At 38.3% G+C, this 144179-nt stretch overlaps 1 protein-coding gene across 4 annotated transcripts; it reads right to left on the reverse strand.

The window, feature by feature from the left end:
- Positions 1–11574: 11574 nt before the first annotated feature.
- USP25 (ubiquitin specific peptidase 25) lies at positions 11575–101596 on the reverse strand (the record flags this gene model as incomplete). Of its 4 annotated transcripts, XM_079534654.1 has the most annotated exons (26): positions 11575–11780; positions 12266–12461; positions 13101–13224; positions 17964–18043; positions 19686–19764; positions 20626–20804; positions 24090–24185; positions 26028–26141; positions 29031–29170; positions 29782–29979; positions 31340–31568; positions 35699–35769; positions 36486–36694; positions 38455–38616; positions 39074–39169; positions 39971–40098; positions 43786–43934; positions 45420–45493; positions 46175–46251; positions 46785–46922; positions 51335–51421; positions 67070–67232; positions 72684–72807; positions 81323–81467; positions 82485–82562; positions 101552–101596. In XM_079534654.1, 26 exons carry the CDS (start codon positions 101594–101596, stop codon positions 11608–11610), a joined length of 3354 nt encoding a protein of 1117 aa, XP_079390780.1. In that variant the 3' UTR covers positions 11575–11607. The 4 variants fall into 4 exon arrangements, with proteins under 4 accessions (XP_079390780.1, XP_079390781.1, XP_079390782.1 ...); XM_079534655.1 differs by lacking the exon at positions 26028–26141; XM_079534656.1 differs by lacking the exons at positions 24090–24185; positions 26028–26141.
- Between the last annotated feature and the right edge of the window lie 42583 nt (positions 101597–144179).

Below are 144179 nucleotides of genomic sequence, written 5' to 3' on the forward strand. Positions count from 1 at the left end.
GCATTAAGACTTAAAAGCCCCAGTGCCTTATTTCCTTCTGAAAACAGTAATATTTTCTAGCGTTATTTTCTTAAAATAAATTCTGCCATTACTTACACAATACACCACCTGTATTAGAATACCAGTTAATGAAAAAGCAGCTTCTTCAGAGCTTCTTCTTGCTGTTGTTAGGTTTTTGGTATTCTTTTTATAGCCATATTTTAATCTGTATTTGAATTATTCTGGCCATTTAGACTTATCCTCAAATTGCTGAATGAGACTTCAGAAAACGCTATGGGGGCTGCAGTACGGGTGGGAAAAGAAAGTCATGTTTTAAATGTATACCTCATGTTGCTCTCTGCCTTCCATGATCAATTACAGAGGGTGATAATACTTCCAAATTTGGGATTCCTGAGACACTGCTAATTTTCTCCACTTTAAAATCAAAAAGGGCATTAAATTTTGGATTTAAATATAGAGATGACCGAATTACAATTAGCACTACTATCTAAAGCAAGTTTCTGAGAGAGAGATAATTCAAATGATTATCATTTTTGTTATTACTACTATTATAAGGGCACCAGAAGTACTTAGCACCAGAAATTAGCAACGCTGAGACCACCCACACTCATTGTCATCATGCCAGTACTACAACAGGATTCGCAGCTTAGGGTGCTGTGTTTGCAGCCCCACACTGAAGTTTTTTGCATGGAAGCACCAGATGCATGGAAATAAATCCCTGCAAGCGTTCCCCTCTCCTTCAAGAGGAGAGAAGTACAACTAAATAAGGACTAAAGATCGGATCCCAGAAGCAGTTGTCACTGAACGGTCATCTCAACAAGGCTGTTTTGTGCTGGTATCCAAGTTGCTGCTGTTGTTTATGCAAACAGTGATCTATGGTAGCCATGCAAAAAGCCATGCACAAAATGATTCTGGTCGCTGGAATCCCACAGCACAAAAAAAGGCTCTAATAAAGAAAAAAAAAAGGAGCAAACTAGAAGCTGTAACCAACACTTCAAATCCAACTTTTATCTTTAGTATTTACCTGAAAAAAAAAAAAAAAAGCTTGGCTGAAATTCCATTTAGCGCAGAAATAGCTAATAGCTGAGTAATTGTGGCGTGCACACCATAGGGAAGTATTTTAATCCTGGCATAATAACACTGAATTTTAATTGACTTTGACATTACTGTATGGTAGAGTGAGTGTTATTCTGCTTAAAACTATACTTGAAAAAAACATTTTATTTTATATTACCCAGAAAGCGATAATGTTATCTAAGGGAAGAAAAGAGATTAGATTTGGACTGTGAATACACCAGATACTCAAGGCACTCTGAATGTGATTCTGTCCCACATGGCCCTCCAACATGTACACACTTGTATTTCAGCAATAACTACATAGAGTTCTCACAGTTTCTTCAATAGTTTTTATATGCTTCACTATTTTTGAAACTAAATTTTAAAGATAGTAGTTAATATTAAAAAAAAAAAATCAAAACAAAAATCTTTTAAAGCATTTTAAGGTTGCGTATTTGCAAAGCTCTGAATATCTTCAGACAAAAATGGTGATCATCAACTTTCAAGATGGAATTAATGAATCCTCACAGACAAATCTCCTCCTATGACAACATATGGTCATCCAGAATGCAAGTCTGCAGGCTTCAATCTTTTGCTGAATGTGCAGTATATTTTACTTTCTCCTTTGTGGAGGAAGAATCAGAATACACACACATACATACACATACATTTTGTGCCCAATACCAAACTACGGGCAGCAGCTATTTTGCCTAATCTGTAGGAGGAACAGATGAAGCCTAGCTTGGCAGCACACATCGAAGTCTTGTTTTTAACATCTCTTTTGTTTCCTTCTAACTTTTCTGGAAGCTCGTGGTTTTAGAAGTTAGATTCAATACCCCGATCACAGATGCACTCTTCAAAGTAGGAATGGTGCTGAGCACTGCTTACTTTCAACACACAGAACAGCAGAATCACAGAATCATTAAGGTTGGAAAAGGCCACTAAGGTCATTTAGTCCAACCACCAAACGGTCACACTGTGCCCACTGACTATTTCCCTCAGTGCCACATCCACACAGTTCTTGAACACCTCCAGAGACAGTGATTTCACCAGACTGTGCCACTGCCTCATCACTCTTTCCGAGAAGAAACTTTTTCCTACTGTCCAACCCAAACACATCTCTTAGCAGTCTAGTCATCAGCTTGACATCAGCAAAATCAAAGACTATAGGGACAAAAAAAGGAACAATTAGATCTGTAACAAGGCATGCATATAGCTAGTGATAACTTAAGGGAGGGTAAAACACTGTTTGGAGCTTGTAAGCAATGCTGGATTTATTTCATGTCCCTGAGCAATACAGGTGGCTCCTTTAGGAAAAATCCTGTATCCTGTATCTAATCCAGTATCTCTGTTTAGTATGGTCTAGTATTAGATATGGAGATTGGTGGCCCTGCCTGTGGCAGGGGGACTGGAGCCTGGTAATCCTTGAGGTCCCTTCCAACCCAAGCCATTCTATGATTCTGTTTGACCTTTGGTGGTCACAGGTTGCTCACTCCAGGTTAAACCCAACAAATCTGCACTCAGTCCTTTGGCTCCATTTCACCAAGAAAAATACAAAGAAGCCTGTTTCTCAGTACCCTCTCAATTAGGCCCAAGATGAGAGGTGTTTAAAATAATCTGAGGTTTTACCAAACATTTTTCAGTTTTTACCTTGAGGTGAGAAGCAAGAACAACTCCCCATGCAATCTGTCACCGAGCATTACTACCACAAGCACCACTTCAATTCCTTGCTTTGGCAAGCTTCTCCCTGAGTATTTGGTAATAAGCACAAGATACATCTGAAGAAACCTATTGCTCCCTTTCAGCAGAGCATGTAGAAGTGGAGCTCCGTGCCAGAAGTACAATATATTTCCTCCCGCTCAGCGCCAATTCTTTCACAGCTTACCCTGGCAGCTAGAGGTTGCTGTTGGCCCCCAAGCTTTCCATGTGCAAAGTGACAGGAGTCCATCACCACCAGGCTGACATTGTGCCAGCCACCTGCACTGCAGCACAGCCCCCATGGAGCTCCCTGTGGAGCAGGTGAAGAAATGTCTTCAGCCAGGGAAGCAGGAAAGGAAATAGCATAGAGCAGATGTGGCAGTACTAAAAAGCCCAAGCAATGCTCCTTAGCATGAACAGCTGGAATGGCCTTCATGCTAGCCTCAGTTCTGCAGCCCTTGAAAAGTGCTATGACTTGTAAGCAGGGGAAGAATATTCATTACAGTCAGAACAAAAAATGCAACATGCCAGTCTTAAGAGTTTTGCTGTCCTATTGTGGTGTCTTTTTAATAAACATTTACCTTCTCTTCTGCCCACATGGCTTCATACGCCAGAGAATTAAAGAAAGAAATAACAGTTTGAGAGTCCTAAAGCAAGTATGGCAATGAGAAATGCTCACAGGAAAGTCCTGGTAGACATGGTACAACAGACACACATTCCATCCAACTTCACAGTGTTGATCACGAGTACATCTAAACACTCCAGGTTCTCTCTCATGTTTTTACAGGTGTCTGTATAATGCTATTTCAAGCCTTGCACATGTAGGACTGAGTGACACAGAAGAGCAAACAATTAGCAGGTCTTAAATTCATCAAGAGTAAAAAAGTTGCCAGCAGTCCTGGTCAAAAAATCAGAAAAGACTAATTGTACCTCCTAATAAATGCTGCAAATAAGACGCTGCTTTGTAGCTTTTGTTCCTGCCACAGCTTTGGCCATGTTAGCTTCCTTGTACGTTCAGCTCTTACAGCTTTTCGTAGAAGGAACCTTCAGGCTGTGGGAAGAAGAAACATTACATTATGTGCCAGACAAAAGGTAAACACGATGGCAAGACAGAGTTAAGGGGCAGAAAAACTTCCGGGACAGTTTTCTTTCTCTATTCAGACCTCTAGTAAAACCCTAGCTAGTTTCAGTAGCAGTCAGTGCTAGAACAGGCAAGACATCAGGCTCTTCAGCCACGTACCCATTCCAGTCAGATGTGTTGAGCCTGAACTTGCGCACCAGCACGCACAGCACCACTTTGCTCGTCAGCGGGTCCCACTCGCACTTTATCCCTGCTCCTACCATCCCACCACCAGCAGGTGGCCCTTGCCTGCCATCCATTCATCAGCCCTGCGAGCGGAACCAAAACTGGTGGAAAGTTAGCTCAGTGCTTGCTGACATACCGCCCTGGAGAGCCTATTTAAAAGGTTAATAACTTTTCAAATCCAATTAAAGATTCTAATTAGGTAAAGTAATCTTTGGTCTGCCTGCTTAATGTCAAACTAGGTAAACATAATAAAGATTAACCTCATCCACGTTTCTTCTTAGGCATCACACAGGGTGCTGAAGACTGCTGAGCACCTCTGTTATCAGGTAGGCACTCTGAGGAAGACTTCATCAGAGCAAGTCTAAATAAAGCAGAAGAGCTCAAGCCACAGACCCAGTGTAACAGACAGGATGCTGACACATCAGTCCTGGCAGGCAGGTAGGGGATCCTGCCATGCATACTGGAATAGAGCAGTTGTATTTCTTCAGCCTCTGGAGGTTTTCCCTTCCTTACTTTGACCATGCCAGATCATTTTGTTTTCACTAGTGCTTCTTCATATGTTTATATTTCCAAAAAGGCAATAATCCTGTTAGTTAGTTACTAACACACTAGATAGCTGGCAACTGGCTCTGGGCATCCCCCGAAACCCTGCTCCATCACAGGAGGAACACTGGCTGTTCCTGCTAGAGATCAACTGCCATCATAAATATAAGAAGTTAAGCTCCCCAAAAATATGGCTGCCTGAGTCCATTACTGGTACACAACGCCAAAGCAGAATGATTAAATTTGCACCGTGATGGATTACTTTTAAACACCTCCCAGTACACCATCCCTGGCTCTCTTCTTTACAGGCCTACTAGGTTCTTAGGAATGCTTCCTGGGAGCCCACAGGTCCCGCCAAAGCCATATTTTTGGCACAAAACAAAAAAAAAAATTCAGAGCAAAGTGCCCTGTCACTCAGAACGCTGCACTGTCTGCCGCTGGCCATTTTCAATAGCAGAAAGCTGTGTGAGTTAACAGCAGCACTGCCTACACCAATGAGAACAAACCGCTGCAAGAAGCCGCCCACCATGCCTCGGCCAATCACACAGGCTTTTTATTTTAAAATCGACACCTCCTGTCTAACCCGAACTAGGGATTAGGAAACAGGAGTAAATTGTTGTGGTTCAGAGGAAGACACCAGCAGCAGAATGTGCAGAACTGCTTCCCATGGCTACAGCCAGAAGCAGGAGAGAAATGTCACGAGTGAAACCAATGGCCATAGCATTGCAGTGCGCCTTCTACCCTGCAGGGCCGGCATGGCGTTAACAACGGGAAAAAAAAAAAAAAAAATCAAATTCGTTTAAAAACACTCCCAGCTTGCTAATGACTCGGTCAGCTTTAGCGCTCGGCCAAGAACGGGGCGTCAGAACACCTGCACAGAACGCGCTCAGGCGCCGTGACAGCCTTCCAGGAGCAGTGGCCGAGGCGGCGGGCAGCCAGCAGGGGGCGCCCGCGCCTCACAGTAGCTCGGAAGAGGCGCGGCTCCCGGCGGTCGCGGAAGCGGCTCGAAGCGGCGGTCCCCGTGCGGGGCGGTAGGTTCAGGCTGCCCGCAGCCGCGCAGCTGAGGCAGCAGCAGCCCGGCGTTGTATCCAAGAGCGAGCGGCGTCCCCAGCTCTCGGTATGGGGCTACTCGTCACCCGAAGCCGGACCTGGATACTTTCAGTCGAGGCATTAGCAGGCTGCGTTCCCTGAGAAAATACACCGTCTCTGGAGTTTCCGACACGGGTGCTGATCCATTGGGCCACCTAAAACACAAACAGCATAACCACGGCGGGCATTACAACCAACCATCCCATAGGAAACCCATCGGCGCTGTAAAATTCACAGTACAGAAGCACTGTAATAATACATACATTTCATCCACTTAGAGAAAGCTAACCAAATTAATGCATTCATTTTCAATGACTTGCTATATAGGTCAGCTATTAAAAAACATTACACACAGACCATCACTGAGCACTGTGGTGAAGCCTCCCAGATTTCTACTGTAAGGAAATAGTATAAAAAAAGAGAAACTTTCTGAATACTACAGTACCGTGTAAGGGTTGGGTCAAAACTGAGCAAATAGGGAACTTCAGGTAAGTTGAACTGTACATTATCAGGTTGTTACCACGTAAGGTATCCCCCAAAAAATCAAATGTTTCAGTTTCACAGATCTGTCTTTATCTGCTGTTTGCCTTATGTCATTTAACACAAGTGTTCATCCCCGTCTGGTGTAAGAAACACCTCAATGCTGACATTTTTAACTTGGGGACCTAGCACATAGGAATAGCTTCTTATATGCAACCTGGTAATCTACACAACCCTTCTATCAATGCTGTTGGGCCATTTGCTACTGCTTCTGGAAAATCACAAAGTACTGCAAGGCAGCAGTCTGTGCTGGTGTCAAAGGAAGCCTACTCCAAGCCTAGCTGTCAAAGGCAGTGCAGAGAGCACAGACTACCCAAAGCCTCCCATTACTGCCCCATGGCTCTGCCTGAGAAGGCTTTAAGACTGAAAGCTGATGGTTCATTCCAGAGAAGTTTTTGTGGAATCCTGACACAGTTTTCTTGTGCACAGGAAGCACTCCTAGTGAAGGGAGGAGAAGGAGTCAAGTCACTATGTCACTGAACTGAAATACAAGCAATGGCTGATGGAGTCTGAAAACGCTATGAAATTTGAAAGAAAGGCATACATTGCCATCAATCATTCAGAACTACAGCATAGCTGAGATTACTCAGCTATGAGCGCAGGTTCAACATAGCATCCTCTGCTTCAGGAAGAAAGAACATCATTTATCTGTCAGGACTGTGCCTACTTCTCCATACCACCAGCCCTGGAGTTACCATTCTGCTGGTGATGCAGGAGAAGGGAGGGGACGGATGACATATGTCAGTTACTCCTAAAGAAAAGAGGAGACTCCTCCCAGCTATTGCTATCATTCCCGGCTCCCGAAATGGTGTGCCTGACTCCGTCAGGCTTCCATCCAAAACATGCCCATTTCCTCTCCCTTCTCTATGGAAGGGAGCCCTAGTCCTACTCCCCTTGTGGCAAAACCCAGTTTTGACTACTCTGCTGAGATGGCTTAGTCTTGATCAAGAGGGAATGTAGTAGCCTTTACTCCCTCTCACCCTGCAGAAACCCTGATGGAATACGAACACCTCTCTCTGTTCACACATCTGAGTATTTCTGTAGGTGTTAACACCCCAAATTTCTTTACTGAACTCTGCTGAGATGAAACTCCATAATACTTTCACTCTGGAAAGATGTCTTAAACTACAGCAGTTGGGAGCCTTCAGCATTTACTCAGTCCAGCACTTCCTTTTAGACATTCTTTGTGCAGTACCGTTACACAAGGCTTGTAAACAGTATAACAATTTAACAATTAGCACAGCATTAAACCAATCAGTTCACTCTCAATAGCAGAAATAAAAAAGATTAGCTTAAAACTGGCTATATTACAAGCTTCTTTTAGCTAGAACTTACCATTCTTTGGTTGCTGCCCTGGACAGAACTCTCTTGTGTAACACTCCAGCAAGTTTTCTCCCCCCCAAAAAAGAGAAATAATACTAATAATTCTAATAATAAACATTATAGTCTGCCCACTGCTGTGCTTCAGAAGTATTTTGGTTGGATGAAGAAGTAATTACCCAGCTAGCAGGGTAGAAGGCTAATTAGGAGTTAGAACGGAGCAAACTGGCAGGAGAAATAAATAAATTGATAAAAATGAAGGCTAAACATTTATTTGAATGCTATGCTGACAATAAACAATAAACCTGTCTCATTACAGAATTCCCAGTGAGAGAGAGATTTGAGTTGATCCTAATGACCAGTAAGTAAGTCAAGCTGTACTCTCAAAGTGCTGTCTCAAGAAACTGTTTCTTATCCATTAAACCTTGGATTTGGAAAGATCTTCAGGGACATAATACATAAAGGAAAACTGGGCATAAGTCACATGAAAAACAATTTTGTTTTGTCTGAAGGAATGTGCGTTTTGCTACAAGACCTCTTCAAATAAGAGTTTTTACATATCTATAGTAATCTTCACTCCAGAAGCAGTGCCATGACTTCTCTTGCATCACTCTAGACACAAAGAGAATTGGGGGGGGGGGGGGGGGGGGGGAATACACAATTTGAAAAGTGATGCATACATTAGTTATTATATACTTAGTGTTGGAGTTTTTACCAACATTCCTGACTTGTGATAACACCTCCACAGACACTTGAACTCACTGTATTTTTAGAAGAAACTAAACAAAGAATATGAACCACCACCATCATCCTTCTTCAGAGACTTTGACTTTTGCTGGACACTCTCAGCTTGTTTCCAGTGTGCTACTGTTTATCTCATCTAATTTTCTGGAGCAGAGGTTACTCCAGCTTACTACTAAGAATAATCTATGAGATAGTTAGGTATAATAACAGACATCGTGGTTTCAGTTTTGTTTGGTTTTTAATGCTTGAATGTGAAACACATGCTTTTGACTACGTACATATTCTTCATGCTTTCTAGAGCAAATCTGTTGACTGTATCAGTCATTAACTGCAGTTGAAGTACAGGCTGTCTAGAAAGCCATGATAACTCAGTAATGAATTTTCAATATAGAACCTTGTACGTGGTGCGATTTCAAGATAATCATTTCTAACGACTTCAAATTCATCCACCAATCCTCTTCTCTTGTTCAGACTAATCCTCCTGCTGCTCATGGTCTGCTAGGCTGAGGCTAACACACCTGCAATAAGACCTTTAACTAGAAATTATGGGATTTCTGACAATACCAAAATGTTAGTGAAAGCAAAGCAATATGGTAAGTCATCTAAAACGAAGTCACATGAGAAAAAAGAAAGCACATATCTAAAAGACTGTAGTGCCATGCCTTTGGGGGACTACAATACCTTTGGTGTATGAAGCAAAATATGGAGAAATACCACTGCATTTAATACCTGGTGTAGGTGATTCAGTAAATGAGCTTTGTGTGAATTACCCTACAAACTGAAAACTCAATAAAAACCTGACATTCTCCATTTTGAAAACAAACAAAAAAATCTATATACTTGGGAGTCAAATTAACTGTACACATCAGTCCTCTACAGTTGCTTGTATAGGTTTTGTGCTAGTCACGGTAAATACAGGCTCTATTATTACAGTGAAATAAGTAAGCTTTAAAAGGCAAAACAGTACTGTCATTACTTCACTGATCGTTTAGATTCATACACAATACTCCAAAGAAATTAAAATAGGAAAATACGTGTATATTATACATATTTATTTACTTCTGCTGCTCTACTGGACAGACCTTTTCAGTTCTCCTCAGAATTCAAGTCATACTCTTAGAAACCAAAAAAAACGTAAAATTAACAGAACAGTAAAAATCTTGTCCTTGTTTATGTCCTCGTAACTTAAATATCTTAGCTATTCTTCACAAGTGAAATATTTGCTTCCTGTTTTTACCTTACAAACAGTGTCTTTTCTCCTATTTTTGTCACAGAAGATTACATAGACGCTCTGGTTAACTGTCTCCTTCAGGGTTAGAGAGGAGCTTTCCTTAAAAGCTTTCACAAACATTCAAATTCAAAACCTGTTAGCAATAAAGAAATAAAAGTCCTCCTTCGCTTTTAGTTGCTTTCACCATTATTTAAAAAGGCAAAGGACAAATTTTAAATACTCACTGTGTATACAGAAAATACACAGTGATAAGAAGGCATATTAATCAGATTCAAATGAAAGTGCAACAGATACAAAATGTGAAGTCATTTAAAATGCATCTTCAACATTTTCATAAGATGCATTTATTCTTTCGTTGAAAGGTGAAATTTTACACAAGTAATTACACAAGTAATTTCAAGCCTAAAAAAGGCTTCTGAGTAGTACTGTGATACTAATAGCTCAGTTTAATACAACAAATGGGTAGATTCACCATTATGAAGCACTTTAATACTGAAAAAGGAAGAGGAAAATACTCCTGGGAAAAAACAAACAAACAAACAAACAAAAACTTTGAAGTCAAGCCTGCACTCTATTTACTATATATTACAATCCATTGTTTTCTCAAGGGTGAGTAATTTTCGAGACTGAAGTTAGCCTTTTCTTGAATGTGATTTGCCCACACTTATTCCCATCACACTTCCAGGTAGTCTGAACTAAATCAATCCTTTTCTTTCCGTCTTCCCACTTCCCTCTGTTATTTCGTTAGCAGAAATTAGAATATTCTCCACTAGAAAGCTTGCTTGCAACGTGAAGTTCAGTGCCGCTCCAATAAAGCCAACAAGCAAACATTCACATATTTTACTGTTCTAACATAAAATGTTCTCTAAAACAAGTAAGAATCAAAAGTGTCAGGTAACAAGATTAATTAAGGTCACATTAAATTTCTTTCTCCACAAAATAAAAAGCATTCGTTTAAACTAGACAGTTTCATTTCTACCAAGCAAGCCCTGCAGATCTTTTCTTTCACTTCCAATAGAAACGTGATTAGGACACACTTAAGATTTCTGAGATAGTGTGTTGCATCAATAGCTACACATTTCAAGTAAGGGATTAGTTATGGTTTACCTTCTGGTCGCTTGCATAACTAAAATACCAGTTTAAAAAAACAAACAAACAAACAAAATCTAATTACCCCTGAAGATTCACAAAGTTCACTTTTTCAAAATCTTTATTTTCTCTTCTCGAATCAACTCCTAAAAATTTTGTTCAGAGATTGTAATATATTTCTAATGAAAATAGTTTTACTTTTTTTTTTTCCAAGTCTTTTTCTAAGAATAGAAGCAAAGTACCATTATTGTTTTTCTTCAGAAACCAGTCCTTGTCATCAGAATATATGTGGCATAGCCACACACACACACAAAAAAGTGTTCAGGTGCAGTATCATAAAGATCAAAAAAGTATATACAAAAGAAACCCAACCAACAGTGTATAATACTGCAACAGTTTTTCAGTATATTCACATACAGTAATCTCCAATTACCTTCATCTAACTGTCCATAAATCCTGAAGAATCTTGTCTATAAAATTGAGTTACCCATCAATATACTGTATCTCTCCTAAAAATACCCATATTTTACACTAATATACAAGGTATCTGCTTGCAAACACAGAAGTAGCCATAAATAAAACTTTATTCTTTCATTTCATTTACAAGCTACCAAGTACCATGTATTTACACAGCACTGGACACTTAAATTTAGTTGCAGTCACAAAATGATCCAGACAGCTGTTGATAAAGTAAAGGATCTTAAGATAAAAGCAAAGTAATACTGTAACAGAGAAGTGGCAAAAAAGCAGTTTTGCCATAGTTATCAGACTTGCAAGTTGCATCAATTCTGGTTGAAACAACTGAGCGCCATGCGATTCCCAGCTTTAATTGTTTGCAGTCTGGCTAAAATTTGTACAGTCATTTCTCTTTTGCAGTTATTAAAATAAAAAAAGTTAAAAACTATAGCAGCAACAAGCAAACCCTGTGACAGGAAGGCAAGGTTTAAGAACTAAAAAAGTTTATACAATGTGCTCAGGAAGGTTGCAGAATTTATCTTCCATCAGCTGGAGTTCGACTGAGTGACAACATGATTCGGGCATATCTTTCACACAGTTCATGTGTGGAGTAGGAGGGTAACTTTGGCGGGTCATTGAAACCTTTAATCTCTGTAGAACAATCTAGTAGTTTTGGCAGGAAATCTGTCAGCTTTTCTTGCAAGTTAGCTGCAAGTGAAAGAAAAGAACACAACCATAAGTTTTTACGTCCACAGGTGCAATTTTCCTCTTCCTGTCCTGCCCCAAACTGACTCTTTTACTTTTTTTTTTTTTTTTTTTTTTTTTTTTTTTTTTTTTAAACAGGGATGGGAGCATGAAGAGTTTCACTTGGAATAATGCACTTTCTTCAGTACATACTGAAGAACACACTGGTTCCTAGGAAGATGTTGGCACAGATACCCCTTCAACATTTTTCCTTTTGGAAAAAAAAAAAAAAGTTTCCTTTAAGGGCACTGTTACATATGGAAAATATTGCAGACCTTCATTATTATACATGGAAAAAACTGCTGTTCATTTAGATGTGTACATACTATTCAAAAGCCACGGTAATTCAAAATATGTTACCAAAACACAAAGGATTCAGGCTCCATTCAAGATACAAACCAAGACATTTAAAAAAATACTAAAAATCATATACTCTAATAAATACTTACGTTCCATTTCTTGTCCAAGATAGGAACACCAACGATTTCTCATATCTTCCACAGCAACAATATCTTTCTCTTCCATTTCATCCACCAGTAGTAATGGCAAACACGGGACAATAAGCTCATTCATAATGATCAGGCCATTATTTACTTCCTGATCATCTCCTGATTCAAACAGTGCTGCAGCATGTTCATTTAGTTTCTTCATGTACCACCACAAAAAAGAAATTCTTTAAGTATACAGCATTTCACATTTTACCATTCTGTTTTTGTTTGCCTTATGGCAAATCTGCAATAACAACTGAGCTTTAACATTCACAGCAATGATACATACATTCTATTAAACCATTTGATCTTGTACTATTCCTCAGGCCACTTCAGTTGATACCTGCCAACTCAACATTTGCAGCTGCTCGTTTTCAAGACTGAGGTCCTACCACCTGCTCTTGCCTTTTCTTGCTATTGCTAAGAAACAGGTGACACAATCAAGGAAAAAGCTCACCATCTACTGATGCCTTTTTCTAAATATTTGTGTCCCTGTCCAACTGCAGTAACATTGTGAGCTCACCCACCAATACTGTCCAGTGTTGCTTTTACCTAGCCCAGACACAGTGGCAGTGAGCACACCACTTAAAATGATAAACTGATTACTTAAAACAAACACATTCTTTATTTTTACTACATACACTTCTTCCTCTCACCTTTTTCTTATTGAAATCTTCGTAATTTTTAATGAAAGTTTTTTTGGTTTTTGGTTTCTTGAAAATACAGCAACACTGCCTGATTTGTTAAAGCTAAATGGAAAGTTCAACTTTTGTAGTATATTTCACCCTCCACTTACTAGCAAACATTCTCGTCTGTAGTGAGATATCAGCTCTTCATCGTGCCCTCTGTATGGGCCTTTGGACAAGAGTTCTTTGTTATTCTGGTAAGCATAGATAAGGTAGAGCAAGGCTTCCATATAGCTAAAGCAAAGTAAAGAAACGAAGTTGTTAGATGCAAATCCAGGTAACACCTATTTCAAGTTAACTACTGTGTTATTCATAGGACATGTAATTTCACTTACTTGTTTGACTATAAATCCAACCCTCCCCATCCATCTCTTCATAATATTGCTTTTTCTACCACATAGTTTCTTGTTTTGTATACATTAGAATAATGTATTTTATTATCAGGCTAGATAAACTTGCACATGAAGTGTGATCCAAAGCTCACTGACATAAACCTATATCATTTCATCCACTTCAAAAATAGCTTTGGATTAACCTTGAATATACATGAAAGCTTTTTTTTTTTCCCTCATGCATTCATGTCACATTAGAATTGCCATTACCCTGATAGCATTCTATGCCTGACCAATAAAAATTAACCTAAAAAATAAATTGTGAACTTTCAGCCTCACTAAGTTTTTTTCTGGACTAATGAAATCCAAAGTGATGTATGATGCCACAAGAGCATTTCAAAACCAGAAGTATCTCTCTATTGGCACTTCTGTCTGTAATCTAAATGCAGATAATAAATACATTCCTAACTGGTGAAGGATGAGTAAAAGAAGACCTAAGAACCTAACAGTTAATAATCAAGAGATCTCATCCGCCCTGTTAAATCCCCTCACGCTGCTGCATACCATTTCCAGCTAACACCTTAAATTGTTAATTCTCTGACTTGCAGAAACCCAGTCATGACAGACAGCCAGAAAAGCAGTTCAGGCAACTATGCTATAACCAAGCAGTTAGATGTGTCATTTTTATTCAAACAACTAGAAAAATCTAGGGAGAGAAATTTCCTAATGGAGTATTAGAAGAACAGTATATTATACACTCCTAGTGAGAACAGAAGATCAAGGTTAGGGCATAAACTACCAAAACATCAAACTACTAAAAGTAGCTAAAACTTATGTGTGAGCACACAGAGCACATGATACATGAAAAATACATGTCAGAATTTTCCAAAATAGACAAACTCAAGACTTACAGTAAGGCCTCCCAACAAGACAACATAAAAGGAAGGGAAAAGGTTACTTTAAATAGCAGTGGTTACTTAAAGGTTTACTTTCAAATATCACTATTTTTTCTTGTAATCCCAAATATTTCCTACTTGAGCAATACATGACATATATATAATTGCTACTCTGTCTTTTTGCCCTCAAAATATAAAACTGTGTCCTCTAAAGCAGGAAGTTCTCTTCTCTATGGCCCTCTTCTCAAGTCTCTCTGCTCATAAAATCTCTCCAAGCCACCAACTAATGCAACTGACTTGACAGCAGAAACATTAACGTAGGAAGACAGTGGAAAACATGACTGCAAGAAACTGGGATTGATGGATACAAAGCCAGAGGAGTCAGACCTTCTATTCCTTTCCATTCTTGGTTCAGTTATTTGTGAAACTGCAGGCTGAATTAACAGTGTCAACAACTCAGTTGATCCAAATTAAAAACTTGTACTTGGCAGCTGCCTAATTCCCAGATCCTCTTTTCCTGCTCTGTCTGCAAGTTGTGTAATCCTTACCTGAACCAGCAATAGTGTTACATCACAGGAAGGAAAGCCATTTCACATCACCATTATTCTAAAGCCAGGCTCAAATATCTTATATACCTTGAGAGTCCAAGGAATATTACTTTAGCTTAAATTAAGCAAACAGATGCTAGCTTTTCAAATATGAAGTGCATTTAAGTTCCAGTTTGTTAAGTCTGAACTTAAAATGATACACAGAAATATGGAGCTAACTGGGTCTGGGCTTTGGAAAGCACAGGTATGTATAAACAAAATTTTAACACAGCTTACAAAAAACAAATTGTCAAAGCTGAAAAATCATATTATTTAAAAAAAAAAAAAAAAATTAGAATCCAACTGGTAAGGTCTAGAGTTTGTTTGCCTTTCAGTCACTACCATAAGAACAAGCTACAAGCAAATGCCCTGCCAAGGTTCTTTAGTTGACTACATTCACCTCACTCACAGCAGTTTCCTACTCAATAGTATAATCAGTGAAGGTATGCCTCAAAGACCCTTTATCTGCAGTGAAAAGGCCTTGTCAACAACCATAAAGGATCATGAGTGAACTATGAAGGCAGGCATGACTCTTAAATCATGCCTACTTTCAGCAAAAAACTTCAGCAAAAAACATATTCCGGGTAACTTTCAGAAATACTGAGAAACTGTTGTTTCCTTTGTCTTCAAAGTACAGTCTTCCATGCCCAGCACACCAGTAACAACACCTCTAAAAATAAGCTATTAGCATGGTGGAAGGAAAAAGTAAAAACATTTTTAATGTTTGTGTTTGCTTGGCATAGCACCATTAAGAAAATCAGATTCCCTGAGTAAAGGCTGTTTTTTTGCTCCACCTAGATATTGAGCACTACAAGACATTAATTGACTTTTCAAGTAAGAAAAGTTTGTCAATTTAGGGAGATGGGTTTCTGGGGAAAAAAAAACAAAAACAAAAAACAAAAAAACACACCCTCAAAACAAACCCCTGTTACTGAAGGTCATATCTGAATTATTAAAGTCCATGTTTTCATAACTATTTAAAGCTACAGTTTATGATTTCACAGTTAAGGGAACACTGAAGGAAAATCAAAATAGTTGATCAGTTTAGTCTCATTTTCAGAACATGGACAGTAGCACTGCCCTCTAAAAATATAACAAGTTGTAAACCTCAATAACTACCTCAGGCATTTGGGAACCAGTAGCTGAAACACAGCAGCGTAATTTCAGTAGACGCCTTTAAAGTAAGTCAACGGATATTCGATCCTCAAACATCCCTTAAAGCATGTTTACCTGTTTACCTCTAATCCTAGTGCCTCTGTATTAAATACAACTTGAAGTACTTGCGAAATTGCATTTACTGCCAAAGCAAATGAACACTATACCTCCTGCACATGAGTCTGATAATATCGTATTTTTTTTTTTACATTTCTTGCCAATATCAGAATGCACAACTGGGCATTATAGGCTTGTTTTCTAACTGGGTCACTCTAATTTTTCAAATCAACATAGAAACTAGATAGCAAAAAAAAAAAAATACTGCTCAGCACAAACAGAAACCTGTTTGTGGTTTCTGTTTGTTTACCTCCTGCTGGCCCAAGGAGAATATATTACAGTAAGAAGTAGAACAGTGAAAACACTGCAATTTTGTGGCCAAAGCTGTCATTCCTGGAGTTAAGGAACCAGAACTACTTCATGTTTGGAGCACACATGATGTCCAGGAGAAACAGGATTCCTACATATCACACTGATGTCTTTTTTTTTCCTCTGTAAGGGATCCAGCAATACCAGACTGTTTTGTTGGTGGTTTTTTTTTTTTTTTTTTTTTTTCCAATTAAGTCAGGCAGTCTTCTGACCAACTTTCATATACCAGCTGTTTAATAATAACAAAGTGGGATGTGCCAATTTAGATTATTAGTAAACGTACTAACATTTGCAATGTAGCAAACCAAAATTATGGCTCATTGTGTTAACCACTACACAAACACACAGCTTGCTACAGAAATAAGTATGTTATTATCATTTTGTTTTGTTAGAGCTTTTTTTCTTTGGAAACATACACGACAAGAAAGAGAACTACGAAGCAATTTGCTACACAACATACAAACAAGAAACTAAGTTTGGCATATAGATACCACAGAATGTCTTGGGTTGGAAAGGACCTTAAAGATCATCTAGTTCCAACCCCTACATCATGAGCAGGGCTACCCATGGCCCCATCCAACCTTGCCTTGAGTACCTCCAGCAGTGGGGCATCCACAGCCTCTCCAGGCAGCATGCGCCAGTGCCTCACCAACCTCTTGAGGAAATTCTTTTCCTAACATCTAATCCAAATCTCCCCTCTTCTATGTTAAAACTGTTCCTCCTTTTTCTATCACTATCCTCTCATATAAAAAGTCAGTCTCCCTCTAAGAAGCTGCAAGGAAGTCTCCAGAGCCTTCTGTTCTCCAGGCCAAACAAGCCCAGCTTTCTCAGCCCTTCTACACAAAGGTTCTCCAGCCCTTTTCTCATTTTCATAGTCCTCCTCTGGATCCACTCCAAGAGCTCCGTATCTTTCTCGTGCTGGGGGCCCCTGGCCCAGAGGTAGTACTCCAGATGAGGCCTTGTAAGGGCAGGAATATATGGGGATAGTTACCTCTCCTTCCCTCCTGGCCAGCCCTCCTTTGATGCAGCCCAAGCTACAGATGGCCTTCTGAGCCACGCTACTTGCTCATGTCAAGCTTTTCATCCATCAGAACTCCCCCATGTCTTCTCTGCACAGCTATTTTCCATGTGTTTTATTCTGTACATGTATCTGGAACTGCATCAAGTGAGGTGTGGCACCTTGCACTTGTTGAGCCTCATTAGGCTTGCGTGAGCTCCCTTCTCAAGCTTATTCAGGTCCACATTTATGTGCACATATGGTACAAGAGAAGAAAGATTCTTATGTCTGAGGAATACAGAGACCATTCAGAGTAGGAAAGGAGAAAAAGAAGTGCTTGTGGGGCACTGAGAAGAGTTCGTGGTTTGATAAGAGACAAAGAAATGGAGATTAAAAGTAGGAAGTTGCAGGAAACTGATCTAGATGTGAGACTGAAGAAATTAACGAACTGAATAAATTTTAAACACAATGAAGAACACATTAAACAGTTCTTAATTTTAATAATAACTTTTAACTTTATCAGTGTTACATTTTGCCTTCAAATCACTCTATCACATTTGAGTTCTATACTACCACTTACCTCTTTTTTTGGAAAAACTCCAATCCTACCATGAGAAACATGGTTGTTTCCCTGAAATTTCTATAGTCTTGATGCCATCTCTGCATATAAGAAAGGGTATATAGAATTTCATCCACAAACATGAAATACAAATATTTTACACACTTAGTGCTGAATACCCACAGTAAGTGATAAGGACTCCTATTAAGTTTGTATGATGGAAAAGTCAGTCTGAATCCCCCCTCTCTCAATGAAAATAAGATTCTTAAATTCCTACAATATTTCTAAATGAGTTTCAGGTAGGATTTTTATTAAAAACATAAACAAAACACAGGAATACATTACCACTTGAACTGAAAGGAACACAAAAGTTTTTTTGGAGAACCACAGTCAGAATTATGAGAATCGCTACTTTCCCACCCCCTCAAAAAAGGAAAGGCTAACACTCTGTTTTTCTTCTTTTCATTACGCACAGTTCTTTACTCAAAAAGTGAAAGAAAGCTTATATATAAACTGAATATTAAATTTCATTTAAGGAAGACATAGAAAATGCCTGAACACGCTGAATGCCCTAAATGGCTTGTATAGCTTGTTGAGTACTTGAGACTATGGCAATGCTTATGTTGGTGCAAAACATTTATCTTGCTGCATCACCACTTATACAAAGTGACTACTAATACACTTTACAGGTGACTGCCCCACGACAAAAGAATGTCTCTTTTGCAGTTGGTTAACCAGCTTTTAATCATTCATTAATAGTTAAGTAAGGGACAACATACCGTAATACATAGCCACCTACAGATTCAACACAAAATGCATGAGAAAGGTTCTATGAAATGTCAGTCCCATACTGGATAATCAGTGACACAGTCCTCAGAGTAATCACCAACTATCTGCCTCAGGAAGGTGGCATGTACCTGTAAGGGAAGAAGATTCCTCCCACTCCCTTATTGCCTCAAGAGGGCAAGATTATTCCCATAGTCCTCCTGAACAAGCTGTTTTGGACCTACAAATGTTACAATGAGGTTTAAGTGGTGCATTGGAATCTGCCCAGGATATAAATAAGGCCTTTTCAGAGGCCTTAATGAACAGTATCACACAGAATTGGAACTCATGTAATAATGACACCTACAGACTTAGCTTTAAATATGAGATGAAGTGTTTTGCTAAATATAAGTCAAACTTGTATAATGTCTGCAATTTACTCCATTCTTTTTTCAAAGTTTTTTTTAAGTATCAAATTGAAAATGTATGGTCTTAGCAAATGAAAGAACCTAGAGAAAGATGCTAGTAAGAGAATGGGACTGGCTACAAAAAAAGCTGGACAAAAAACACAAATGTGCCCCTGAACCTTGTGACCCATTTCTCTAAATGTTTAAGGTTGGCCTTAGATCCTTTTCATTCCTTCAACGCACAGCAGTTTCTGACTAGAGAAAGCCAATTGGCTCACATGGTGTTACATTATGAAATACTGTTAGTGACGTCAAAGCATGTTAAGGAGTATGGACAGAATCAACGCTGGCATTTATCTGTGGCTCAAGTCAAATTTGAATTTGAAATTACAGATGAGGAAAAAATGGCTTTAGATCAACTGGTCAGAGCAGCTTTCCTAGAAATAAATAATGTTTCAGGAACTAGTTTCATCTTCTCAGTGTAGGACAAAAAGAAATTTGCTAAGATAAACTCAACTTACTGATAATTATTTGAAGTTACAGTTTAACTTACAGCATAAGAAATACTGACCTCATATTCCTCCATGTTTACTTCATCCGGCTTTATCATTTCAAGCTTAGCTTGAGCAACCTTCATTATGTTACGGCACCTTATAAAAAGCCACAACATATCATGAAAGAGAAATTTTCAAAAATATCATCTATACAAAAACAGCAAACTCAAGCAGTTTAGAGTACAGCCTTATACAAAACAGCATGGAAACATTGTGAAAAATCTGCTTTCTACTATGCACTGCATAATCAGCAGAAGGCATACTTTTCTAGTACATGTGATGCACAGCCATGCCATTTAAGAATTACTTCTTGTTTTACTAACTAAACTGCTGCATTACTCTTTTTTTTCCTGTTTTTTCAAATTTGAAGTTCAGGTGGCTTGAAGCTCCCCAACTCTCACTTTGTGAAAATAATGTTAGAGGATTAGAACCAAAGATTTAACAGCTGTCAATAAGCAGGAGTCAGACTAACACTCTCTACCTGTCATTTTTTTATTTTGTTTTATAAGTACATGAAATTTCAAGTATAGAAGACATCGTCTTGCATTCAAATAAGTTATTCATCTAGTCTGATGTCTCATTTTAAGAGATGTCAGGCTTTGTTTTCCACTGCTGAGCTTCAGGCCACTGAAGAAACAGAGATTTCACAGCCTTAAGTGCTCCAAAACATAGGTACAGAGAACTGAATACAATTAGGAGCAACACTAAGGATTTTTCCTTACTTCCTACCAATAAAAACCCAACTTCTTGTTTATTCTTTTTATAGAGATTTTTATAGAGATTAAAACTTTTATAAAATTATTCTTCTACGCATTTTATACTTTCAAGCTATTAACTAGAAGATAAAGCCAAACGTACAAGCTGTTCTTCTTTTCTCTACATGCATATCTGAATATAAAAGTGTCTTTACACAGAACTCACACAAACACAGGAAGAGAGACATGCTGATCTTATTACCTTTCATCAAAGCTAAGATTGTGATCTCCAAACTGTTCCAGTAACGTTCTCTCAATTATCTTCTTTGGTGCCTGGTTTTGGATGAAGTAAACTATTGCATGACGCAAACGGTAATCACATTCAGGTGGTGGATCTTCCTGGGCTAATTTTAGCAGACGCGTATATTCCAACTTAATTGCCTACATAATTTTAAAAACATACATTATTCTTTCTGGCTTTTAACTCAGCCTTTTCAGATACTAGGAATAATTCATGTCCATGGCCCACTGACTACAAAAGAATTTTAACAATTCCATATCCGACCCTTCTAAACAGTCTGAACTACAGTAAAAAAAAATAAACAAATGGCAAAGCTGCTCCTGCCTCTCCCTAACCAGGGCTACCAAAACCCCAAGTGGACCTGTACTTCAAAAGCAATCCCAGTCCTTCACTATATCACCCTGAGAGAAGGTTTATCTGGTCCCTAAAGAGGGACATTAAGCATGAACTGTCCTAAAGCAGTATAACAGACATTTCATTTTAAGGATTTTTCCAGAAGTACCCCTAATACATAGTTGAAATGCAAATACACAAATAAATTATAGGTAAAGTTTAATGAACGTGTGAGATGTTGAAAACAGTAAGTCAGAATGGAAATCATTGTAAAATAAAAATCGAGTTGCATGGTTTCTACAGAAAATACTTCAATATGGTCAGTGTTAGCCTCCCATAAGGCAAGGACAGACTCCTCACTGAGTATTTTAGGCCAATTTCAGAGCTTATAGGAAGAGATTCCTTTGTCAGCACATTAGATTTTAAGAAATCTCATCTGTTATGTTCATTAGAAATTATCCATTGAAACTACACAACACAACCAAGAGCAACAAGAAAAATAATTAGAAAAATGGTGACAAATCTTAATATACTCCATAATTTCTCTCTCAAAATACGCAGGTGATCAAACTGCTGGCTAACATTACTACCAATTTGAAAGAAATAACCTAACACAGCAGCTTCACACATTAGTAGTTTCAATACCACATACAGACAAAATAAAGCTACAAACCAGGCAGAAAATGCCCTATTCAATATTACAAATCCCTTTATGCCTCTACCTGGCAGTAAAATATTCCTTTACATTTAAATATTGGAAATTTGGGCTACTAAACTTTACCAAGAAATGCTGTGTTTTGAGACTGAACACATGAATAGGATACTATTCATGTGGACTTAAACAGAGAGTGTGTGGAGAACTTCAAAACTTAAAAGAACATTCTGCATTAATATTCATATTTTTACATCCTAATGATATGTATTATTATTAAAAAAGAGATTTGGAGAACCAATGATAATTATCAAAAGTCACACATAAGTATTTCTATTATCTTGCATCATTAGACATTCTACCATTAGAAAACAGACACAGATAACAAAGTTACTAAAGCCGCTTTTCTGAGGTTGGCACAAAACAAAAAGCTATTGCTATTTTGCATTTAATTCTTCAGAGAATTACTCAAACAGGAAAAAGGCAAGAAAATTTAGATTTTCAAATACATACTTAGAAAAAAGTCAAACGTTATGCTACAGATTCATGAATTCTATATACTGAAAAGAAGAAAACTAAACCAGTATTATTCCTTTCAACAAAATACGGGAAAAAGTATTATAAGCTTTAGGATTCTCACTAAGAATTATATATAAAAATCTTAAGGCAAACATACTGCAAGGAACGGTGAATGAAGTTTAGATAAGTATGACTGATCAATAAAGATCTTAGCTGCTTTGCAATAGGTTAAGTCTGAAGTCTGAGAGGTAAAGTAGGAATCAAACTTGGGCAGTAACAATGACCCTCATTAATTGGGTTTTACCTGCATTACACTTCAATAAGGACATCATAGAAATAAACCTCAGTCTTTTGTAAACACTTGTTATAAAAAACAAACACATGAACAAAACCAGAGCATAGCAGTATAAAAATATCACAGAATCTTTCTGATAGCAATTGTAAGAAATAGGAGGGGTTTTCACCTCATACATTTCAAAATATTAAACCTGGTACTAAGTAGAATCACTTCATCTGCGAACATCCAGACTAATGCATTACTAAAAATGTAGCATGCTTCAGCAGTGCTAAGTTGCTTTGAACAGGATTCAGCAGAAAGTGAGTAAGCAGACTTCTACTCTCCAACAACTTAGTTTAGTTTTAAAAACACTTTCTCAAAGACAAATTTTGCCCCTAACCTCCACACTTCCACTGAGGTTTTCATCAGGAAGCTTTCATCATCAAAACACACTTCACATTGAAAATAAGTAAATCAATCAGTGTAATTAACCTTTCCAAAAAATGTCTGGTTTGATAAGAGCAGCATGGGTTTTTTGTTTTGTTTTTCAATTAAAACAGCTTGTCATTAAGTGAGAAATTCAAAAACACAGCACTGAATCCCAAACAAAACCCATTTCATTAAATAAAGGCTATGGCAGTTGTCTCTTCGATGCCTGACGGTGGGCATGTTAAACAGAGACAAATGCAACATGGTCATAACACTTCACAAAATATCCATTAAAAAAAAAATTAAAAACAAACAAACATAAGATTTAAATTTTTCCATTGCAAAGGATTATAGAGGTGGTTTGAGGTTTTTTTTTTTTTCCTTTGGCCTTTTTTGGGAGGGAGTTTCAAATGTTTTCTTTCAGTATAACTGTACCATAAAAATTCAATAGAAAACAGTGTTACTCAAGGACAGGCAAGAAACTTTTTCATCTCCTCCAGCAGATAAAAATAAAGCATCATATTTGAGAGGATTCTACAACATGTCAAAGTAATTCCCTTTTTATACTCTGAAAACTCAAAAAATTAGAAGCTAAATTGTTCAGAAGTTTGTGTATTTAATAAAACTAATGCATCTTTTAATCTATTTAGTGTGTAGACTAACAAACACAATGAGTGTAACATCCAATTCCCAGTAATAAAACTCTGCACAAATAAACTGTATTGACATCAAAACAAAAGAATATGATTTTGATCTACTAAAAAATCTTTTAAGGACAACACAAGAACATTTCTGTTAATATGACTAAACAAAAAACAAGTGACTAAACACTGGTGTGCCTTGGTGAAAACACTGAAGTCCCACACAGTCTTTGTTAACATAACACTTTTTGTTATGAACAGGGGAAAAAAGTAAATATTCTTATTGATTACCCATCCAGGTTTCTTGCTACTTGTGGCTATTATTAAGAAGTAAAATAGAAAAAGATATGTAAGCTTTTGAATTCAAGGCAGCACATTGCTAAATGAAGATGGAAATAGCTAAAGATATTGCTCCCTAGCAGAGATTATAATTTAGTAATATTTAAATGGAAGACTGATGCCATAGAAGAATACTTATATATGCTGGAACAGTCTTAATATGCATTGAAGGGTGGAGGAAAAAGGTATATCTAACAAAAAAAGTCAGAGAAAAAATTGAAAATGTTAGTTGTACCTTAAAGAACCCTGCTTCTGGCCCACACCTGTCATAAACATTCCTGGCTTTACCTATAGCCATGATAATACCTTGCATGTTCGGGGTCAGCATGACCTGCCATAAGGGATTTAAGGTAAAAGTTTGGAATGATTAATATTTTGAGTTTTAAATTCAATATGCTTTTAGTCTCATGCAAGATAAAAAAGCAACTTAATGCATGCATACACTGAAACGGCACGTTTCAATACAAAAACCGTTGTGCGTGTTCTGCAAATCAATCACGGCATGTGTATACACTTCTACTGCAAAACATACGACTTAAAGGAAGCTTAACAAAAACTGAACAAGTGTGTCAAGTACAATTTGAAAAGTACATGGTCAAAACTTCCAAGGAAAGGAGCATGCACTGGTTCAGCATTAGTATCCATCAGGAATTTCGTACTGGCTGAATGCTACCACATGGCCACCAAAGGATAAAATAAACTGCTTCAGATAATCATCCAATCACACTTCATATACACTAGACACAAACAAATGAACTACACTTCGTGTATTGCATACATATTTCAACATCAAAGTAAATGGACTCACTGCTACAATCACAATTGGTTCCAGAAGCATTTCCAGACAAATTTTTTAAATAAAACCAAAACATTTAACAAACACAAAACCAAACATAACACACACATCTCACAGCTACTCACATCAGTTAAGCACAAACAATATGATACCTGCAGGATACTCAGACAGGCCTTTTCTCTTTGATATCTGTGAGCAAGGAAAAACACTCCTTCCTTCCCTGCCCACAATCTAGCTAACACAACTGGCACAGCAACAAAAGCTGGCCTTCAAGACAAGAAGATGAAGAGCCCTAAACTCTCCAGAAGAGTTTCCCCACACATAAGAACAGCATTAAAAAAGCAAATATGCTTACAAAAGAAACAGTAAAATTATGCAGCAAGTTAGCACCCTCTGGAAAAGGAGTGGCATGTGGACAAGAGTGCCTCAAAAATGAAAAAAGGCACATCTTTAAAGGTGACTTTAAAAGAGACTGCACACTTGTGAGAAGACTCAGTGCGATGATGGCATTTAAATCATTTTATCATCCCCCACTCTTAGTTGAATTGCTGATAATTATGGGACAGAACTTCCTGAAATATCCTTTTATGCACCAAAGCAAAAGCTTCTCACAGCCCACCAATAACACATGCCCAGATAGCCAAGAATATGGGCCGCATCAGATCTAACCCCAAACCAAAACAAACACGGAATACGCAGCGTTAAGGCAGAACTGACCCTGGCTGTGCTGCTTTCTGTTGTTAAAGTAGGCCAGAAGAAAGTACTGTTTCCTGCAAGAATGAGATTCTACCATCTGTTCCTCAAATAGTATCAGGGACACTTACCACTCTGGGTCTGAACTGCAAAAAACCCAACAATTTACTTTTTTAAGCTTGGGAAAAAAGTCGCTTCCAGCACTCATATCAATTTCAGATTATTTGTGTGGATAATTAAATCCTCAAAGTCTAAAAAGCTTAACATTGGCAAATAAAAGATTGGACTTGAACATTGCCTTTATTAGACTGACAAGAAAGCACAAACATTAACAACACCACTCTCTATCCTTATAGTCTTAAAATAATGCAGTAGTCCACAGGCTACCACTAGCATTTCAAGGATTATCTGGCCTAGCACAAACATTCAACTTCCACAGCTAAAAAGACAAATATACCTCCAGTGTACACAGCACCATGCAAAGCGTGCCCAATTAGAGTAGCTAGTGCTTTCCTTTCATACTTCATTACAAATTAAGACATCGCTACGGTTACAAATTGTTAAGCATATAGTTATGCACAAATTTGTTAGGTGTCATGATGTGCAAACATGCCAAAAATTCTCATCAGGCAGCACAAGAAAGCACCAAGTAGGAGCGGTGCACACAATTGCAATCAAATGTACCTCATCGTCATAACCCCCCTCCTCTGACTCAATCACAAAAGTCCCTACATCAGGAATCGCCACCTCTACAACTCGCTGGTTAGGAGCTGGTTGAGCTGAGGCATTATGAGAGCTCTGCAGAAGAAAATTATGATCAGTATGTGTGTTGGGAGGGGGAAATCACACAGCAGAGAAAATCACAAGCTAACAGGCTGATCAAATAAAATGAAATGCACTTTAGAAGTACATTTCTGACAAAAATGATGAATATATATTCTCTAGTTACTTACAGTTTACTTTAAGTAGCACATTCTACAATTAAAATAGAATTATTAAAAAAAATCATTTTTTCTTTTATTCACAAATTACATCTTCATAGACTAGTATGCCACTATTGCAGCTCTGCAGCAACAGAGTCAAAGCATTTTTAAAAGGATGAGTCTGTGAACCACCATTTCTTTTCATATTGTCATATCCTCCACCAAAAAGTTACTAAATATAACCAAGGTATCTGAAGAATTCATGCTAAGAAATGGCAAAAAGTCAAAGGCTAACATTTTCTGATGCACTGGAAAAAAAAACACAAAAAGCCTCTAGCAATTAAGGTATTAGAAAGAATATATAAAGGTGGGTTACACTCAAAAGGTCTGTTTTTTAGAGAAATAACTGCACAGAGATACAAAGGAAGATTGTGTTAGTCACTGAAATTCTTATGTTAACACAAGCTTGTAAAGAACGGAGATGATTTCAGCTACTGCAGTCTATCATTTTATGATCGCCAGTTTACAACACTTGCAGCACTTCAACTCTAATCTAAGCAATCACGGAGTGCAGAAAGAATTCTGTGCTGCTGTTCTACAGCAATCATAATGGCTTTATTTTCTAAGAAAAATTCCAGAAACGCACACAGTATCCATTTACACCACCCAGCACTGCAGAAATACAAAGGAAGACTGCAGAGAAACAAATAGAAAGAACAAAGGGCAGAAAATGGACACAAATGATCATGTGGCAAGTAACCAATAATTCTGTTGTATGTTCTGATGCTGTTTTTCCTTTTTCTAAAATGGACAAACAAAAAGTGGAGGAAAGGGATATGTGACTGCACATCAGAATGAAGATGAAAGTAGAACAATTAAAGAGTATGATGATACACTCCAAAGGAAGTACAGTTCTATCTAATCTAAATTCAGGTAAACAGAGGGTAGCTCTTATCCATTAATAGAGGTGCCTCAGATTACCTAGGAAGCAGCTTTATATTTGAAAAGCATAATGGCTCTAAATAAGAGAGTTTGTGGGATTTTGGTTTGTTTTTGTGTTGTTGGGTTTGTTTTGTTGGTTGTTTTATTGTAGGTGTTCTTTTTTTTTCTTTCTTTTTTTTTTTTCTTTTTGCTTTTGAAGAACCATTCCCTTCGTTGCAGAACAAGGCAGTAGAAATCAGAATAACTGGGATAAGTAGGCCTGTATCTGCCTCACTCAGCAGTTTCCCAGCCACTATCTTGCAAAGATCTAAGGTGATGATTGTATACAACACTGAGCCTAAACAGAGAAACTTGATCCATGGAATCAGGTTTCTAAGATTCTTCCAAATCCCACCAGAAGGATACCCAGAGACCCTAGGAAGAGGATAGCATCAGGCAACACATTTTATCCCAACCTGGATACCCGCATGGCTACTCCCTCAGAGATCATCCATACTACCACAGAGCTAAGTATAAGAGGCATTAACATAAGAGGTAACTCATATTAAACAGGCTCCCATTTCACTGGTCTCTGCTCTGAGAACTCAACAAAGCCAAGTATGCAGTAGCTTAAATTATTAGTGGTAGAGTACATCTTAACATATGATTAATTTCCCTGCTGGTTTTGATTTTGATTTAGCAGAGAAAGCATGCTCCTTTGTTCTCCTCACACCACAGGAAAAAGGGATAGAATACATTTCAGGTAGAAAAGTTAACAAGTTGTCACATAATTTTCAACAGCTTTAAAAAATTTTCCTGCTGGCCCCAAAGCTATCTGGGCCCAGACTGCTTTTGTTTAAAGAGAACATGTACCAGAATTTAGGAAACATATTTGAAATTTTGAGCATATCTAAATTGTTTGTATCGCTATGTATCACTATTTGTTACTAGCTGTGTCCAAAGAAGCCATACTATACATTTTGCATGTCTCATTCCATGGTATATGGTTCCAAGTCAGACAAATATATTACTTTAAAAGATACGTTTTTTTTTCTGGCAAATATATTGGCTATTCATATACAGAAGCAAGACACACTTGCTGAAAGAAAGAACTTAAACGTTTCTTTAGCAGCTCATGAAGCAGTTAATTTCCAATTTGCAATCAGTATTTATTCAGACATGAAGTGAAAACAGTATCACCCAACAGTAATTCTTATTAGCATTATAACATATACATCTGCTTAATCACAAAGCAAATCACAAAGTTAATTTTCACAAACTTGTAATTTGCACTAAAACTACAGAATACTGCTGAACTAAGAGTTTTATCATATTACATATTTTTTGACCATTTTTGAACTTTCTTCCATAAACATAATATTCAGAAAAAAACTCTATTTGAAAGCTATTTTAAATTCCATAGCTCTTTCAAGATAACTCACATTCTCAAATTACTCTGGTAAAAATCAATGTTTAAAACAGCATTTCTCAAGTAGTTTATATGGAATGTCAATGTTAACTCCTCAAAATAAATTGAACCATCTAACATTTTGAAAAGTTGTTTGATGGCGGGGCAGAAATATGACTGTCATCTGAGCAATATACAGCACTCTCAGCAAGTACTTCCATCACAGAGAGTACACCTACTTACAGTATTTTACTTCTATGTTCATTGACATAGTATACACTTTCTGGATGGACTTGTAGTGTTCAAGAGGCCCTGAAGAACAAATATATTTTCGCTCATTTTTGTTTTTCCTCCCCTCCCCTTCACCTTTGAGCAGCTATCATCCTTTGCACTTGCAAAATAAAAGAGTTACTTCGAGCTTAAAAATATCCTCACCGTATCCATTATAGCTTCTGGGCTTCTATCTTCTTGTTCAGCTAAAGCTTTATTGATCGCTTGTACAGAATCTTCTTTTAAGTGCTTTGAAAGATCAGTTCTTGATGGCTGTTCTAAATATTCTGGTTCTCCCGCTTGAACTTAGTGACAGAAATAAAATAATTCCATACGTTAACAGAAGCATAAACTCTAAATTCAGCAGCTTTATTTGGATCATCATCTCACAGATAAGGTAACCCACACAGAAGATGCAGGTAGGTCACATCATTCACAGATCCAACATTTCGTCAGTCTGTGCCTTATGACATTTTGAACATTTTCATATAAATTGACTCACAATTTTACATTAGGAACAATGACACCTGCACTGACTAGAGATCATTAAAGCTTGAGTAAGGGATGATCAATCATGTTAGGGACAACTGAGAAAATAAATGAGCATCTATGTAGATTTTAGTAGTACACTAAATGATCTGCAGACAACTGAATTCCAGATATATTTTCACTCTGCAAAATAATCACGAAATAAAAAATAAGCACAAAACTGGGAGAGAAAAGGCGAAGATAAAGAAACAGAAGACAAAAAAAATAAAAATAAAAACTAAAATTCAGTTACCTTGGTCAAGTAAATAATTAAAATTCAAGATTACACAAATTAATACTTCTTCCCTTTTTAAGCAGCTAAACAATTTATATGCAAACCAATGATTTTTCATTCTATTCCTTTTACAAACAAGTAGAAACAGCTAACCTGGAGCAGGTGAGGGTGCTGGAGCTCTGGGAATCTGAGATAGCAATTTTTCCTGCTGTGCTTTCTGAGCAAGTTCTGCATCCCATTCTTCAAGTTCTTTTTCAAAACGTTTATTGTCTTCCTTAACATAATCCCTTAGATCAGAAGGTAGTGTGTCCATTCCTACAAGTACCTGCCCCGTTTCTTTGTTAAATTCCTCTGTAGTAAAATACAAATTATATTTCAGACAAAAAATAGGGAGAAAAAAATAGATGTTAAATTTTCTCAAGGGAATTACTTAAAGCATGTAATACTACATCAAATCTCCCAAACTGTCTTACTTTTAATTTTTCTCAACATTGGGCACTCTTCTACTAATAGAACATATTGCTATTGCTCTTTCAATCTTCAGACAAATTCTCAGGCATCATCAGATCATTACTACTCTGAACAATAAGACTTCTGGACCTCCAGAGGTCCCTTTCAATCCCTATAATTCTGTGATAGTATATCAAGTACTGAAGGATTAATCAGCTTTAACTGTTCCCCCAGGAAACCCACCTCCAAATTACTACAGAGCTCATAAACCTGATAGCTGCAAGTCTACCATTAACCTGGTAGCATAGAATTGTCAAGGTTATTATCAGTTTTCATTTAAAAACTGAACAAATGCACATTCTAGCATTTAACTCCATGAATAAACTGGAACAAAGTTTTCAGTCATCTGTTATTGAGAGTGAGGAAGTACTGTAACAGGCTGCCCAGAGAAATTTTGAATGCACCTGGAGGTGCTTAAGGCCAGGCTGGATGGGTCCCTAGGCAATCTGATCTAGTACCTGATCTAGCGGCTGGCAATTCTGCCTGTGTTAGGGGGGCTGGAACTTGATGATCCTTGAGGTCCCTTCCAACCCAAGCCACTCTATGATTCATTCTACAGTTCTATGAATCTGGCCATTTTCAATCAGACTCCTAACAAATGTTAACAGGGCCTATAAATATCATACTAAGGAACTTTCCACTCCCTCCCAGTATTTTCACAAGAGCCTTATAATCACATATAACTACATAACCTGAAAAAAGAAAAATCAAAATCCATACATTTCTTTAGTTTAACATATGGTTGGTGGTGGGTCTATATAGGGATATATTTCAATACCCTGCAAAGTGTGATGTTTCCACTCTCCAATAAAGTTCATGTGAGTCCCAAAGCTTATGAAGAAAAGAAGATTTTAATGTCAAGGATCACTTTACATTTCCTTATTTCTATTCTACTCTTCAGGAGATAACACCTCCAAAACACTGAGCATATGATGATCCAAAATCTTCAGAAATTAGCAAACTTAGTTAATTTTGCTCTCTTAATAATACAGGAACACTGCAATTATCTCTATTAACCTGAAAATTGAAAATAAATTATTTAATCTGTAGAAGCAATTTCACTGACAACTGTGACTGTAAATTGAATTTTCAATAATTTTTAAAGCTGTTTCGAAGATCTGGAAATCCACCAGGAAAACGCTCTTCTTGTAAATGCATTCAGTAATTCTACATCATGCTGAAAACATAAGCATTACGTTACCTTCTATCAAGTACTGTTCCTTATCATTGATATACATCAAACAGTATGCACTGGCATTCCTGTAACCACCAAAAGAGTCCCGTTCCAACTCTTCCCAAGTTGACTTTGTCACAGAAATGTCATTGTACTTCATCCATCTGTTCTGATGGTGGTCATAAATATATGCCCAGTAATGTCCTGCATTGGCTTGACCTTCATGAACCAACACAGCATGCAATCTATAAGGAACCTAAGAAAACAAACAAAATATCATCAAACTGTCCTTGTCAGCATTTTGTTCTGACTATCCATCAATAATAATTGCCACATTAAAAGTAACAAAAATAAACAGGATCAAAATATGACAGCGAAAAACCAAAAAGCTAAAATCAGCAAACCATTATGCAAAATTACTTTGAATTATTTGAGTTACCATTATGAGCTAAAAGCTTAAGCACATGAGCAAGCCTGCAGAAGAAATGTCTGCTCTGCTATCTTTACTGCAAGACAACCTCTTCTGTTAATTTCTTAAATATTCGTACTGTTCTTGTATCTCTAGAAAGAGACTAAGTATGTCATTCTTGTGCATATACAGTTTGTTCTAGTTCTGACCCAATAACTTTATTCTCAATTTTGTAAGGTATATGTGAATTCAAGGTAATAAACTTCATGCTTTCTATGTGCTATAAAGTGATTTTATTTAAAGGAGTAACTGGGACTTTTAGTACTTCCATTTCCAAAGAGTAAAATTCTTCCAGTGAAAATTACAACTGTTCTTCTCGTATGTCAAATGTATCATTACAGCACTGCAAAGAGAAGGCTGGAGCACATAAATAGATCCTCTCTTTATCCTCCTGCAGAGAAGGAAGATGATTTTTTGGACCAGTGTAAAAAGTATCACAGGTTACACGTGCTCATTGACAAGTAAGAGGAATGAAATACTCAGCTCCTACTTAAGTCATTGGAAATTTGAAGAACAAAGAGTAGAATGAGTGCTTCCTTACTTAGAAGCTTTTTATAAGTATCTTAGTGATTGGCCTGTTTTAACCTCCTGAAACAGTACATGCAACATAATAGAAAAAACGAATCTTCCCTGCTATGCCTGAATGATAGCAGCTTAGCTAGGGTGAAAAACCTGACAACTTTTATTGCAGTAAAAGTCTGTACTGTGGATAAAACAGCTACTTAAAAAGCTGTAGTAAATTTTTTTTTTTAATTTCATTTAAGCACCAAAGTAATCAGTAAACCATAAATACACATCCAACTATAACTTAAACTCCCTGAAGTTATTTTTTACCTCATTATTCTTTCTCAGACTATATGGAAATGCTGAAGATTTTGCAACCGCCTTTGAACTGTAAAGCTGGCTGACTGCACTGCAGCTGAAGTCAAACAGAATGTCATCCCAGAGACCAAACCACACTGTAAATCTCTCAAACCCAAGAAGAAATTCAAGCAAGTCCTTAAATCTGAATGTGCTGGGGGGGGGGGGGGGGGTTAACATCTAATCAAAACCACATGAAAGTTCTCTTAAAGAGATTGACAGTCCGTGCACATGCATATAAATATACGCAGATCTTGATTAAAAATGGTAAACCAAGTCTCCTGAGACTTCAATGATAAAATTTCCTCATTATAAAACAAAACAGTACAATCCCGAGTGAATTTAAATCCTTTTACTTTCCTCCAGTTCTGGAGGGCTGACTGGCAGTCATCCATGCTCAGTTTCCAGGCATATGCTCCCCAAAAGTCTGTGACTGAGGGACAGGCAAGTTTGATACACACAGGCATCTCTTACAGTGTGCCATATACCAATGACAACTAAAGGCCGAGGGCAACAGACGAAATAAACAGTCTGCATTAAGCTTCATAGCTTACACTTACTACTTACGAAACAGAAATGGAACTTCAATACCCTCTTCACACGCAGTTACAGAACAGATATATCAGGGCAACAAAACAAAACAAGAAGAACATACCCCAAACCAAAATAGCAGCCTGATGGAAAAAATTATGAAAACCAGAATGGCATCCTTGCAATGCTAACAATACAACTGACAAGAAGAATACTTCACAGTGTGCATCACTGGCCAGCTTAATATTTTAAGAGTAGGAGGATTAGAAACAATACATTCTTAGACGAACAACATTTTCAAATGGTAATTGTGACATCTTAGATTGTATGACTTTACCTGATCCAGTTGACAGTGACAGTTACATGTCTGAATAGCAAAACCAGCAAAAGGGGATAAAGCTACCAGTCTCAGCATCTTCAGTGAATAGTCACTATAGCAAACCTTTTCACCATCACAAGCCAACTTGGGTGTATTTTTCCCTTTTTGGTTTCTACGTTATCAACTTCAAAAATAGAGGGGAACGTTCGTTCTTTAAGACATGCACAGTACCCTATCATACAGGTTATTGCTAAAGACATCTGTGGTATCACGGCAACAACCACCGATGTCAACTCTGAACTTTAAATACAACAGTATTTTTTTGTTTTGGGAAAACAAGCTATGAAGCTTTCTTTAGTACAAATTGAGACTAGATGTTGCTTCTCCAGCACCAGCTGGCACCTTATTTTCCCCCACAGCACATTCATGGAAGGAAGAAAGCAAAAGGGGAATGAAATAAGCAGTTGATAGAGTCTATCCATTCAGGAGGACGAAGCAAAATAAGGAATTTATGTCACAAAGGGAATACTTAGCTATTGAACCTGTCTGAAATCACACACTGGAAGTGAAAGTTACTCTTCTGCAGCTCAACTTTTTCATTTGTATGGGTACTTTGGCACAACAGCAAAGAAGTGAGTGCATATAGCAGTCTCCTTTCCTTTGACTCACTATATATCTGACCAACAGGACAGCTTAATATTCTTCCATTCCCTTGGAGAAGATTTGCAGTATTGATCTTCTCCTCTAAATAATACAATTACAGGAAGAGCTTTTATTTTTGAGTCAATAAGGTCTGGAAACACAAAACTAGACTCTTTAAGGAAAGTATTTCTATTTGCAGAATACATAATAGAGCATATATGAACTTCTTAAGAAGCTCCTTATTTTCTCCTCATGTTTTCCTTCTATTCTAAGGCAACAACAGATGTCCAGAGACCCTTTTAAAAAAATGTCCCCTAACAATCACTTAGCAACATACATCACTGCTTTCAGGTGTGGCACAGAAACATCCTCTGCAGAACTACATCTTCCTCTATTCCTGGAATTTTCTTTCAAAATAAAATAAAATAAAATCTACAATTATGTACTAGAAAAAAAGTGTTTTACTAAATAATCTAATTTTTCCAGTGTAATGACTGCTGACGTATCCTTGTTATAGGACAAATACATCCAAATGTGTTTCCTCCTATGAAAACATAAGCCAACAAAGGCTATCTAATTGGGCATGAAAACAACAAATTTCTTCATTTTAGTGTTAGATTACATAGACTGTAGCCTTCCCATCACAAGTATTACTAAAAAATAAAAAGCCTGCCTGTAACAAGATTAAAGAAAGCCATCTTACAGAGTCTGCTTGAGAATCTTAGCAGCAGAGTTCAGCTGCCACATACAAGCTGTGTACAAAGTGAAAACACATCTCAAGGAAAAATAAGATGAACAGATCTAACTTGGAAGGACAACAGTTCTTGCTACTAACAGAAAGTAGCAGAGGAAGTAAGCTTTACCCTTAAACACGTTTAAGAGAGTGAACATGAACATGTGAACACAAGAAATACTACAGGAGCCATAGATCCAGAGTAAAGCATTCTAAAATTGCTATTTTCATTACTGAGCAGAAGAATTGCCCTAAAATTCTCCTTAGATTAACAAAACAGACAAAGGAAAAACAAAACACTAAAAAACAAAAGTCATGTTGGCATTAACTTAATTATTATTATAACTACATTATTAACTAAAACCAGGAGCTGTAAATTCCCAAATGTCAGTATAGAAGTTGCAATTTGCAGTGGCAGTAAACATTGAGTATAAAGCAAAAGAAAATAATAGTTTTGTCACCATAAAGAAATGACACTACCTAGCAATCAGGTTGAATTAGGGTGAGAAAATTCTACTGTTGTATAAAAACTAAAGTTCTGCTCTCAAGTCAAAAGACCTGATGGAACCTATTTTGGTTTTTCATCACGAAGTTGCTAAAACTTACATACATCATGTTATATGCACCTCATGTCATATGTAAAATACTGCAATGTTCTCTTTCATCTGACTGTGCATAATCAGGAAGCTTGCAAAACCCACTAGGATTTTCCATGAGATTTCTCAAGCCACTGCATGTAATAGCTGTATACTTGCTCACTTCTCAAGCATCTAAGAATTTTAGTAGAAGTGACAAAAACATCTACTTATCTGATACAGAAAACATACTTACTTGGATCATTGTTTTGTCAAAGTACATCAATTCAATTGTTCGATGTATTCTAGATATACTTTCTTGTAAATCTAAAAAGAAAAATAAGAATACAAATTCTGTTTTATTAGGCTGCATAATGTGTCAGGCTACATCTTTATTTTTTCTCATAAAAGGCTCAAACAAAGCTACATCTCACATTTTCTGCATCTGCTTAACTACCTATTGGCCAAACACCAAATCTCAAATGAAAGCAGACAATGATTTGTGATCCACTACTGCTCATTTCCTAAAACTCAACTAACTCCACCTCCACTGGTAAAATTACTTCATTAGTTTTCCCCATGGCATCAAAACAGACCATAAGGTCTATCCATTCAAAAAAGATTTTGCTCAGAAATGAGCTAAATTCTTCCTTGCTGAAGGGGCTACTCTGCCTTAAACACCTCTGCAGAACATCAAGTTACAACACAGGCCCAGCCCAATATCACTGTGACAGCTAGAACGCATGTGCAGACGGTCCTTCAGTGTAGATTCCACTTTCGTTTTGCTCTCTCCATTACCACGCACACAGAAACCTTTGATAGAACATCAATGCATACTACACTCAATGCCCAGCATCTCCAGTTTACACGCTGCCAGTCTACTGAGATGTGTAACTGACTTCCCTTCCTACGTCCTAGAAGCAATTTGAGACGTATGAAACAAACAACTCATCACACACACAGACATTAACACTAGTTCTCTCCCTTCCAAATTCCATAAATCCTTTCCAACTGCAACAACATTCTCCAGGTTGTGGCAATACCTCTAGTGTCGTTTTCTACTTCCGTCCTCCAGCGATGCAGGCAGCCTTCTAAGACAGAAAGCTCTTCTTCAGTGATGTGTCTTGGTGCTGGATGCATTGGCAGATCAGGAGGAATTCGTGATTGTGTGAATGGTTTATGTATTACAGATCTTTGTACAGGTGATGTGCTTGGAACATCTGAAGAAGAAGGCCCCTGCTGCTCTACTGTGCTGCATTCATTCAGAACATAAAATACCAAAACTAAATCAGCAAGTACACAAACTATATAAATATATAAAAACTATAAAAATAAGATTTTCACTCAAATAGAAACATTTTAAAGGTAATTACCAACAGAGCAATCCAAAAAAGGCACTGAAAATATCAATGCAAAGATTACTTTATAATGGCTGGAAACTTTGTGATGTACACGTTAGCACAATGACGACTGTGGTTGCTATTATCAAAGATAAAGGAATTGGATCAATCAAGCCACAATTTGCTTTACTTGAAATACTATTCAACACTTTCAAATAATGTCACAAAAGTAATCACTGTAGTTTAAAACATTTACTGCTAAACTGCTGACAGAAGAGTTACAGCAACTTGGGTTTTGGCCTATTGACTGTAAAATCCAATAAATTTAGTTCTTTGTTTAACAACTTTTTCATGCCTTATACCTAGCAGGCTTTCTTTTTCTGATCACCTAGCTAGAGCACATGTTAACTGAAGAGCAACAGCAAAAGTACATCTAATATTTAGTATCAAACCATCTGAACTTGTTTCCAGCAAGTCTTGTAACTCAAAGTGGCCAACATAAGAAAACTGTACGAAAGCAGCAGAACTTTAAAAAATTGTTACACATTTTTCTGCTCCCATTAAAAAAGATGGTGTTTATGTAATCCTAGGCAGAACATGAATCTGAAGATCTTCCTAGCAATCCACTATTTATTTATGTTGGGTACTGCATCATGATAAAGCCTGAGGAATCTGGAGTCTTCAGTAGCTGAGAAAGTTGACAGAACATTTAGAGATGTAACCCCATGTAATGTGTTCACATTTCTACAGGCTGGCAAAAAGAAGTCGAAGTATTTGCATTTTTACATAATAAATTTTCTACACAGGAATTAAAAGTATAGTACTCTTGACATGGTATGTCATGCAATCATTAGTATCTCTCAACACTTTTCTAATCAATTGACAGTAGTTATATCAGCATTATATTAGTAAGATTAAAAAAAATTTTTGAAAGCTTTTCAGACTAATTTTCTTCACTTCTCTGAAGTACTAATGTAAACACCTTGACTGAACTAGAACCTAGAACCCTATTTTCAGAATGCAAAATAAAGAGCTCTGTTAGAAATTGTTAGTGTCCACCTATCCTAATTGATACTCTACTTTATTAAGTATTACTAACAGTTTCTAGCTTCAACAATGAGAAGAATAACATTAATGGACATTTATCTCCCTAGTACTATGGCTATTATGAATTTAAAAACTCAATTCAAAATCTCAGTCAGAAATGTATGGAGCCAATGAGAAAAGTTTAAGTCTCAGGCAAAACTAAAAGAAAGTCTACACCAGAAACCTGGAAGCTCTGCAGCACATACATACTGCCCAAATTCAAATTGTTAATACATTCCACCTGGGAAACAGTAACTTCATCAAATATTGTGATTGTTTGGAACTGTAGATGTCCTTTCAGGTAAGCAAAGGACAATGACCTGCTGTTAAAAACTATACAAGTACTGATGTTTAGGTCCATCAAGCACCATAGTTCTTGTGTTTTGTTTAAAAGTGGTAGTTCTCCACTAAAGAAGTACTTATTTATTATCCAGGGCATTAGACAGCCCTGGATTTTTAACATTTGTTTTTTGGTAACCCTCAGGTAGACACCTAGTTGAAACAGATTGCTTCTCCTCTCTCTCAGCTGCAGGGTTTGCACTGAGCACATCGCTTGTATCTCACAGTGGAAGGAGGGTGCCCTTACCTGGGTGAGGTCTGGGCAGGCAGCGTCCCACTGGAGGGGGCACTAGCACCCAGGTCATCCACTGGAGATGTGCACACCGGCTTACTGGAGGCAAACTCCAAGGCGTACTGCAGGACATCTACCAAGGGGAATCGTTTAGGACCAGAACCATAGCTTAAATATCTGTTAACCATAAAATGTATTAATGCCATCACTCACATATACAAAAAAAAAAAAAAAAAAAAAAAAAAAGAAAAAAAAAAAAAAAAGAAAAAAAAGGAAAGAAAGAAAGAAAGAAAAGTACAACCAAAACCGAAACACACACAAACACATACACATACACACACACACACACACACACACACACACACACACACACAAAAGAATAAAAATCAAAGCAAAAGGATTTTGTTTCTGGTTGACTTCAATTAAATAAAGCACACCTTTCCTAGCAAGCGTCATGCATCACAACTACCGTAATTAAATAGTTTTCAAAGGAAACACTAAAAGAAAAGAGATAAAGCAGTGAAATTTAGAGCAAATGACTACAGTCAAAAGTGTAGAGCTGAAAGGAGTTATTCTGTTCTACAGAGCCTGTAACATTATTTACATTTACACTGTGAACAGTTATCTATAGTACCGTTCTAATCTCTGCTGTAAAACCGTGAGATACTCTTTGAGTCTCTTGATTTCATCCCGTTTAATTCTTGTTAATTCTCTGTTTTTGTGCATATATCTGTAAAACATGAAGGTTACAAAGGTGCATCAGCTCATATCATTCCAGCACTGAAACAAAAGTCTGCAGCCAGCGTGGTCACCACTTAGTGCTAAAAAATTACTCTCACTCTCCAGAACTTCTTTTACCTACAACACATTAAACAGTAAAACAGAGCTGAGAAGTAAATAGTAAGCCAATTAAGCCTCCCACCATACCTTTTAGTAGAGACTTTATCCCCAATATCAAAAGCTCTGTTCATGTAATGTATGTGTCTTATACACGTATTACAAACATATCAGAAAAGTTCTAAATTAAGCGCCTTTAGCAGCAGCCATGTATCAATACTCTTGTTTCACTGTTTAGGCTCACAAATAACATTTAGTAGCTAACTGAAAGCCATGATGATAGTTCACCTCTACATACAGACACCATGCACTGATGCTGCAGATCCTTACATTCTGAGTATCTTCATACCATGCAGTCTATCTGGAACACCATGAAATAGCTGACTTCTCACCCTCTTTCCCGATCTGAACAATAAACACTGCAAGACAGTGACATTTTTCAGAGTATTTTGCCCGTATATACAACTATCTAGCAGTAAGTTAAAGACTGAAGCACAAGAAGGTTTTGGCATGATGTAGCATTATGTCTTAAATTGTCATCTAAGTGTATTTTCTGAAACCGTCACTAAAACCTATGAAATTACAACTTTTTCAGCTAGAACAGAAATTCACTAGATACATTAGCAATTTTACCAAATTCCTGAAATTCAATTTATATTCATACTAAGACTTTGTTGGTAACAATATACTGTACCTGTCCAGATACAAAATTGGAGGAAATTCTAATTTGTTGTGTATCTTCTCTGGTCTCCCCAAAGCCTGATTAAACTCAAATCTTGACAGCTCAAAAGTTAAGACAGGAGGAAGCTCAGTGAACCAGTGCTGAACAAAACAAAAAGACAAAAACCCACTGTGAATGCTTTCAGTAACAGAACTTCAGTAATAATGGTACAGTACTTGCATACTGACACAACTATGGAAGAAATCACTTTTAGAGAGTCCATCAGCATAAGTTTTCCAAAGTTCCCATATTTTCAGCTTCACTGAAAATAGAGACAACATTACCTATGCACATCAGAGCATTTCAACTCATCTACTATTTACTGCATTAAATAGAGCAGACTGGAGGGCTTCTTATTTTTTCACATTAATCTCTCTTGTACTAAAAGCAATCTGCACTTGAATGCCCCTACCTTTCCAAGTGTCCTATTTTCCTTCAACTCTCAAAGGCCATTGAAAGACTTTTTCATATTGTATGAAGTGTTCTTCCAACAAGTTCTTTCAGATTTGAGTTTCTGACCCTTTCATTCAACTGATAACACTCAAAGTTTCTAATGACCTCCTTCCTCATAAGCAAAATCAGTAAGTAAGTGCTCTGTGCCAAATTAGTTAAGTGCTATTACTGTTGTAAAACTGGTACTTTTTCTTGAAATCTCATTTGTACAAATAACATCTTTTAAAGTTTCTTTTCATTTCCCTAATCACTGCTAACCTGTCCATTAACCAACCCATATTATCATCATCTCATCCCAACTTCCTCTAGGTATTCAACACAGGTCTATCCTTACCCTCCTTTTATATTTCGTTTAGTAAACAAAAATACAAGACAAACTAGACAAACTCAGCTCCATTAGAGTTCTTTTTTTCCCCCCTTCCATTCTCCAAAATAAAAAGCTCGGTCTATCCATTTATGGATGTGCAATATGTTTTGTATGCAAGCTTTTGATTGCTGCGGGCATGACTGTCACACAATTTTGATGTAAGCACCAATGTATTTGACTTGGGGCTCATGGCAAGCTTTCTGTCTAGTGAAATGTCTCAAATATTCTTTCCACATAACACCTCCATAACAGGCTTTTCTTTCTTTGCTCATGGTTAAAATTCTAGTCTAGGTTCTCACCATTCCACATCTCTGAGCAGTGTTTCCTCTTTGTCCAGCCTTAGCAGTCACACAAACAGCTCTCAAGCAGATTGCTGAATTTTCCTAGTTCATTACCATCACCATCACTCTCTTCCTGCATGCAAAAGGAACTGCCTTGCCTTTTCTTGCCTATGTTAGCCTTCACTAACTATTCCTTAGTTTTAAAGGAGACAATTTCTAACTTAAGTCTTCCAACTCCTTCACACAGCAGTATATTTCAATGCTAAAATTAGCAAAACCAAAACACAATCCTTCCCTAAATCCCTTCTATTGCAAGGACCCCAAACCATTTAATGACTAAACTGCTAATCTGCTGAACTCATCAACATCAACAATGCTGTTGATAAATTTGATCTAGTTTTCTCCATACTTCGAACCCCATGCACACACCCTGACCTCCATCTTCTCCTGAATTTGGATTTAATTCCTTGAGACAGGCAATGCTGTCTTTTCCATGTTTGAATATTAATTCACATGTGGATACCCTCTACTGCATGGCTGATCTTTCTACACACTACTTTTATAAAAATAGTGAACTAGCTAAATATTCCATTAAAAGCAGTAGTGGGAAAAAGGATGAATGAATCTTAACACACTACAACCACATCAACATCATTACCGTTAAGTTTGGTATCTACCAACTCTTAGCAATGCCACTTGAAGTCTTCTTCAACAGAGATTAACTTTGATAAAACTACAATTAATTCAGCTTCCTTCAGAAATTCCAAATTTCTACTTTTGAGGCATTAATGTTTAAGCAAACTAACAGCTGCAGCCAGTACAAATATGTTATTTAATTCCAGGGAAAGATAACCTGCTTAGGAGACTCTATAGTAATAACAATGTTTTCTAGATTAGGACTTCACGTTACCTTCCTCATTGTGCCACTGTTGTCAATACAATTATTTCACTTCATTTTCACATGCTAACCTAAACTAATTAAAACAGCTTCACAGAGCTCAAAGATCAACACTCTAGAACAGTATGTGATTATCCTTCCATCCCCTGTAGAAACATTTTTTAACCATTAAAGGCTGAAAAAAAAACAACCCAAAATAAACAAAGTCTGACATTTCTAGTCAAGCATTAACAACTGAACTGACATTTTATGCATGAATGCACACAGACTTTAAGTTCAAGCCTACAGTCCATAAGATGGACGATACTGTTCTCACTGTACCTACATACAAGATTTTATCTTGCTTAAAGAAATCAAACTTTGAACTGTGCCAATATATTTAGTTTTTTTTTTTTTCTTTTTGTTATATTTCCAAAAACCTACTCATTTTTAGAAGTAATTTATATAAAGTGCTGGAATTAAAAAAGAAAAAAGAATTTGAAGCATCCTGGCAGAGAAGAATAAAGTAAGATGCAACAATACATTTGACAATGTGGTAATTGAAAATATACACATTTGCTAACATCTAATTTGGTTGATCAGTATTTGATAAGCATTAACTGACCAGAAAAACTGACTGCAAAAGAGGTGCTACAAAACTTCTGTTGTTAACACAAATTTTAAGTGACACTTCGAATTGGAGTATGATATCAAGGTGTATCATCAGGGTGGGTAATTAAATCCTGCGTACTGAGATTACTAAAGGCTGCAATATTTCATTATTGCAAAAGACTAGAAGAAACCGTATCTGATTTTTTTATTTAAGCAGAAGAAACCTCTGAAGATTTTACGTCTTTAAAGTAATTGTGATGAAACATGAGAGACTGTGAAGGACAAGTAGTTCAGCCTTTGCAGGAAATAGGAATTACTTTATTTCCACATCAATAACCGATACGTTATTGAAAGGAGTCCTGTCAGAGAAAAATGCTGGACATACACAAGCATGACCAAGAAATGGACAAATCAGAATACACCTCTTTGTCTTACAACTACCATCAATCCAACTTCCTCTTTTCCCTAACTTGTTACTTTTGCTCAAGAAATTTCATTCACCACCTTGACTCAACATCACAAACTGCCTATCCCACTTCCTAGAGGGGTGCCATCTTATTCCCTCCACCCATGCTTACAGCATGCTCTGGTATTTGGGAGGAACAGCACTGAAACATTTGGAAGTTCATACCAGAAGGAACAGCAGCTCTTAAGAGCAAGTACTGTCTGTCCACTGCAATTAACAAAAGAGAGGAGAATTGTGCATTGCAATAGGCAGAGAAAGATGCTGGAAAAAACAGTAAAATGGGAGAGGGGAAAAAGTATAGCGTGCTGAGAAATTACAAGAAAGAGTACAGAGGAATAATAACCACTCTTTGAAGCAATGGTCAAACAGGCAGCATGCACATGTTGCTTATAGCATGGCATAGGACAGCAAGTCAGTAAAAGCAGTGATTAACTACCACAGAACGTTATAAACATGACATCTTTGGAGATCAAATATCAGCAACAGGTGGGAACCAGTCTGTGTCAATCACTTTATGCAGTGCTAGCGTACCAAAAAATAATATTCTTGATACTCAAAAGGTAGTACAAGCCCCAAAATTAACAATCCAATTATGCCAAACATCAGAATGTGAAGCAAAATTAATAGTGGTCACACAACAAAGATGAGCAACAACAACAAAAGAATCCAAGTGAAATACGTAGGGCACTACAACAACATTCTGAAAGATGTGCTCAGGGGCATTCAACTGACCTCCTGACCAGACTTTGCAGAGTTTTCTGAATGGAGAGATTCAATTTCTCCTTCAATCATTGCAGCTTCTAGGCACTCATGCAGATCTTTAAAGCCATTAACCTGTAGTGGATATTGGCCAAACATTTCCGTGTTTTCAAATTTTTTACCTTCATAGAAGAAATTAAACAGATAAGGTGTTAAGAATTAACATTTACTTTTAAAGTAATAACAACGACCAACAAAAATACACACGAAAAGATCTAAGAAAACTAACACAAGGCAAAACAAAAACAGTAACACCAAACAACTATAGATCACCTGGCCTAGTTTACTGAACAATATTCTTATTTTCTCACTGAGCAATTGACTTATATCTATGAAAAGAAGGTAATACATTTCACCTTAGATAATTTATTTTATTTCTATATGTAATCACAATAAGCATAACTCAAAATGTTTTAAGTGTGTAAAATTGTAGTGCCAAGTCAAAGTCCTCTTGCAAATAGCAGCTGAATAATAGAACCCTCTACAGCATCAGCAAAGAAAGTAGAATTGCTGGTAAGATGCAGCTCTTTGGACAAGTATTTTTTGCAAAAACAAACCACAAGAAAAGAACATTCATTATTTCCATCCTGAAGAGAAGATCATAACTTGGCTACATTGTGCAAGCTCAAACATGTTGAGAAATATAACTGGCAGGTGATTTCAATTTATAATTTTTATTTATTTCATCCTGAAGTCAGTAACAAGTCTTGCATCAGCCAGTTGGTGTTGTCTCTTTTTTGTTGTTTCTGTTTTGTTTGTTAATATCTGCTCAATAGAGATGTGATTGTGAAGGACAAAAGAATCTAAAAGAAAGGAATGAGAATGCTAGCTAGTAGCAAGGAATTCAGACAACAGTTTTTGAGTCTGACAACAAAGCACTGAAGTGTTCCAGGCCAAGGGACAATATAAAAGACACTTCAAAGATTATATGTTCTTCATTCAAATGCATCTCAACAATTATTTGCTCTCTGGACAGAGACAGAATCAGCAACATTAAAAATGCTTTCACAGTTTCCGTCCACTGGAAAATATAAAAGGCTGCATTTCCACAAATTGTAAGCCAGTTAGATAAAGGAAAGCTTGTTGTACAGTTCTCTGACTGCTCAGCACACTCTCTGACACTGCCCTTGAGCAAGTTTCCAACGGTTCCTTGAACAATACTTTAAAGAAGATGAGTTATCCACACCAGAAATTGCGCAGACAAATAGAACTGAAAATTTAAATTCCGTTAAATGAAGAAGATTGAGAGAGACTAGCTAAATAAAATGTAGTCACTTGTCTTCTGTATACCATTAGCAAATGACAAAAATGCTCTGATTATCAGTTCTAGCAATCATTTTTGGTCTGCAACTCAACTTCTACTACACTTCAGGACACACTCAGCTTTATAAGATAATGAAACAGTCATTCATGATGGCTGAAGTTCACCACATTCACTGTTAGTCTCGTCTTCTCAGGACAAACCTTTTAACACATTCTGCAGGTGTATTCTCCAAGCTTATTTTTGCAGACAGCTAAAAATGTTACAACTGCATCATTCATCTGTGCATTTAGACTACCACTGAAAACACACCTGCACAAAAGTCCAAGTAAATTCAGGCACATACCTTCAAGTACACCAACTGCTAGAAATCGTCCATAAAATAACTCCACCATTGGGTTCTTTGGTTTCTCTCCATCCCTGAAAACAGAAAGCATATTAGTACAAGATCACAGAAAGCCATAAATTCTTACAAAAATGTGTAAGATATTTTAAATTTATTATAGAAATGCTGACTATTTTACTTAGTTACAGTTCACTGTTTTGTACTTTCCTCTAATGACAACAAACATTCACATATTTGCAATGGTGAGTATAGTCTGAAAATTAAGTTTCAGAAGCACTTAATTCCAGCAAAACTTATGTAAATCAAATTCAAATACAAAATAAATTTGTAAAGAACTACTTTTTCAGACACTATAGAAACAAGTATATGTTCAAAAAGTAGTTTACAAGTAGATGTTCACTTACACAAACTACCAGCATTCATCTTCTGAGAACAAAAACAGGAGCAAGGTTTTGAAGAATTTAAACTATGGTATTGAAAATTAAACTGCATTCAAATGAAAAAAAAAAAGCTTAACATTACTGACAACACTTATGTCTACTATTTATATATTCTGGATATTTAACATGGAAGAAGAAGGTGAAAAAGAAAATTCAGAAAATTGAAGCTATCAGCATACAAGGAAAATTACATTTTAACGAGTACAGCTACAAGCTCGGATCTTTTTCAGCCATACAATTAAAAGCAGATTTCTGTTTGGTTTGTCTTTTCCTCAACTAAACGTTCAATACACAGGGTTAGAAAAAAAATCTTACCTCTCTTCTTCAGCTTTGATTTGGAAGGCATCTTCCAACCAATCTAGTAATTTGTGTGTAAATTCACTAACATCTTGCTGTTGGAAAATATTAAATGATCAGTAAACATTCACATACATTACAGAATACAGTGGTATGTCACTCTGCAATATCAAGATAGCAGTATTCCTTCCCCTACAAGAATTCCCAAGTCACACAGTGCCTAAGACTATGCCATGGTTTGTTTTTGTGTTTGCTTTTTTTTGTTTGTTTTTTTTTTTGTTTGTTTGTTTTTTTTTACATGCACCTCTTACAGCACATTAATATTCTAGTGTTCCTCAGCCTCTATGTAGTCTTGTGATCCTTATTACTTGGACTCAGCTTTCACACCACTGCAGTTCAAAGGCATCTTATGAATCCTATTGTTCAAACCCTCTGGTATCCAACAGTGACTAATATTACTTTCACCAGGCACTAACTTCAGCATGTTGTTGCAATTAAATACCCTAACCATATAACCTCAAGCAGGACGTTTCTGTAGAAATAAAGTGTTTCTGGAAAGAGCAAAATCCTACTGTTATATGACTATATGAGAGCATATATAATTTTGAATTAAAAAAACATAAATTACCTGTTGAGAATCATTTGATTTAAAAGCATCTTTAAGAATTTCAACCGCCCTAGATGGGTCGACATATTTTCTTTTTGAACCAACCAGAAGTGCAAACAGGTACCTCAATTCACGCATGAAAGGCAAATTCCTATGTTCCTGTATTTGAAGAATTAAAAATATTTAATAAAGCAGTAACAAAGATACAGTTGACAAAAGTGCTGGTGAATGAACTAAGCATATATATTGCCAATTGTCAAACTAATATTTAAGTTTACTTCCATTGCAATCGAGGTTGTGTTGCCTTTTACTTGTCAGATTTATCACAGAACAACAGCATACTTGAGGTTGGTAGGGATCTCTGTGTCCATCTGCTCCAACCCCTGACTCAAGCAGGGTCAGCCAGAGCATGGTGCCCAGGTAGCTTTTGAAAATTAGCAAGGAGAAAACGTCAAAACTCCTTGGGAAACCTGTGCCAGAGCTCTGACACCTTCACAATAAAGACATGCTTCCTGATGTTGCAGGAACATCCTGTCCCAGTTTGTGCACAAGACCTCTTGGTATTACAAAATAATGTCCTATTTACAAAATAATGTAATTATCTGGAAAGAAAATTACACTTCAAAAACTGACAGCTTTTTGAAATCACATCGAGATGTGACTGTTTAGCTTAAAATAAGGCCGAATGAACAAGTGGACAGATCTGTTAATCCCAAAACCTACTTACCACTAAATCTTATACACTCTGGGCAACAAGCCCAAATTCCCTATGCTTATTTCTATCAGGCCCTTATAATGAAGAATAAGTAAACTGAAACACAATCAATCACAACACAGATTAATCCACTGGTTTAATGTGGAGATTAACTATCACTCTTAGTCCTTAGTGGGTAGCAGACACACTTGTGAAACTAAAACCCATGTAATATCCACTTGTACTTAGAACGAAGTATCATTCAAAGAGCACAGCTGTCAGATGCCCATCAAACTGGAATTACTTGATGACAAACACGCTAATCAAAGACCAGACTTGTTTAGTCATTCCCATGTCAATTCAGTATGTATAAGGCTCTAGTACATAAAGGCTTTATTTCAGTTTCAAATATCATGGCAGTGAGGAATTAAAACGTGTTCTTCATAATACCTAGAAACTACTTCTAGTCATGTAAATTCTCAACAAATTTTCTTTGCTCTTTTAGTTCCCTCTGCAAAACATCAATTATAACCAATGTTCACAGGAAAGATCAAAGGCTTCACCAAATGCCATCCTAATTCTACAATGAATTTTCATAATTTGAGAATATAATTTAGTCTTCCATTTACATTTTTAAAACAATGTACAATTATAAAACAGGGAAACTAACTGTGATTCATTCTTACAATTTTAATAGAGTGATCTACTAAAGATGAACAGAATTACAATTTATCAAGAATTTTCTGTAGTATCAATTATCTATTCATATGCATAACATAGACAGTTGACCACAATGCTCTAGATATCACCTCTGTACTATTAAATTGCAAGTACACTGACAAGGAACACAACTACATCAACCAAATTTACAGTAATGATTTGGCTGACTGTCAGGCATGTAGTTTTCAGTTAAAGAAAAGGATAGTGATTTCAGAAAGAGTACATGGGATAATCTGTAAAGTCTAAAAAGGTTTTCTAAAACTAGTAATTTTTTTTCTTTGAAAGTGCTCTTTTAATGCATTTGTCATGATCCTCAACCAGAATATGCAGGTACTAGCACAACAAACAGTGATTTTCACTAAACAAAGGCTAAAATCTTCAAATGGATTTAGCTGGGTCACAAGGGGTTGTGTATTAGAACAAAAGAACTGATGAAGTAAACACAGCACAGCATAAGGTCTCCATTTTGAAGCATACTCTATGTGCAAAAATAAAAAAGTTGAATTCAACTTTAAAATAGAAGTTATATGGAAAATTCTTATCTAAGATGTTCTCTAATTTATCACATATCTTGCCTGCATAAGCACCTTCTTAATGCAGTGATGTTGGGACAATTTGTGATTAAGGAATACTTCTAAAACAATCTACGTATTTGATACGTAGCAAGCATTCATTATTGTCAAGCACTATGCCAGCACACTGGCATGCCAATAATGCTGAAACAGCGAACAATGTCCTAACCTGTAGCACATTAACTCTTTTCCTGTAATAACTGAACATTTCTTGAAGATCTACTCTACATCAAATATGTTTGTGGCCTCCCTGATTACAGCAAAAAATACCTTATGCTTTCGTATGAACAGATAACTGGGAAAGCATGTAGGATGCAGTAAGTACAGAAAATCATATTTTGTTCCATGGGAAGCTGACTGATCCACTAATGAAGAAGAAGGAATTTCAGAAAGGAAGAAAAGTTGATTTGAGATTTTAAGTGTATATTGAAGTTTAAAAGTCAAGAAAAGCAAAGTTCAGTCAGCTGAAATAAGTGCGTGTGGGTTTTGTTGTTTTTGTGCTGGTGGTAGAAGTTTTATTTGTTATGCCACAATTTTTCCCAATGATTTCCAGATAGAAAATTTTGCATTTGAATTTGAATTCAATATATTGGTAATAGATGACAGAAACACTTCACTGTGCACTGAAGAGCAACGATATGCTTTAATTCTATACCATGACACTTTTACGATCCTGGCATTAAACTCTACTTTCCATCAACAAGAACCAAAGCTGAGCTTATTAAAACTTGTTCTATGAGCAAGGAATATCAGTCACATCCAGGATTTAATACTAGATAGGGAGGAAGGGGGAAATAAGCAACACACCACACATACACACACAAAGTAAGAAGAAACCACCACCACCTACAAAACAAACAAACAAACACACACCACCACAGTAGGTAAAAATATTTGTTAAAACAAGTAAGCAGACATAAGTAAATCCAAGGGCTTTTTTATTCTTGTTCTTTCTCCTCTCAAAATATTTTTATGTTAATACAATCCTTTTTCAGCTTCAGGTATGAGATACAATTATATGGATTAATTACAATTCCACTCTGGAATCTAAGTTAAGTTTAAACATACGAGAGGATAGGAACTACTGCCAGAGATTCTTACTAGTAGGCTTGCAAGCAAGCAAGGTTCCTACCTGAATCCTACAGTTTGCTGTCTCATCATCTCATATGATCATTACATGTTTGTAATGATAAGAATTTCTAAGAAATAGCACTTTAAATTGCTAAATGAATATGGCTGCTAGTGGCAATGCTTGAGTAAGATATTTCTCAAAGACAAGAGCTTGCAATTATTATCTCTTTACCTGTGAATTGCCTTGCTGGAGCAAAGCATGATTTTATCCTGTCCTTCTTATTAGAATATACCAATCTGTCATCCTTTTGTGATATGCTCCTAACTCTATCGATGCTGTATTTTCACAAAATCTCATGATATAATGCAAACACTTTTTCTTAAAGAAAACAAGTGACAACTTGCTCTTTAAGCAGAGGGGGAAGGGGTGGAAGGGAGGATTAATACAGTTCTGACTGAACATGCAGCTTCCCTTTTATGGTGCATACCTAAAGGTTTAGAAAATGGACACCATCTCTATTTGTTTTCTTTTGCTTTTCAAATTGCAGCTTTTTTTTCCTAGTGAACATTCCAGTCAATCCTCCAATGCCAAACAACTTTAAGCCAGGCTGTCAACACACTCTCTTTATAAAATCTTAAGGAAATGGGCAAAAGACAATAGTCTTATTTCAGGATATGCAAAAAATCCACTGCTCTGCATTGCTGAAAATTAGGATTCTAGATGCTTTTACATAACATACAGCAACTTCCTCCTTCTATTTCTTCCTTATAAAAGAATGTGTAACAGAAAATTCATTTGTGTTCCCATACATCTTTCCTCAGAGGATATCCTCTAAAGGAAAATAACTTGATCTATTTTGTCCCTCAGTTCATGACCACTCCTCCACGTTAGTCTGAGATTACGAGAAATCTGAGCCAACTTCTCTACTCCTCAGTTCTATATGAATACCACAATGACCACAATGAACACCGGAGAATTTATGTTTACTATCACCTTGCTAAAAGGCTAGAAGAGACCAACTAATAATCAAAGGCTTATTCTCAGATCTTGAATTGCAAATAATTAACACACACTCCTTGTCAACAGTAATGTTACAGGTAAAACTACACTGATCAAAACTATGCAGAGCAACCCAAAAGTATGCCCATACCTACAGTGCGACAGGAGCAGAATAAAACATGTTTGTTCATACAAACTACTTCCACATTAAAACCGCACACTCACTAGCATCAGTGCTACCACTATCAGAGAAGCCCATTCAACAAACCAAGTCTAAACAGCATACTATACTTAGCATAGTATGCTAAGCAAATTCTATAGGCCAGGATGTTAAGAAAGTACTACTCTATGGCGTAGCCAACATGTTTTAGGTAAGATCCGTAATAGAAAGCTCAGAGCAGTGTTAATTGGCTTCTATAAAATGTGCTAATTTGAGGTACAGAGCAGTACAAAATTCAATTACAAGAGAGAAATGTCCTCATTAACCACTAGGGGAAGTCAGCTCCTAATTTACCTTTTGGTTTCGGGGCAAGTCTTGAGCATTCGCAGGAGGATTGAAATTCAAAACTAGCCTTCGAAACTCCAGTAGGTTAAATAATGACTGAAAAGGAAAAGAAAAAAAGTGTTAAAGCACTTCTGAAAACTCTAAAAAATTCTTCAAAAGTGACAAAAAATAAATACTAAACATACGCAACTCTAAAGTTTCATTTCAGAAGCTGCATTATTTCACTTAACTTGGTGAAACATATTTTCAACATTATACAATTATTTTTACAAAAAAAAAAAAACCAACTCTACAGTATAATTTAAAAACTTATTAACAACCATGTGAATGGAACAAGAACGATGTATGATAGGTAGAAGAAATTACTTTTCTACAACAAGTATTTTTTAATCGCATAGCCATTAATTTTCAAATTAAAGTGAACGCTTGTTTGGCCATAGGAAATTTGTTTTGTAGTCCTCTATAATTTACCTCCTCAATGGAGAGTGGCTATATCTTTGTACACATAATGTAAACCCACTTGCAATTATTTATAATATTTGCATTCTATCAATTCTTCCCATTACTGAAGGATATGAATAATGCACGTTAGAGTGGGAAACTGGGCTATGCAACTTCGCAAAAACTGTTGCTATTTTATGAACAATAGGACATGAGAACAGGTTTCTATGGGCACACCTACAAAGAACATAATACTGCAATACAGAGCCTGGAACAAAGAGAGTCTAAGAACAAGACTTTTGATCGCAAGAATAAAAGTTCAAAGCAGTGGCTGAGAATTAACATCCTCAACACTTATGTAACTGCATCCTTGCTTTTCAGTACAAGAAGGAACTTTTTCAGTTAAAGCTGAAGTTTTAGAGTTTCTTAAAAGTAATTTAGGCTTAATAATATCACTTCATTACAATAGATGAGCATTTTGATGAAGAAAGGGTTACAAAAGGGATCTAATTTATCTATGTATGCTCAGAGAAATGCAGAAAGACTCTCTTATTGATCCAACTTTATTCATTACTTTTGTCTGTACAATCTATAACATTGTTGTTTTTTTTTTCCCCCTGTTCATATGTTAGCTACTTATTTTGGAAAGGCAGAGCTTGCCTACACCGACAGTTGACTTTGATCATGCAACTTGTCCTACAGGTAAAAACATATGTCACAGAATCACAGAATCACAGAATTGTAGGGGTTGGAAGGGACCTCCAGAGATCATTGAGTCCAACCCCCCTGCCAAAGCAGGTTCCCTACAGCAGGTCGCACAGGTAGGCATCCAGGCAGGTCTTGAACATCTCCAGAGAAGGAGACTCCACCACCTCCCTGGGCAGCCTGTTCCAGTGCTCCGTCACCTCACTGTAAAGAAAGACCACAGTGGATTTCACAGGATTTCAAACCATAATGGAAAGAAAGTAAAACACATACTATGAAGATCCACTGGATCTATTCTAAGAATTTAAAACCTTTCGGAACAAGGAAAAGATGAATTCATGAGAAGTTGCAGCACTCCCAACATTCCTCATAAAATAGCCTTTTCTGAATTTGATATTTCCTATACACCAGACTACAGAGCATCTCCAAAGTCAGAAGTCTACAGATGCTGTCCTTCCCAATGTTTTTAGAGTTAAAAACAACAACAAAAAAACAATCCTGCTAAGCCACCAAAAAAATACTTTTCTGATCTTGCTAAACCAATACAATCAAATAAGCAAGCTTTTCCTTTTTTTCTTTTCTGTTTTGACATTCAGAATACAGGTTCCCATTTCATCCTTCCTCATAGAGAGGGAAGATTAAAACAGAGTTCTTTATTTACTTACTCAAAGCACAGAAAATGTTAATATTTAGTTTAAGTGATATTCTAGAGGTTCATACTAATTGAAGTTATGTCTTATGATGTAACAGCATTCCACTGATAGGCTCTTCATCAACTAAAACATAGCAATGTCTTACATACAAAACAAAACAGCTGTTGAAATATAATGACCAAAGATTGACCTCTCTCCATGACTAATCCAAGTGCTATCAAAGTGCCAAGCACAGAAAGTCGTACCAAAGTTTATCATTTTTGCCTGGCATTTGATCCACATTTCTTTCATACGCATATCTTTAACCCAGAATTTTCAACTGTGAACATACAGCTCTAGTAAGCTGAACTAATCTTTTTCTGAAAATGGTTGAAGATAATTAAGGACATTCTTTTCTTTAGCTTCATTCCATTCAAAGTTATTTTGGGGATTTCTTAAATGTATTGAGTTACTAAACGCCTCTTAAGAAACAGAAGCTAGTTTTACGTGATACACTGTGCACGTCTGTTCCAAGATGCAGCAGAATGCTCATAGAGTAATTCACTGCCCATAGTGATAATGCTAACAGGACAGTCTCATGTCATAGCTCTTTCATGCCAAGCTATATCAACTTCAGGAAATTTCTCTGTATTTATAATAAATCTTACACTCAATTACATTAACTGAACATAAATTCCTGGTTGTATTTAAATATCCTTAATTGTACAGTAAAACTACAGAGATACTAGGATTGAAAGGCACCCATGGAAGTCACGGTGTACAACCTCTTACTCTACGCAGCATGTCAGTTTCATCCAGAACAGTTTCAATCATACACCATTTGTTTGTTGCTGAGTGATACATGCATGCCTGGGGCTGGACCAGGACACTTGTTGGGGCAAGGCCACCACCATAATGGCACAGACAAGAAGGTGGGACCAAAATGAAGACAGGAATCACTCCATACCACGTGGCACCACACTGAAGGCCATAACGCTGGCTGGGAGCAGCATTGCTTGGGGGTTGAGAGCATTGGTTGGCAGGGTGAGACCCTGTGGTGCTTCCAGGCATCATGCTAGCAATGGGTGTCAGACAGCAGGTGGTAATAATTGCAGTGAGCCATATATACTGCTATCACTGCTTTTTTGTTTCCACTTTCCTCATCTGTCTGAGCTAATATTTTTTCTCACATGAGTTCTGCTTTGTTTCCCATTCTCTCTGCTGTCGCACCATGGGGAAGGAAATGGTCATGTGGCCATGCTGAGCTGCAGTCTTTGAAGTGCAATAGAGCCCACAGTTTCTCTGGGCAGCCTCCTCCACTGTCTGTCTCTCCTCACAGAGAAAAGTGGTCCTTACATCCACAATGAATCTCTTGCCCCAGATGAAAAATTTTGATTCACATCCTCCCAACACGCACTGCTGTGAAAAGCCTTGTTCCAGCTGGGCAATGGCCTTCCCATAGGTACAAGGTCCTCCCACAAGTTCTCCCTTCCTCACAGGAGCGCTCCAGTCCCTAACCAGTTCACCAAGTTCACCTCATCATGTCAGTGACCTTCTTGTACTGTGGGTCCAAATCAGAGCACTATGAATATCGAGGCACAATTGTTCCTCTAGCTCTACCACCTGTGCTTTTGCTCCTATGAACCAGGATGCTGCTGGCCTTCCTTGCTGCCAGGGCAGGCTCCCACTCAGCTTGCTGACAGCCTGGAACCACAAGGGCTTTCCAGCTAGTACAGGCACAGAGACTTCCTCTTTCTTGGGAACATGTATTTGCATTTGTCCTTGATAATTCATAACGTTCCTTTCAGATCATTCCCTCAGACTGCAGAGGTCTCTCTGAACAGCAACTCTGCCCTCAAGAATATAAACTGGGCCTCCCAGCTCATCTTCTTCTGGTAACTTCACCAAGCTAAAGCTGACCATCCCACTGACTTGCATGGGCCAAGTTACCTCTAGCTCAGTCCTCATCCACTGTTGAAAAGTTGTTCTCCCACAGCTAGGCACACAGATATGAGAGACAGTAGTACGTTAAAATTACTACAAAAAAATCAAGATTTTTAGACTACTGTCTCTTACTTTGTCTGTTCTGGGACAGAACAAAAGAATAACAGAAAGTCCAAATGAACAAGGAAAAAAAAAATCTGTGTTAATTCAGGGACTTCAAACTAACAGTACTAACAGAATGGCAACAGAATGTCTGTGGCTGTCTTGGTGTAGGTAGTGATGTTGACATACAGGGGCTGCTCCAAAAGTAACATTTCTTGTTTTATTACGTTGGTCCATGATGTCTGAGGCAGATGTTGGTGGTATGGCAGGAGAGGCTGAACCTTCCCGCTATTATTCCATTACCTTTTGTTGTATGCAACACATGGCAGCACAGGGGCAGTCTGACAGAATGGCATGTGACACAGAAACATGTATGAAGCAAAGGTGTGTCAGTGAATTCCTCCATGCAGAAAAAATTGCTCCTGCTGACAGTCATCAACACTTGCTGAATTTTTGTGGAAACCAAAAAGCAGATGAGCACAATGAGGCAGTGGTTGGTGAGTTTCAGCACAGGCAACAGCGACATGGAAGACAAGCCACGTTCCAGACAGCCATGTACAGCTGCCACACCACAAAATGAAGAGCAACTTGATCAGCTCATCCACACAAATCACCTAATGATGGTGACTATGTTGAACAACAGTGTTTTGTAGCAGAGTATTTGCTCTATCAAATAGTGTTATTGTGTTCTTCGTATCCCATGTTGTAGTTCCCATGAAAATAAATAGAAGGCATTGTTTTCAGGGCAACCTACATATTTTCTGTCATGTCAATGTGAATTTGGTAGTTGCAGCTTCAAGAATATAAGATATTAGAAACATTCACTTTACTGAGTAACGTGTAACCTAGTTACACGGAGTCTAACGGTTTCAGAACATAAGCAGCCTTGGTTTCACTTAAAACATCCTGCCTATCCCCCTTTTTCCCTCTTAATATCTAGGATTATCAAAATAAGGACCTTGGAAGAATTTAGCTTGGCAGAATAATGGATTAGTTCTTAACATTCAAGTACTGTGATGTTATATTAATACTGCAAGAATATAAATTAGCATATTAAATCCATAAAAGCTTAGTATGCATCAGAGACCATTAACAGCTGCCAACGGAGTCCCAAAATAGTAAAGGTATTGACATCAAACATACTTGTAGAATAGGAAAACAGTAACACTCCATCTAGATAAAAGAAAACTTACCACGTTGTTACATGTATCTTAGGACAGGCACTCTCTAACAGATTCTTGTAATATCTGTAAACCCAGGGTACTAAAACCAGCCATTTCTTGGACATGTACACATTGTTTTCCTTGATTAGAAATTTTGTATTTGTTTCCATCACAGAGGACAAAGGAGCTAAAATTTCTGAGCAAAAGCTGATGATTTATTAATACTGAGTACCTTTCTTAAGTTTACATGAAAACATACAACTTTCTAATACAAAGCACACAGCCATCTTTTTATTCATTACAAAGATTAGTGTCAGAAGGAAGAACCTTCAAATTATTCTGTAAAGCTCATGTTGAAGAGACTCAGACTACTAATTCTAAACCAATCTGCAGGATGCCAAAAACACCTTCATTTCACAGAATATCACTGATTATCTTTTAGTAGAATGAACACACTTGACCAATGCGATAATAGCTGCAGAAAACCGAAAGGGGGTAAGGTGATTCTTAAGGTGATAAGCAAGAAAAAGAAAATATCTTGGTTACTAAGAAAGCTTAGCCAACAAAATGGGACATATGCAGAGGCAGAAAGATGGGACAGCACTGACTTTTGTAAAATGCGGTCATCATTGAGGTTTCTCTTCCAACAGCCTCAAGAAGAGCTGTGCAATTTCCATTCTTATAGCATGCTATTTTATAGGCTCCCTTTTACCAAAGAAAAATGGATTTAAAATGGACAAGAATATCATCACTAATGTGTGAGTAGCAATACCGACGTGTCTGCAGCAAATACTAGCAAGGAATTTGTCCAAAGTAGTGTTAAGGCTTAAGACTTAAGAGAGAAAACCATAAACTTGAATTCTGGCAAAGAAAATTAAGAACTTATTTAGCTATAAGCCAAAAATCAAAAGATGTTAGATATTAGTACCGCTTAAAAAGCAAGTCTTAGGCAGAGGGAAAGAAGCATGCATTCATACAGCAATTTTATAATGAATTTCTTCAGGTACTGGCATTTAGCTAAAATATGATTTATGTAAGACAAAAGATTACATACACATTAACACTCTAAAATACTCATTCATTAAGATAACATTTAGTCATCTTGGGCCTTTTTGTGCATTTCTGATCTTATGTTTATTCAGATTTTAAAGCCACAAAGAAGATATCATATATACCTTCATTCTGTATAGCAAGAACAGAGAATGAGTACAAGAATGAGTACAGTATTACTGTTCTAAAAGCAAAGAGCAGAAAGAGTTCTGTCTACATCACTAAGTACATCAAGAATATCTAAGAATATCATTCTTAATAGTTTGCCTTGGCCACCATGACAAATTCGACTTCCATTCTTGCTTCACTTTATAAACAATTTTTGGTGTTTTACTGTACACAGAGCTAGTATTAGTGGTCAACTGGACATTATTAGGATTAATTTCCTCATTCATGCTGATAACCTAAGTTAAAGAAAATGCAGAACAATATGGAGTATATGCTAACAACTGCACATATTAGCATATGCTTAAAATTAGTAGTTACTGATATTTGAAGTGTTAAGGGTTCAGAAATAAAATGCTATTACACTTATGCTTATTAGTGATTTAGCACTCCTACAGACTGAAGAGTGCATGTTAGTACCATACTGCAAAAACACAAGCAACTTCACTGGCTATAAATTCACTTATTTCCAAGCCTCAAGTCTTTCTGACTCTACGCCACTAATTCAGCAGCACCGTTTCTCTCTTACCTTTAAGGCCTTCCTCACCTTTTCCATTCAATGATATACTTTACTTTTTAGTTCATATTCTTAAATCTATTCTTTTGACAACAGAATTCCATGAACAGGATTGTTCGTTGCCACTGAACCGTTCTGTTTATGCACTGCGCTCCTACCCACCCAGCACATCCCTTTAACTTACACTGGAGCAGCTTGTTACTCCATTTGTTCATGTCTTATTCACGGTGATAAATCCTGTTTATTGGAATAGTGACTAATGACAGGTCATCTGTCCTGTATTTATGCTGATACACACATCACATACCAGTAAAACATTTAGCAAACACAATACAACATGAATCAGAATATGTATGGAGAATAATGCTTACACAAAAATGAAATTGACTACTATATTAATTTGGATATGAAATTATATCTATTTTACTTATGATGTAGAAAATAACGTTAAAAATGAAAGAGAATTTTAAGTATATTTTCCTCCTAGGCACTTAGTAGCTCTGTGTACTGTCTTCTACCTTTTAAAGAAAAAGACCTTCCAAAATGAGGAAATCACCCTGAGCATAATCTCCATGTTGCTTTTTTTTTTTTTCCCTGTGCATTGATAATTTGCACAATCAAAAGCTTTCCTGGAAATCCACACATTCTTTATAAATTGCATGTAAGGAAGAAGAAGGAAATCTTGCAGTTGAATTTGTGCAGAACAACTCCACTTGCACAGTGGAGTCAGGAGAAAACTCAGAATTTTCAAGTCACAGAGATACTCAATCATAGATCTTAAAAGCTTTGGAAAGTACCACAAAAAACATATTTATTCATAAATGTTCAGCATTCCAAACTGCTGAAAACCAGCTTTAAACTGTCATGTTTTGTTTTCTAAAAGGCTTTGCTGTAACATGGAAGAAGAGGGAAAACAGTTTTTGTACATTTTGATCTAGAAAGTCAGACTAACCTAAGAACTTTTGCACACTTGGGTTAAATCAACATTTTAAATCAACAGCTCACCATAGTATTACTGGCCTGCAATTAGAGAATGAGTTTAAATTAGCTTACTCATTTAAAGCAACAAATTCAGAACACAACTGTAATTCAAAAGACAGATAAGCATGATCTGAGATGCTTCCAGAATAACTCATCTTATACTTGTGTCTTGGCACATAATAAAAAATGCCATTCAACCACTCCTCTGTTACATGTTCAAAGCAAGAAAAAATACTCTGTTAGGACATAAAGTAACAGCCAACTTTTCCTAATACGGTTACAGTTTTGAAGTTCTTACTTAAAGTAAACAATACACCTAAGCAATTTCAAGCCTTTATATCCTACTGAACCTAGAAATCGCACAAAGGCTCACAGCACTTCTATTCCATATGCCTCATTTTCATTAATCCTGTTATTAATCAAAGTTAAAGCCATCATCCAGTAAGGCTTTCCAATACTTCACAAAACAGATTTCACATTATATACTAAATATAAAGGAAGTCTGAAAAATCGCAGCACTAACAAGAGAAAACTGGGGCCACACATAAAAACAAAAAGAAAAGGAACATCCCATATGAAAGGGACACGGGATATCTGAACTTGAAAGAAACAGGTAGATTTTACTCAGCAGTGTAACAGCAGCAGTAGTGGAAGGAAAGAGAGAACCTAGACTCCCAAATCCTTATTCCTCTGTCTGTAAAACTACAGAACAGTTTAAACCACATTCTCCACCCACTTTCACCTCAGCTGTTTCACAGACAAAACAGAGGAAAGAAAATGTTATGTCAATGACAACTGCAACTCAGAGATTGCAGACTGAAAGCTCTTCAGGACTCAAGTCTTCCATTACACGCCCAGGGAACCAAGAGCTTTCTACAATGAGTATATAAGCAATTCTTTTACATAATAATATGCTTTTTGGTATCATCCTCCATCAGAAGAGGGGTGGCCAGCAGGGACAGGGAGGTGATTGTCCCTCTCTACTCTGCTCTTGTGAGGCTCCATCTGGAGTATTGTATCCAGGTCTGGAGCCCCCAGTACAAGAAGCCCAGGGAGCTGTTGGAGAGGGTCCAGGGGAGAGCCACAAAGATGATCAGGGGACTGGAGCACGTCCCCTACGAAGACAGGCTGAGGGAGCTGGGCTTGTTCAGCCTGGAGAAAAGAAGGCTGCAGGGTAACCTCATTGCAGCCTTTCAGTATCTAAAGGGAGCCTACAAACAGGAAGGGAACCAACTCTATGGAATGGTAGATAACTGCAGGTCAAGAGGAAATGGTTTTAAGTTGAGGGAGGGAAGATTTAGGTTGGATGTTGGAGGAAGTTCTTTACAGAGAGAATGGTGAGGTGCTGGAACAGGCTGCCCAGAGAGGCTGTGGATGCCCCATCCATGGAAGTGTTCAAGGCCAGACTGGATGGGGCCTTGGGCAGCCTGGTCTAGTATTAAATGTGGAGGTTGGTGACCCTGCCTGTGGCAGGGGGTTGGAGATTCATGATCCTTGAGTCCTTTCCAACCCTGGCCATTCTGTGATCCATCACAATCTCCTTAATTCAATGTGACCAATAGGAAAAACAAAACAATTCAAAAATTAGATTCACATAGGAAATTGCTTCAAACATAGTAAGAATGGTAGCTGAGCCACCAACCACAAAGAAAACATTTACTTGATTCACAGTGAAGAATGAGAAGACTTTTTTCTTCCCAGAACTAAGTTCTTAGGATGCAAGAGAGCCGAGCTCCAAATACACTGACATTAGGAAAGAAGAAAGGTTTCTCCTAAACAGAAAACAAGAGTGGAACACCTGAAGTACTGTTAAGAAGTCTGAAAATAATAGTTAAAGGGCAGCCAGGGAGAACTATGCTTTTAAAGACTGTAGCTTAATACTTGCTATGCAGTTTAAGGGAGGAAAAAATATCTTAGCTTTTTTTTTTTTTAAAGACTAACTAGACTCTGAAAGGCTCCCATAGAAAAGGGCATGCAGACACCAAATCCCACTTGTCGTGTTGAGATAACTCATTTGCTAACGTGGGAAACTACGATCCAAATAAGCAATCAGGAAGTTGGAAGTCCCAAATAAACACTGCACTTACTACTTTAAATATGGGACAAGGGGTGGCAGAAATAGAACAGCATTTACAGTACAATTTTCATGTGATTCCATACACACCCTTTCTTCCTTCCATCAGAACTTCGTATTGGGGCATGACTGCATGGCATTCACTCAACAGTCAGCCACTTGATATGTCTCCTGTGACACCTTTTTCAAGGGGTAAACACATCTAGCACATGACAGAAATCCTGCTTCAAACTCAGAAATATTAAGTTACTCTTATTCAGTGTCTTAAAACACACAATCTTGGCAACAATGTGCACAAGAAGCAAGCCTGCAGACAACAATCTCAGCAGAGCATGCGTCCTATGAGTTCTACTACTTCTACATCTTAAGTCCCGCAAGCAATTAATTCATGCTTAGCATGACAATTAAAAAAAAAAAAACAAACAACAACAACAACAACAACAACAAAAAAACAACAGACAATACAGACAATTGGACAGGCTCAATAAACATTAATCTACCCAAACTGTATCAAGCATGTACAAGTTAATTCTTCAAAAATTTATGTTCATTGTAAGCCAAAAGGACAGAGGAAATTGTTTAGGGACTTGATTAGTTTACTGGCAGAAAAGAAAGAATTGAACATGCTTTAATACAGTTTTGCTTTGATATATTTTCCTGAACACAATTCTCCAAATTCAAGTTATTATTAAGTTTTCAACAGCAGAACAGACACTCAAGAAAAATATTAGCATTGATTCTAGTGATACTGAAAGTAGCTGTTGAAAATAAAGTTTTGTTTTTGGAGAGACTTCCCTCTTCCTTAAGAAAGAAAATGACTTCCATGTACACGTATTTCTTTAACACATAAATAAAAGTCAGTATTTCTAGAAATGTTTAAAACTTGTTAGTGTTGGCTGTCACTCACTGCAAATGTATTTTAAGGTATTTCATGCTATTAACGCAAATACAACAAGCCACTGATAACTGCATTTGACTAAATTATCTAATTGGTGGCTGTAAAAACAATATACATTGCATAAGGAAACTGTCAACATGTCAAAAGCATATTCCTTTTTAAACAAGCAGGTCTGAAATAGAAGGATCCTTTTTCTTCGCAATTTAGTTTTAGATTGTATTACACAATATGTCATTGTGATTGACAGTAGTTAACCTTTAGATATTGTTGACCTTTGTGATGTGTCAAGTTTCAAAAGACTCCTAAAGAAAGCTTGAAAATACTTCTACACAGTCAATGCAACCTAAGGAGTCAATTTGTCCCTGTGGATAAATAAATATGGTATTAGCTAATGCTCTAAATTAACATGCATTAAATTTCCTGGGGTGGCTGTTTGAAACACAAGTCCTTCTTGCTGACAGACAATATTAATAATCTAAATTTTCAACCAATTGAAGTTATAAATCTTTTAATGGTTTACTTGAATTACATTTTATGGACCTAATTAGGGCCAAACCAGTATAATTCCCAATTCATATAATGTGGATGATGACCACAGGAACTAGCTAGTCTCTTTATAATCAATTTTCAAAGTTCCATGTCAGGTATAAATAACATGAGATCATAGGTATAGAGCTTTTATTTTCCCTATCTCCTTGTCCTTATCTCAGTGGTTGATTAATTAAAATTCAAATTTCCTTTAAAATATTTCTTTAAAAATCTGAGTCTCCTATTAAGAAAAAAAACATTTTATGAAAATAGAAATTCACAAAAAAAACAGTAGTCTTGAGATTCTGAAGTGTTATGGAATGTAAAATCTGATTACACAACAGAGAAGGTAAAATGCCAAATCGTATTAGTTCTGCAAAGACCTTTACTGAAATAAAATGCTCCTCTAGTAGCACCAAGACATTTCTGCTACTGAAAAAAAGACCTATGAATGAGAGGGAATAGGGAAAGGAACTGGGACGAGTAAAGTTTCAAAAGATCCCAGAAAAACAGAAAATTCAAACATGATAATTTATTAGACACTTGGAGGTCTAAGAACAGCAAAAAATTCCCTTAGGTGGTAAGGGAGATGGAAGGGAGAACAAATACAGAAATAGCATCAGCACAACTGGGGAAGGGACAGTCTCCCTATACTTGAGAGGCTACCTCTCAAATCTCTTCAGTTTTGGGACCCTCACTGTAAGAGAAACACTGAGGTGCTGGAGTATGTCCAAAGAAAGGCAATGAAGTTGGTAAATAGTCTAGAGAAAAAGTCTGATGAGGAGCAGGTGAGAGATCTAGGGTTGTTTAGCCTCGAGAAAGAGAGGCTGAGGGGAGATGTTACTGCTCTCTGTAACTATCTCAAAAGAGGCTGCAACAAGGCGGGGGCTAGTCTCTTCGCAAATGCACCAAGCAATGGGATAAAATGAAATTAGCTCAAGTTGCACCAGGAGAGGTTAGACTCGATATTAGGGAAAAAAGTCTTCAGTGGAAGGATTGTGAAGCATTGGAATAGGCTGCTGAAACAAAGGTGGATTCCTCCACGCAGAAAGAATCACAGCAATTGACATTCATCAACGCTTGCCAAACGTTTATGAAGTGGATGTGAGCACAGGCAGCGGGTGACGCATTTCAGCAGAGCAACAATGACTTGAAAGAAAAGCCACATTACATACAGCCATGCAGATTTTTATGAGTATAGCATGCCAGCTCCTGCTCATCACTGACAAAAATGCACAGCTAGTAATGGTGACCATTTTAAAAAAATAAAATAAAATAGTGTTTTTTAGCTGAGAATTTCTTCTGTCAAATAGCGTTTTTGCTCTCTGCTGTAGTTCCCATGGAAATAAGAGGCACTGCTTTCAGAGCAACCTACATAGTTGAGTCACCATCTTTGGAAGTATGTATAAATGTGGCACTTAGAGACAAGGTTTAGATGAAGCACAAGGTTAACAGCTGGACTTGATCTTAAGTCTTTTCAAACATAAGTGATTCTATGAACTGACAGAAGGATCGTATGGGACTGAGTAACTAGACAATAAGATATCAAAATTCAACACGTAAATGTACAGTGAGGTACATGGTGGAAAACAATTCTGAAAGTTATAGAAAATTACAGGCTCCAAGCTAACTGTTATTCAATTATCCATTTCAGTGTCTCACCACTCTCACAATAAAGAGTTTCTATAATCTAAATCTACTCACTTTAAGTTTAAAATCACTACTCCTTGTCCTATAACTACACATCCTGGTAAAGAGTCCTTCCTCACCTCTCTCATTTTTCACCCTTTTACACACTGGAAGGTCACTACAAGGTCTCCCTGGAGCCTCTTCCTCTTTACGATAAAGAACTCCAACACTGGCAGCCTATCTCAAAAGAAGGGGAGAATCACCTCCTTTGACCTGCTGCCCACGATTTCTTTGATGCAATCCAGGATGCAATTGGCTTTCTGGCTGCAGGCTTATGTCAAATATTTCGTTCACCAGTAACCCCAACTTCTTCTCTAGAGGACCATTCTCAATCCAGTCATCACTGAAACTGTTAATGTTAGGGATTGCCTCCACTCAAGCACAGAAATTTGCACTCGGCCTTCTTGAACTTCATGAGGTCCTCCCAACATGCACTGCTGTGAAAAGCCTAACTCCAATTTTTCACTGGTCAGCAAAGGCCAACCATGCCAACACTCCAAGGTTGAGAATTTTGCCTTTCTCCAGTTACTGGAAAATTCTCATACTCTCAATGACAGCAGCCTTCCTAAGACTTTGCACTCTTCTCTTAGCTCCACTGGGCAGAGCTCAGTGGGTCCAATGGACTTACATGGGCCCAGCTAGCTTCATGTAACCTCTGACTCAGTTCTCATCCACTGTTCCATCAGCCACAGCTAGACACAGGGAGCTGAGAGACCTTGTTGGTGAAGAGAAGCAGAGCAGACACAGAATATCTCAACCTTATACGTGCCTGCTATCTCTAAGTCAACTTACATATTGAGGAATAGACCAAAGTTCTCCTGGGTCAGCTTTTTATTACTAGTACAAGAAAAAAGAAAAAGCTCTTTTTATCACAGATATCCTTTGACAGCATTAATTCTGAGTTTTCACTTTCCCCAAAACACCTTCTCATGCTTGGGCAATGTTTCCAAACTCTTCAGTAGCCCATCTTTATTTCCAGATCTTCACTGCCTGTAAGTAAGGCTTTGTCCATATTCTCAATCAGATCAGGTTCTCTGTGAAGATGGCATCCTCTTTAGTTTGTTATGATCCTCTCCTTGACCAACAAACTCATCTTAACAAGTTTATCTTGTCCAATATAAACACATTTGAACTGCTTTTTCCCAAGGAAGGCAACACCATGCCCTGTCATCCCTGCTTGCCCATCCTGAAGAGCCTGCATCCATTGCGCTATTCAATAAAATCATATCCCCCACAGAGCTGCTGGAAAACTTTTCTGGACCCTCAGCAAAACAGCTACTAGAGCTAGAGAACACCTGGAGAAGGACAAGAAGGCTGATAGAGCTTACAACAGGTTTTATATAGACAATTACTCAATAGTTGTCTTTTTTTCCAAGGTGACTTGTTCAAAGAGAAACAAGACAGAAGTCTTCAGAAATGTAACAGCAGTCAACTTTTGTCTTTTCTACCGGCCAACATGAAGGTCTCCAGAAAAAGCTAGAGAGAGCCAGGTCTGTAAACAAAAGAGGCAGTTCTTCAGGTAGTACAAAGCACAACTACACAATTCCTGCAGAAAGGACACTGACTGAAAAAAGACTGCAATGCTGAAAGGAGACAAGTGCACAAAAGAGAAATCCAGGGGTATTATCAACTAAAACTGCAAAGGATCAAGAAACAATCTCCCAAGATTAAAGTAGCTGAAGGTTCTGATTTGATTTTTGAACAGAATAATAAATTATTCTCTTTGTATTTCTCCGTGAGCATGCATTTGTGTCAGGCAGAACACTGATGTAAACAGGTTTGGCCAGAAGTGCAACACCTATTGTTACAGAAACAATCCAGTCACTGGATGCCCTTCATCAGGTTAGTAATCTGTTAAAAAATGGGTATTACGCATTTCATTTGATTCCTCTGACAAATCACAGCAAGAAAAATATATGCTGAATTTGCTTCTTGTAAATAAATAAAAAAATAATTAATAAATAAAAAAATAAATAAAAAACATATTGAATTCCAGATTCAGCCACAGATATTTGTGGTTTTGGATGATTTGGAAAGTATCTACAAAAACATATATGGATTTTAAAAAAGAATCACACGATACTAGAACATTATACTCCACAAGACAAGTTGCAGTGTCTATACTCACCTATTCTATCTTTTTAAAAAATGAAGTTTTTTCTACTTAACCGATAACAAGGTAGGTGATAGCTACATAGGTAGATGAGCTAAACAATTATTCCAAGTCAGCAACCAGCTATACATACACAAAGAAACAGACTAAAGAGCACATGTACTGACTATTAAGCAATAAATCTCAAAACAGATGCAGAGGCATCCATATCACACCTTTCCCTTTCCCATTTCTCAAGTTCCATTCTCTACCAGTTATTTCTTCTGCCCTACTCTGCTATACCTCCACATAGCTATGCTAGTAAGCACTCCATGACTGAGCGCACTTCATTTCCCTGTCCTACTCAGCCACCACCTTCCCATCCCTTGCATATGTTGCTTTTAATATAAAAAGTCTGTTCCTCATCCCTAATCCAATTTGCATGCTTTTTGGCATTCACAGTTGTCACTGATGTCAGCATGAGCTGCAGGCACTCAACATCTTCAAAGACTCAACTCCTTGTCTTCAACAACTTTTTAATAAAAAAAATCATTAAAATCTCACAATTTGAAGCTTTCCTTGGTTACGCTGTAGTACCTTATAAACTTCAGCATGTTAAGATGCGCAGTAAATACAGTAGTACTCAAGAATCTCTCATACAATGCCCTAAACTTCCTAGGAAAACAGATATCTTTAGTTATTCCCTTAAGATAACTCACATCATGTTAAATGCAATGAGGAGCTGATCAAAGATGGTGCTTACCTGAATGACAGCACTAAACCAGCACGTATTTCCCACATTCTTCAATCCCACCGGACAGTTGTCTTGTCGCTTCCGATCATAAGGGTTTGGAGAGTCACTCCATACTTCTGGATGCGTCCTCTTTAAACTTGCTTTATTTTCTGCAATACTGGCTTCTAAAACTCTTTGGGAACAGAAGGAAGGAAAAAAAAAAAAAAAAAAGTGAGCCAAAGCAAAAAAAGATGTAGTAAAACACTTTCATTTACTAACACAGCCATCTTAATTGTATCATTTGATAACTGATTGTACTGAACTTGGTTTCAAAGTGGATTTACACACAATCTTATGACTTCAAAAACAACAGTATTTTACAGTTAGATATATTACAGTAATTCTGTTACGTTCTGGAAAAGTAATTGCAGTGAGTGAGTGAGCCTACTACAAGAACTATCAATACAATAAGCCATATTTGTAAGTCATTAATTATTTAAGAATCTGATTCAATATGATGGTCAAGAAAAACTTCCAGGCAGTACTATTACTGTTGCACTTTCAACTATAAATGCTTTCACTGGTACGTAGAGCACAAAGTCATCAATATTTATTTTACTGACAGGAAACAAAAACTACCTACATAAATTTCAAAAATGGACAACCTATTTCCAGTTTTATGCCATAGCATTAATTGCTTTCCATAGTAAATAATTACTTTATAAGCCACATTAACATTAAGAATGCCCTTATTTCACACGACAAGATCTGATATGGTCCCAAACTCAGGCTTTGCTTAATAAAGCATTTTCATATCAGCACATATCCTTAGACAGGTACCTTACAGGTAATTTGTAGTAACTACGCATTCTAAATTGAAAGACAGAAATAGACACACTCAGTTCTTAAAACAGTGTCTCAAAATCTTAAGCAAAGTTCCCTGTCAGGAGACATTGACACTGCTACCACCCCTAACCATCAAGTCCAACTATTACACAAAAGACTGAGCTGCCAAGGAACTACTAAGTCTGGCAAGCACAGCATTACAGGAGCTGTATGACAAACACGTACATAGTCTGTGCAGCCTGAAGGGTTGCCCTCTTTGGTTCTGAGCTCACTAAATCTCAAAGAAAGGACAGGTTTAGACTAGGTTCTGAATGAAGTTCCCAAAGGACAACAACTTGAACATCTTATTAAAAAACAGATATTAAATAATAATATTCAATAATAGAAAACACAAAAAAGCAGGAAAAAGCTCACACTACACAGCCATCAGTTTCGTAACTGTAACATTTTTTTGTTGTTGTTTAAAGCAACGTTCTTGTGAAATCAGCAAAAGATATCTTGCAAGATACACTAGAATAATGAAGCATGGACAAAACTTGACAAAACGTGGCAAAAAAAAGTCCTTCATTCAAAAAGTGCCAGACAGCCAGCATCTCTCTGATTTGAGAGTAAAAGTTGTTCAATGAGGATATTAAAATCAAATCAAAAGACTAATGTATTTAAAATAATTTCTCTTTCAGTAAGAATATCCAAATTCTTCAGTTTAAACTAAACTGAAGGGATCTTAAAAACTGCCTACATGACAGACAGACTGAAATTCAGAATAATTTTTCAATAGGATCAAAATACTTTCCATACCACCTGCATGCAGAGTCATCTTTTCCCTCTAACTTCAATAATATTTCTAGATTAAAGTTCTGAATGTAAATACATATTTTCAAACTGCTTACAGAGCACAAAGACTAGGCAATTCAACTGATAAATGATCCTAGCAGTAACTTCTTGTACATTTTAATATTTTTTATTATTATAGCAATTGAGGGATTTCCTCAGTTCTAGATCCCCCTCAAATCTGATTTCACATTTTAATAACATAGTTGATTCTCAGAATTTCCCATTTTTCCTCATGTTTACCTAAAACATTATTTGTCTTCAACAAAAAACGCAATTGCTGTACATTCTATAATGTCAAATTTTTGGGGGGTCACAATGATAACTATGATAAAACTGAAATAAAAATGAGCATATTCAAATGGAATCAGGTGACCAGCTCAAAAGCTACATAAATAAATGCACTTCCCAGTATAGCAAATATGTCTCTTCTGTTTTACAATAACATTCACTAAAACCGAAACAATGAAGTCCTGATTTGAGATTCTACCTTGACAAAACACCTTATTCATGCTTTGCTCTTCAACAAGATGAGTAACTTTACAGAAAGCCAGCACGAGGATTTAGCAATTCATCAAACAGCTGAAATACCCTCTCTACGACCATAAAAGACCACAGCAGCTGTCACCAGCAGCAAAGCCATCAACTATGTGCAACAAATGGTATGTCTCTAACTTCATGGGGCCAAGTTTTGGAATCACGTTCAGACGGTAACTTTCAGATGGGGGTTAGTTAATGCCAGGCTTTGCATGAGACTTGAAAGCAGTGTTTTATTTCTCTCAGTAACAAGCTAGGTATAGCTAAGCTGCTTTCCAGAGTCATTTGCATGGGGCTAACTAGATAACGCAGAAAACCAAGGCCAAAATATGTCCAGAGGATAAAAGTTCAGGCCGAACTACATTGAGGAAACTCACTAAGCATGCTGAACAGAAGTTCACTAGCAGGCTACTCAGCAAAAACATTGTAACTCTCTTATAAACTTAACCTCTAACCTACATTCCTCACCAGTTCTACCTTCTATCCATACAGACAACGCACAGTGCAGAGTCCCTATCAGTTTTCATGACCATGTTAAAAAATAACAATAATAAAACGCTCAGGGATGCATGCACCATCATGCCCTCATAGGCTTTCATTTTTACAAGGCTGCTACTCTAAGCACAATGCACATGTCAGCTAATTTCTCCTTTCAATCACCTGACTGACTTCCCCAGTTAAAGCCCCATCTGGCCAGCCTCAAACTCCTTCAATCCATGAAAAATTATACAAATGGGAAATATTTTTTCATATGTGTAAATACACTGAAAATTCAAAGTTCCCTTGGAGATCGAAAGGAGAACAGTGAATAGGCCTAAACACATCATGTACAAGATGTTCAGCTTTTGAACGCTCGGACATTTCAGCTGCACTCCTCTTAACACCTACATAGTAATCAGATCTGTCTTCATTAAGCAACACAAGGCAATTACATAGAGGAATTACAACATTAATTACACAATTCAAGAAATTCCATTAGGGCTCCCTCAGAAACTTTAACAAAATCAGCATAAGTCAGATTCCCAAACCAGAGTGAATACCTTTGAAAGAAATTCTTCCACAACTAAATTATTTATATATGCACACATCCTACATTATTAAAAGTATTACTGAGATCCTATTTGATTTCTGTTTCTATTTAACTAAATGGAAAAAAACAACAACAACAACAAATGGCTGCAGTTTGACTTGTTTACAATCATGCTGTTCTACTTTTTGTTTTTAAAAGTCCTGCACAGACATTGTTCTTTCTATTCCAATGCCAACATTCTTCTGTGGGGTGTTAACTAGGAAATCTTTTTATTATTATTATTATTTTTAAACAGTCTAAACTTCTACCCTTAATGAAACTGACTGAATGGTTCAGAGCAAAAATTTGTTTCTTGTTTTTGTATAATTTTGAAATAATTTGCCTTCAACACAGGGTGTACCCTGACACGTAACTGAATTGATCTAGTACCTTAATGTTGCCAAAATCCCACATTCTCACTCCTCTATGTCTCCATTCAGAAACCAAGCCTCATCCCTTTTCTCAAGACATGACATGCTTTGAATCTGTTCCTGAATATTCTTGTATGGCTTTGGAGCTGGATTGGTACAACAAATGCTCCAAAGAATACTACAGCAAGAATAGAAGATGTGTTACAAGTGGTATTCCATAACCCCCCTTGGTAGAAACAAGCTCTTAAACTGGCCCACACTGCTATTTGCAATTTTGCCACTAAATACACCTTTCTAACAGTTTCGTCAAAATAAAAGACCAACATTTTTCTCTATATATAACTGAAAAGTGTCTACATGTTTTGTACATTATGCGTGGAAAAAAAAGTCATGCTACTTCACAATCTTCTACAACCACAAAAAGCACGCTAAAATTTAAGTTGAATAATTAGTTCTGGGGTAAGCAGGTAAGACTATAAAGGAATTTTTAGTCCGAGAAATGAATAACAGTGGCTACAGGAAAAAAAAAAAAGAAACTAGATCTTCTAGGCACACAAGAAGCAAACACAGCAGAAGCAGAGCAGAGGTTTAAAAAAAAAAAAAAAAAAAAAAAAAAAAAGGAGAAAGATTTCCATATTTCCATATTTCTTCCAAATAGATCCATATTTCTGAGCGTCTGGCTAAATCATAACTCTTTAATTATGACAATTCTGTCCTTCAAAAAGGAACATATAAGAGCTGCACTTCTGGCTCAAAACTGGAAAGAACGTTTTCCATTATCTTGAGCACATGTATATCTTGAGGTCTTAGAAAAAAACTACTCTTTAAAACTTATTCCAATTATTAATGAGAACATAAATCTCTCTCATCTCACTTTTCAAAAATATCTGACACTACATTCAAATAACTATATGCTTTTTGTCACAAATATCAGGGCACACTTTGTTGGAATGCTTATTCTCAAAATTAGCGCATTATTTTTTCAAAAAGGAAAATGAAAATGACTCTGAATAACTCTATCCATTTAAGTCCAATCTGAGAATATGGGTAACCATTTTGTCTGCCTAATACAGTCTACTGAGGAAAAGAATTACTGTGGTAAATTTGTAATTTTTTTTTTTTTGCCCCATGTAATTTATTTTTTTTTTTTTTAAACAAGCAAGCAGTACTTAATCTTCCAACCCCAAGATCAAATCATTGCCATTTTTCCAGAGAACAAGGCCATGAAAAAAAAAAAAAAATCCTTTCACACACAACCTTACACTCGGGTCTTAGTCCAAGTATCAAATATTTCATAATTATATCTCTATTTATATATAAATACACACTATACAAAGACATTGCAAAATTTACTCAAGGTTAACTTGCGGACTCTCATCGTTCCAAAGCTGCAAAAGTTAAGTTCATAAAACTTTAAAACAAGACATTAACTTCACGTAAATCTAATAAATCCCACTTGTTAAAGAAGTTAGTATCATACTACATTGGCTAAAAATATAGCAGCTGTTCTTAGTGTACTCAAGCCATAGCATTACAACCCCCACTCCCAAAACCACAGCCATACCAGACGTAAGAAAATGTTACTATAAAATGAGCAGTGTAACAAACAGGGTAGAGTATTTATTAGCTTTTTAGAAATGTTTTTATTTTGTCTGTTTTTCATTGCTTGTTACCTGATACAAAAGAGAAACTTTTTAAGTCCTACTTAAATATGACCACATACCCTCAATCTCCATTCACTTCCTCAAAATTTAAACAAATACATCAACATGATAAACATACTATTAACTCCTAGCCCACACATAATAGACTATTTTCCAGTTTAGAACATAAAATATATTAAAGCAACATCCTGAAGCCAGGCATATAAGTAGCACAAGTGAAAACAAACAAGTTATTCTTTGTTAAATTAAAAAGAAATAAAAAAGCAACACAGGCCAATCTCCAACTCTTTAATTTAATTTCTGCTTTACATAAGTTGTTTGTTTACCTGCTAATGGCTTGTTCCTCATCTGTTATTCCAGTCTCCCTGAATGCCCTGTTTGATTCCTCCAAACTCAAGGCAATTGCCCTCTGAAGATCATCTTTATCATCTCCAGTGAGATCAATCACATCTGAAAAGCAAAACTATCTTTCTCAAAATTAAACGTGAAACAGAATGAAAGGCAAGTCTTACTGTAGAGGAGACAGAACCCCCAAGGACTGCTGAGCTATATTTGAGTCCACCCCTCCTGTGGTCTGCTCTCTTCCAACAACTAACCATGCCAATCACCTCAAAACCAAAGAAAACCTCAGGAGTTTGCTCTTAGGAGGACATGACAGTCAACAGTCATTCTTCCTCCTAATGACTTTAAATTTATGTCACTGTTTTGTGAAACTTAAATACCTGTTGTTTCTGAAAGCCCTTTCAAAGAAATGCACTTAAGTGTACTACTTCAGCTACTATGATCAGTTTCTTCCAGGTCACATATGGTAAAAACCACCTTCTCTTTAAAAACGATACCTGAGCTGCTTCCTTCTCAAAAAGGAATGTGTGTCTAGCTTCCCCAAAACACAGGAAGAAGCCCAAATTCTACAAGTGTTTCCATACATGGGGACTTCTACACAGTTTCACTGCATGTGGGAGAGTTCCTTTCTTAACAAAACTCCTGTCCATTCTGCCCATGTATTCATTTTCTAAATTTATTTAAATCTAATTTCTTTCTGTCAGAAGTATCCTTCTCAGCAGAGAAAAATAAGAGAGTAAACAGAGAAATCAAAGAAAGGATCTATACTTGAACAAGTGCAGAATGCCCAATGGGTTACTAACCAGGGAATAAACTGAAAACAACCCTATTCTTACCTCCTCTCCAGTTCAGATTAACTAAAGAATCAGATCCTTACTCCTTCTGCATATTTCCTGGATGTGGTAAAAGCTTGTTTTCCCCTCTGGAATAAAAACGAGCGTTACTGCCCAGATTACAGCTCTAAACCAGGCACTCCCCAACTGGGCATTTCTCAGCACAGTCAGGGCCAAGAGGATTGCCTGTCAGCTGTAGGAGGCCTTCAGAAAAAAAAGCAAGGTCATTAGTTACCCTAATTTCAAGGGCCAAAAACTGCTTTTTGCAAGTCAACCAGACAGAAAGAGGGGAAAATGAAAGTGACTTTCAGGTGCGGTGGCAGACAGAGAGGTACACAGGGAGTTGACACCCTACTGTTTTCCTTCCCTACTCAAAGGCCAAAGTTTATCTAAATAGCCACAAAAGAGATTGCTCTCTAGCCTTGGGTTTCTGTGTTAAAAGTCGAAAGACTACACGAGGAAGAGAAACCTATTCAAAGTTGATGGCTAGTCATGAAGAGATCAATCAATTCCCAAAGATTATTTTTTTTCCTGGATGGATCAGCCTGCTGAATAGACAGCTTGTACTGTTTCCCCAGGCTTAATTTTCTCTGACGTTTCTCACACTGAACTCGTGACACAAAAACTGTAATTATGCGTTAACAGAAAAACAGGATGGCTTGTCCTCACTGAAAGCTGAAACTGAAGAGAAGTTGGAAAATCAACTTTTCTGTTAACAGCAGCATCTTTAAAACTAGTTTCAACTTAGGCCTTTCTTCCCCCAAACAATGATGACTGAATATCAGTTTCATTTAGGGAGCGTTCAGAGGAAGCCCTCTTACCTGCAAATTAAACCATGAACCTGTCATAATCTGAAAGTATGAAAAAACACTAAGACCACGGTTTATAATTTCATTCTTATGCTTAAACAGTCAGCTCAAACATTCTGGCATGTTAAAAGGATACTGTAACTCAGATGTCTGAACTTCTCCTTCTTAAACACTACAGGAATCATCAAGAGAAGTCAGACCCACAGGAGTTTTGATATGTGAGCTGTCATGGTGAGAACAAAGCAATCCAGACTAAAATAGTACCTCAACCTGGGTCATATACAAGCATTGTTACGTTCTACAACCTATGAGCAGAAGCAAGTATAGAAAGGACAAGAGCAATGATAGTGTCTTGTGATTACACATGCTACCTATTATGCTCTAAAATGCATTGCTTACATTCTACACATTCACAGGCAGTTCTACATGAACTGGAGAATTCCACTGGAGAATACCTGTTTTTCTAAGAGTTACAATAGTGGTCACAACTGAACATGAAATAAGCCACACATGCTGTGTGGTGAAGCAGGGCTTATGAAGAAGAATCCATTAGCTAATCTTTTCTAAAGTAAGAGTGATGAAACTTTTATACAACAATAAAGAAGATGGACAGTATTTTCCATAACACATAACACTCATAACACAGCTGAATATTTTGCAAAAGCTCCCACTGTTATAAAGATCAACACAGGAAAACCTAGCAAGGTCAAAATCAACTCCGGCTTCCATTACTTCTCCAATTTCTTTGCAACCTCTCCAGTTCCTCACTCTTCTTTAACTTATACCACAATCTTATATGTTAAAGACATTTTTGCATTCATATTAAAGTGATTATATCTTTTAAATATTAAGGCCCCAAATCCCTGACTTTCACTTTCTTTCAGAAAGTTAATCAACAGAACAGTTTTCTTTGGCATGCAGGGATTGGAGGAGGATTCCCTCCAGAAATGTTAGTCTTGTGTACAAAGTGTTCATGATCTGCATTTTAAAAAAAGACAATATGGCAAAGATCTGCTGCCAGATACTACTGTGATCAGTGCAATTGTTGCATGTCATACAGAATTTCCCTACTGCTAAGACACAAAAATAAGCTCAGTGTCAGATGATCCTTGGTAGCCTACTGCATGTAAGCTCTTAGCTTGTAGCAAATGTAAAATAAATGGATATTTAGGCTAACATATTTCAACTTGTGTGCTGTTCTTGGAGCACATTCAAGATCTTTTTCAACATCTCAGCTGACACAGTAACTCATTAAGCCACAACAGCTCAGGTATGACTTGAATCTTAAACTGTAAATAAGAGATCTCAACAGAAGCCATAATAGAAGGGGAACAATCTGAAACTAAACTCCTCTTTAAAAAAAATTATTAACTTTTAAAAAAATCAGTTTACATAATAGCATGGTTTGCATCCTTATCAGCAAGTTATAGACTATATGCATGTACTTGTAATACTTGAAATTCACACAGGCTTGTTGTTGCTGTTGATTTGTTTTAGCAACTTTATGTTTTGGGAACTCTTACAGAGAGATTTTATTTAGTGAAAACGTGTCCAGTTTTCAGCAGTTAAACCTGTATAATCATTTTGTCTGAAGGACAGATTTTGTGAAGGTATAAAGAAAAAGAACAAGAAAGCCAAATTCAGTCACTGAGCTTTCAAACTTGATTTTGTTTACCCCTCTCATTAGGCCAAAGAACACCTCAGTTCTCAGCATCTTACACTCATAAAGGTACTTCTTACTGTAAATCACCACCTTTGAAAATGCAAACATGTTCTTAATTAAGCCATGCCTACAAAGCAAACAAAGAAAGTTTGCTTCTCAAAAAAAAAAGGACCTGTATGAAAGGAAAAACTGCACATCAAAACACTTTAGCTTAGCATATTTATGGTGTTTATTCAAACCAAATTAGCATGTAGAATTAATAAGCTGTTCTATTAAGTGAGGTATTTTTGTTCCACAAAAGTGTTACATAGTGATGTATACTTCTGGTCCATAAAGCCAGCTTGTAATTATATAAAGCAATGCTGAGTTGAACGTTGAGATTTGTGACAAAAATACATATATAGTAAATGCACAGATACACATACACATATATCAATCTTTTTGATAAAACCCTGTCATTCTGCTTACTTGGGAAGTTTTTCCATAATTTAAATAAATGCTTCTTACTTGGTAATTGCCTAGGTCATTAAAATAATTACTGTCTTATCGGCTTATTACTTGCACCAGGAGGAGGCTGAGAATAAAAACTTTGAATTTAAGTAGGCTGGGAAACTCAGTATGAGGGACAGGTTTGGAGTAGTAATTAAACACGAGGACAAGCAATAGACAACGACAGTGATGCAACTGCAAGCACAGGGAGAGGAAAATGAAAGGGTAGGCCTGATGGGTTCAAGAGGCAGGTGCCAAGTAAAAAATCCTGCAAGACTGCAATTTGAACTCACTGATGTTATAAGAAGAAAAAGAAAGAAAGAGAGATTACTTACACTTCCAGAGCTAAGCAAGATACATTCTACAGTCTATTACACAACATTGGGCATCATGATAGACATGGGTTCCTAAGAGAAGACTAAAGAAATTTAATTGTTTGTACAGGCCAATTTCTGTTAAAACTGGATGGGGCAAGAACACACAGCACCCTGGCACACGCTTAGCCAACCCAAACAGCTCTGACAGAAACTGTCTATCTACGAAATAACTAGCAAACATGAACCACTGCTGTCTCACAGCAATTTCTTCATCTCAGATGCTCCTTCCATCCTTACTGTCAGGATGATAGCACAGTGAACTGATGATTCTCACACCAGCAGAAATGGGAAGGAGAGATACAGCCACAGCGCAAAGGAACGAGTGAATCAGTAAAATGAAAAGAGAGCCTGAAAAGGCTCCTGACATTTTGAAGCAGGGTATCCTGCCACACCATGCTGGAGACATTACCAGGAACCTGAATAGGACATGACAAAAATAATCCCTGAAATAGATGGAAGTGTCATGAAGACACAGTGATATCCAAGTTGGCTATGGTGACAGAATAAAATAGTGTAAAATTCTGCTCACAGAAACAGTAAAACACATAGCTACAGAATGGGGATTGACTAGGACTCACGTCAAGAAGAACTTAAGAGCTACAGCTGATTCACTTTCACCTTGCAATTCACATCATCACAGTATTGAAAATACAAAGTGTTGCACTGAGATATAACAGAATACTTATATAGACATTTAGATAAATTATTCCATTTTTTATAAGAACTCAGCTACAATCTTGGTTTTTGTTCTGAGCACAGCATTTTAAGAACAATTAGAGAGGATCTATAAGAGAAGCAAAAAAAAAATGGCACTAGGTAAAGAACGTGGGCAATGGTTTGGAAAACTTGGGCTCTTCATCTTAATATAAGGAAAATCAGGACACCGAGATTTATCATCTTGAGCCATGAAACATTTAAGCTAAGACAAAAGTGATGAACTGTACTCTGATCTCCACAGGAGATACCACAACAAGCAAAAGTGCTAAATTTGAAGAAAAAAAGAGGAATTCAGGTAAGATATTAGAAGTCAAAAAGGTCTGTGAAACACCAGAACGTGCTGCTCTGAACTTTTCAGAGTCTCTACAACACAAGAGCTATTAAGAAACAGGTTATATAAACATCAGCTGAGTGAATGATTTTCTGAAACCACCACAAGGAACGTGAAGATAAAAAAAACAGGTCCCCAGAATCAACGAATTCTACAATTCTCTAGAATTGGTGTGTGGCATTTCACAATTGTACAATGTCCTTATAAAAAGGCTTCAAGTTTTTTGCCTTCGCTATAGAGCGTGTAATTCATTTTTTTCAACAAAGAATTCCTAAATTTTTGAAAGAAGAGTGGAAGAGAATTTGTCCTGACCTTGCTTTATGCAAAGACAATACTTACGCCTTCTTTTTATCCTGCTGCTTCCTTTAACCCTAGGTTCTGCAAGTTTCTCAAACAATGAGAAGGAAAATTGATATATGCTTGGCAATGCAATAGTTCTGATGTGCAGCCACAGATGAAATTTCTCTGAATTAATGCAAATAATTTCTAGAGATATCAATGAGGAGAAAATATTGGAAAGTACTACTTTACTACTTCTTTTGTTTTAAGTAGGGTGCCTAGGCTGTACACAATAAAGGAGAACATTAAAGTGATCGTAGATTAAAAGTTCTTCCCATGTATGTTGCAATTTAAGCACTTTCTGCTCTCTAACAGATTGCCGAGTAATACCACCTCTGCAAGGGGATCAGATGAAGCACGCATCACTTGACATGAAAAAGCTGCACTTGCAGGTGCTTGCACATACTGTTTTGAACAGGCAAAAAGGCAAGTATCCTGAATAACAATGACTGTGCAAGTCACTCTTGGATTTCAAAGAGACTAAATACTTATGCAAACTGTTTTCTGCACGTTTCATAACTGCTGAAATGCTACATAAGCTAATAACAGTTTTCTTTATACCTCCTACCATATTGAATGCAACCTAAGTGCTCAGCTGAGCGACCACCATCAGTTTTTGAAAGAGCCAATGCAGCACAATCCAGGCTGATTGTTAAAATATGATTTCCTGTTATATACAGTTTTAACTAAGTAACCATTACAAAGAAACATCAGTCAAGCCCACTGAATATTTCAGATGTGCTTTTTATGCAATGCATATGTTCAGAAATTTCCATTAGTGGCTGGAGGGTTTTTTTGTGGTTTAAAAAAAAAAAGAAAAAAAAAAAAGAGCTCTGATATTTATCTGTTACTGCCTCAGTTTGAATGATCTAACTTGGTGGGACTGCAAACCTAGGTGACTCATAACTTCCTAAGTGCCAAATACATACACGCAGTTAAGCAGTAAGGAATGATAAGAGTGAGTTATAATTATCCTCATGCAATTATATGAGATAGTAAAAGGGAGTCAAATTTAAAAGGCAAGATACTGTCAGCAAGTCCACATAGTTTCTGAGATGTGGTAATAACATTCTTTTTAGAGGGGAGTGTCGATGGCTGAAGCCATCATTACTGAATATTTTCCCATTCACATCCAGCCTTCTGCTCTCGTCTCTATCCACAGTCTTTCACCATACTCCCTAACTTGGCACTACCAACCAATGCAGTGCCCTAAAACTTGTCCATCTTAAACGTGCTACATTTTTGAAATTCATAATCAAAATAACTGCAGGCAAGTAAAACATAAGGAGAAAAATGCAAGTTTCTACAAGAAGCTTTCACTAGAACTGTTTTACAGATGGAGAGGAGCTATATAATCAGATTGGTTTAGACTTTGGCTCTGTTCTAGATGATCAGTTCTTGCTTCCAGGCCCCCCCAAAGTGAAGAAGAATTGGCCAAGATGCCTTGACTACTGGTCTGCAGTAATATTTAATAGTAGAGAATTCAGGTCTGCTTTCAGCCCTCTAGAAAACAGAATATCCTGAAATCCAGTTTGGAATCTGCAACTAAAGGCTAATTCTTATCAATTTGACCATCAATCATGGTTAATGTTGACTCTGCAAGACCAACTTTTCCTTGTCTTATATACCCTACCACTTCATACCTTTAATAAGATTGAATAACACATCAAGTGATGCCAAAGCTAAACATTTTGATTAGCGGGATTAACATTAAATCTAATCAAATGCACACTGCAAGAGATTCCAGTTTACTATTGCACTGCCACAGTACATCTTCATTACTGGAGACCACGTCAACAGTGCTAAGTCCATAGAAAACAGTCTCTGCTTACTCAACTGGTTTTCAGACATAACAAATTAACCAGATATGGGATTTAATGTGTGTTTTCTTTTTAAAAGTGAGGGGATTTTATACAGAGATGCTAGTAATAGCAACAATTGAAACAGTTTTCACAACTGAGATATTGAGAATAAACTCAACTCCAGTTTGCAAGAATAACATCTTAAAAAAGGAGTTTCTTCCAAGGTGTCAAGGACTGTAAGACAATTGTACCATGAGCAATGAGTTCCAAATAAACTTTAAAAAAAAAACAACACTACAACCAGAGCCAACCCATTAATAGTGAAATAAAGGAAGAAAGTCCTGCTGTGCCTGAAGCTAAATATTCTGCTAATTTCATAAAAGCTACATAGATGTACTACCCACATAATCAAAGGATTAATACATATTTTAACTAAAAATATTGTATGGCAAGGTTTAGAATTTTGGGAAGGAAATACAGCATCAATAAACTTGGCTTTTACAATCCTTCTGCAAAAGTTCAAGTTTGCTTTTGTTATTTCCTATGCCTAGTTGCAGAACAAACTTAATATGCAGGACCACAACAACATAAAGCTTCTCCTATCAGTAGTTTTCTCATCACCATTGTATAAAATGTACAGTTACTTTAAAATCCTTAGTTTTTCTCCAAGAAATTAACTATGTACCTACGTAAGCAAAGACACTGAGTCTACAAAACTCAGAACAACAGTTCTGCGGACCTTACATATCAATGATGTTAAACTGCTTAGAAAGAAACATTTTTAATATTAATTACACATACTGAATACGTAGTCTTTCACTGCAAAATGCAAATCTAAACTTAAAATCTAAACTTATACTGGTCTCTTTAGCAAAGTCACCCCTGCTAGGGCAAAGCTACTCAAGCATATTAGGAAACACATCACAGACTATTCTAAACAATTTTTTTCTTTTAACTGTCTGACTACTTGCTTTTTGACTTTAATTATGTACTACATATCCCACAAATAAACCCTATAATAAGGGGAAGAAAAAAAAAAAAAAAAAAAAAGATTGAAAACCCAGGTATCCACCCTCTGACTAACTTATCAGCTAAAAAAAAAAAAAAAAAAAAAAAAAAAAAGGTAACCAAGATATTGAAATAAGGAATGAAAATATACGTAACAGTCTCAGAGTTGTTAAGTAAGGCTTATCAGTCATCTCACAGGCAAGTTTTTAGCTTCCTTGCCTTTATACTAAACTTATGAAAAGAAAAAATACTTACTTGTATCTGCCTGGCTGCCCACACTGATATATCTGTCATTTCCAGGAAGTGCTGTCTGATAGTAGCTTGCCTCCTCTTGCTGGGGTACCTTGGCATTCTTTGCAGTGAGGAAAGCCACAGCCAACTCCAAATTACCATTGCTATCCTTTAACCACATATATTAAAAAAAAAAAAAAAAAAGTGAGAATTTCTCCACTTTTTTTTTTTATTGTTTCAGATCAATGAAATACCACATTTTTAGGTGAAATATTTGTTAAAAAGCAAATTTTCCATGCTTGCATGTTTTACATATTTCACTTTTTCTAACCAAAATAAATATAAAGCATTGTATGAAAACAAGAATATTGTAGCATAGGTCAACCCACCAACTTGCACAATGACCACATTCAGACTTGGACAGCAGTTAACCATACACTTCCAAAAATATACTATTTCATTTTTAAGTCCAGAAATACTAGATTCTGAAAGGCAGTTGTGTACATTATTTAAGCTGAATCAGAAGCAACAACTATACCCATATTTTAAATAAACTAAATGTAATTAACCATTTATAAATGGCTAAAAAGCTCTGCTTAGAAGAGGCAGTGGAAGTTTCTTTGTATCTACTTGGGGAAAGAGAACACGGAAATCTGCCATTCTTGCAACATCTTATTATGTGAAGGAATGTGTGATGATTGCGAAAGCACGGAAACAATGCCAAATTAGCAAAAGGTGACAAGTTCAGGAAGAGTTCTTTGTTCTGCACACTAAGCAGGATCTGTCCGTGCTAGAAAAAATTATCTACACCTTGATAAGAAAACAAGATTTTAACTCATCAGGTGTCAAGCAGCTGTACTAGCATCAAAGTACTCAAAACACCTGAGCCAAAGGTTACCTTCTGGGCAAGTTATATCATTCCTGTCTTTTCATGTTTGATCAGCAGATTAATTTTTTTTTTTTTTTTTTTTAATCTCAGTACCAAAACAGATCAGGCCTGCTTCTGAAGTGAATTAGCCATCACTTTTTTTACCCCCCTAAAATACATCTAAAAATAATTCAAATGGGATGAAAGAAAGGAAGGAAAGATAGAAGAAAGCATGCCATTTTCTGGCTTTCACCATCAGCTAATGGTAAGTTTTAAGCATTTAGATACATGTAGGGAACTTCCCTATAACTATCTTACCTTCAGTGCCTGTTGTAGTACCTGGATGTCATTGATACCAGTGATCTCCCTCAGCTGATTCAAAAATGTCTGCTGATGCTAAAAACAAACAGATAAAAGAATTAGGTAACAGTCAAATAACAACAGAACCACCGTTACTGATGGGCATGATTCCTACAAACATCAGAAACATCTCTGTATAAGCGGGAGAGCCTTCACTTTAAGTTTGTACGCCTTGGGCAATTGATTCTCATATTAAACGGTCTTTTTTGTTTTTTACAAAAAAAAAAAAAAAAAAAAAAAAAAAAAAAGATAATTGAGCTTACACATGAGTAAAAGGAGTCCACACAAAACCCCAGTCAGCTCTCCTAAACAAATTCAAGTTTACTTTGGTCTTCAAGGGCAGTAGGGAAAATAGTTTATTTTACTCCCATCAAAACTTCAACTCCTAATTACTCTCAACTCTGAGTTCCTTAACATTTGCAATTTCCAGCCATTCACACAAGACTCAAGACTCGGAAAGTCTCTTTCCTGAACATATAAATGTTTTAGAAGAAATCTTATGAAAAGTATTTACTTTTTAGAGAAAGGCTAAAGCAAAACACTGGGAATCAGTCTTCACCACCTTCCCAGACTAGCTGAATCCAGCTCTCACAAACTGAAAATCAGTCAGCATCCATGGTAGAACTTCAAATAATTCTTGTAGTTAGAACAGAGGGAAAAGAGGTTGCAACTTAGATGTTCACGTCAAATGAGTTTTGATATAAATATAAATAAAAATTTGTTCCCAGCCCTGTTTACAGCCAACAGCTGACACTCTCTGCTCATGTTCAGATATCACATCACGGAAGCAAAAATAGGCACTTGGCTGGGATAGTCCTTGCACTTCTCTTAAATATTAAAACCATCTTAGCCATTAAAACCATGAAAAACAGAAGATTGACCACTATTCTAAACTATATGATTCCATTCTTCTTTTGGAAGATGAGAAAAAGAGAAGAGCTTGGTGGTACATGCAAGTCATTTTTCTTTTTTGTTGTTTGCCCACCACACACTGAATTCAAAACAATAATTTCATCTATAAAGAAGATTTTGTAAAATATGGGTTTGCTCGACAAAAGGCATATTTCCTATTAGTGACAAATAAATGGTCTCAAGTTGCTCTCCAAACTATTTTAAAAAAAAATAACTATAATCGTCTTGCAACCACTTCTAAGACACTTTTCTTTACTCTGAGTTCTTTGGAATCAAATATTCAAATAGCCTTATTCTCTCCTTATCACAGCTTTGTATAGAGGAGGAAATTAAGTACTGCATGAATGCTGAACTCCCCAGTGTGAAATTAACCTGGCAGGCACCACTTCATGCCCTAATAAGTTGAAATAGAAGGCGTATAGTTCAGGATGTTTATGAATTACATACACAATCCTCCCTTCAATTATGATCCTAAGGGACGCTGCTAACAATCCAATTTGCTTTTCTTCTTTTCTTTTTAAAAGCCCTGCTATTGGCACAAGGGAAGCCAAGCAATGAGGCAAACAAACTCCCACTCTCTCCCCGTCCCCCGCCTCCTCATTTGTTTACTCCATGCATTTCACAGCACTGTACAAAGGCAAGACTTGTTTCCCTTATAAAGTCTGGTAAAAAGCAAAGAGGAAAAAAAAAAAACAAAAAAAACAGAAAAAAAATTAAAAAGAGTATTTGGGAAAAGTATTACAACTGACAGGAGCAATTCAAGGGCAGCAAACAGCAGAAGATTGCTTTCGTAGTAGTTACCAACAAGGTGGTTAATAGTTGTAATATAAAATACAACAGAAAGTTACAATAAATTCCTGTCTTCCACAATACATACAACACCTGAAAAAGCTGAGAAAGAAGACTGAAGGACAATTCAGTCGTTCACAGAGAGTGGGAAAAGGCACAAGAGACAGTTTACTAACAAACAATCTCTTAGCAGCTCAAAATATTGGCTGTTAATTTATGAGCACAGCTGTGCCATTTAAACCTAGACATCTGCAGTTTATATCCAGATTCCAGGACTCTGGTGCAAAGCTGCGTTTCGAGACCCCGTGCCCAAGGACATCGGCCATTCAGAAATCAGAACCAGGCCCAGAGATGCTCTTTCATCATCAAGATATTACTTAAATATCTAAATATATACCGATATATATAAGACCAAAAGATTAGGCACTCCTGTCCAGAATTTCTGGCTGGTAGTTAAGTGAACTCTAAATGATGGAAATTAAGAGGAAAATTAACAGTTATCCTGGATGCCTTACAGGGAGCTAAACAGCACTCATATACGTCATTCTGCTCTTTTTCATTACAAACGACAGTGCAGACAATCAATATCTAGGAATAACAATCACACCCTTTCCTCATGCATCAGAGGACAAGTTTGCATTTTCTTTTTGCTTCTCCATTCACAAAAGTTTAAGAAATGTAATCATATCTGTATTCAAAGATTCAATATTACATCTAATTAGTGCATCTCTAGTAGAATCTGCACCAAAGTCAACAGAGCCAGACACAGCTACTGGGGCTGAGATCCACGTCAAGCCTTTCAGCTCCTAGTTGCCTATGTCCGCTCCTGTTTGCCATTGTTGCCCTTGGAGTTCCACAGGTTCCACAGTTGATCTATAGCTCAAATCCTGCAGTTTAGTTAATAAGAACCCTACATATGCCCACAGCATACATGTGCCACTGCACGTATTACATTGTACATACATAAATATACAATACATACACGCACACACACACACCAATAGCATTTGACTAAGTTCTAAGAAGGCTCCAGGACTTGCTCTATGCCACCAGATTCCACTGGCATTAGGCGCTGCAGAGTAACCCAAATCCTGGGTGGTGTGAAGGAGATGATGGCCAACAAAGGCCCACTGATGCCCCAATCCCCAGCTGCTCAGAGTCCTGCAGCCCTCTCCTCCATCACGTCATGCAGCAGCCAGCTCCCCAGGGTTTTCATGCATGAGCTTTTCCCAGCCTTCCCCCTTCCTCTGCATTTCTGAGATACGTGCTATGTATCTCAGGGCTCTCAGCTCTTAGATTTAAACTAACAGGAAATTCTTCCATTTTCCTGGAGAAATGCCAAATTTGTACATTAGGAATGCATGCCCTTATTTCCAGTTCTTTCCTTTTTCAGCCATCCCTCTCTTCTTGTCAGGAAACACCCAATTAAGATTATCTGGTTTATAACCCCACACAATAGCACATTCAGTAGCTGTGCCAGTGCTAGTGAAGCAGAAAAGGATGTGCACTATTATCTGCTTAGGAAGATACTATGCTGAAATTAGTTCCACAACAGTACTGTAAACTCTGACAATTTCTCAATGCTTATTTGGATAAGGTAAATCTCAAAAACCAACTAATTCTGAATTACACTGCAAACGAATCTGCAAATGAATTTTAAAAATAGCCAATTTTTGAGCTGTTTATTTTCTCATCTCTGCAACTTCTAAAGAAGTACATACAGGCTTTGGCTTTATTCATGGCAACACTGAAATATTCATATTTGCAACACAAGCACTTTAAAACTTGAGACAATAAAGCATGCCATGCCAGTTTCCAACAGAAAGTGAAATGTTTTGTAATAAATGAGATGGTTCAACCATTACTAGCAGAAAATGGGGCCTACTGCCTCACTGCACAGGTCATTTGAAAAACAGAACACAATGAAAATGAACTACCTGCACCCTTTTCTTCCCAAGGGATGTACACTTATACTAGGGACAGACACATAAAAAAATAAAATGAAATAAAATTCTCAGACAAATGCTGAGAACTGCATCTTGACTCATTTCCTCCACACAAATCCTACTCACTTTTCTTTCTGAAGTAACGCTGATCTGAAAAAGCTATTTGAAGGAAGAAAGCCTGCAAGACGCTGTACATTAACCATCCTCCAAATAAGCTATTGGCCAAGTTCTACACAGGCTAATAAAAACTAGTAGGCATTGACCTGTTCATTCTTACAGCACCTTCCTAAAGCACAGAGTAATTAGGTTCGCCTGCCTGCTATCTACTAAATGGATTTCCTTCTTTTCAGTCATGAAAAGAGAAATCTCTGACATCGCATCCATCAAGAAAATGGGTAAAAATATCATTTTATTTTTATACACACACAAAATGCACCCCAGCTTTGGGCTTGGCAGAAAAAAAATCACTTGCAGAGAGAAAAGTGTGCACAGAGGCTGGAAGTTGTCAGCCTGTGACTGCTCTGCCAAGGCTGCCAATTACAGCAGCAGTTGCTGCAAAGCAGGCAGTGAGCTGCCTGAGCCTGGGCTGAAAGCAAACGTACTTCAAGGAAGCAGAAGGACACAACAGCAACTTTCAACCAACTGCAGCCTGGATCAAACAGAAGTTTAACAGGGGAAAATGCCTGAGTGCATTACTTCTGTACATTCAGTCCCCCATGAAGAGCTCAAGGCAGGATCCCTTTTATCACAGTGTTATATACCTATATTCATCATAAGACTGCACTCAAGAATACTCACTGCATTTCCATAATTTCCACGAACTATCACAAAACTGCACTACTTCAATTGAAAATGTGGAGTGACTTGGCAATGAATTTCAGGATTTGACTTGAAGGACTCTACACAACAGGGAGCACGCACCCACATAAATATTCACTATTCTGAGCCTCAGTGTCCCTGCTTACTGCAGAGGAGGTTGGACGAGATGGCCTCCAGACATCCCTTACAACTCAGATTCTACCATGATTCTACCATTCCATTTACTCTCTTCTAAATACAACATTCACATTCATTTCTTTGTTTAAACCTTTTAAATAAGATTTTAAAGGGACACTTGAGAGGTTTGGTTTGCACATTTTTACTGACATTAAATGTAAAGCAAACTCAGCCCAGATAGTTATACACATTTACAAAATAGCAAAGTTAAACGTGAGTCAAATTATCACCTAGATGGCAACCATCCTTGCAACAAGCAGAAAACCCTGTCAGCTCACAGCTGGTGACTTCTCAGGCTATTCCGTCTCTAAGCAGGCCAAGTGGTTTTCACATCCTCACATTCAAATGGACAGAACAGGAAAGGAAGGAGCCCCCAAAATTTGGTTTCTCGTACAGCAACTGAGAGAGAAAAGAAGGAGGAAGTATCTCCTTTTTATATGGTCTTTTCAGGAAAATGGTTAGGTGGCTAAGAATTGGAGTAATAATGGCGAAGAACTACTAAGTATATACATACTGTAACACAGCACACAGAAAGCAACACATTGCTTTAAACATGGTCAGAAGATTTTCTATCATTTCCTATCACACAACAGAAGCACTGAAACTCAGCTGTATATTCCAGCTCCACTGCCCTACAGTTCTACTACTTGGATTCTTTCCAACCCAACCCATTCTGTGATTCTATGATCATAATTTTGGCTCAGCACAACAGAATTTCCCAGCAAAACAGCGTCAAGCTAGTGTTTTACTGCTTGTCCTTCTGCTGTTATCATACTAATATCAACTCTAACAGTCTCTCTATTCCCCTCCAAATCTGTTGGGTTACTAGAGCTATTGGTGGCGGGTCTTTCAAAGCACAAACACATATTATCAGCAAACTATGTAAAATTTGAAGGGAACCCAACTGCTGTGCAAATGCCCATCCTGATAGAATGCTCAAGTTTCAGTTCATGCCTTCATCACACATCCATATGCTTGGACCCAGCATCAAGTACATACTGCCAACAGTATATGCAAGTTGCAGCAAATTAAAACCAATGGGCTCAATTACCAGTGACATTATACACATGGAAAGAAAAAAAAAAGCTAGAAGATGACAGGTATACAGCTAGCTCTTCAGGTATATATCACTATAAATTTCAATTATTATTATTACAATGACTCCTGGTCATTTTCTGTAGTAAAAGTGTTTTTTCTATTCTTTTTTCCACTTCCATTCATACATATATATATATATATATATATATATACACACACACATATATACACACACACACACCATCATGGCTAAATGTTAACTTTCATAGTATACAGCCCATGCAACATCACTGAGATACAGACTCTCTCCTCACAGGAAAAACTACAGTCTAGAATATCATAATTTCACTGCATCAGTTATCACAGACGTCCTTTTGAATGTCTAAAAAAAAATAAAATAAAATAAAATAAAATAAAATAAAATAAAATAAAAAAAAATCATGAAATTTGTCATTCTGAGATCTAAGACAACGCTGCACATTTTTAGTTTCCTGTTCCGAGATGTTTTTCTTTGCATCCCAACCACAGTTTAACATCTCATGCGAAACACTGGTTATTTTAGTTCATGTTTGAAAGACTTTACAGCCCTATCATCACCCATTTATTATCCACCTGTCACCAAAAGGCAAAGACCTACCTTTCAAATCACAGCAGCAGGTCAGGGTTTTATTTAAATGATTTTTTTCCCCAGACAACCATCACAATTTCACACCCTGCTCTGCACAGTACAAAAGAGATCCCACTTAAAGAACACCAGATGAGTCCTTTGTTCTTACTCTGCCATTACAGTAGTAACAACATCAACTGCTCTAGCAAAAACCAGACTAAGTATGGAAGCCTCAAGCCAGCAAGATCCCAGTCTGCAATACCTGCAAATAATAATGTCTAGAGGTACTGTCAGACCGCAAGCTGTTTCTGAAGTGGCAGATGCGCTTTCCAGGCTGTGGCCCCTGCTAGCACCAGTCCATGCATGTGTGGCCAGGTACCATCCTCTCCTCCCTGTCAGCCAGAGTTGCCCATTGTCTGAACCTCCAGTGAGGCTCTTGCCTCACTAGCAGAAAATTCTTCTTTTTTTAAATTCATTTCCTGCTGACTTTGTGAGAGCCAGAGCTGGTGCAAGGGAGAGGACAAGACCAAGGCTGCAACTACTTAGGCTGGATCAAACTGCTGTTGAACAGCAGTCTTGTAAAACTGAATTGTTTCTCCGCCTTCTTTTTAATCCCATTTCTAACTGAGAGAAACTGATGGGAAAAAAATCTCTCGTAATCTTCGCCCTACTTCAGCACTACTGCAGGAACCTTACTCCAACAGAAGATGAATGTAAAATTAATACAGCAGCACAGCACTTGCAGTGATCTAATGCTCCTGATATAGCCATACAGTGCGCTACACACCAGGCAAATACTAAGCCCATTCCAGGACATACTGCAGCTGCATGCTGTCCAGTATTCCAGACCAGAATGCTCACTCTGACGGCAGCTGTTAATGACCAACATCAAAGAGTACACTGCACATAAGCTCCACGAGATCAGAAAGGATTTCACAGACTCAGCTGTCTTTCTAAATAGAACAGCATGAGAATCCTAAATAAAAGTTAAATTGCACTTCCTAAGACCAGTCTTTATAACAAACAGTCCATGGTACCCAATAGCAGGGAGACATTTAGGGAAAGCAATTTCACCTGACAACCTGATTTGAGAAGGAAGAAGAAGAAAAAAAAAAAAAAAAAAAAATAGACAAAGCCTTTCATTAATGGATTTTCTATTCAGTATGATTTAAAAAAATAAAAAAGTTGCTAACCTGATTGCCTAAAGAAGAGGGCCCTGCATCCTCAGCACTCCTGCCCTCCTGGAGCCCAGGCAGAAGGGCAGCAGCTGGCCCTGCCGCACTGGCAGCACACAGAGGAGGCTGAGTGCAGACTCAAGATGCTCCCGGAACATGGATGCCCAGGCTGTGGCCTTGGCTGGCCTCTTCCCACATTCATGACTTCTCACCTGGGCTGCTATCAGAGTCCATCAGAAAGGAGAGTTGCCATAACTCACAGCAATCAGTAAATGATTTAATAGATTATCCTGTCCCTACAAAGCATTTTCAAAGATACCCTGAAAAAAAAATGTACCTTGTTAGCTTGAGGGGAGGATGAGGAAATTCTGCAGTAGAGCAATACTCCCAATAGCATCAAGTCACCCACAACCTGTGCCAGCACCTAAGCTGCCACTGCAACAAGCTGCCCAGAGAAGCAGTGGTGCCCCATCCTTGGAGGCGCTCAAGGCCAGGTTGGATGGGACCCTGGGCAGCTGAGCTGGTGGGGGCAGCCCTGCCCATGGCGGGCGTTGGGGCTGGGTGGGCTTTAAGGTCCCTTCCAACCCAAATAATTCAATGGTTCTTTGCAATGAAAACTGCAGTGCCTACCAACAACACGATGTCAACACGCTCCCCATCAAACAACAGAAATACTGAACTCCAACAGCAAAATTTTCAATCATTTTCCACTCAGAAAAAAAAGAGCCTTCAGCATGTTTGCTGGAAGTAGCAGGCGGCTGCAAAATCCGTCCCTGGTCTACAAGTAACACAGAAGTGCTTGTACAGTGCACACACACTCTCAGCCAGCATTAGAAAGTAGGTGGCACAGTTAACAACCTTCTTCTTTACAACACCTCTAGAAAAAGCTCCAAGGCAACATGCCGAGGCAACAGGATATGGAACCAGTGACAAACAGGGACCTCTGTCCATCTTTAATATCATGAAGCTAGAGGTTATCCAGCAGGCCAACAGACAGGTACCTAATGCAGCAGCCCAGCCAGCTTCAGGTAAGGGGTGATTATGGCTCACCCAGGGCTGTCACAAGACATGTTCTGTGCCTTTCAATATGACTCCTGTAAGACACATGTAAGACTAGAGTGAACTTTTAAAGCCTCTCACTACAATGAGAGATATTTTTCAATTTCCAAACAAATAAAGGAACACTGTGGTAAAGAAAAGGCTTAATTCCAGTATCCCACATAAAATAAAAAAGAAACACCTGTAACCTTAGGTGCCTGAATCAAACAAGCTTGCAGATGACCACCATCAAATAATTAGAAGACCCTCAAGTAAGAAGAGAAAACACTGGTGGCAAAGACTTTAAATGGAAAAAAGCACACCCCTCTAATAAATCACAAATCATGTAAGAGACAAAAGCAGAATTTGAAGAAAAGAAGCTGAAAAATATGAAAGCATCTGTCCAAGTGAGAAAGCATACCAGGAGGGGAAATGCCACTCTGCAAGCACTCCAAAAGCAATCAGCATTATCATATTTGGTTTCTCAGTCATAACATGAGATTTCTAGAACACAGGGAAACACACAGTATTCAGTTGTCTAGCCAGGCTGTTTGCTCCTATGCACTTTGGAAAGTGTTTATTTAGGAAAAAAAAAAAAAAAAAAATCATTGCCAGAAGCTGCATTCCCAAAAGACATTTATTTTGAAGCCACTTTTACATGAATAAAACGAAATTGAACACAAAAGAAAAAAGGAGTTCTGTTCTCACCATCTCCTCCTCTTCTGCAAAGAATGACAAATGCCACATACCCAACCTATGCCTGCTGTTCGCTTTAAAGCACATGGACAGCACACACCTGAATGTATGTGAATACCATGTTCAGCTTCCATGCAACACTTTGATCACAGTTAAATACAACTTTTCAAAATGAACTCTTAAAAGCCGTTTCACTGAAACTCAAAGTTTTAGAATTGAACAGGTACCTCACTTCTCTTGAGGTCGTACAGCTGTGAGAAGAACATCTATCACAGAAACCACGTGCAAACCTCAAGCCTAGCACTCACTATTCATCAGAAGCAATAAATGGCATTAAGCATAGCTACACAATTCACTGTTCAAAACTTTCAGGCTTCAGACCCTAATGATGAGTAAACATCCTGTTTAAATCAAAAGGAACCATGTGGATTATGGGGTACAACATAAGCAAAATTATGACAACTTAATTGGTAGGAAGGAGCCACAGAGACATATAATGCTACTATACAGCATGCATTAATTTCCATAAATTCTGCCTAGACTGAGTCAAGAGATATAGGACAACTGAACAACGATGTAACAAGCCTTTAAAACACCACTGCTCTCTGAGAATTTTCTAATAAATACACCAAATATATTTTTCTGTCTACATGAGCTTATATGCACATGTTTTTGCTACATGACTAAGAAGGTTTCAGTCAAAGATGTCATAAGTACCATCTACATTTAAACATTGTCATAAATACAATCTACACTGAAAACTGAGCAAGATAAAACTGATTTTTTTTATTAAGAAACAGTTTAAAATGTTGTGCAGTGTACACTTTTTTCAGCAAGAATCTACCAATTAAAATTATTCAGAACTCTACAATAAACAAAAGCATCAAGTTAAAGCTGCAAACTTCAGTATTTAAAAGATTGCATATGGATGTTTCTGCTACATTAAGAAAAAAATATTACACAACAATATATATTATAATAACATATAATTATATTATCCAATATAATATTATACTATAAAATAATATTATATGATTATAATAATAATACACAAATTGATGTCAGGTGTTGTTTCCAGTGTTAACCTACTTGCACCTCAGCCTTCAAATTATTCCATACCACATATTCATCTTTACTTATGAGAGCTCTGTTACAACTGTAAAAATTCAGTGTTGTAATCTCTCACAACGGTCCCAGCATAAGACAACACCTGGTTTCAAGAAAACATTTGTGCTGATGGCTTTCAGCTGGCTCTTGAATTTCAGCGAGTCACATATATTGCTCTGAAAGTACTGCTTCCTATTTATTTTCATGGGAACTACAATATGAGGTACAAAGAGCATAGCAACACTATTTGACAGAACAAGATCTCAGCCACATAAAAACATTTTTCAACTACCAGTAGCCAATTTGTGCAGATGAGCTGACTTGAGATGCTCATCATTTTGTGGTGTGTGACCACTGTGTGTGGCTGTCCAGAACATGGCTTGACTTTCACGTTCCTGCTGCTACTGCTGAAACACACCATCAACCACCTCACTGTGCTCACATCCACTGGTTGGCTTCCATCGACATTCATCAAGTGTTGATGAATGTCAGTGGGTGCCATTTTTTTCTGCATGGACGAATTTGATGACGCACCTTTATTTCATACATACTTCCATATCAGACACCATTTCTGCCAGGCTGCTCCTCTGCTGCCATCTGTCACACAGCAACAAAATATTGGTGAGAAGGTTCATCCTCTACTGTCATACCACCAAAATCTGCTTCTGACACCGTGGGCCAACATAATAAAATAGGAGGCATTACTTTCAGAGCAGCACCTATTCTTTTGACAGTCTCAAAAGAGTAACAGCTATGAAAACTAATTGGAAAAAACAAACAAACAAACAAGCAAGCAAGCAAAAAAAGAACAGCTTCTTAAACTCCAAGATTCCAAGCCTACACTGATTAAAATGTTACAATGCTTGATCCACCGTTGCACAGACAGGAACTCACTAGGATTGCTAAACAACTGAAATTACTGCAACGACATTTTGTGCCAATCTGTCTTTACACTACCTTAGGATCAAATTCTACCTCCGTAGCACTGCATAGAAATTTTACTATTGACTTAAAATGTGCTGAACTCTGAAGTCTAAAACCACAGGAATCACCACATTCACCAAGACAATAACCACATTGTCACTTATGAGAAGATACAGCCCCACAGCTCACACCAGAAGGCAGTGTGAGCACCTCAGTCACTCCCGATGCACACAGAGATATATTCCCCTTATTCATTTCTAAAAATTGGGATACCAAGAACAGAAAGGCAGGACAGACAGGGTTATTCTTAAAAAGCTGCATAAAACTTGTCTGTTGATGCCCAGTAGAGACCTTTGTCCATCTACTGCAAGTTTTGATGTCCTAAAGGAACTAAAGCCCACAGTACCATGAGAACATGGAAATCTTAGTGCTGTTAAACTGCAACATTTTAGGCAGTGGATGCACTCAACTATGATCCAAACAAAGGCTGCTTTCTACAATCCTAACTTAACCTTAAGTTACATTAGCAGAATGCAACTTTTGACAACATTTGTTACATTTGAAGGTATTAAAAAACTGATAGCATAGAATCACCAAGGTTAGAAAAGACCTTTAAGATCATCCAGTCCAAACATCTGCCTACCACCCCCACTTCCTCACTAAACCATGTCCCTCAGCACATCCAAATGTTCCTTGAACACATTCAGGGTCAATGACTCCACCCCTCCCTGGGCAGCCCATCCCAGCACATAACCACTCTTTTAGAGAATAAATGTTTCCTAACATCTAACCTGAAGCTCCCTGGCACAACTTGAGGCCATCCCCGCTCATCTCATCACTAGTTAAGTGAGAAAAAAGGCCAACTTCCACTTCACCACGGCCTCCCTTCAGGCAGCTGTAAAGAGCAATAAGGTCTCTCCTGAGCCTCCTCTTCTTCAGACTGAACAATCCCAGTTCCCTCAGCCACTCTCCTGGTAAGATTCATACTGTTCAGAAAACTGCGTTGCCAAGTTAAGAGTTTCAAGTGTTCACACACACACACACAAAAAAAAAAAAAAAAAAAAAAATTTAAGAAATGCCATTTGTCAGGTTGTCACTAGTAAAAATATTTCCTTTTGCTTGACACAAAGCCTGAGATAGCTGCATTTTTGCAAGGCATTTTGCAAGGCATGCAATAAGCTGTCGTACTTCAGTCTCAGTTTCAAGTTGGTTTGTCACTGTATCTTCCTGTATTTTTAAATAATCCCCTTTTTTTGTTTTTATAATAAAAAAGATAGAGTATATCAGACAAGTTCCAACTTCACTCTTTGTTTACATACAGTTAAGTACTGTGATTCAAGTTACCAGCTTTCACTATCAATTACCCTTGCTTTATCAACCAGAAGTTTGTGAGTGTCACAAGGACAGCCTCAGCTAGCACCCTACCTACATACTGTGCCCATACTTCTCAGGCAGAAATTGTGAGCAAGTTGCATTAATTTAATCATGCTCAGTGAAATTAATGTGCACTCCAATCAAATAGTTTCCACTCCTGGGTGGGGAGCTGACAAAGTGCAGTCACCGCCTAATGGAAGAAGCCTTTATTTCCTAGCAGGAATTAAACTGAAGTCTATCCCAAATTCATAAAGCCATCTGTTGTCACAGCAGCCTCTCGTGGTGCTCCGTGGACTGCTTTGCTCACCCAGGGACAGAGAGCAGCCCCCCGAGGGAGATGCTGAATGCCCACAAACTGTGAGTGTCTGACTGCTGACTCCATAATATTACAACGGCAGTTCAGACAGGGAAGTTTAGCAAGTCCACTAAAAAAAAAAAAATAATAAGAATAAAACAAAAAAAAAAAAAAAAAACAAAAAAAAAAAAAAAACCACAAAAAAAAAACAACCTGAAAAGAAAGGAATGAAAAAACACAGACTTCATTCTGACTTGATGCAACCTTTGCCATACTGCACAAGTGCACTGAGCAGGAGAAGAAGAAAGTGAAAGCATTCGAGACACTTTCATTTCCAGAAAAGCAAAGCTGTTCTCACAAAGGTCTTTCCAACTCAGTATGAGAGAAGGACAGACTTCTCTGTTTCAGCCCACATGCCAGCAGGACAGACAAGACACACTGTCCCACCACTCTGAATTTTGAGATCTGAGCCATAGTAAGTGAACCACAAGATGTCAACAAGAAAAACTGTATTTCAAAAAAAGTTACCTTTAAAAGGAGTATCTTCCTATGTGAAAACATGCAAGGGAAGACATTGCCCTTAAGGTTCTGGTTTATTTTTTTCTGCAAAGGAACACCAGGAATGTCACGTGCAGTTCTTGGCTGTTGCCAGGCTCTGGGAGCTGCAGATCAGTTCCTCACCACAGAAAGCAAAGAACAGCAAAACAGAGGAACCCACAAGCACCCAGCAGGCACCTGGAAAATCCCATCACTGACATCACTGCGCTGACCTTCAGAGCTCCACCATGAGACATGTTCATCCCGAGCACCCCTGTAAGCTCAACCAAGATTCGGATCTGTCCTCCGAGGGCAGCCCTGAGCCAGGTCAGGGTGTCAGGGAGGTTCCACACTTGCACCATACCCCAGGACCATGAGACTGAACTAGTCCCAACCCAGTGGGAGCATCTAAACAGGAGGGGGAACGACTGCTTACATGGGTTACATCACTATCATGATAATGATAGGACAAGAGGGAATGGTTTTAAACTGAGACGGGGAGGTTTAGGTTAGATATTAGGAGGAAGTTTTTCACACAGAAGGTGGTGACGCACTGGAACAGGTTGCCCAAGGAGGCTGTGGATGACCCACCCCTGGAGGCATTGAAGGCCAGGCTGGATGTGGTTCTGGGCAGCCTGGTCTAGTGGCTGGTGACTCTGCACATAGCAGGGGGTTGAAACTAGATGGTCCTTGAGGTCCTTTTCAACCCAGGCCATTCTGCGATCCTCTAAATAAGTGAAGTTATGGGGTGAGATTCCCATGGATTAACCAAATAGAAGGACTAGCAAAGCTTAGGTACAATCTTCAGACAGAAATAAAAGAAGACTTAGACAAGAACTGAAGTTCTAAAAAAATGATATTCCCTTCCCTGCTTGTGATCAGAACTCAAGTCTGACCTGCTCATTACATTACATCCTCAGTTAGAGAGGCCCACAGACACTGACGATTTCACAGGATTAGAGAGATTGTACTTCCTCCCTTCTCAAACCTTTTCAAGATGTAAGAGAACAAAAAAAGCAACAGTTCTATTATCCTCCCACTTACCTCTACAAAGCACTTTTAGAAATGTGAAATATTTTGCTATTTTAAGATATGAGTAATTTGCTTTTTGACCTTTTCATAGAAGCTGATGGGTTGTGTCATCTTTTGTAGCTACCGTTCCTAATGGCTGAGGATATGGACTTATCCTGAAGATTATTTGGGAAGTCGTAAAGACATTTTAAACTACTGCAAAGGGTTAACAGAATTTAAAAAAAAAAAAAAAAAAAAAAAGGATAAATCTTAACTTTTAATATTCTGAAGTAGTATTTTCTTCACAAAGTAGGGACCTACCCTTCTTAAAGATGCTGTTTCAGCCAGATGATAATGACAGTATTATAGGTGTAAACTCCTGCTACCACCACCAAAATTATTATTGAATATTTGTGAAAGATTTTCTAGAACACAGTAGGTTTTAAGCTACCACTGAAGTTTTCAAAAAGGTGCAGATTCATAGCATATTACGCTACTACAATAGCAACGACAATGAATAAAACAGGAGTCAAAAAACTACATAGCTACAAACTCAGTGATAATTCTAATAGGTCACAAAATGCCAGCAAAACCCACCAGAACATTCATAATAAGGGAAGCATTCAACATGCCAACCTGAGGAGACTTTCAAAAACTACTCTGGGTCATCACTGGTCTTTGTGCCTAGCTCTAGTATTCAGAAACAGAAACCTGAGTCTGGACAGAATGTATATCCGCATATGGTATGTAGGCTTTTAATGAACATCTTTTAAATTACGTAACAAGACGTGTATATCTAAATTGGTGACTCAACTGCACACTACAAATAATTACCGCAAACTAATGAGTAGCTGGTGACAACACAGGTAGTACACCAGTCTGGTTATTCTCCTTTCTCTGGCCAAAAGAGGTCATAAAACCTTCCATGTCAGCCAAAGAGGTCTAACTCCCCCACATCCAAACCCATCATGATTAGCTGGCCTGCCATACAGCCCACACACAGGCATCCTGCACATGGGGCAATATGTGATAAGGCCCCATTACATGGCACAGGGAACTCTTCTCAGATGAAGGAGAACACTTGGAAGAGAGCCTCTGGTCACATGAGGAGATGTAGGTCTATTGGGCAAATGGCAGGTCAGTCAGCCCTGAGCTCAGCTGATGATAACACTGAGATTATTAAGGCTGTAGGGCTGCTGGGAAGGTCACCATCTATCAAGGTGAAAAACAGCACAACTCTCAAATACTTTCTGCATGTACCAAATGCCGAGGGGATATTCTCTGAGATCACCTCCCACCATTCAGAACTGAATAAACATCACTGTCTCTGTTGCTGGAGACACACAACTGCACCATCTTCTGTATTACAACTGCACGGTATTAAGAAGTTAGCAGCTATTGCTTTCAGCAAAGAAAAGCTGTCACTGCCATAGGACTACACTCTTCCAATAAGGACATCAAATACATAGGTCAAGCAGAGCAGAAATACATACACTAGTTTTCTCAATACCCTGGAAAGGAGCAAAAGAGAAGTGAACAGTATTAGATCTTGCTTAATGCCATCCATTGTTTCTAGTGCTAAATATCCTCAGATATGCACTTCTCTAAAATAATAAATAAATAAATAATAAAAAATTGAAAACTGACACCTCTAACTTTATTTCACTACTCTGTGATTAGACTACCAATATAGTGCTGAATCACAGGTCTGAAATAGCAGAGGAGTAGAAACAAACATACTCTTTACTCTTTCAATCCATGCGCACACCAACACTCAGCCCTTCTCCAAAAGCAGTAGAACTTGACACACATAGCTCAGACGCCAGCTATCACCCTCTGAAACCCAGTTTCTCCAATCTGTTGTCACAAGATGACCGTCACAGTAATTATGGTTAGGCTGACACACTGCTGAAGCATGTCTGACTTCTCCACATCCTTTTTTTCCCCCAGTCACTAGAAAACTACCTTTCACCACCCCCTGCTCTTGTACCCACTGCTCTAGGAACACACCAGAGAAGGGCACAGCACAAGAGACACTCTGCAGCCACGTTCAAATTCTCTGGGCTTCATGTGGTGAGAACAGACAGCCCACAAACACCCCACCACACCGCAGGATCACAGAGGAGCTGAGAGTGACAAGAGTCAAAAGACCGATTATTTGCTCCAGAAGATATACTGCTACTTTCAATGAGGAATCAAGATGATCACTCAACATGAAAGAATTTCCTTTGAACTGATCCAAATTCTTCGACTGTACAATAAACTAAAGACAGCTTGAGTGGGAAGTGGGCTGTTTGTACTTGGGGTATTTATTAATAAAAATGTGCATCTCCCAGTTCTGCTAAAGCTTAACACGTACTTCCTGTATGACAGTAAGAAAACATCTGATGAACAATGTTGGGAACCAGAGTTGTGAATAAGGTATGCTGGTGACTCAGACATCTCTTGGAAATGCAATATAATTCTGTTTAGATGTGGTCTCCTCACACTAACAGAAAACAATCACGACAAACTTTGAGGTCTGTAGAACAAACTCTCTTTATTTATGGAGCATGGGATTTTCTTCTCAGGGAAGATGATGAGCTAGTGGTAATCCCTCCAACCATGCCTCAGGCCACTGTACTTCCATAAATTTTCTTTTTAAATGAGAATAAACTGTACAATGTTAAAGCTTGTCACTCAGTTAGCTATTTGTTTGCCTCACTAAATAACAATACGAGTCAAACACGATTTTTTGCAGACTATTCTCAAGTTTGTTTCCCCCTCCCCCAGAATGCAACTGAGGATAAAGTAGGTAATAAGGAATCTCAGCACAATAATCAGATGGTTCAACAGAAATAAAAAATACAAACCTTTACTATGAAAAAAGTTTGAAATTTTACACAGCTTCTGCAGATACTGTAGTAATTTGCATTCATAGAGAAATGCCAGCTTTAAAATTCTTGCTGACATTAATTCTCTGCTCCAGCATACGGCCCCCAATAACATATATGATTCAATCTCCAGTCGCTTTTAAAGCTTATTACACACAACCATAAAGGTGGGTTGGAAGGCACCTCTGGAGACCACCTTTGTCTAAGCCACTACTAAAGCAGTTCCCTGCAGCAGGTTGCACAGGGAAGCATCCAGGCGGGTTCTGAATATCTCCAGAGAGGGAAACTCCCACCCCTCTGGGCAGCCTGTTCCAGTGCTTCGTCACCCTCACAGTAAAGAAATTCTTGAAACTGTAATCCTCCTGAACTCCTGACCTAGAAGCAGTAGTTTATCCATAACATTTTCTGTGTAGCACTGCTGATAGATCATCAAGCCCTAGAAAGGCTCAGCAAGGATTACATAACAGAACGTCCAATACAGTAATTAAGGGATATTTAAGTAAAGCATCAACAGTGCATTTTGCAGAAGAACACCTTCTCAGGAAAACTGCCAGATAAATAGCAGCAATGAAGAAGCGTTTAAACACAGAAAGCACAGCACAAGCCCAACCAGCAGAAGCCCAGCACACAGTCTGCTAGCTCTCCTCAACTGAAAACCATATCAACAAAAGAAGGAAGGGACAAAAATGTCCATTCAGCCCTCTCCTTCCTGTAGAGGCTGCCAAAATATACGCTCCTAGCTGACAGCAGCCCAGAGATACCTGCATCACCCTCCAGGAGAGCTTCATGAATGTAAGTTGCACCACCTGGACCAATTACACCTTCATCACTGCTTATGAAGTGTGACCACTACCATTAAACTTCCATCCTGACTACACCAACACAAACCTACCTCCATGATCCCACAAAGGCATCACATGCAACAGGAAAAAAAAAATACAGCATGGGAGAGGAGGCAGGTCTGTCCTGTAAGCAGGGCAGGCACATGAGTAAGCAACAGTTACCTTCAGGGGGGAATAGAGAGCCCCGCGGTTAGATTCCAGGATCGTCTTCCCCTCGCCAGTCCCATCTGCCACAAGCAAAGAGCTGCAGAGGGTGTCCATTTCTAAAGAGATTTATCAGCAACTCCCGGTCCACACTAAAAGATGTGTAACTGCCATTCGCTCTGCCCCCTTTCATAACGTGCATTAACGCAGCCCCTAAATACACCACCACTTTTCTACTTCAGCAAGAGAGCGTCACAGCCATGTATGTGTCACAGCCCCAAAATAGCTGTCACCTTTCGCACACACTGCTCGGCCTCGGCATGCCGCGCACACGAGCATCCTCCACCCTGACGGAGCAGCGGGCAGGCCCTCCCGCAACCTCGGCACCGCACCTTTCCCCCTCCGCCCGCAACCACAAGCGCAACAGGGCCGCACACCCAGCCCGGGGCAGCGGCCGGCCGGCTGAGGGCTCTCCCCGGAGCCGGCGCTACGGCCAGACCCCGCGGCGCGTGGGGGCGTACCTCGGGGCGACGGCGGGCAGGACGCAGGCCCGGCTGCCAGCGGGACCGCGCTTCCCCGAGAGGCGAAGGCGGCGGCGCGGCCGGCCGTGGCCCCGCAGGGAGTGGAGCGGCCCCGCTTAGGCCCGGGCTCGGCCGGGGGCAGGGGATCGCGGCGCGCTCCGGGCCGGGCCCGGCGCTGCGGGGCCGGACAACGCTCTCACCTTGGCGGCGCCGCCGGGCTGCAGCACGTTCTGCTCCACCGTCATGGCCCCGCGCGGCTCCCGGCTGCGCCCCGGGCTCGGCGGGCGGGCGACGGTGGCGGCTGGGCCGGGCCCGGGCTGGGCGAGCGGAGCGGCAGGGAGGAGGAGGCGGCGGCGGACGAGAAGGAGGAGGAGGGGCGGGAGGGGGAGCCCGAGTCACCGCCAGGCGGGCGGGCCGCCGAGGCGGGCGGCCGCCATGGGGCAGCGCCGATCCGCTCAGGCCCCGCCGTCACTCCCAGCGCGGCCGCCGCCGCCCAGCGTGCTCGGAGCGCGGCCCCGCCTTCAGCTCTTCCGCCGCGGCTCCCGGCGGCAGCGCCGCCCCGCGCACCTGCCTCGCCGGAGCCCCGCTGCCCCTGCGCGGGCCGGCCGCCTCACGGCTACCTAGCGGGCGGCACCGCTGGCAGCGCTTGCCTCCATCTTGGCGGCGGAGTCAGCGCACGGCCCCGCGGGACGGCCCGGCCCGGTCCGGTCCGGCCCGAGAAGGGGAGAGGCCCCGTTGCCCGGCTGGGCTCGGCGGTGTCTCCGCGCGGGGGTTGCGCTTTCCCCGGTTCGGCGCTGAGGGAGATGGGAGCTGCCGCAGCCCGGCGAATGCCCGCGGGAGAACGGGCTCCGTGCGGGGCCTGGCGGCAGCGACACCCACCTGCTCCCGGCGGCTGTCCGGCCAGCGGCTTCTGGGCGGGAGGTGTCCCGACACGGGGCCTGAGGATGCACTTCGCTTCGCTCATAACGTTTGACCAGCGGGGCTGTGAGGTGGCCGTAGTCAGCACGAGGGGTAAATGGGAACAAATGGGAGATGCTTACGACGATGTGTGTGTATGCATTCAGATCTGCAAATTATGGCACCTCAGATAAACAGTACTATGAAAAAAAGAAAGAAAAAAAAAAAAAGAAAACAAAAAAATTTTTATTTATATAAGACCAGTCTGTGGAGTCAAGAAAATTACAAGAATCATAGAATCACTCAGGTTGGAAAAGACCTTAAAGATCATCAAGTCCAACCACGACCTAACCGTACCACCATAACTCCAAGAGCCCTACACTAAATCATGTCCCTGAGCACCACATCCAAACACCGATTCTGTGGTTTTTAAACACAGAATCACAGAATGGCCAGGGTTGGAAGGCACCTCAAGGATCACGAATCTCCAACCCCTCTGCCACGTGCAGGGCCACCAACCTCCCCATTTAATATTATACCAGGTTGCCCAGGTCCTCATCCAATCTGGCCTCGAACACCTCTAGGGATGGGGTATCCACAGCCTCTCTGGGCAGCCTGTTCCAGCACCTCATCACTCTCATAACACACCCAGGGATGGTGACAACCACCTCTCTGGGGGGGGGGGGGGGGGGCTGTCCAGGTGCCTAAAAACCCTTTGTGTAAAGAAGTGAGCATCCTTGCAGCCAGTCATAGGAACTGCAGGGGGTATGTGTACCTACTGCCCTCCTCACTCTGCAGGCTGCAGGCCCAGCTGGCCACAGACACAGCTGCTTCCCCCTGCCAGCCCCTGGTGCTGCAGGGACAAGCCTGTGGGCAGTCTGGGGGATGGTGGATGTGTCCCAGTTGAGTTCCCCACGCTGGTGAAGTCTGATCTGTAAGAAAAGCTTGGGAGAGCGGCTCACCTGTGTTCCAAAAGCTCTGCAGCTGCGAGCCCAATGCATTGAAATGAGTTGTGTGCTGCTTGTCGGCCACACAGAGCATTTACGACCCAGCAATTCAATTTCTTCCCCCACATAAGATGAGGTTATCAGGCAATGACATCTCTGCAAGCTCTTGGTCCTTAAGAAAAGCGCCAGTTTTTGCACAGCTCATGACAACCTCTAAATATTGCCTTAATTCACTGCAGTTTCTGAGCATGAGGTGTTGCAATTTGATCAATAGTTCCTTTTCTAAGGCTTGGTGCTCATAGATTGTATCAGTTTTAATGCTTCTGCTTTTTACTGCAAAATGCAAAGCAATTTTTAAAATTAATGCTCCCTAAGAGTTTATTGCGCAAAAGGCGAGAAACAATGAAGATGATATTCTGAGATCAAAAACGGCTTACAAATTACTTTTTTGGGAATAAGCAGAAATTATCTCTTCTTATACCAGTGTCGTTGTGTAAGATTGCTAACAGCAGGACTTTAGTTTGTTTTAAGAAAAGTTTCCTGTTGCACTGTTGGGCCAAAGTACTGTGCCAGTTCCTGTCCCCTTCTAAAATATAGATTTTCTTGTATTATTTTACAGATTCTCCTATGCTGCTTGTTTGTTGTTTCTGTTGTTGTTTGTTTTTATATATGCTGCACTATTCATAATCAAATAACTTCCATTAAAGATATTGTTTATACTTTTTGAAAGTATTTGCTTCAGTGGAGCACTAAAAACAATAATAGAATTTGTTTTGCAATAATTTGTTAAAGTCTGTTTCCTTGGTAGACACAGGATCCAAAAAGGTGTTGAAAAGAATTTTTATTTTTTACTCAATTTACCTCTAATCAGGATAGGATGACAAAGTATCATCTTCCATTAAATTCCTTCCCTTTTCTCCCCTCTTCCCCTCACCTCTCTTCCACCCTCCCAAAAAGAAAAAACAAAATGAAAAAAAAAAAACAACACAATAAAACAAAACAAAAAATTATCACTTTTGAGTGATCATTTAAGCAAAGAAGAAAAGAAAAAAAAAAAAAAAGAAGTCTGATGAATGTGTGTTCATCTGTGTACGTGCGTATGTGTGTAGGTCCCTGAGCAGGGATCTACAACTGAAACACAAGTGGGCCATAGCCCAGGAGTTCTGGTGGAATGGAATTTGTGCTCACATTTCTATGTGGGTACATATAGCATTAGAATTAGTATTTTGTCAGAAAACTGATAATTTTGTCAGGGCTGCATTTAGAAAGAGCTCTTGACTCCAAGATAGCATTCCTTAGTATATGTAAGGAACTGTTTCAGAAGAAACTGAACAAGGAGGCTGCTTGATTTCTAGGGATCCTTCATTCCTTTTCTGCTTCCAGATCCCATTGACTGATACTGAGATTCATCTTGTGTGTGCAACAGAGAATTCAGCACAGTAACTCTAGGTCCACAAGCTGTCACTCCTGCAGGTAGTGCATGAAAACAACCATACAGGTGGTTGCTTTTTTAAATTATGTATTTTCATCTATCCTCCCGCACAACAGTACCCAAGAGGTACTGTTTCTGAGACATGCCTCCTTCACAAGGAACCCACAGCCTTAACTTTCCACTCTCCTCCTGCTAGTCTGTAGCAATCATTTAGCTGTCACATAACCAGAGCTGGAAGTGTTTTGCTGCTAGTCGTGTTGATGACAGTGCATAGAAAAGGGAGCTTTTGGTCCGCAGCAAAATGAAGGCTGTGTGATTATGTTTGCTTATGAGTCTCAAGAGCTGAAATTTATTTCCTTTCTTTATATCCCTTCCTCGTTCCTTATAGAGTTGGCTACAAGTTGGGCAATGTACCTTACTGTACCTTTAATATCTTAAATAGCACAGCCTGTAGCTAAATATTACTGTCCTATCTCCACTTAGTTTCTCCTCACCTTTTAATGGTGACACAGGGTAGGCTTGCATTTGGCAACTGTGTTACACAGCGTCTGGGTGCAGCCCTCACTTACAGCTGCTTGGTGCCTTCAGGAAGGTTGTCCTCTTTGCTCACCCTGGCCACTAACTCCCTAGAGAGCAGATCCACCTGAAGGACAGCTGCAGCTTCACCTCCTCACACCGGTTGTTTTTCTGCTAGATCACTTCCCCAAAATGGTTCACTGGCTGGCAGCTGAACAGCTGTGCCAGCCCGAAAGAGAGGGTGACACAGACTTAGCGATAGCACATGTTGAACTTTGCTTCACACGCTTCTTAAACCAGGCAGTGACTGTGCCTGCCTACGGACTGCCCACTGCCCACACACAGCGTGCTCCTGCTCATGATTCTCGTGGTCTTCCCATTTTTATGAAAAGAGAGGAAGACCCCAGCCAACCGCAAACGCTTTTGCACATTTTGTTGTATAAAAAGATCATGTACAACAAGAAATAGCTCATTATTTCCCCTGTTGGTTTTTTTTTTTCTTTGTTTGTTTTCAATCTGTTTGTTTTTGTCTTTAAGCACATCATTTATTTAGGACTTCAATTATACTGTAGCTACACTAGTTACTTCCTCAGGAAGTACAAGTCTGAACTTCTTGGTTTTCTTTTCCCAAATGTGTGACCTGTAATATCAGCCATGAGAAAGCACTGCTATGAAACATTAAATGCTATGAACACACAGCATTAACCCTAGAGAAAAGTTTCTATAGATCTGCATTTATGAAGCCTATTTTGGAACACTTTCACTTAGATCTTTTGTCTTTGCAGTAAATAGTTCTGACACATGAAACAAAAGCAACTCCGCTCCAGAAGCTTTTTAAACACAACACCTTTTAAACCAAAATGTTAACAATCACTCAATCACTGGTGAGAGTTCAAATGTTGCTTCTGTGCCTGCAAAATCTCCTGTTGGTTACTCTTTGTGGGAATCAAACCAAAAGATAACTGAAGCTGTAACTCAGGGAAGAGGGCAATCACCACACAAAAGCCCTTTGAAAACAAAAAGTGAAACTAAAATAATACGAATGTAAGCTTTGTTACTGTACAAGATAGAGCCTCATATTCCATGATGAATGTATTTTAAAAGTGAATGTCCATCACCTTCCAGTTGCTTCTAGACAGCAGCTGTCCATTCATATACCTCCTAAAAGTCAAATACTATATTCAAAATAAGCAAACAACAACAACAACAAAAAACAATAAAACAGCTGCAGCTGAATTGCACAGAATACACCTCTGGATTCTCAGAGAGCCTGAAAACCTAAATGTAAGGCTTTGAGTGCCTTACATTTAATCTTAGCCATCTTCACACTTTATTTACTTTCTTGACCACTCCTGTGCATTGATCATATATTTCACACAGCCTCCCTTAGAAGCAATAAGATTTTTTCCAATGTGACTAAAGGTAATTTAGAGCTCAACAATGAAAACCAGTCTTTCCAGTAGGCACTACTCATTATTTATCAAGCAGTAGAAAGTTTCAGAACCTCTCCTTAAAAGGCTTCTTTCATTGAAAAGGTAACTTATTTAATGGAAAACATTTCACAGCAGATTATTATCCCAATTGAATTCTAAATTCAATGACAATAAATAATGAATAAATAATATAAATAGTACTAAGCCAAAAACAAGATAATTAAAAAAAAAAAAACTTTCTGAAACTTCAGCTAATGATTCTTTCCAGTGCTTAGTTTGAAAGCATATCTGCTCAAACATCGATAATTTTTATCATCATGAGAGTGTAACATTCAAATATTCAACATCTAAATAAATTATATTGGATTATAAAATAATTAAACCAGTTATGCAGAAAGTTATGCAGAAATAATAATTATTTATTATTATTTATTTGTACTTTGGAGATTTTTTTTTAGGGTTTTGGGGGATTTTTTTTTTTTTTTTTAAATATCAGAACTTTTAACCAAATAAAATGTCACATTCTTACCTTCTCACTTATTGCCTTGCTTTCTATTCAAGCAAATACTCATTGAACATAATGATATACTCTTGTACCTCCTGGACAAGTTTCCCATGCACACAGTCATTTACATACACTGTTCCTTATTAAATAATGAAAGATAATTGCTTCATTAGCCAATGACCTTATGTTTGATGGACTATGTGGACAAACAAGGTTGCTCTCCATCAGGATCCTTTAACTGACAGCTAAAACCAGAAGGCAAGGCTGGTGAGACCAGTACAAAATTCACATTTTTTGCTACTGTCATTTTTTTGATGCCAGTTTGTCTTGTCACCCATAAACTACTACTAGGTAAAGAGATGAAAGAATCCAGAGCATGGAAGTGCAGTATTTTATTGACATGCTCTAGATGAAAACCTATCTTTAAGTATTCTGTTCTTAGAGTAACCAAAACTCTTCAGGTAGTTGCCTAAGCTCCCTGCCCTAGATATTGAAGAAATTTAGAGACTTCAAGTTGGGATCTACAGCCTAGCACAAACGCTGACTTGCTGAAATGCTGAAAGAGGCACAAGCCTAATACCCTACCCTAAGACAGACTGAATCTACTTTTGGACAAGTGGGAAGCTGTTCTGTGTCCAAATTCATGTTTCACAACTCATACTTAATGATTCATAACCACCTCCAATCACACCACTTCCTTATTGCAGCATAGTCTACAGCCCCTGTATCTGGCCACTCTTCTGCAAGCAGGGCTCCAAACCATTGGTGATGTAGGAGGACACAACACCGACATCTTTCCACCTCTTCAGAGAAGACATGTAACACTATGAAATTAAAAAACAAAAAAAAAAACCAAAAAAAAACAAAAACAAAAAAAAAACCAAATATCACTACCAGTTCCTTTGCAGTCTGTATCTTTCAAATAAGCACCCAAGGCTGCTGTGTGTTCATGTTGATTCATTCCTGCCAGCGTGCCTAAAGTACACCTATCAGCATCCTCAGGAAAGGTGAACTGGGGAATGTCTTCCCATTTAGGAAAGCTGCATTCTTCCCTAACCAGGTTGGAAGCACAACATGTCAGAAACTGTCCTTCACCAGCACTTAGGAGGCCTTAAAATTTAGGGGGGATGCTTGAATATTTTGCTTTTTTTTTTTTTTTCCCTCTCCATATTTTCAGTCAATCTAACTGTCAACAGGTATCTTCATAGAGAATATGGTGATGGAGCAAAAGGTTTGTTGTGGTAGAGCAAAATGTTCAGCCACCAGAAACACTGACAACAATTGGGACAGTTCTCATAAATGACCTCAATTATTTTTCTATGGTATTTAAAAAACAGAGATAAAATAGGACTTTACAATGTACAACATTCTAGGATCTTATAGGATTCTTGTAGCGTAAGATTCCCACACCCTCAGCTTAAAAGCTTTTTTAAAATTAATGGTTCTCATTCTGCATCACACAGAACTTCTCAGAACTACTCACCATTCAGTCTAGATGCAGTCATCACATTTTTTCAAGTTGTTTTTGTTTTGTTTTTGTTTTGGCAGGAAATACTATATTCTTTATGTTATTTCAATGGCACATGGTATCTAAATGCTTTTACTGACTGCCCCAGCAGCAGCTTTGCAAGGCAGTGGTCATCTGAGGAAATGACAAAATATCTGTTTCCTTTTCTTCTCGTGGTTTTAACCAACACGCTTGGTTCAATTAACTTTTACAGAGCAGTGCTGACAGTTACAGATCATTTTCACATCTCTGTTGTATTTGTGTCTTATCAACATTTATAAATATCCAAAGTGCAGCTGGGTGTGTGTGGATTTGGGCCAGGCTCTGTCAATGGTGGTGCCCAGTGACAGAACAAGGGACAATGAGCACAAACTGGAATACTGAAAGTTCCATCTGAACATAAGGAAAAACTTCATTACTGTGAAGGTGACAGAGCACTGGAACAACCTGTTGCAGAGTCTCCTTTTCTGGAGATGTTTAAAACCTTCCTGGACACTTTCCTGTGCAACATACTGTAGGGAGCTGCTTTAGCAGTGGGTTGGGCAAAGATGATCTCCAGAGGTCCCTTCCAACACCTACAATTCTGTGATTCTGTGATATGACTTGTTTTATCTGGGTATATTTTGTCCATTTTGCTGATTAAATAGTGAAGATTTTAATAATCTGTATTAAGAGAGTTACCCACCAAGAAGAAAGAGAAATATAGTTTTTAGTCAATATAAAACTGCCCTTTGAAAACCTCTTCAGAGGCAGAACTGCTGCTGATGCCATCAGGCACTCCAGACATAGCTGTATGACAGATGACAGCCTTTAAACAAATATTCAATTATTTTCTCTTTGCATTCACATGAAGGACAATATTGGTCACTAAGAGTAAGCTGGCTCCATAAAATCTGTCACTTTATATCGTAGAATCATAGAATGGCCTGGGTTGAAAAAGACCATAATCATCATCTAGTCTCAACCCCCTGCTATGTGCAGGGTCACCAACCACCAGACCAGGCTGCCCAGAGAATATTATGTATTCTAATGAGATTTCTAGTCTCACTTGAAGTGAACAGACCAACTAAAAGCAATCACTTAATACATTAAACACTTTAAGCTTATTTTGTGAACAGTGGACTACGACTCTTCCTCATCATGTCTGGTAACAGAAATGAAACTCTACTACTGCATCAGACAGCAGAGGCTTTAAATGTTAAAACATGAGCAGCTGGGGTGAAACATAACACTGAAAGGGTGACACATTTGAAAAACTGGAGCCTGATGAGATGAGATGGGGTCATAAATTGTGTTAGTCATACTGCATGACACATGATCTCCAGTGGCACTTGCTTCTCAGTGGGGGCTTTCATTGGCAATCCTTTGCACAGCATTTGGAAGAATATTTAATACAAAAAACTGCTAAAAAATTATTCAATTTACTGTACTATTACACATTTGTTACATGTTTCCAAGGAAAACCATTCTGGGGGCTAGCCTTGGTGGCATGAATCTCAAAGTTGGAAGAGAAAAGGGTGGGTATTACAGCACCCAGGACACTGTAGCACTGCTCAAGCATGCTATACATGTGTATGCTCAATATTATATTGTAGAGAATCAACAAAGAAAAAAAAAAAAAAAAAAAAAAAAACCAAACCAACCAACCAAACAAACAAACAAAAACCAGGCAAATAAACCTATGTATCTAATGTAAGAATAGACAAAACGAAGACAATGAAGTCATCCATCACATGAATATGATATGGGTTAATTACCTAAGCATGAAGGCAGGGAAAAATACAAAATCTTTCTAAATGTAGCAGGTCAGCATTACAGGTAGGTGAAGTCTCATACATTTATCTTAGCACTGCATCTAGAAAACAGAGGTAGAGCAATCAGTTCTGAGGGTTCTGTTTATTTTTATTAGCCAAGGCTGCAAGATGGCACGGCTAAATAGTACAAAGGGGTGGCAGTATGTAAACTGTAGGAGGACTCCCACAGTGTCAAGGAGGGACTGTGGGAAAAATCCCTGCAGTAGAGGACAATGGGCAGGCACTCTGTGTGCCCCAGACTGGGTGGCCTTAACTGTGACATCACAGCTCTTTCCCTGCTCTATGAGCCTTCCCAAGCAGACACTTTCATGTGGTGCTGGAGAAGTTGTGATGCTGACTAAGAACATGAATTCCATGCATGCAATGAAAGAGCAAGACAAAGAGGACAAGAGACACAAAATTCCCATTCCCACCAAATCTACATATGCAATAAGGTGACGAGTTCAGGTAAACATATCTTACATGGTAAGGGGATTTGTTGTTGTTATTTTGCTTGTTTTACGTGGCAAAACAGAATGTAAGCCTTTTTTTCTATTCTAGGATATTCAGGCCTCCACAGAAAAGATACATGAATTGCTGTAATATACAACTGAAATGTCTCAGCATAAACTTCTAAGATTCAAATGATGTACCTATTGATTCAAGTAATAACAAATGGCTGGGTCTTCATTAGGGGAATATGGTGGGAAAGAAAACTTTGAATATTTGAAAACCAGATTGTATGGACTGTAAAGTCAATTTTAGTGTAAGCAGTCATGGATTTGAGGATTCATCTGGAAAGGTGATGGATGAAGGCATCTGTTTTATCAGAATCAGTGCTATTTTTTTTCATCCATTTGAACTTTTTCCTTAAAGCCATTCTTTCTGGGGAGATCTACACCTAAATTAATGGATAATATGGCTCTACTGATAGGCACATCCCTAAGACTTTCACAGGTAACCAGGAGAATTACTAGGAACCAACTGAGAATCTCGCCTTTCCAAATCACCACTCTCTTGCTCTCTAGTGAAGCCTGAACCCATCTTGTCATTGAGCCTGCTTCATTGCACAACACAGACTGCAGGGTAATAATCTGACCCTGAAGAAAATTAGCACTCCAGCTGCTTACAATTGCAAATCTTTCAGTGTCTTCCCTTTTCTAGCCCTGCCAGACAGACATCCTTATGACAAAGCAGGAAAAGACAAACTAAGGAAGTAGATTTTATCAACTCATCTATTATTACTTCTTAGGAAGTTGCAACACCTTCTGGTTCTGACACACAGCTATTACTGCAGCAGCCTCATCACAACAGATACTACTCTCATGCGCTTTCTGGAACTTCAAAAATGCGGGCAGTTAGAATTGGGCTCATCACACCAATAGCTGAGGGAGCTTTGTGTTTGCAACCTATAGAGCTGTAAACTCCCCTAAACTCTTCTAAAAAGGCAATTGCATTCTCAACCACAGTGCCGTAATTTCAGCCCAGTTCCCCAGAGAGTCTGTGTGAAGAAGACGTCGTGGCAGACAAGCATACAGCAGATACTTGCTGCCATGGCTGGAGCAGCCTTGTTCCCACTTTGTCTGCAGCAAATTGTTGCTGCCCAGTGCCACCGGACCAATTCTATTCATCAGGAAACAGAAATGAGGTGAACTGGCAGCGAGCCATAAATACCGGAACTATTGCTAGTACAAAACTTACTTGCCTGGGTCTAAGTTTAAAGTGAGAAATTAACAAACTCCAGCTATAAACCAGCTTAGGTAACATCTGAGCCACCTCACTTCAGATCTCTTTTCTTTTCGGAGGAAAGTTGTAGCAGAACTGCTGTCATGCATATGCATACATGCTGCCATGTCAATGCATACAGCATTCATACAGGCAGAAATTCTACTTTTTCCTGTAATTCCACTTGACTGTTTCAACAAATAACAAGAATAGGTTACTACAGAAAAATGGCTCACTCCCAACATTAAAGACTTAAAGTGGGATATATTAGCTTGTAATTGAAGACAACTTCCCAGCTACTCCTGGATGGTGGCAATAGCCTGTTTGAAAAAATGGTATTTTCTGAATGTGTGCATATGTTATGTTGCCATTTAAGTGGTGCCACTCCTTGCATAAAACTCACTTTGCATAATTACAGGCAGTTTTGCAAAATATTTATTTGCATTCTTTGGTGCCTACATACCACATAGTTTTTCATTTGAGAATGTTTGTAACAGCCTTCTGTTACAGCTATTTAAGTAGAGCTAAGTAACAATTTCTGCAACACTGTGAGGAGAAAGGAAAAAAAAAAATATGTATAAAGATCTTTAGAGATTGAAGCTACAAAAATATACCCATGGCAGAAATGAGTGACGATTTAAGGCACTATTCCTTTCTTAAACTTGTAAGCCCTCCATAATTTGCTACCACTTGTTTGCCAGGGAAAAGCATCCCCACAGAAAAGCGGCAGGCTGGAGATGTGTGCACACCTCAGATGCAAAGTCCATCAGTTTTCTTTAAAGTGCTGATGAAAGACTGTTTGTGCAAAGACAGCAGACTTTGTGCTGATACATGTGCAGGTGTTCCATCCTGCCAAGCCAGCTGCGGGAGGGGAAGCTGATAAAAAAGGGACAGAACAGACAGCTGGAGGGGCTGTGCCTCAAACTATTTCAGCTCACTTTGCCAGACTGTCTCCATCCATGTCCCTGGATGGAAAGAGTGGGTAAGCAGCTTTGGTCAAGGAATAAACAGCAGCATTATGTATAAGAGCGTACTTGCGCTATAGATGAAGTAAACCTGTGACAGCTCTACATCCAAGCAAAAGAATTTAGGATAATTCTGATTCATTGAATTCAGCATGCCAAATTTGCAGCATCTCAGGTTTGGTGGACTTCTGCTGAAGCCTTTCCACAGCTACTGCAGACAGCTGAGCAAAAGACCTTTGAGTTTTGTGGTGGTGCATCAGAGCCACCAGCTGAGATGATTAAAGACAGTGTACGTGTTTACACAGAGCAGAGAGGCGCTGGAACTGCAGGCAGCACCGTGGCCTCAGCGCAGCACGGTGCCAATAAGCACGCTAGCTAGTGTGCACACTTCTAGAGAGCCACATCAGTGCAGCCGGACTGATGGCAACGCTGTGTGAAGATGAAGCATAGATACAGCAGCCTGGTGGGAAGCACGATAAGTTTGTTCATTGAGATAAGACATTCATTATGAAGGAAGAAAAGCATAAAGAGCACAAATCATAGGTGATATACACGCAGGAGATTAATAGTGCGAGAGAGATAACAAACAAAATTATAATGTAATATAGTGTACATCATTTTCAGGATTCACCAATACTTTTATGTCCAGATTTGTATTTTGTTGGTTTATTTCTCCCTTCCTTTAAATATTTTGTCCCTGTCTTATCTTCCGTTTTCTTTTGCCCTTTGCATCATTTCTTCCCATTTTCAGAGTATTTTTAAAACTCAGTTTCACCAAAGCTTGGGTTTTTTTGCATATACCAACTTGCAAAATGCAGGATGCAGCTGTTACTCATTTTCACAGATGTAAACATAAATCTGAAATTAAAGTAGAAGACACTGACTGGCTGAGTTTTTTTCATGCATAGACAAATCTTCTCATAAAGCTTCAAAAAAGAATTGTCTTGCTGTCCTTCTTAGATACATATTTTAATAAATATTGGATATATTTAGTTTTCAGTGTACCGCTCCTATGCGCAAAAGCCCATAGGTAGAATAGGAATATTCAGTTGCTGTGTAATGGGAGGATAATTATTAAAAAAAAAAAACAAAGCAACATTCATCAAAGTATTGTTCATTTAGGTAGTAGAGCTGAGAGATGTAATTAAGGATAACTTGAATGCGAACTTGAATGTGTCCATGATTAAATATCCATACAGACAGATTAGATTTTTAACTTGACTATGCAGACTTCACAACCAGGTTGTTTTGGTAGACCTCACAGACCTGGTTCTACCTGTCTGTTAGTTGCACAGCTCCAGTGCTCACAGTAGGTTTACACAGTATAGAAGGGAGGCGATATCTGCATTCTTTCATATGACTAAGTTGCTCTGTCATGAACCTAGTATATACAAATGAAGATGTAGGACAAGATTCTTCATTACACCCACGAGAAGGAGTAACTCATTTGAACAGAAAAATATTTCAGACATAGCTCGAAGGGGATTCTGAACTAGCACAGACACGTTCATTTGGTGACAAACAGTCCTCTAAGGTCTACACACTCCTACAAAGTCGCCTACGTAGGAGAATTCTAGCTAATTAATTTGGCAGACTGGATTTCTTCTTCAGCCTACAAAGTGATGGGAAACGCATGAATGTGGCACAAGGAATCTGCTTCTACAGGAAACAGATCAAAAACCCTGGAGAAAAAAAAAAGAAAGCCAGCCACCAGATAGTTGTTACATTCAAAGAACAGTGCAGTTAATGCTCATTACATAGCAACTACTTGCAGTGCATAACTAGTCTTCTTTATTTTATGTGGTAGTTTCCCACACAGAAGAAAGAGCTAATGAATGGGCTCGGCTTCCTTCAAATTAATGACATCTGCATCCACCAACATTTCTTCCACTAACATAGGTGTTCTTCCTAATAAAAAAATTTCCCAGCTTTCTATCACTGTCCAGCTTCCGGTGAAACCCATGGCATAACATGTTGTGGTGATGTATGGAGATGCATCCAGACATCCTAACAGCTTGTCTGACATGATTTCTTTGTTCCAAAGGCAATACCACATTTAAAACATACAGAGATCAACTGGAACTAAAAAGTTCTCAGACATCAGCAAAAGAAGAGCAATCTATACTTCAGGTAATGGAGAATTCTGTGCTTTGCTAAAGAATAATTAGTCTAAGATTTTTAATACAACACTTGCACTTGTGAGTTGACTTTTCTCTCTCTCTTTAAAATAATCAAAATTATTTGGTCATAGGAAATCATAATTAAACAGACCTGTCCTGGAATTGGATTCTCTATTTCAAATTACATTTCAAGTTGTCAGTTTTTTCCAATTTCAACTTAAATTCTATTTTGCTGCAATTGCAACAGAGTTTCATTCAGAGTTCAATTTTCTTTCGATTAGGTACAGCAATTCACATTTTATTAATTTTTAAGTGTTCCAAACATTCCTTCCTGGATGCGTGAAATAAAATTTGTTGTGCAGTGGTTGATGTTTTTTGTATGTATGTTGGTTTTTTTAATGCTTTATTAGCTTTTCTTCACACAGATCAACTCTGCATATTTTTTTTAAGCATTTCAATTTGGAAACAATGATGCTTTAATAAAGAGAGTATTTAAACAAGTTATACTAAAGATCTACTGCATTTGGCATGCACCTTTCTGTGTTTAGAGTTCCTAATCAGTCTCACGTGTACTCAGAATTGAAGAATAAAAATGCTGGCTTTCTTGAAGACTTTAGTTCAAGACTATATTTCTTCAAAAATATACTTGTTAATATTCTCCTGGTACCTGTTTATATCTGAATGAAAGATGCCAGGAAGAGAAAGATGCCAGGAAAAAAATTGCATCCCAGCTGTGCTTGTGTAAATGTTAATATCCATGGCATTTTAGAAGGCCTCTGTAGAGGGCTAAACCACTGAGTAAAGAAGCCTCACTCCCTCTCTTGAAGTCTTTTCTGTATGAGAGAGGTTTTATAAAGCTCTTGCTATAAATCATTATGCTGCATTATCATAAGAGGTACAACCCAGAGGTACCGTAAGAGCAGTTGTTGGTTGCAGACATACCTCTGATTAGCACTTTAAATTGAGCTTCAAACTCTTTCGATATCAGCCTTCACTTTAGCACATTAGATGCCATCTCTTTGAGGGAGGATCATTGTGAAAATCCTGATGCAGCAAATTTTGCAGCTGATAAATTTAATTCATAAGATGAATCAAAGCAAGGAGCTTTAACATGATCACCCATTTATATGTAACTAATATTTTTTAAAAGGACTAGAGACTTGTATTTTACCTTGAGGTGATCATTTTCTGCCTTGGTCCAAGGAGCAAAATTTCAGATCACATTGGAAATCTCTCTACTTACCAGGCAAAAGTATTTATATGCTATATACTACACATCATTTATATACTATTTTGACAGGCTTAATTTTCTGCTTATGTAATTCCATTTTCCTTGGATACATATGGCCATCTCTTTGTTATGTAGAACTGTAATTGCACAGAAGGAGGATGAGATCATCAGTTAAGTTGTGATACATCCCTTTAAACAAGTCATCTAGAATGGCCTCAAATAAATAAAATGCATTCTACGTAAAATCAGATTCTCTTCTACCTAAATGTTAGGCTGCCACGTTAACTGAGAAATAACATAAACATTAATAAAAAGGAAACACTGATAACAGAAAACAAAATAGCACAGCTGTTACCTTCAGAAGTAGCCTTCAGATTTTTGTAGAAACTGAAATTTCAGATGCAAGGAAAAATACAAGGAAATTTTTACGTCTTACTCACTTGAGGAGAGTGGATAGTTTCACTGGGTGAGAAGGATGAACGCTACAGAATTTGGCAACAAATTTCAAGATCCAGATATCTGTAGCAGTTTTTGAGTATAAGTACATTATTAAATAAATGATACAGCAGTACAGTGCAATAAAGGACAGCAAGTTACAGGACTCCTTAACAGACACTCTCCAGCACAAAGATGCAGGTCAGTGGCCCACCTGAAGGATTACCTAAAGTAAATCACAGTCAATACTCATATTACCTTTGAAGGTTATTGGTTACTTCTCCAAACTTCAGTTTTGGGTAGACCTAAAACTGTAAACTCAGAAAAAACACTCCCAGGTATGAGTGAAGGTGAACCCACAACTTCAAATACCAAAGCACCACCAGTGTCACAAAAACATCACACATGACCGAACGAGCTCCACGTGGTCAGTCTGTGAGACAGCAGTGGGGACATCAGAGGTCCTGGGGTACCTGGGCCTGCTCCCGAGACAGTTATTCAAGCATAAAGGCACAGTCAGTGCTTTCTGAATATAAATGTTATCATCCACAGCTGAAACTACAAACAGAACAAAGAATTAATCAGAACTTAGCATCATACAATTTGCCTGGCGTGAGCATGAGCAGGAAAACCTTACGCACACATATCAGAAAAATCACGTACAATATACTTGTGTATGGGTACTATTGAATCACAGCCTGAACCCTCTGATTGATCACCTGAGGCAAGCACCGATTCAGCCACAGGAGCACAGGTGAAGGCAATTCAGCTGTGGAACTGGGAAGGGGAGGAGCCTGGTTCCACATCTGCTAGACTCCATTTAAGAGCTGACTGCCACTCAGGGAAGATCTCTTCTTGTAGACAGCTCCTTTTGGAGTTTTCCTGTGAGCCCAGCCCCAGTACTTTCAATTAGTTTTGATTACCCCTTTCCACTGCGATAACCTTTCTAGCTATACCGTCAGCTTAACCACTCTGTATATTTGTTGATTATACAACTTGAAAAACAAAAGATAGGCATGACAGAGTACCTGCAAAGTAAAAGACAAACCAATACCCCTAAAAAGAAGTGGTCTGCAAGTCAGGTATATGGTGTAGGAGGTGATTCTAGCTCACTATCTGTTTTGAAGCAGTGCTAAAGGAGACAAAGTAAAGACATGTTGGCTAGAAACTGATATCTCACCCTGTGATCATGTCCTCCTCACCCTGTAAGGAGATCCCCAGACCTGACAGCCAGCCTCTAGCACAGGAACACTGAGACCACCAATGCAAATCCCTCCTATATCACCAAGGATGTCTAAGGTGGTTTTCTTCTCTCTCCCACAAACCTCCTCAGAAGGGTGAAAGAAAACTAGATTCCTGATCAAAAGTCTAACTGTAGTCAAGAATCCCCTAGGAGATCCTCTTTCTCTTAACTACAAAGGGATTACTCAGAACTTAAAATCACAATGTTGTTGACCAAAATTAGCTTCCTATAACTGAGGATTGTAAAGTTCTTATCCTAATGCCTTAAGGCATTTCCCTTGGACAAGATGAACAATTTTTTTTTTTCATGTTTTAAAAGGTGTTTTTGATGAATCAGTGTTTGAGATTTAGCCAAACATCCTTATGTAATTTCCAAGAAGGATCGATGACAAAAACTTCTGTTAATAGGAATGAAAGATATAAGCAACCCATAATCCACAGTAAACTCTCTAGTCACTTCCAAAATCTCTATGACCCCATATCTCTTGCAGTGAACGCTTTTCTCTGACACTGTTATTATGGAATTGCTGAAGCTTTGTTCTCTTTGGAAACAAGAACACGTATCATCTCCATTTAGAAGATTTTGCAAGTCATACAAATAATAGCCAGCCAGTTATGTTATGATCACTGTACTATGCTACGCAGAGGCTATGATAAAACAGTTGTTGAAAACAGCTTTGGTTTACTGTTAACCGATGAACTTAGAAGAGTAAAGGATTCTTGTCACAAGGCAGGACATAAGGAAGAAGAAAATAACAGTGTACTTCTGTTGCTGATTTTATTCTGTAATATTTTGTATAGTCCAAGTAGCTGATGATGCTATTTTCTTGGCAACAGAAAAAGCAACTATTGTAACCAGAAGAAGCTACACAGATTTCATACAAAACATGCAGTATATGTTAGGGCTTTCTGAAATATTACTGCGAATTTCAAGGTTATAAAAGAATACTGTGGAGAGAGCATATGTAAGTGAAACAGGGAAGAATGGGGCTGGATAGGCAAATTATTTCTTCAGCTTTCTCATGGACAAAGTCAGCCAATGACACTCAGTAGTCTCATCATACTCTGAAGCTGGTGATGATGCTATGTTATTGCAGGACAACATTTGAGATCAGCTTCCTTTCTTCCGGGCTGAACAAACCAGGAGCATCAGCTGCTCCTTATTTGTCTTGCCCTCTAGATCTTTCACTGCTTTTGTTGCCCTTTTTGGGATGTTCACTAGTAGTTTTAAATCTTACATTGTAGCACCCAGAACTGCACACAGTTCAGGTTTTGATGAATCAGTATGTCTGCGGATGCTGTTAAAGTACTGCAGATAAGATGTAAACACTTGAAGCATCTAACAGGTCTCATACGCTCCCCGAAATAAAACCCGCCTGGCTCTACAGCTCTTCCACAAACTAAGCTTCCAATACAAGGTGCTTGCTGTCGAATTAGTTGCCTCTTGAGAAATCAAATTAGATACCTCAAAATCTATATTTAAACCCTTGCTGCTACATAATCAGGCTATTAACACCATACACTCATGCATTCTTGGAGATCTGGAACAATTCCACAATTACTATACTCAGACTGGTGTTAAATTTTGGAGTCATTTACTGTGTATTAATTACATCATGTGAGAGCATGACATGACTAACCTCTTACTAAAGTTACCTGTGGTACATAACACGTAGGACCTAAGTGCAGAGGACCTAAGTGACAGATTACTTTTTTTATGCCCTGCTCTGGATCACAACTTACCTCTAATGATTTTATAGTACCACCATTCATTGATTTCCAATCCAGTGAAGGAAACAACGGCTAGTACATAGTTATTAGTAATTTCAGTTTATGACATACTCACATTAGAAAAAATCATATAAAATCTCACTATTACTGTTCTTTCCTGTACATTTGAGCATTTTCCATTTATTTCTTCTGCTCTGCCTGTGCTGTACCTTTCTCATTCTAATTTTTCAGGTGATAAGAACACATACTATACAGGATATAAATATAAAAAGGGGAGCTTGAATGTAGCATGATCAGAAACTTCACTAGTGTCTCAGACATCTCTAAGCAGCAAATGCATGTCCATTGTCATATTTCTCAACTCACTACCACCGCATTTACTTAGAATGTTGGAAGTCACAAATTTTGATTTGCTGAGAAGATATAAAATAGAAACACTAAAAAGGAAAACAGAAATGATTTTATTCTGTATTTTTTCATATCAGCATGTCTTTACCTGGAAAAGGTTTCAATATTCATGCCATATTTTAATAATCAAAGAAGCTCTTTACACTATCTATGATTTCTTATTAAGATGCAAATCAAGAATAATCTCTGATTTTTCTAGCAGAGCCTGAAAGCACTTTATTAATTAGTCAGGCTCTATCTAACTTCTGACAAGACTTCTCTCCTCATAGGAAAACTGACTTTAAAATTATCTTCTAAGTTCACATCTATGGTCAGCAATAAGGGGCCTGAATTGTATGTAAGCCATCAAAATTGTATGGTGATTTTTAATTGTCACTAAAAATCAGTGTGCATCTTCTTTAATGATAGAAGATGTGAATGCTTTGGTTTAGTTGTTTAATTCATATTTTGAAAATCTATTCTGATGTCTGCGTTCCATTAGACACAAAAATGAAACATCCCATGCTAGACAAGCAGAATGGTAGGTACTTCACTGACTCAGGACTTACTTCTAACTTCTTTCATTTGTCTTTATGCTTTCTCCATTCCAAGTTCTGTAGCACCTCCCTTTATCTTTTAAACATACACCTTAAAAAGCATTAATCAATGAAGCATTCACAGTGATTATATGATTACCACAGCTTACCTGTTCTTGTTATGTGGTCCATAAATTATCTTCAGTTTGTTTTGATGCTGTCTCTGTTTGAGAAATGAAATCCTTGAGATGAGCACCACGGTTTATTTTCATCTATAGATCACCTGCCTTCCTAACAATCAATAACAGATTAATGATAAATTAATAATATTTCCATTCCTCAAATTATACTGAGCAGAACTCAGCTAAAGCCAACAGGTGCCAAAGCTTCAGCTGGAGGAGACCTGCCTGTCCTGGTGGACATTTTTGGATTTTCTTCATAAATTTTAGCAGGCTGACCAACCATGCTATTTAGTTGTAGCCAGAATGAAAATCTGAACAAGATCAAATAAGTACAGATATTTTCCACCCACATTCAAAAGAGCAAATGATCCAAAAAGGCCGGATCAGGCTGCCCCTGATTCAATAACGAGTTCGTTTCCATGATAAATTTTCAGTTTCCCAAATTTCACTAGTACTGCTCAGTAACTTAATTAGAAATTAAAACCAGAGGAGATTTGTTTAAAGGACATAATCTAGCTAAATAAACCACAGCATAGAACTTACATAGTCTAGCTCTCTAAATTTACCTCTCACAGGGTATTCTAATAGCATTACAACGCAAGTCCACATGGCATTAGCATTGCCTCATGTAATGCAGTCTTCTGACTTTCTTTAAAACAGGTGGTTAATTGCAGGTTAAATACCATCTGAGTGGAGCTTAACTTGAAACAACAGTCTCCACCTAAATTTCACTCATTTTCGTTTCTAAAAATTAGATAGCTGAAAGATAACAGATTACAACCTGGCCAGAAGAGACTTCGTTATGAACTCTGACAATACAGATGCCAGAAAACCTCACTTCTCTTTGTTATTTCTTAGGGTCAGATTCTCACTCCAGTTTTTTTCCTGGCAGGTCAAAAGGATTTCTTTCCACAGTGAATGAAAGTACTCCTAACCTCAACCTTTCTGCTGTGAAGGGGGTGAGCTAAATCTGGCAACTTTACCTCTTTCGGGCAGATGTGTAGTTCTGCCTGGCCTGATGAATCTCTTACTACCAGCTGTGTTTATCTGACTAGAGGCAAATCACTGAGGAGACATCACCGCTTCTCCTGAAAAGGAAGCAAACAGCTGCGCCTCGCGTAATCTGTTCTTGGATCCGCAGGCCTCCCCTTCATTCCTCTCTACGTCCCATCGCACTTGCTGAACTTTTACTCTGCTTCCTTGTAACATTAGAAACTCCGTGACTCACACTGACTTCTGCCCACAATCGGTTCCCACCCAGCGGCCCCCGGCAGCGCCACCGCCCCAGAGGCAGCCATACGCCGGCGGCGGCCGCGGCCCGGCGTCGCCACCTGCTGGGCGCCGTTCTTCTCAACTCTTACCCGTAGAAAGCCCGCGACCTTTTCCTCTCGGGGACTTGCTCGTACTGCCCTACCTGAGCTCAGATTCCTGTCCCTAACTTACCGTATTATGGAGAGCTTGCTGGTGTGCCTGCCCTTCAATAAGCTGCTTAACCCTCTTCTGCTCTGAGATGGCTGCAAATACCAGAGGCTGTGCTCATTCTGACACTGGTCTTCTTGAGGAAGTTAAACCTTAAGCAAGCCTGAGGTGAACATCCTGCAGAAGACCATTTTATGAACACTTGCTTTTTGCAGCCAAGCTGGTGATCTCCTCAAAAAGCTACATGGTGTTTTGCTGACCAGATTAGATTTTTGTTTTATTTTTTATCTTTGCAACCATTATTTTTCCTTAGATTCCTTGTTCCACTCTAGACATTCCATGATTCTGACCAGGAGTTATGGTTATTATTATTTTGTTACTGAGATTAGGCTCTTTGTTCTCTTTAGCTATTATGGAATTGGCTTCTCTCCTTTCCCATTATTACGTATTAATCTAAGTGAAGATTGATATTGCTGCGCAAACATCGCACCTTTCTTTATACACTGCTGTCAGGGAGACCTCATTGTGGTCTTTAGTACTTGATGGGAGCTTATAAACAGAAGTGGGCATGGCTGTTTATGAGGGTGGATGGTGATAGGACAAGAGAAAATGGTCTTAAACTGGGACAGGGGAGGTTTAGGTTAGATATCAGGAGGAAGTTTTTCACGCGGAGGGTGGTGAAGCACTGGAACAGGTTGCCCAAGGAGACTGTGGATGCCTCTCCCTGGAGGCATTCAAGGCCAGGCTGGATGTGGCTCTGGGTTTAGTGGTTGGTGATCTTGCGCATAGCAGGGGGGTTGAAACTTGAGGATTATTGTGGTCCTATTCAACCCAAGCCATTCTGTGATTGTTGTAATAGTCTGTTTTCTAAGGCCAAGCTAGAAATGTAAATACATTGCTCTGAAATACAAACAAACTACACAATCCAATCAGAAAAAAAAACAAAAACAAACAAACAAACAAAAAAAAACAGCAACAGCAAATTACTCTGGGAAAAAAAAAAACATACTGCTTTATTGTGAGGTCTTATTGTATTAAAGAGATATCATCAACAGATTCAATTATTTATGAATGCTGAATAACAGATCAAATAAAGCATGCAATGCAGGGAAGCTCTCTAATTGACAGAGATGGGTTAGTTCTTCAAGCTCTTTTTTAAAAATGAGAGTTTTCTTGACAAGTATGAAAGCATACCACTACACAGCAGACAGGCTATATTAGAATCTTTTAATAACAAACATTAATTTAAGCAATATAAAGAAAAGTTGGAGAAAAATGTATGTGAAAATAGATCTCACTTTTTTTTTTCTGATGTCCTAAAACTGATTTAACCAGTTCTAATCATTCCAGAATGAGAGACCAAATAAAGGTGCACTAAATGTGATTTCCTTCACATGTCTGTGTTTTAGCTAGTGTTTTCTAGCATTCAAAATCATGACATGAGTTATGCTGCTTGCAGCAGATCTATGGCAACATGTCATAGAATCATACAATCATGGAATCATAAAATCATAGAACTAATTGGGTTAGAAGGGACCTTGAAAGTCATTGAGTCCCAACCCCTGCTGTGGACAGGACTGCCCCTCACCAGCTCAGGCTGCCCAGGGCCCCATCCAACCTGGCCTTGAGCAGCTCCAGGGATGGGGCACCACAGCTCTGGGTGCAAGCTTGTCCTCTTCTTCCACCCCCATCACAAGTCCGGTAGATATTTCTTCCCTTGGTAATATTCTTTTTTTTTGTTTTGTTTTTCCTCATTAATCTCTAACCCACAGACCAAGTTAGCTTGAAACAATCTTTTTTCTTACAAATATTTTTTTCAGATGTGTCATTGCTCAGAACTGATTTAGAGCCTACATAGTTAAGCCAATTCAAAATGAAAACAACAACCCAAGCAATGACAGGAATCTCTGTTAGAGGCAGTAGATAAAGGTGAGAACAAACAGCCGTGTGTGTGTTGCAGATAAGTGTCAATAAAATGTCAGTTTAACTTGGCTATAACCAGTACAGATCCTCTGACCATCCCCATAGTCCTTGTCTCCTACTCCATCACATTGCCTGTACATGACTTCTTTAATTGAAATGTGATATTTTTGGGGTAACTTTCCATGTGGCAACATATGATGAAAAACTAGCAATCAAGTGAGGAAAGAAAAAGAAAGATTAAGCTGTTACACTTTGCATTCAGCTTCCTAGTACTTGACTGGAAATAGAGATACATCTCAGGCAAATATCAAAACAGCTATTACACAGATACGCTAGAACATCGAAGCAAAAGCTCTGTGTGTACCTTAGTTGATTTCCATTCCGAATACAAAGCTACCTCATTTATTTTCCAGTTTGTGCTCATGATTATTTTTATTTGTTGTGTTTGTCCGGAGGCAGCCGTCATGTTGATGCCATGGTGCAGTGTCACACAAGCTGTGGCCTGAGACACCCCAGCTGGGCATCTCAGTATCAGGAGAATTTATTCATGCCTCCTTCAAAATGAATTGTTCAGGAAAACTTGCAGTGGTATTTAAGAAAATAGCAAAATCTGTTACTCTGGAATGGTACAGATATTTTAAGAATCCCATATGGGCATATCTCATCTACCGTTTCTGAAGACAGTCAGAATATACCTTAGTGGCAGATAGAAAAATCTTAAGAAGTGCTTAAGAGAAAAGGTAGATTGTCTGTAGGTCCAGTTGTCCGTCCACATGAGAAAAGCTGAATGGAAGCTGCTGGTTTAGAAGACAGGTGCCAAAATTGACCCCTAACTGCAATTTTATTAGAGAATCACATTACAGGCCTGTCACAGAGCAGCAGTTTACCAGTTTTTGAAGAGGAAGCATCAGCTGCAATTGTGAAGGACCATGCAGACACACCCTCAAGACACAGAGGATTGTAGCTTTAACATCCTTGAATTTAACTTGACCTATTTTCTTTTGCAGGCATCTTCCAGGTACATGGAAACTAAGGGTAGAAGGGACTTTAAGAACAGGTTGCACTTGGGAAGCTTTCCTAATGGCTTACTGAAATTTATCTTATTGCAATTTCCATGAACTTGCTGTGTTTGTCAGGGAATAGCGATAACGGGGCTTTTCTCCAAGGGAGGATGAGCCAAGAGTGACTGCAGCATAGATGATGCCTCCGCCAGCCGGGGCACGGCCTCACAGCACATAAGCAGGGCAAGGGGGTGGCAACAGGGCCCGCGAACAAGGGGATCAACCAGAGATAGGTTCCTCCAGAGGCAGCAGGAGATGGAACAGGAGAAGGGCTGGAAATGAGAACACAACAGACTTGAGGCCCATCTGGGAAGCCCCGCAAGAGAACCAGGGGTCCCAGGGCAGGATTTAGGCTGAGGCTTGTAACCCAGGGCAGGGAGGGGCTGTTGGTGCTGGCAGGGGCCTGACAGCATTCACAGTGGACATGGTGATCAGTTGTGTTCTTTTCTGTGGGAGATGCATTTGTTGTCTTTCATTTGAAGTTGTACTCATACTTTCCTGGGAAGGATAAAGAGAATTGTAAAAATTGTGTATATATAAAGATCACCCAATCTGGTGTTATTTTATCTCTATAGAAGCTGTGGAAGGATCTTGTTTGTGGTTGTTGCTTGTTGGTTTTGTTTTGTTTTCTGTTTTTCCTTATCTCTTGGCAAGGGTGAGAAATAATTTTTTTTTCTTCAGTCAATTTACTCTCAATTCAGATGTATGAGCACATCCAAAAAGCAGTCCATGAGAACTGCACACACACTCAGACCTTGCAGTGCTACATTTTTTTAATCAAAACAATTGTGTTGCGATTACTTTTTTTTTTTTTTCCCAGAGGTCATTATCAAACAATTTGAGCCTACAGTATGGGAAAATCAAGTAATGAGCAAGAACATGCTCTACAATTGGCTGCAGTTCCCATTATGATAGTTGAAAACTCAAATTTCTTCTCATCTTCTTCAGCCCATGCATCCAGCTATTGTAACATAAGAATTGCCAGTATTGCCTCTGAGCAGTATGTCGTCCTCCATGGTTTTCATGTATGCTGGAGCCAACTGCTTTTTATTTGTTATGAGCACTACTGAATGCTCATACAAAAGAAGTAGGCTGAAATCTGATAACTGTCTCCCATCATTTTCCCAAACTATCATTTGTTCAGATCTTTTCCCAAACTTTATCTGTGAAAAACTTAAGAGCGGATAGGTCAGACCTTCAGGAAAGAAATATTTTAATTAGTGGAAGACCTCAGAATTTCTAGTTTGCAACAGGTTTTATTGAAATTTCTGTTCCTGCTTCAAAGAGTACGCAGTTCTATACCTAGGGCAGGGTAAGGTATTTCACACACGTTATGTGAACAGACCAAACACTGAGTTATTTAAGAAAAATGTATTTTTATGGAGAATAGCTGTTTACAGAGAAAATGCATATATTTCAGGAATAGATCCATTCACATTGTGAAAGCTTCACATCCTCAACTATTTCCCACATTTTCTGCCATGTTTTATTAAACTAGGAACTTTTGAACCTTTGTCTCCGTAGGGAATTTAATCAAGTCTGTTTCCCAGGAGCAACAGATACTATATCTTGTCTCAAAGTACAGTCTAATTCTGCCTTGATGTTACTGCATAATGTATGCATACTTTACACTTACATTCCAGAGTCTTCAAGTACTGGAGAAAAATCATCTAAAAATTGAAATGTGTGCCAGTCAAATGATGGAGATTAATAAAGATGGTTACCTGCATGAAAAAACTAAACTAAGTTTCTAGCAAGAAGATGTTACATTAGTAAAAGGGAGTTATTTTCTGAATTCATTTTCATATGATAAATTAACTTCTCTTATAGTATGGACATTAATTCATTTGCAGTTACCTTATCACAGTTCTCAAAATTGGTGCCTTTTCTGAAATTCCTCCAGTGTCCAGCATCAGGAACACTTAGCTAGCTGGAGAAGAACATGAATTGTTTGTATGAAAATAACGAGCCATCTTTGAATTGAGAAAAAGTGTCCCTGTACAGTGCCTACTTAAGGGATCATCTGAGATTATTTGCTTTGTAGACCCCTCACTCCTGTAGTTTCTAACTTTAAGACCAATGACATTTTGCAGCAATGCTTTACAAGCCTAGAATCCTTACCTCTACTATATTTTCTTGTTGCTGTTTGTTTGTTTGTTTTAGGTAAAGCATTTGTATTTTTCCCAGATTGTGCATACCATGAAAGCTTTCCATGTCACTGTGGTTAAATAAGACTATCTAGATGGGGAGGAGGATGACTAGATTAACCTCACCTACTACAGAATTTTGACTTTCATCAACTGAAGTCACTGGGAGGAGAACAGGTGGACAGATAGGACAGGACACTTTTCATTACTTGTTGACAGGCACTGAACCTTGGGTTTTCTTCATCTGTTTGCAAATCATCCTTGAACAATCTGATTATGCTTTCTTTACAAAATAATCAAATCAAACTATTGATGATGCATTTGCAGAGCCCCATTCACAACTCTTGTATTTTGTTTAACTATTGCAAATGGCTGGTATATGTTAGGATCTGATAGTGTCTCAGATTCATCTGATGCATGTTTTTTTCTTATTTTATGCACTTTGTCTATGCGCTTTCTACGAATCGTACTGCTGTGTGAGGTTGCAAATCAAGAGCATAAGACCCATCATACAAGGATCTCCCATATTTCTTCCAGCTCTACCTATTTTCATTTGGAATAATCCAGCTCTGCTGTAGAGAGTGCATAGATTACTGGATGGGGATACCCAGTCCTCCCAGCACAAAGTGTGAAAACATGTATTCAACCTTTCAATTTAATTGCACTTACTCTGAGCAATTGAACTACAGCTGCCTTGTGAGGAAACATTTAAAAATAAAGCAGCAACAGCATAAAACCAAAACAAAACAACACTTCAACACATCACATATGACTGACAAAAAACAACTTACATATAGACATAATTATAGACTGCAAGTATCAAGGAAAGGCAGTGTTTAGCATGGTCAAAGGGATATCTGAAAAAAAAGAGGTGATTCTTGTTACTTTGGAGTTCTGTATTACTAATAAACTAATCTTTAACACGACCTAATTTTTGCAGATGTTGTGATATAGAACACTACATAGTCTTCATAATTGAATTAATATGTGTGATGTTTTATGTTCTTCATGTATTTTTTGTTAGTTTATGTATCTGTTAGGGTAAATCATGTTTTATTAAATCTTGGATACTAGATCAAATACTTAAAGGATCTGCAAAAGAAAAGAGGCTAGAGAAAAAAAAGTCCATGTTCTGTTCTGAACAGGTTAACTTCATGCAGATTATTTCTCTCTTAGAAACGTACTACAGTGATATCTTAAAGACTGAGTACTTGCACCAATTCCAAGAACCTCTTCAGGCTTTCTGGTATTTTTAGAACTAATAAGCTGAGGTCCTAACATTTAGAGAAAAATATAATTGGATGAAATGTTTGCAACTATCATACAAATGCTGAAAGTAATGCCTCCTATTTTATTATGCCAGCTTGGAATGTCTCAGACAGATGTTGGTGGCATGGCAGTAGATGCCGAACCTTCCTGATACTATTCCATTACATTCTGTTGCTGTGTGACAGATGGCAGCACAGGGCAGTCTGACAAAATGGTGACTGACATGGAAGTGTGTATGAAGAAAAGGCGTGTCACTGATTTCCTCTATGCAGATAAAAAATAGCACCTACTGATATTCATCAATGCGTGCTGAATGTTTATGGAGACCAAACAGGTGCTGATTTTCAGGAGTGCAGCATGTAGACTCTTGTTCATCACTGGTAAAAACGTATAGTTATTGATAGTAATTATGCTGAAAAGTAGTGCTTTGTGATTGAGCATTTACTCTATCAGTTTTTTGTAACTAATGAAGCTCCAATGAAAACAAGACAATCCATTCTTTCTCAGCCCTAGTCACAAGACTTTTCACTACTTTTACTGCACTGAGAATTTCACTTGAATTTGGCTGATGTTCTGTATTTTTCATAGAACGGTTATAAAAACATACTTGTACGCAAGTGTTGTCTTTGCAAGACAATGCAATCAAATAGGAGTAGAAATGTTTTAATAGATCAATGCATTCAGTACATTTAGAGCCTTTAGTTTCATCATACCATTTGTTGGTGTTTTGTGTTAAGGTACACTGGGTACAACTAGCTTAAGCTGATTCCTTACTCCTTGAGGCAAAGCCATTATGGAAACATCTTAAATATATATCTGCATCAAAGTGTTGCTGTGATTTAACAAAATCAATTTCTAAGCTGGTTTTTTTTTGTTTTTGTTTTTGTTTTTTCTTTTTTCTCATGCATTCAAAATCCAAGCTTGGAAATAGTTCAATTTTCCAACTGAACTATCAATTGGTATGTTAAAATTATTCAGCACCACCATAAAGACCTTGATCTGTGGGAGAAGAAAACTAACATTTGCATAACAGACAAAGCTATGCCCAGCAGAAAAGCCAGGATTCATTGCGTGTGAACTGAGAGGACTTTCTGGGACCTGATTACAAGCTGAAGGGTGTTCCAGTCCTACATACCACCTGGCTGACTTATAACACATAGCTACAGTTTTGAAAGACTTGATCCAAATTCCTCTGAAATTCAGACTGCATGGTGTGACATCTCTACCATGGGCCGCTCTTCCCTGAGTTCAGTGGTTGCTCATTTCTACAGTAATACCAGGACTCCTGCAACAAGGTAATGGCAACATAGGCCTGTCTGTTTCTGAGGAGGAATTGGGCTGCAACAGCAGTGCTAAGGAGACAAATACGCAAGTGTCCCAGGGGGGTCTGTTCTAGAACCAGTTCTACATGGTACTGAAAATTGGTTTTCCCTCCCAGGGCTTCTTGGAGTCTTGGAGTGTATGTAGAAAAAACTGTCATTCTAGAGGATGAATGGTGAGGATGCAGAGAAATGGTTTCTGAACTCATTGTTTCTGTGCTTCTAAGCCATCAGCAGTCAAAGCTAGGATATGGGTCATCCTTCCATCTGGGGATAACCTACCTAAAGAACTGAAAAAGAGACCCAGAATCAGCTTTGCTGTCTCTGGATAATGCTGTTGTCTGTTTCAAATGCTCTCTCTCACAATGCAGGCTAGAGTCACGGCTGGCTCCTTCTTGTCTAGACCTCTGGCATAATATAATAATCTGTACCAAAGCACCACACGCAGACTTCACTTTAGGCTCTAATCTAATTTAGGATCTTTTTAGTGGTTAGATCTTCAGAGAATCTGCTTTAAAAGCTTAAAGTCTCTCAGAAAACTTGCACATTTTTTCTTCACTAGGCTTCAAATAATTCAACATGCATTTTCTGTAGTTTATGTAAAGATTCTCAGCTGTCTTTTTTTTTTTTTTTCCTTCTCTGCCTCCCTGAGTTAGATACTCCTTCCATTCGTAATGAAGCATTAAGATGGGCATAAGCTTAGCATATCAAAAAAATGACAGGCCAAAGAAGAATTCTTGTTATTTGTATTTTGAAAGAGGAGATGAGGCCTGCTAGAGTAAAGATAGTATTTTTAGAAATGACTGAATGGCAGAAAACTCACGAGTTGAAAACCCAGTGAGAACTCGTGGAGATAGTACTGTGTTTAGTTGCCAACTACAATTAATTTGAGAATACTCATGTAATTTAAGGTAGACTCCTGTTTTCTCGTGGGATGAATTTAATCCTAATGAGAATTTTCATGACAACAAATGAGGTTAAACACGCGTTACCTCATTACTGCCTGAGTCCTATGTCTCAGCACGTCCATTCAGAGATGCCATCTGCTAGAATATGCGAAAAAATGAATGCAAACTATTAGCAATATAGCTAAAAGAAAATCATGTGAAGACTGTATTTGTAACTCATTGGATTTATCTTAGAAATTATTTAATCATTGTAATTTTCGGTAGAAAAGATATGTGTTGCTTTTATTTTCTTTCTTTATTTTCTGGTTTTCAGGTGTTTCATCCCAGATGAGAAATTACAAGTAGCTAGCTTGGAAGGAAATGAAAAGAAGATAACACAGGCGTAATACTAGAAAGCAAACACTTACAAATGCTGTTGAAGATTACATACTTCAGCATTTGAGAAGAAAAAGAGAGAATAGTGAAGATTACATCTTCCAATTCCATTTTTCTACACGAAGTGCACCCTCCAGCCACTAAAACATCCTCCACACTGCAGTTCAGTCTTAGTCTACTCACAGAGCATTTGAATGTAATGAATAAGGAGAGACATTTTAGTAAGCGTGATTGACGCACACAGACAGATCTTGCTGTCTGCCAAACTCATTTGGTGTCCTGTAACTCAGAAGTGGCCAGAGCTGTGTGATGGAGAATAAACTCTCCACATGAGAAATTTTAAATGGCAAACAATTGCCAGCTCCAGACATTTGGAAATCACAGCTCACACCTCAGAAGATTGCCACTGGGCTTTAAAAATATGACACATATCTGGACTAATATATTCTTGTGGTTTTGCATTTACACTTCAGATTTGGAGACTTTGTGTTGTTCAAGCTTTCTTCTGTATTTATTTTTTTTAAATGAGAGCTGATATTCTTTTGAAATCTTATGCTCTAGCAGCTGTTCTCCGTGAATACTAGTAGAAACTGCAAGGTTTGGCACAGGGTTTCAAGAGTTAGCCATAAGTCTGGCACAATAAAGGCAGCATGTGGTACAGGAAAACCCCTATCAGGTGTAAGATGGAAAACTGGTAGCAGGAATGTCAGACTGCGATGAAATATGCTGGAGAAAAATGAGGAGGAGGATGAAACTGTACTAGTTTCACTCTTCTTACTGACAAGACCATGGGTTCTGCCTTCCGAACCCTATAACTCACAGGAGGTTCATAGAGCGAGATCATTCCTCCACCAGATCAGGGTTTTGCTATCTATCTTGATCTCTCATCCCCATGCAATCCAAACAGGAAGGGAGAATGTAAAAGGCACTTACATGTTATTAAATGAAAAATGTTCAGAAGAGGTCAGGAACAAAGTCTCAGGGCTGTTTAAAGTTGCTTGATTGCCATCTGCGTAGCAAATAAGGCAACCATACAAAGGTCACTATGTCTCATCCTATTACATCAGTGCCCTTTGAAAGTACATTGTGTCCCTTCAAGTTGTGTCACATCAAGAGCTGGTTGAGTGCTTCATTGTGACGGATATTCATTGCTAATTTAACTTTCTGTTCCTGGTACATTATTTGTGAAATTATTCTCGTTCTGGGAAGCACATTTCTTATTTGCAGGAGTGTATGAACGCCTTGCAGACACTCCCTTTGACTGTTCCTGTTGTGAGGGCAGTCAAAACACGTGTCACCTCTTTTTCTGATCAGATGACCACAGTAAAAGAATAAAGAGAAGAATAGGATTACTAAAGTATTTCTACATTTTAAAAAGGTATGGGTTAAAAGAGTGAAAAAAATGTCAAACAAGCCTGTGTATTGCAGCTGAAAATGAGCATGAATTTGGAGGATTTTCAGTGCTGACTGTACTTTCTATACATGGTTCTGAGCTGGTTTTTGGTTTTGTTTGTTTTGGGTTGGCTTGGGTGCTTCTGGCGTTACAAAAACCAGTACATCCCTTAAAATGTTGTATTAGGAGTAAGTCTCAGAATTCTCCGCTAGAGGGCACTCTCTTCTTTTAAATAACGTGATTAGTACTCGGCTCAGTGAGCTATGAGTTCTCAGCTGCGAGACCTACCTCCTTTGGTCCTACCTCCGTGAGTTTATAAAAACCTACGAATGAGGTCAGTGCTGAGGGACTTGTGTGAAGTCTCAAACGTTCAATCTCTAGCTTGGAATGGAAAAAAGATTTTTAAAGCAGCATCCAGTTCAATTAGCTAAGCTGCAAGATTGAACCAAAGCGTGTGGAAATTCTCACTCTGCTTTGACACATAATATTTTATACATATCAAAGTATCAAAAATATCTTTGCATCGTTTTGTCATTTACAGTAAAATTTTTATCAAACATGATTCTCACTCACGGTGGAAAGTTTTATTTTTACTTAGCTGAATGTGAGAATGTTAGTGCTGAATATGAGCTATTGAAGCATCAGGGAATTAATGTGTTACTTTTTCTTAGGGTCTGTTTTCATGTCAGATCTGCCCCAGTTTAATGGGGAAATGCTAATGAAAGGGCTAATTCCACTGATTTATCTGCTTGTACCTGGCTTTGTGCTTCCTTTGCCTTTTCTCTTTCAGACCTAACGATTGTGCAGTTGCAAGGCGAGCTGGATTATTTAGGTGGCTCAACAGAGAACAAAACCACCACAACAGTCAGATGGGCTATTCTGAGTCAAAGCACTAGGTAGGTCTGCACGAGAGCTTAAGGCACACAGCTAGGAGAGAAAGGCAGGAGCAGGACTTTCCTGCAGCAGCACTTTGCCTTTGCACCAGGCTGGCTGCAACATGATATCACACATTTTCAGGCCACTAAAAATGTCATGCAAACACCACTTTGGGTTTTATTTGTTTTGTTTCTGAAACTGAAGTTAGGTCACATCCTGGCTGCTGATCTGTAATGTTAGAATCATGTAATCTCCTGGAGTTCACTGGGTTCACAGCTGCTACAAAACAGGTGGCCTGAGAGAATTAGACCAATAAAAGAAATGTAAGTAAACTTGGGTTTATTTATTTTTTATTTTATTGTTATTCCCTCCTCCCAACATTATATTCACGTGGCTGTTCTCTATAACACTATAAGCTGTACTACTTAAGAGAAGCAGTCATTGAAAATAATGAAGACAATACATTGTGAATCCACGAGTTTATAAAAACTGGCCTCTACAGATCTGTAGTGCCTATTGAATAGACTCACTTGGACAACAGCTACCGTATGTATTCAAGTTGTAACAGATTCTTAAGTATGTGATACACGTACAAGCCAGATCTTCTCTCCCTAAGAATATGTGTTAAAAGCACAAATTCCTGTGTCTGCTGATTTGGTGCTTTTCTTGGTCTAACAGTCTTGGTATAAAGAAATGAATAAGAGAGGAATTATAGTTATTAAAATGCAACTAAAAAAAAGCCACCAACCAAACACATTGATGGTTTAGCATTATGTGTATCTTGTTATTATTTTCTGTCTTTTGAGTGTGATATGTTTCGTTAGTTTACTTTAAAGGCGTTTATGCCTTTGATAGCATAATAATAAAGTATGTATTGCTAAATGTGATTTTCTCACTTTATTTTACTTGCTTTCGAAACTTACAAATAAAAAGCAAACACACTGGTGGTAGTCAGAACTACACCCAGACAGAGCAAACTGTCACCTAGACCGTACTATGCTAGCTGAACATCTTGCTTTTCTTCTTGATGGACTTAGGAACAGGAACATCTTCCACTGTAGACATCTAGACGGTTTATCTCAGTGTTAGCTGCTCAATACTGGATGACACATATGGATTGAATATGCAACAGCCCACATCTTAGAAAGGGATGCCTGCATAGATATGAAATCATGGGATAAAAGAACGCATACTTTCACAGAAAAGCGCAGTCCAATAGCAAGATTATGACTCTAAAAGCCGAGAATGACGGATGAGAAAACATGGCTCTTTTATCTACATATTTTCATGTGAATAGTTAGTTGTGCTACCTAACTTTAAAAATCACAGTCTAATTTCAAGACAGACATCAAAGATGTAAACTATGATGTGGTCTTTGTTCCTATGCAAGGTAGTTGTACTCAGGATAGCTCTCGTGATCTTTGAGCCACACTGTTTGCTTGTTTGTCTTATGCATAAGGAAGAAAAGAAGAGCGGAAAATCTGGGCTGTAAAATTCCATTCGTTGGTGAGCACAGCTAGTTCAAGGGGAGAAGGAATCATGGTGTACTGCTAATCCAGGCCCACAGCAGAGTATGTCTGAATCAATTCTTCCCTTGTGATTCCAGGCAAACTGTAATTAATATTTCTTCATTTGGTGTCCTTCATTTAGTTTTGAAGCTTCATACCTAGCCATGGAAACCATGGGTAATGTCTGCTTGATTCATGCTGAAAAATCATGGAAAACAAAAAGGTGGTTATTTTAGCTGGGATGATGGTAGAAATATCCAAAGTTCTCAAGTGTTAGATTATGGTAACAAGAGCCAGAATGAATTAATATGAAGCAGATTATCGTGACATAACAAGCCATTCAGTATTGTCAAAATACTCTTTAAAACTAGCTTGATAGCATACAGTGTGTATACAGCAGTGCTGAAGTTTCTAAGGAGATGCTTGCCAGGTTTTCATGATAGTTTTATTACAGAATAAAAGCCAGTATTTCAGATAGTATAAAGGAATGAGGAAAGTCACAGAAGCAGGAAGAAGCACCAGTTATTTAACAGGATTCTCAAAAACTACGCACAAGCACAAATAATGTAAGTTGCTCTGAAAAGATGGGAGTATTTTGAAAAATGCATCTTTTGTTACAGAACCAATACTGCTTTTATAAAATCTATTTCTTTTGTTCCTGTTATTTTCTGTGGTAAAGAAATCTTTGTTTCTATGGGGCAAATGTACAGGTGGCAAAAGAAGTTATTTCCTGATTATGGTAAGTGGAAAGATCCTGGTTTTCAAGTCTTCAGTTCACGCTGGGAGCAAAAATCAGCATCTATATTCTTAAGGTCAAGAAATGTTAAAGCAGGAACAACAAAAAGATCAACTATGTCACCCACCATTAGTTATCTACAGACAGTCAGCATGGTGCTGTCAGTGCCAACCCCTTGGAATTTTGTAGTCAAATTCAGAATCTGTCTTTCTCACTGATAGCCATCCCAAGCCTCAGCTCATGATTGTAATAATCCAATTTACCAGGACTGAGGTTGGCAGCTTCCAGTCTCTGGCACCATGGTGAGCAGAGCAGAGCAGAGCTGTCCTGAAAGGCACACAAGCACCATGGATGACATTCCCCAGAGTTTGTGAACCACCATACCTCTTCATCTCCTTCTGCTCCAAGTGTATTCTTTTGACCTTTTCCCACCCTGTTATAGATTACAAAAACACGTACGCTAATAAACTCTTAAAAAGCAATCTTCATTCCCTATCTTTTTCTCATAAAATAGCCCACTACCAAAGGTTTCTCTCTACGCAGGCTCTTCTCCCTGGGGACAGGATGAAAGGAGAAACAAGTGACAGATGTTGGCTGTTTTGGTTAATGCACTATTAGAAAGCACTCAGACACTTCGGTGATGAGGGCATTATAAAAGTCCGTGTGGGAGAGAACAGAACGAGCACAAGGCTTGTAACATCAGAGGCACGATTGCGTACAGCTTGCTTTCCGCACCTTGCTAAGGAGCCCTGTCTGCTGGCCAAGCCACTCCATTTCATCTGCCCTGCTGTTGACAATAGGACAGAGAAACATACAGGGTGAGCGCTCTTTCGGAGAATGTGTACTCTGTCTTCCATTTCCTAAAGCACTCAAGGGATTAAACAATAAGAATCACAACCAGCATTAGCATTTTAATGGGGAACAACGAGTGTGAAAATTCTTATAATTTGGCCTTTGAGCACCATCTGAAAAAAAAAAAAACTGCAGGCAAAGAGGCACAGAGACAGAGAATGTACTCTGACCAGACTTATGAGAAATTCAGCATGTGTTTTAATGAGGAATGGGTTAAAGTAAGTCAGTGCAGTTGACCTTGTTGGAGACACATTTTCCTCATGCAAAATCCTGACATTTCAGACCTGCTTTCACACATTCCATGAATAGATGTTATTACTCATTATCACATTTATCATTACAAGTATAAAACAATGAGGTGTCAACGAGGGGAAGGATTAAAATAGGCTTTACTATTTTTTTTTCTCGACAGAAAGTACCTGGCAAAGGTAATTATATGGCAACTTCTTCTAAGAGAGGGAAAAGAAGCCAAGTTTCTGACATCCAAAAGTGTTCCTCTGAGGTGTTGTTCAACCCAGACCAAAACTTTCCATTATCCTGATCCTTTCCAGACCAGTGTAAGACATTGAACTGAGCTTGGAGAGGTAATAGCCAATTGTTCCCTTTGTTGCTCAACTTCATTGCAGGTAACATCAAGTGCAGTGTAGCTCTTTGCTCCTATTTTGGAGGAAAGTCCATGCAGCTTTCATGTATGGCAATAAACTACGTTATAAAGAACAACTTGACAGTCAATTTCTGAATCTATTTATGGCAAACTGTCATGAGATGTGTAGGGCGGATGGGAAGCAACACAGTTACTGAGGTGTGGAGAAGGGTGAATACCTGGCACACAAAACTGGAGAGGCACAGATTATCTTCTTACTATCACTCACTAAGCCTACAGTGAGCCTGGCTCTGTCCACAGTGATGCTCAGGATGGTTTGCAGGCTTCCTCATTTGCTCTGTTGTGCCATGATGACTCTGTTCTCTTTTTCTTTTTATCTTTTTTTTTTCAGCAGGTAGGATTTGTTGGGTTTTTTTTTTTCAAACCTGACCTGTTTGCTGGGCTGCTTCACAATGCGGCCAGCACACAGGAAGAAGACAGAAGATGGTGGCATGAGACAAAAATGGGCAGGAGCCCTGTGAGGAGAAGGTGGTTACAAAAGGTGTGTGAGGTATTGCCATTCACAGTGCTGCTCATGCAGCAAAGCGAGCTCCTAAGACCATCCTACCATCCTAAATGTGGTGATACATGCTGTGTGCTGGGAATGGGAATCATGCAGTTAGAAGTGCCCTCACATATTTTTTTTTAATAGAAAGAAAACTGGCTTTTCACTGATAGTAGACCCTGCTATTTGCAAATGAACTTTTTTTTTTAATGCATCAGTTAATAGAAGTCTCTGTCATTTAGCCAAATGCAAACTCAAGTGAATAAGATTGCCAATTATTGGTATAATTTTGAAAGAAAAGTATTCAGAACTAATTGTATGCTTCTCTTGGATAGCCAGCTTCTATCACTTTGTTTTTGCAGTGCCATCTTCTCTCCAACTGACAGTATGATGGCTTTTTTTTTTAATTGAATTTTCTCTTTTGAAACAACTAAAGCCTTAGTAAAAACAAAACAAAACAAAACAAAACAAAAAACCCTAGCTTCCGCAAAATAAATCCATCAATTATATTTTGATGCCATTTCATTGTGACCAGCAGCAGAACATTCAGAATGACTAGAAAACCTGTTGAGGACGGTAGAAAAGTTGCTAGTGCTATATGCTCATTTCAGCAAAGCAAGGATGATCCTGCTTACATCAAAAGGAGTGTTAGCATTACTCTAGCTATAGAAAAGCTGCAGAACACTACTTTTACTCAAGTACTCCTCCCATGAATGTCCACAAAGAGTCTATTCTGCTTTTCTAGATCTTGCATTATGCAAGTGATAAAGTACTGCCTGCAGTACTGACAGTGGAATAGTATCTAAAATAATGTTATGTGATAGAGCCTGTGATACAAGAAGCTTTGTGAGGGAACAGATAGTGCCCCACTCATGCAGAATATCCTATTGACCTATGTATATTTTACAGCATCAAATGTCAAATACACACGCCCCTACGCAGACCAAATGAAAAGAGGCATTACCTGATTTTGAAAACAACTTGATTTCCATTTAATGATCAAAGATTCACAGATTTAAAAGGCCACAGTGACCATTGTGATCATTCTGTCTGACCTCCTGTATCACACAGGCCAGAGAACCTCACCCATTAATTTCTGCCTCAAGACCATAACTTTTGCTTGCGTGAATATAATTTTTTTAGAGGCATATTGCCTGATGTCCAGTACCATGGCTGTTAGTAAACTAGAATGGGTAATTCTGTGCATGTGCTACAACCATCTCGTGAGGGATATATTTCTTGTGAGCTTTGTTTAAAATTTCGGAACGGTTTCACCACCATCTCTGACAAATGAAGCCTTGCACTTAGTCTGTCAGCAGCTAAAAGCTCAGCAATGCGTGTTTCTCCAAGAAACCCTTGGCCTCTGCCAGTGATGGTCTGGTGGCAGTTTCTGTAATACAGAGAGTTTTCAGCTCCAAAGTGGACAAACAAGTTAATTCCCTCCATGTGGGCCACTGGACAGCCATCAGGTGGTGATCAATTAAATTGGCTGCACACACACATGGGGTTCAGTTTTGTAAATGTAAGTCACTGAAATACTGTACTGTTCTACAGCATTGTTACTGATATTTTCTAACAACTTATTTTCCTCTTCTAAACTATAATCATTTTCCATCCTAGACACTTGTTAAAACGGATTGATTTAGCACATGCTATTTCACAGCAGCACCAACAGTAGGTAGCCCCTGCCTGTAAAAGTTTTAAATCTAAACTGCAGAGAATATGCCATGGCATACATCGGGAGGTTTTTAATATGATACAACTCTTAAGATAACTTCTGTCACTATGCTTTGATATTTTGCATTTCCTGTAAATTAATCTTTCGTTTCCAACTGTTAATCTCTGGAACTGCAATGTAAAATATAAATGGGATCTGTTAAAAATAGCAGAGTAATATAATGAATTAAAATGACAGTAAAGAAAAAAAAAAAAAACTTCAGTTGTGCCAGAAATCAGTTCAATATGCTGGCTTAGTCTTTTTTAAATGAAATGGAACTGATGAAGTTAAATGCAGTTCTTGCACAGAAAAATATGTATGATAAATATTTACATGGTCAGCACTTTAGAAATTACATATGGTCACCATATAAAACTATATGATAAAAATTTGGTGTAACTTTATTATTTTTATGTGGGATATAAACAAACATAAGATTGCAGGGAATGACAGATAGTTCTGTCCCATATAAAGCCACATTTATTAGAACATAACAGAGTGCTGTTACCCCTTCTGTCTAAGAGATTAGTTGATTTTCAGAGACATGATTTTATTTAATTAGAACTAGAAATGGTTAGGAGAGCAGTCATCTTTGCTGATGGTGTTATATATCTGTGTATTTCACACAAAGAAAGCACATATCCATGCATTTGCATTCAGGAGTATTCAGACAAGTGACAGTTCTTTATGTTCTCAGCCCTCTGCAGCTAAGCTCTCAGCCCAGAAATCTCTCTGAAGACCTTCAGAAAAGCCATGTTCCAGTGCTTCTTTAACTTGCATCTTGGTATGTGCTGCTGCTTCTTTTTCAGTTTCTCTTTCTGTCTTTCACTCCTGCGTTGTTCAGCAAAATCTCCTTGACTATTCCTGCTTTTGTTTTGAAGAGTGACATGCTGTAGCATTTCACTTATCCGTCTCCTTATATTTCACCACATGATTTCCATGATGGAAAGCAATGATTTTTTTCAGTCAGTGTAATCAAACATAGTGTTACATTCCACCACTGTCAATGAATCACGAGACTCTATATTAATACTTAACCTTTTATACTGTGCTCATGAAAGACAGCTGGGAAAAGAGAAATGAAAAGCAGCTCTACAAAATATGGCCCAGAACAAATACCACAAAGATACTCACACAGTGCTCTCTGTACCTGGTAGTGGCTTCACTTTATTTGCTGATGTTCCCAATTGTTAGCTGAACAACTGTAATACCACCACCAGCAACATACTCTGCATCATCTACTGCCAAGCATATATACTCGCCCTCCCAAATCCCAATGACTTTTTGCACAATAAAAGGCCATAGGACAGATCCTTTGGCTATCGGTACTGTTCAGAGCTTAAGTTGGATTTTTTTATTACTGGAATCTTCTGAGAGATTTTGGTTCATTCACATCACATCTGTCCACTCCAGACACGGGTGTCGTGTTTGATGCTGCAATGAGTTGAAGCCCACAGGCTTTGGCAGCATCAGGGGACAGGAAATATATGTGAAGACCTCTTTGCTCCAATGCATAGGTTTAGGAATCTGCCTGTGGAGGACAGGGAACGTCCATGTACAGCAATTAGGAAGCTAAGGTAAATTACAGTCCAAAAACGGTGTTAATTACCTCATTCAACTAATCTGTAGTCTTTTGTGCTTACTGATCTCAGGTCAGTGTCATAAGAATAGCTAAATAATTGCTTCTCTGAAAGGTTTCTGTAGTATTTGGATGGAATTAACCTAAATTTAACTGTCTAAAAATGAACCATATATTCTATACCTAGACTCAACGAACAGGAAGATACCCTCAGCAATGACACATCTCATTGCATATTGCATCTGCATTGGAAAAGGATGAGTTGTCCTCTGAAGTACTGTAACACTTATTTATATCTAGTATAATAGCTTAGTCTAGGTGATTACACTAAGAAACTGTGAGATGTTTCTTAACATTACTGTGCATTTACATTGCATTTACAGAAACGATCTTGCTTAGATACCAGAAGCAGTCTGTCCATAGTCTACATGTGATGAACATTATGAATTTGAAGATGTAGAGGGTAAAATTATAACTACCTTGGATAAGAGTCTTTGCACTGTGGCTTTAAGTGGCTTTAAGACACAGCTATTTATTGCAACAGTAGGGGATGATTCCACATTCTGTATCGATTGGAAGGTATTGCCTTTGATTTGAGTTGCTAGCTGCTATACTTGAGACAACAATTAGTTTAGGGATAAGAGGTCACCGTAGGCAAAATCCAGAAATATTTTCCAGTAGCATAAATGATTATTTATTTTTTATGAGAATTTTTGTATTATTTCATGTAATTGATCATAATTTTGTCAATCATTTATGGGAAGCACTTTTTAAAATACTTCTACTGTAAGGTTTTTCCCTGTATTCTTGTAACACCTCTGAAGTTATTTGTTTGTGATCATAAAAATTGGTAAAAAGAGAGCAGCAGGCATCAGAGTTGATATGTGAAGTGTCAATCTGCTTTTGGATGATCATTTGCTATGACAGCAGTGGGAAGGAAGAAGAATGGTGGTCACAAATTTATTTTAATGCGTTCTGCAACCTTGTGATTGATTAGAGAAAAAACAGATTGTTTCACCCTTTTTTCACAATTGGATTTTCTGGTTAAATCCAGAACTGCCGAAGTGCAATAAAACACTCTCATGAAAGCAGTAATCTCCCTAAATCTTCAAATTCCACCCGCCTCCCCAAACCTCATTTCATACACAAACATGGAGCAAAATGATGTATAAAAGCAGTAAAAGTGATTACCATCAGCAAAGTTTCCTTTTTAATGTATTAGACCTTTAATCTTTTCTTAAGTGTTGGCCATTAAAATTATTAAACTGCATCCCCTCCTCCTGACAACATATAGTTTTTGACTGAATTGACTAAGGTGCTTAAAAATATATACTGTGTTATTCCTACAGCTCTGTTGGTCTGTTTTTTTTTTTTTAAGAGTAAATTTTGCATTGCTTAATGAGGTCATCTCATCCCTTTCTGCAAAGCTGGTGGCTCCTGGCAGCTGCAGGAGCTGCATCTCCCCTCCTTTCTCATGGAAGCATAGGGATCCAGGAAGCTCCTCTGGATGATGGTGAGTAGGCAGAAAGACTGCTGTCTTGGAAGTCATCTGTTGGGAGTGGATACACAGCCTTTTCAGAGCTACCTTTCACTTCTCTTTCAAGCCCACGGATTGAGTGAATATTGGCTTCAAGCATGTCCACAACCAGAAAGTTAACTATCAGCTAAATTAACATGATGGCAGTTAATAATAAAATAATTTGCAAACTTCTATAAGGACTACAGCCCTGCAGTCTCCATAGTGGCAGCAGCAAACAACAGCAGGTTAGGCAGTTCCTTTCTTTTGCTGGATAACTAGTATGACAGGAAGTGTTCAAAAGCAATGAGGAGTAGAGGAGACCAATCAGAGAGGTGTCGGGGAGTCACTGGTTTTTCAGGTCAGAGGACTTACTTTTTCTCAGATCAGGCTGCAGGAAGGAATCCCTATGATGCAGCTACCCCAAATCATTTGAAACATTTGAAAGTATTAATCATTAATATTACTGTCAGTTCCAAATTGAGTGTCAATCCCTGTGTATCAGTGAAGCTGGGATTCTCCAGCTCTAGACTTAAGAGCAAATGACAAGGCTTTCTTCACCTTTTCATTTAGTATCAATCTGGTGCCTATGACTGATAGAAATTAACACTTGCAGTCTTGTAAAATGAATCATTGCAAATGAGCAAGATAAATTCTTGTACTACATAGGCAATACACTGACCAGAATGACTTCTGCTACACACAGTCTTCTCTCCCTGGCAAGTGGTGACTAAGAATTGAGTGCTGTGGGAAAAGTGTTTGGGTGTAGCAGCTGAGTTTCTGGATGCTGTGGTCTGATCTTGTGAACGCTCACACAAATGACTAACTTCATTTGAATAGTCCCACAGAACAGGAGTCACTTCATTCTTGTATGCGTATAAACTCAGGAGCGTATGTTTATAAGCTCAGCTTTCTCTATGAACAAAATTTAGTCATTTACTTTTCATTTGTTACAGTCAGTTTATCTTCAACTTCACTTAAAACAAGTTATGCTCTTATTTGAAGTAGTAAGTGGAAGTGTGCCACATCAGTGCTTTGACAATTAGCCAATCTAGCTACCATAGTGTAGGAGTTACAGTAAGCATACATAGAAAGTTGCATCGGTCATTTATTTTGAGGAAGTCCGCCAACTTGGCCCATCTTCCTGAGCAGCTCACTTGTTTGATACAAGCAATGAAAGCCATTCCACTTATCTTAATTGCTTTACTCGTGTCTTCCATATTCCTGTAACGGTTCTTGATTGTTCAGCATCAGAAATTAAATGTATCGTCTGCCATTATTTCCACAGTTACCAAGTACAAGCAGTTAGGTAGTATCAGTTAGGTATATGCTAGCCCCTACACTTTTATGAAGCTGAAATTCACCTTTTGCATTAGATCGAAAGCGGTGTTGGCGGGGTTAGCTCCTGGCTGGCTCGTGTAACAGTCCAACCAAATCAAACTGGCAGCATTATCAGTTATCACCAGCTATATTAATAACTGCAGTCCTTGAGCACAAC

The sequence above is a fragment of the Tetrao urogallus genome (assembly GCF_951394365.1).
Source record: "Tetrao urogallus genome assembly, chromosome: 1".
Lineage (NCBI taxonomy): Eukaryota > Metazoa > Chordata > Aves > Galliformes > Phasianidae > Tetrao > Tetrao urogallus.